General features: G+C 40.5%; 1 protein-coding gene and 1 non-coding gene across 2 annotated transcripts; one reads left to right on the top strand and one right to left on the bottom strand.

Moving 5' to 3' along the window:
- Nucleotides 1-34,939: 34,939 nt before the first annotated feature.
- LOC148999429 (small nucleolar RNA R71) lies at nucleotides 34,940-35,046 on the bottom strand. Its single transcript, XR_016170935.1, has one exon. It is a non-coding gene; the product is annotated as a small nucleolar RNA R71 (small nucleolar RNA).
- Nucleotides 35,047-47,093: 12,047 nt separating this feature from the next.
- Nucleotides 47,094-116,352, top strand: LOC148999428 (NAD(P)-binding Rossmann-fold superfamily protein). The gene is made up of 7 exons (XM_089141157.1): nucleotides 47,094-47,429; nucleotides 65,679-65,781; nucleotides 65,883-65,971; nucleotides 89,094-89,149; nucleotides 113,859-114,005; nucleotides 115,091-115,216; nucleotides 115,700-116,352. The coding sequence occupies exons 1-7, from the start codon at nucleotides 47,317-47,319 to the stop codon at nucleotides 115,978-115,980; spliced, it is 915 nt and encodes a 304-aa protein (XP_088997283.1). The 5' UTR covers nucleotides 47,094-47,316; the 3' UTR covers nucleotides 115,981-116,352.
- Nucleotides 116,353-144,179: the final 27,827 nt, after the last annotated feature.

The raw sequence follows: 144,179 nt of genomic DNA, 5'->3' as shown, positions 1-144,179 counted from the left end.
TATGGATCATGGAAAGGAGACACAGTAATTAACTACTAACATGATCAATATCGAAGATCCAAAGAGATCAGAATTCAAATCAGAAGTTTAACAAGATTAGATCATGGTTTGATCATGATTCCTTCAAAAGCTTGCAATGATCATGGTTAAGATCATTGTTCTAGCCTCAAATCCTTAGGATGATCATGAGAACATGTTCAGAGATGTTTGCAACAGAGAATGCAACATCTCTTCTACTGTCTCAACTCAAAAAGGAAAGAAAAACAAAGATGGAGGAGAAGAAGAGAGAGTAGACATACCTTTTGATGCAAAAGGAAGAGTTTCGACGAAGTTCCGTCAAGAAAACACCAAGGATGCAAGGGAGATGACTTGCAGAGGTCTTTGGTTCGTTCCAGAGAGTTTGGAGGCAGCAAATACGAAATGGACTCGAGGTTGGACTTAAATAGAGCAAGAATAACCTAATTGCCAAAGACAGCACTCATTGGTCGAGTGGATTGGTCGACTGGCCCAACGACCAATCAATCGACCAATGCTGCACCAAGAAGACCAAAACAGGGGAATTGAAGGCCCAGATCAAATCCAATCCTAAAGGGGTTTTGCACACAAGTCAAGTGACTTACCTAATAGGTAGAAATGCCTTCAAACCAAGATAGAGAGCACTCCAAGTCCATCAACTAATCAGATCTTCATCAAGATTCAGTTTCCATAAATAGAACTTCATCATCAACTTTCATGGATTCAAAGCCAGACACCAAGTTCTCCACTGGGATGGCCCAAAGCTGACTTCTTACTTTACTCCGGGTCATCGGACCTACAAATAACAAGGTTTCCGGGTCAAGGTTAGGGCTGGGTTTTACATTCTCCCCCCCTTAAAGAAATTTTGTCCTCGAAATTGAAAACGTACCTGTGCTTCCAAAGAGGTAAGGAAACTTCTCCTTCATGTCTTCTTCCTTCTCCCAAGAAGCTTCTTCAGGGGTATGGTTCTTCCACCGAATCTTCACCAAAGGGATGGTGCGATTCCGCAGCTGCTTGTCCTTCCTATCCAAGATTTCGGCCGGTTCTTCATCGTAGGTCAAATCAGCACTAAGTCCTTCAGGTGCTTGCTGCAAAATGTGTTCCGGATTCTCTATGTATTTTCGGAGCATCGAAATATGAAACACATTGTGAACACCAGCAAGAGGCGGAGGTAATGCTAATCGATACGCAACAGGTCCAACCTTTTCCAAAATCTAGAAAGGTCCAATGTAGCGAGGGCTAAGCTTTCCCTTAACATTGAATCTCATCACACCCTTCATTGGTGAAACTTTCGAAAAACTTTCTCTCCAACTTGAAATTCCAAATCGGTCCTTCTCTTATCAAAGATAAGATTTCTGTCTTGATCGGCGACTTAATCCTTTCTCTTATCATATCTACCATAGCACTCGTAGCTTCAATCATTTCGGGACCTAAGACTTTTCTTTCACCTGTCTCAGTCCAATACAAAGGTGTCCTACAAGTACTGCCATACAAAGCCTTGAATGGAGCCATGCCTATTGTTGCTTGATAACTGTTGTTATAGGCAAACTCAACCAAAGCTAGGTGTTCATCCCAATTACCACCCATATCCACCACACAAGATCCGAGCATGTCTTCCAATGTCCGAATTGTCCGCTCGCATTGTCCATCGACCGTGGATGATGAGCTGTACTCAAGTTCAATTGGGTTCCCAAAGCCTTCTCGCAAACTATTCCAAAACCTTGAGGTGAACCTAGGATCACGATCCGAAACAATACTCAATGGCACACCATGCAGCGGAACCACATTATCCACATAAAGCCTTGCTAGCTTATCCGGAGTATGAGTGATCTTCATAGGAATAAAGTGGGCTGATTTGGTCAACCTATCAACAATCACCCACACAAAGTGTCATTGCCTTTACTTGTCCGAGGCAAGCTAGTCACAAAGTCCATGGAGATATCCTCCCACTTCCAACTAGGAATAGGAAGAGGCTGAAGTAATCCAGATGGAGTTGTCGAACGGCTTTCACACGTTGGCAAGTCTCACACTTGGCAACAAAATCATCAACATCCGCCTTCAGACCAATCCACCAAAAATGTTCCTTCGAGTCCTCGTACATCTTGGTGCTTCCCGGGTGTATAGTAAAGACTGACTGGTGTGCTTCCTTCAATATTTCTTTCTTAACTTCTTCATTTGCAGGCACGCACAGTCTTCCTCTAAACAACAAAGCACCATCCATGGATATACCAAAGTCGGGGTCCGACTCAGGATTCGAAGAAATCTTCTCAACCTTGATCAAAAACTCTTGATCGAACTCGCAGAGCAACAATCTTATCTCTAAGACCAGATCTTGCCATCATGGCGTAAAGAATAAAATCAGAATTCTCGGGGACGATTTCCAAATCAAAACTCTCAATAGAAGACCACAATGGTAAACTTAACGCATTCAAATCCAAAGTCTTCTTCCGGGTTCTTCCTACTAAGAGCATCAGCAACAACGTTTGCTTTCCCAGGGTGATACCGAATATCACAATCATAATCGGAGACTAGTTCCAACCATCTCCTTTGTCTCATGTTCAACTCCTTTTGGGTAAAGAAGTATTTCAAACTCTTATGATTCGTGAAAATGGCAATCTTCTCACCGTAAAGGTAATGTCTCCAAATCTTCAAAGCAAAGACAACGGCGGCAAGTTCTAGATCGTGAGTGGGGTAATTCCGCTCATAATCCTTCAATTGCCGAGAAGCATAGGCTACGACCTTGCCATGTTGCATCAGTACACAACCCAAACCAATCTTTGACGCATCGGTATAAACTGTCATACCACCGGAACTATCGGTATAGTCAAAACCGGGGCACTTGTCAATCTATCTTTCAACTCTTGGAAATTCTTCTCACAAAGCGCCGACCAAACAAACTTTTCTTCTTTCCCGGTCAACTTAGTCATAGGAGCAGCCAACCGAGAAAAGTTCTCAATAAACCTTCGGTAGTAACCCGCCAATCCAAGAAAACTTCTTATTTCCGTTATCGACTTCGGTCTTTCCCAATCAGCCACAACTTGGACCTTTTCAGATCGACACGAATACCTTCGGCTGAAACTACATGACCAAGGAATACCACTCTCTTAAGCCGGAAATCACACTTGCTAAACTTAGCGAACAACTTCTTTTCTCGCAACCTTTGCAAAGTGAAACTTAGATGACTCGCATGCTCTTCTTCGCTCTTCGAATAGATCAAGATGTCATCAATGAAAACAATCACAAACTTATCAAGCACATCATGAAATACTCGGTTCATGAGGTCCATGAACACCGCAGAGCATTGGTCAATCCGAAGGGCATGACTCTAAACTCGTAGTGACCATACCGCGTTCGGAAAGCTGTCTTGAAGATATCACTAGACTTCACTTTCAATTGGTGATATCCGGACCTTAAGTCAATCTTTGAGAACACAATCGCACCCTTCAACCGATCGAAGAGATCATCAATTCTGGCAGCGGATATCTATTCTTGATAGTCAACTTATTCAACTCACGGTAGTCGATGCACAAGCGCATACTACCATCTTTCTTCTTGACGAACAAGACCGGAGCTCCCCAAGGTGACACACTAGGCTGTACGAAACCTCTATCAATGAGCTCATTCAACTGATTTTGCAGCTCTTTCAACTCAGTAGGAGCCATCCTATACGGAGCTTTAGATACCGGAGCGGCACCGGGGACGAGATCAATAGAAAACTCGACATCCCCGTCTCGAGGCACTCCCGATAGATCATCGGGGAAGACATCAACAAAGTCGCAGACAACTCGACTTCATCGACTCTTTTCTCCACTATACCCTTGCCTTCAGATGAAGCATCATCCACTAGGGCATAGACTTGCATCAAGTGCAGACAAGCACCTTCTTACAAACCCTTCTCTTTTCACCCTAAAATTCAAAGACCGGACTTCCACAAATATGGAACTGAATCTTCTTTGAGGAACAAAGGAACACAGCTTTGTGGGCTGTCAACCAATCAATTCCCAAAATAACATCGAAGTCCTTCATGTCAAGAATCACAAAATTGGCTTCCAAGTTCTTCTCACCAATCAACACAGGACATTTAGATAACCCCTTATCTAGTTTCACAACAGACCAAAAGAGGGTGTACTAATCAATAAACAACTAGACAACTTCTCGGGATTAGGTTAGTCTTCTTGATGAATGCAGATGACATGAACGAATGAGATGCACCCGTATCAAATAAGACAAATGCAGAAAATAGAAGCAACTAACAATGTACCCGTAATCACATCATGGCTTGGATCCCGCTCAAAGACCGGAAATACCGAAAACTCTACCGAGGGAGGAGCAGGAGCACTCTTCACCATCGGGCAAAGCCGTGTCAAGGGCAGTGCCGCTTCGGACAGCACGAGCAAAATGACCAGCTTGCTTGCGTAGAAGCAAACAGGATTGCTTGGATCCAACAGGGGTGGCTGCAACAGAGGGCTTCGAACAAAAGGCCTTGCACTTGCACTTGCACTGCTGGTGGTCGGTTTCCGCCATACCGTCTAAACCGGCCGGGCTGCTGAAAACCCGTGTTCGACCTACACTCTTAGCCCGAAAGGTAGGAGTGGGGTAGGGTGTAGGTCTCACAAAACGACGGTCATTACGATCCACCAAACCAGAATTCCTTGATCGCCAGGGCTTCCGCACACGAGCACTTTCCTTCTCTCGTTTCTTCCAACTTCTTCGAGTTCTCGCACCACTTGAGCATAGCTCACTATAGGCCGGACCGTGAGATAAGCTTTAATGGCAGGGGCGCATTCCTTTGAAGAACATCTTTGCTTTGGCGAGGTCATCCTTCGAGAATCCGAGCAAAGAAATGAAGCTCCTCGAACTTCGTTGGTACTCCAACACAGACAGAGATCCCCGAGTAAGAATCATGAACTCAGCTTCCTTCGCATCTTTTACCGCCTCGGGAAAGTAATTCATACAAAAAGCCTCTTTGAATAACTCCCAAGTTACAACTCCCGCATGCAAACCTTCCAAAACAGCCGAGTGGAGATCCACCATGCATCGGCTTCTTGTTGCAACTTCTCTGCTCAAAGAAACAAAATCTTCCGAGCTTCCGAGCATTGCAGATGTCGGAAAGCCTTCTCCAACTCACGAAGCCATTTGTTGGGAAACAAGGGGTCCTTGGTAACTCCAGTGAAAGTGGGTACTTGCATCTTCGAAAACTCTCCATCAAAGCAGTATGAGGAGTTCCAGCTAAACCTCCCGCATTCGGGATCTGCGGCATGAGGATTCACATTAGCACCAGCCCGGGTCTCATTATGCAGAGTCATGAAACCCACCAACATCCGGTTGAATCGAGCCGCTTGTCGCTGCATCATATTGCCCATAATATTGGCTATATCTCGAAAACTTCCAACATTCGAGGCACCGGGTATCTCATGAGTACCCCGATCAACATTTGGTATCTCACCACCACCATGAGGTATTTCACCACCTCCCCGAGGTATCTCACCACCACCATGACCACTGGATTCACCATGCCCACTTCTCGGAGTAACCATTCTCGCAAAACCGAGAACATCAAAATACCGAATTTCGAAGTTTCAACATAAACCACAAGTCCAAATGATTTGAAAACTTAAATCATGCTCAAATATATCCATATAGTCATCAAACAATAATCCATAAGGCAAAAATCACATTTTCCAAAAATTCAACATCAATTGAGGTCTCGTGACCATTGGTCGAGTGATTGGTCGACCGACCCAGTCGACCAATAAATCGACCAATGCGCATGCAATGCGAAAATTCGCATTATAAGCCTCATTTTCACATTCCAACCTCATTCTAACTTCTTCCAAAGGTGAGAGAGCTCTAGGGAAAGTCTCCAAGAGTTCTCACAAGTGTTCTTGAGGTGATTTGGTGCTTCAACAACAACACCACAACACACAATCTTCACAAACAAGGTAAATCTCTCATTCTTTCTTCCATTTTCATCTTCTCATGCTTGTATTTCAAAAAAAACCATGCTTTACTTGTATCCAATGCTAGAAATCATGCTTAGGAATGCTTAGAAACATATTCCCTAGGTTTTAAACACAATGCCATGCATAGACAACAAGTTTTAACATAATGGTGTTCATCTCGCAAAGTTTTCATACCGAAATCGATATCTTTAGAAAAATTCCGTTTTCTCTCAAACCGCTTGAAATTTTCACACGAGATCAAATGCTACATGCTCAAGATGACATTGTAGATAGGTCCATACAATTTGATTTAATCAATTTCAACTTTTCAAAAATCCAATTTTGACCTAAATTGCAAAATCCCCAAATTTCCTTCTTGCTGAATTTTCCGCTTTCATCCAAGTTTTCGATCGATTTTCATCAAACAAACTTCATAGACATGAAATTCCAAGTATTGCGCACATGCTAGTATGTTCAAATCAAATTTCTCCCAAATTTGAAATTTTCCAAAAAATTACGAAAATACCCTTTTGGCTCAAATCTTAAAATAGCACTAACTGGAATTGTCTCTTGTCTCTTTCACAGATACCCATTATGCAGAGGGGAGGGCGAGGACGAGGTAGGGGTCGTGGTCGCATTGTAGGTGCTCTTAGGGGCAGAGGTCGGGTTCCTTCGCAGCCTAGACAGGAGGTTAGGAGACCAGACATGTTTGACACACCTCGGGCCGAGTTCCCGTACGAGGCCTACTTCGCCATCGCAATATCGAGATGGGACGTCTACTTCACTTACGCCAGCTCGTAGCCTTTAGGATTCGGCAGAGGTTCAACACATTGCAGTGGACTCATCTCTTCACCGAGGATCTGCCGGTATACCCGGAACTAGTGAGGTTGTTCTTCAGCAACCTTACCTACACGAGAGGAGGCTCGAGGCCAAGGACATCCACTTAGGCTTGTCCTCGGGGAGCAGGGGTCTTCCGGACTCGGATTCGCTTCTCTACCCGAGCACCGGCTGAGATCTTGCAGGTTCCTTACTATCCACACACCAGGTGTGTGTGGATACCCGCAGGAGCAGATCCGGACAGCCATCCGATGCCGTACGAGCTACGCGAGATATGCTCTACGCTATGGGATAGCCGTCGATGCTTCACTCCATGGACCAGCGGACGGATGACGGATTCTCGCACGGATTATCGGTCGCATAGTCGACCGAAACATCATGCCGAAAGCCGGACATCACCATCGGGTCACGATGATGGAGGCCTTAGTCATCTACCGCATCTACATGGGCTTCGAGATCGATCTCTCCTACATCATTCAGCAGGTCATGCTGGACTTAGTTCTGCAGCCTAGCATGCGGAACCATTTCTATGGGAGGCTACCGACTTTGATCTTCGGGCATTTCGGGGTGAGTTTCGAGGATACACTAGTGGACACCGGTTCACAGGGATACTCTATTGGGACTCGGACCATTCGTCGATGAGACTACAAGCAGCCGAGAGATCTCCTGGTCCGGAGGGTGAGGATGATGATGAATCGAGGATGAGGATCGGGGGTCGGAGGATGGAGGAGAGGATATCGGTCCCGATAGTGATGATCAGGCCGGAGATGATGCAGATATGCACGAGGCTGAGCCTGTGCATCACGAGTTTCCTTCATCACACTTCGAGGCGGGTGGCCCTTCACATGCGCTTCCGGAGACTTCAAATCTTGGAGCACGATGAGATCGATGACTTCCATGTTAGAGAGGATGGAGGTCGAGACAGGAGCAGATGTACGAGAGGATGGAGTCACGACAGGATAGGATAGAGCATCGGGTGACTCAGCTAGAGGAGGAGTTCAGGGAGCATACAGAGAGATCGCAGAAGATCACCTAGATAGACCGTACCTTAGGATTTCCATTTATGCATTTCGGATGTAATCGTTGTAAAAACTTTTGAAATTAATGAAGTTCATTTTGTTTCCCTTTAATTATTGTATATTATGCACCTTTCTTTTCCTTGCATTAGTGACATTTGTTCAAGTATAATTATGGTATGTTATTCGGAAATGTTCTGTTATGCCTCAAAGGTCAAGTTTCTAATTCAAGTGTTCTATTATTCACTTCTAAGAGTAGAAGAGTCATTTCGGATCAATGACTCAGAGAATGTTCAGTTATTGTCTTTTGTAGTTAGGATCTCCTCGAACCTTGGGCTCGATACCAATCATCACGTCCTCCCAGCTCGGTACCCTATCCGGCATACCCGAGAGTGTGATCCACAGCCCGAAGATCGTGTATCGAGTGATCAACCTCCCACATAAACAATAACATAATCATGAACAATCATAATAAAAGTGCGGAAGATAAACCATAGATCCAATAAAGAAAGAATGAATCATAAATGAATCGAATAATAGATATAATCGTAGTATCAAACAAATAAGTAAAGTGAGGCAAAAATCCCACTCTACAACCAGCGGAAAAGTAGCTCTAAAGAATAAACTAGACACAATCTAATCCCAAGTAGCAAGTACATTGGGTAACTAAATTGTTCTCCACTTTATAGACAACATCCTTATAAGTGTAAATCTCATAAATGGCACAAGGACGCTTCCACTCAATGGTCGGCCTAAGCATCGTACGGAGCATAACCACTCGCGGGATCTTCGTAGTAATTGTGGTAACCGCAATCACCTTCCCCGGAGATATGCCTCTTCGCCTTGCGCTTCTTCATAGGGACCGTCATAGTACTCAAGCACTGCAGGATAGTCTAACAAACATTGTACAATAAAGGAATGAGTTTCAATGAAACTCAAGAAGGCGCTTAAAATCCATAATAACATAAATGGCAGGATTCCGTAACAATCATAAATGCAATATGATATGAGACAAACAATGAATGAATGAATCTAACTCTATGTATGCTGGTCTCTATTGGCGGACATGCTTTAAGTCATAGCACCGTACTTCTTTAGGAAGGTCCACTCACATCCTCAACCATTTAAGATATCTTGGATTCTCTCACGGATCATTTCACCGGTCTTGAGCAGCCGATTGGTAATGGGTCCTTCATCCCTCAGACAAACCATGGAAGGGGGTTAAGTCAACACACTCTCTCACAACCATTTGGTATAAGTACATCGGCGCATGTCGTGGTAAAACCTAGCCAAATGCAAGTCTTCTACTTAGTTACATCAAGTCGATCCGTGATACTTCCATTCCTCGTCCCCGACGATCCTTTCCGGTATCCTTCACACTAGAGTCCTCATAATCCCTGACTACGGACTCATCAACCCTATTGGTTATCCACATATGGTAAACGGGAAGCTCTCACGTCCTCTCACGGGTTGGTTACCGGTCTTAAGCGCCCGTGAGCCCAAGTCTAACCATATGCAACCCTACCAATAAATGGCCCCCACAATGTGATTCCTGTCCTCTCACGGGTTGGTTACCGGTCTTGAGCGCCCATGAATCCCCATTGCTACCACGGGTCGTTCGGTCTCAATACCCCTCCGATTAGGGTCTGGCATAACAGGACATCCTAGCCAAACACTACTAGACAATCCTAGATATGTCATCCAACAGTTTAGGAAGGTGTCCAGAGGGCATCTCCGGAAACATCTCATAATATTCCCGTAGTAGTCCAAGGACAGAAGTGTCAAAAGGACACCTCTCCTTTCCAAACCATACTTAAGCATACACATGCATCAATTCATATCATCACATATATGGTAACTTCATATATGGAAAGAAATCAATAATTACAATCACTTGTATAACATTGGTAAGTAAATCATACATGAATCAATTTAATATGAATAAGTAATGCTACTGTAATCAAAGCTATGCAACAGTAGTATATCATTGTAAGAATCTAATTTAGGAATCATATCAATGATATTCAAATATAGAAACTAGATTCATGCTATCTATGTAATTAAGGAAATAACCATCCTTACCTTTTATAACTTGCAAAGGATTCTAAGAATCAAGTAAGATCTTGGCAAACTTGAGAAGAAGGTCCTAAACAAGTATATACAACATATTAGGAAAGATCCCTAACAGAAAAGATACCAAAACATCCAACACAGACCAATTCTGGAGTTGCTGTACTCATTGGTCGAGTGGATTGGTCGATCGGTCCAACGACCAATCAACGACCAATGCAGACAAAAGAGCCTAAAAAAACAGAGTTTTAAGATATGAAATCCGAATTTGGTGGTTCAAAAGGGTACTAATCAAGGGGTAAACTACATCAGTAGTATTCTAACATATAGGGGACTTCAAAACACCAATCAAACCAAAACATCAAGATCCAAATTAGGAAACAAAAAGTTACCATAATTAGATCAACCATGGATCTTGATGAATTCGAAATAGAAATCAAAGACAAGAACAATAGGAGGATGGATCATTGCTTCAGGTAAAGGTATCATGAAAACATACTTAGATCTTCAAGGAAAAAGCTTAGAAGCATAAATCTAAATAAGGAGATAAAACCTACCATATATGTAACTACCATGCTTCATGAAGAACACATAGTATGGTAGAAGAGAACAACTAGAAATTGATAGATTATGGATCATGGAAAGGAGACACAGTAATTAACTACTAACATGATCAATATCGAAGATCCAAAGAGATCAGAATTCAAATCAGAAGTTTAACAAGATTAGATCATGGTTTGATCATGATTCCTTCAAAAGCTTGCAATGATCATGGTTAAGATCATTGTTCTAGCCTCAAATCCTTAGGATGATCATGAGAACATGTTCAGAGATGTTTGCAACAGAGAATGCAGCATCTCTTCTACTGTCTCAACTCAAAAAGGAAAGAAAAACAAAGATGGAGGAGAAGAAGAGAGAGTAGACATACCTTTTGATGCAAAAAGAAGAGTTCCGACGAAGATCCGTCAAGAAAACACCAAGGATGCAAGAGAGATGACTTGCAGAGGTCTTTGGTTCGTTCCAGAGGGTTTGGAGGCAGCAAATACGAAGTGGACTCGAGGTTGGGCTTAAATAGAGCAAGAATCAACCTAATTGCCAAAGACAAGACTCATTGGTCGAGTGGATTGGTCGATCGGCCCGCCGACCAATCGTCGACCAATGCCGACAAAGAAGACCAAAACAGGGAATTGAAGGCCCAGATCAAATCCAATCCTAAAGGGGTTTTGCACACAAGTCAAGTGACTTACCTAATAGGTAGAAATGCCTTCAAACCAAGATAGAGAGCACTCCAAGTCCATCAACTAATCAGATCTTCATCAAGATTCAGTTTCCATAAATAGAACTTCATCATCAACTTTCATGGATTCAAAGCCAGACACCAAGTTCTCCACTGGGATGGCCCAAAGCTGACTTCTTACTTTACTCCGGGTCATCGGACCTACAAATAACAAGGTTTCCGGGTCAAGGTTAGGGCTGGGTTTTACAACTGGTGCATGTCAGAGTTTCTAATCCAATGCAAGTCATACTGGTAACATACTATATGGAGTCCAAATACTTCCCCTACGGCACCAACCAACTCGGTTTAGTATCCTTCGCAACCTATGAGTGAGAACCCTCACGAACTGGCTACCGTTGTTGGACTCCACTCCTTAACCCTATGGTCATCCACATATTGTTGGGGTGCAATGCTCTCATGACTCCTCACGACACCCGGTCCACTCCTTGGACGTCCATGAGCCCAACCCTAACATATGCAACCCTACCATTGCAGGACCAATAGTGGACCAATGAGTCTCCACACAGGACTGGTTACCGCTGTAGGATGAAACAGAGTCACGTCACCATTGTCACAGGTTACCCGGCTTCAATTCCCCTGCCGAAAGGGTAATAGCATGTGGGGTACCTAGCCATGCAATTCTAGACTTTCCTAGGTATGTCATCCAGTAATCATGATAGTGCTAGAGACATTAGTGAGCATGTGTCCCATAACACAACCCTCTGATAGCTCCAGGCAAGATATCCCAATGGAATACCCCTTCCATCACAACTATTCTACATCACTCATCATCATACCAAAATAGTTGTGCAATATCATAAAAGATGAAGTACATCAAGGAACACCACAAACAACAAATATACAATAAGATTCACATGCTTTGCAAAATTACAACAAGATACATGATCAATGAATAGTAAATAGAACAGCTAATTCATCATGTATATGTAATTGCATATAAATAAGAATGCATGTCCTTGTAATTTAGTAGAAGTCCTTTAAATTGCAATCCAAACACAATTATAAAACTTTAAGTAGAAACAAAAGACACATATATAAAGGGTTACAAGATGTATAAGAGTCAAGAGTCAAATCAAATCCAAAATCAAACCTACACAATCACTGGAAACCAGCCGGTTGCTTGGGTCAAGTGACCTCCACAAGCGACCACCCTGTTACAGACAATTTTCAACTCCGAAATTCAGACTTTTAATTATTCGATTTCAATCCGTTTTGGGATGATCTTAGTCCGAATTTCAATCTTAATAGGTCTATAACAAAGGGGTGACACAGAACCCAAAAAATTAACACACATGTATCCCCCAAAATCCTTCCCTTGATTAGATCCATCCTTTTTACGTAATGCAGGATTCGTTTTGACAGGATCTTCTCAAACACATTGATTAAGGTAACCAGTTAATCATAAATAAGCCACCCCAACATGATGGAGATGAAATCAACACCAACCAAAGCTAAAAGAAGAGAATGAGTGAGAGGGGAATACACTTACCTCAAACCGTAACAGCAAAAAACAGAGGGGAAAAGGTTCCAAATCATTAACAACACTTCGCCCACCTTCCAAAGACGTTTCCACTACCGTCTAATCGCCTAAAATAGCAATCCCGAATATAATAATGCGTTAATAGGGCGAGGGTTGCTATTTATAACAAATAGGGGGCAAATTAGGGCATTTTCCCGCAAGTAGAACCTGGCGGTCGCTTGGGGCGGTCGCTTGGTTCAATCAACCGCCTCAAGCAGCCGCCCCCTAGTACATTGCTGTACAAGGGTGCTTTGCTCAAGGGGTTGAAACCCAAACATAACCTAACCCTAACCAACACATGGGGGAGGTCTTACCTTCATTCCGGACATCTCCAGACACCTCATGCCTTGATCCAGAGATCCAACTTCCCAGCAAGGCAGGTTCATCAACAGGAGAATCCAGATCCATGGGTTCTCGATATGGATCATGGGCTTCTATCCGGAAACTTCACAATTAATCCGACTAGACCTTCGAGTTCTCAGACCTGCAATACGGATTCCGGGTTGGCAATACGGGGGTTGTTACAGATTGTCCACAATGTGATTTATATCCTCCTCACAGATATTACGCACTGCTATTAAGTATCCACAAATCACCATTGCAACCACGGGTTGATCGGACTCAATTCCCTTCCGATCGGTTCTGATATAACAAGGACATCCTAGCCAAACACTTCTAGACATGCCCTAGGTATGTCAACCAGTAATTAGGGAAAGTGCCAAGGGGCACCATAGGAAAATGTCCCATACCACCTCCATCGGTGTCCAAAGGCAAGAACACCAAAAGGGCATTCCCCATTCCCAAATCACAACCTAGGCAATCACATTCCCAATCCGTCATTCACAAGCACAACTGATAATACAACACAAAAGAAAATAATCATTCATAATTGAAATAACATTTGAATAATAAGAACAAGTACTACTATAGTTTGAAGAACTACAGCAACAATATAATTATAAGAAACTAAGTACAGCAGTAGTAATGATCATGTAATCAAATCTAAAGACATGCATATTAGGTTATTAGGGATCAACTATCCTTACCTTAAGTAATCTTTAAAGAATTTCGTAGAATAATGAGGAAGAGGTCCAAGACTAGCAATTAAAACCTAATCAAGCATACAATAATAATTAGGAACAAGCCCTAAAAGATTAGAAGTCAAACGGATCGAATCGGATAAAGAAAAAAGCTGTTGTTATGGTTGGCAGCTTGGTTGGTCGATTGGGTCAGTAGACCAACCAGTAGACCAATGGGGTATAAAACCCTAATTTGGTCATAACTTCTTCGTTTGAAGTCTGATTGCTCCGAAATTCGAAAGGGAGCTTCCTAGAACATATTAAGACTATCTAAGAAGGTCAAAGCATCAAATCATGGTTAAAAGATAGGATCTTGATTGAGCCATCAAAATTTAGGGTTTCATCATATATAGCCCATGGCTCTCATGGAAAGGCTAAAGAGAATAAAGATTCACCCTAGGGAATAAAGTATAAGTAATCACATCAAGAAAAGCTTTGGGGATGATCCAACAATTAATAAAGGATTAGGGTTTTCAATTGAATATCATCTCTTGAAGGTTCCTCTCGATTGGTTCTCAAAATAACCCAAGGTAGGTTCACAGAGGGTAAGGGAAACATAGAATTAGTATTTCAAAATCAAGAATGGAATTGGGGAGAATCCACCAAGTCATAAACAATAGTTTTAACCAAATTGGTTACCCTCTCATGAGGGTTACCCAAGGGTTTCCTCCCAAAATCTCCCTACTTTTGGTTTCCAATGGTCCAAGGAACACTAGGGATCAACCCCTCAACCATGAGGACATAAGGGAAGGTCATGGTAATGGTATGAGACTTTCCCCCACAATCATAAACTTTGTAGGAAAAACAATACAAGGGAGTAATCAAGAATTCGGGTAAAATCAAGAAACAAGAACATCACCATATTGTTTCAAGAACTTCAAAAACATAGAGTGAATTAGGGAATTCACTTTAAGAAAGAAAGAATAGTATTTTAAATTCAAGAAAGGTATTGGAAAGAGTCTAACAATGAGAGAAAACAAGGTTTCACATAAAGTCAAAGGAAACAAATTCTAATCATACAATTAGGGTTTTACCAACTAGAATCTGTGTATCCCACGGGAAGACTAGGGAGAATAAAGATTCACCCTAGGGGAAATAAGAGTAGAAATACATAATCAATAAAGGTTTTGGGGAGGATCCAATGAATTAAAAGTGGATTTGGATTCCCCAATTTGGATACCTCTCATGAGGGTTACCCAAAATCGACTCTCACAAAATCACCCTATTTTTTGTTTCCATGGTCCAAGGAAAATTAGGGATCAACCCCTCAATCATGAGGTAATGGTATGAGACCTTCCCCACAATCATAAAGATATGTAGGAAAATCATGAAAAGAGTCATCAAGATCTTAGGTAAGATCATAGACAAAAAACATCACCATATGGTTTCAAGAAACATAGAGTAAATGGGGGATTCACTTTATGGCTAAGAGAATCAAAGAAGAGGCATTTATAGTAGTGTAATACCTTTCTCATAATCAATAAATCAGAAGTATAGAAGAAATAATAAAACAAAGAAGAAACGAATCAATTACTAACCTTTTAGAAGAAGAACCGATGAAGAAACTCAAACTGATGCTTGAGGATCATCATTGGCTTTGGAGGAGAGGTTCTAGGGTTCTTCCCACGTTCTCCAGAGGCTTAGAACTGATTATGAGTGAAAAACACGGAGTTCTTCCCTTTAAATAGCATAAACAGTCCCAAAAAAAAAACCAGGATTTCACCAAACTGACCAAACTGCCCCTATTGGTCGATTGGTTGGTCGACTGGCCAGTCAACCAATCAATCGACCAACTGAGTTAGCAACTCTAGAATAGGGATTTAATGGGCCTAACTTCAATATCTTTGGATGGGCTTATCACAACTCCTCAAACAACTTACCTAGCATGGAGGAATGTCTTCAAACCATGTCCAACTAGGCTTTAGGCCCATCAACCAAGTTCTTCTTTATCAATGTGCAGTTCAACTCCAAATCAAGTAAGGTTTCCATAAGGGAACATCATCATCAATATCCATGGGTTTTGGGTCAAATACCATGTCTTCTACTAAGATGACCCACAAAGTCTTCTTTTTTCACTTCAGGTCTTTGGATATATACTAAGGGAGGGGTCTAACTTGACTTCCTAGGACCTTCCAAGGATAACAACTGTCACATCCTGCCCAAATCCACCCAGGGAGTACCCTATCTGGATTTCTCGAGGGAGTGATCCACAGCCCAATAGATCCAGTTTAGGAACGATCATATCCACTTAGCACAATAATATAATCAAAAGCAAGGACAAATCATTGTATTCCAATAAATTAATAATAAAACTCAAGAAAGGATCACAGAAGGATCACTATAGAATATTAGAGTGCGGAATAACAACATATCAAATCAAAAGACAACAATAGAGTATAGCGGAAATATACTCTACAACGTATGCGAAAGGTAGATCGAATAAAAGTAAAGGTTACAACCGGTTCTCAAAAGAAGGGAAAGAAAAGGTAAGCAACTAAATTACAGTTTCTTCTAGCTTATACAATGTTTCCTAAATAACAAAATCATAAGAAACTAAGCCAAGCCGAATCTGCTCCTGACAAGTATCAGTCTCGGACTGCTAGTCTTTATCAACGTGTTTGCCGCAACCACTGTGGTACGAGTCACCAACTTGGTCTTCAGAGTGTTGACCGTCACAGTCGACAGTAGTAGTACCTGCAGAAAAGTCTAACAAAATATGTTGCAAAAAGGAGTGAGTTCAAAAGAACTCAGCAAGGCAGTCATTCCATAAAACATAAGCCAGATGATACAAGCCATAACATGATGCAATATGATATGAAACACATGATGCAAGTATGGTTCTAACTCTATGACTGCTGGTCTCCAAGGTAGACATGCTTTAAGTCAGAGCACCAAACTTCTTTTGGTCATCTGTCGCTCCCCCTCAACCATTTAAGGTATCTTGGGTCTGCCGGGGTAGTTGGGTAAAGTCCTCATCAAAACCATTGTTGGGGATTAGGTCACCATTCTCTCACATCACCATTGGTATAAGTATTGGCGCATCTCATGGTAAAGCCTAGCCCAATGCAAGTCATCTACTCAGTCATATCATGTCAGATCTAGATACGTCCATTCCTCGCCCCGGGCGATCCTTTCCGGTATCCTTCACACTAGAGTCAGCATAGTCCCAGACTACAGACTCATCAACCCTATTGGTCATCCACAAATAACAGACGGGAAGCTCTCACGTCCTCTCATGGGTTGGTTACCGGTCTTGAGCGCCTATGAGCCCAAGTCTAGCAATTTGCAACCCTACCAATAAATGGCCCCTTTCAGGTATTTGTAGTATGGTTTATCTCCTCTCACGGGGTGGTTACCGGTCTTGAGCGCCCATCAAACCATACCCTACCACGAGTCATTCGGTCTCAATGCCATTCCGATTCGAGTTTGATACGACAAGGACATCCTAGCCAAACAACTAGACAATCCTATGTATGTCATCCAATAACCCGGGAAAGTGTCGATGGGCACCTTCAGAGAACATCTCATACTATTCCCTCCGATGCCCAAGGACAAAAGCGTCAATAGAACACTCCCCAATCCCAAGTTATACCTAAGCAACCACATACTCAAGTCCAACATCTCACATACATTTGATACATCATCATAAGAGAAGTTCAGTCTTAATATTGAAATAATTCATCATAAGTATAAGTGACCATAATAATTAATCATTATAACAAGAATATATGAAATCACAATACTACTGTTCTAAAGCATGTATAACAATACTATGATGTTCAAAAGTAATAAAGAGACCATGTTCACTAAGTTATGAAAATCAAGGCATAAGCACATAGCCTATGTATTTATGGTGATAACCATCCTTACCTTAATCGAGTCGGAAATAATACCAAGAATAGCCCAAAAGTCAGTTTTTGTACCCTAGACAACACATAAGTAACATTAGAGAAGAAAATAGTCAAGTCAGAGGTCAAACGAAGCAATTCGGCCTAGTACAAAGCTGTTGTCATATGCTGGTCGACTGGCTGGTTGACTGTCAGTCGACCAAGGCATGACAGTAACGGGCAAAAATGGAGATTTGGCCCGAAACTGATCTTTTGGTGCTCCGATCAATATGAAACTTGGAGGGAATGATCATGGCAATATGAGGACACTAAACACTAAATTTAATCACGATCCAACGGTCAAATTGTAAATACCCAAATCGAAACCCTATGTTCTATATGCTAATTATCAAAAATTGAATTGGAATTGATTGTAATTGCAAGGAATGATGGGGAATCAATCAAGGGAATGATAAGAACTAAATTAGAATCATGAATCCATAGTAATTTAGACCTAGCATACATCTACATATCACTTTTGAATCAAGGATAGGTTGAAATGAAAGAAATCATAGAAATGCAATGTAAGCAATCGTAATGGGAGTATATCATAGCAAGAACGTAGTTAGATTAATGGAAATGAAAGGGGACACTCATGGCCAAGTGTTTGCAAGGTTGCAGCACTTCAGCCATGGTCCCAAGAGTAGAAATTAATAGGAGATTGAGTAGATTAGAAGAAGAAGAAGAGAATCCATACCTTGAAGCAATGATTGAGATGGAATGCCAATGATTATAGTCAAAACCTTCACCAACACCAAGAGATAGCCTAGGGAATGCCACTCCTCATTCTCTGGAGTGCCAAAGCTTAGTTTAGGCCTTCATTCACGAGTTCCAAAAATGTAGGGTCAAAACAGTCAAGATTTTTGTCATTTTTTGAAATCCATAACTGCTGGTCGACTGGCTGGTTGACTGGCCAGTCGACCAGGCAAGAATAGAAACTTCGGACAAGGATTCGGAGGGCTATACGAGGTCAAATTGAGTGGGGTTTTCTCCTACAAGTCAATCAAGAAGTCTAGTTTCCAGAAATACTTTCAGATTGAGCACGGGAGTTTATTAGGTGCTTCAACTAATTCAATCTTCTTTGATGCACAAGCAGAATTGGCCAGACATAGTTCAGCAACTTCGGATAGGGATTCAGAGGGCTCTACGGGGTCAAATTGGGTGAGGTTTTCTCCTACAAGTCAATCAAGAAGTCTAGTTTTCAGAAATATCTTTGTATCATACACGGGAGTTCATTAGGTGCTTCAAATAAGCTCATCTTATTCAGGCTGCAGATTCAAAACAATCACTGACAATGCATCCAAGTATGGAGCACCATCAACCATATCCATGGGTTTCGGGTCAAACACCATGTCTTCCATAAAAATGGCCCACAAGGACAACTTCCATCATTTTGAGACATGGATCTACACTAAGGGAAAGATCAGACATGATTTCCTAAGGCTTTCGAGGTAATAACACTGAAATCAAGATCCAACTTCAGGGTCTAACATCAAACAAGTCTTTCTTCACCCAAAACAAATAGGGTGTCCAGGCTAGGTTTGGGCCGGATTTCACAACAACACTGTATTTAAGGTCCAACTTCAAGGTCAAACATTAAACAAGCCCTTCTTCACCCAAAACAGATAGGGTGTCCAGGTTAGGTTTGGGCTGGATTTCACAGTATGATGTTGTATTGGATTTGAAACCTTGACATGCACCAATACTCATGCCAATGGTCGTGGTAAGAGAGTGTTGACTTAATCCCTAGCCATGGATGCCTGATGAGGACTTGACCCCTTTGCCCGGGATCCCAATAGAGGTAACCAATCCGTGAGGGATCAGAGTGACTAGACCTACTCAAAGGAGGGCTGGTGTTATATCTTAAAGCATGTCAACTATATCTAGAGACTTGCATAGTTAGATCTTTGTAGCATTCATACTATTGCATATCATTTGTTTCATAGACGCATTACTGGATTGTGTTGACATATGTATGAGATATGTGTTATCCTTACTGAGCTCGTTAGAACTCATTCCTTTCTTTGTATGTTAAATTAAACTGCACAGATGGTTGCATGTCGTCAGAAACTGGAGAAGTACCATCAAGGTAGGATGTCTCGTATGAAGAAGATGTGGCACCATTAGTGGGAGATGGAGATAGCTTGCATGAAGCCTCCTGCGGATGCTTGAAGTGCGCTTATAGCACACATTGATGGCCAAAGGTGTGAAACCCAGCCCTAACCTAACCCTAACCTTGACCAGGTAACCCGGTTGTTTGTAGGTCCGAAGACCCGGAGTAAAGGAAAAAGCCAACTATGGGCCATCTCGGTAGAAGACATAGTGTTTGACTCTGAACCCATGGATGTTGATGATGGAGTTCCATACTTGGAAGTCTGTGCAGATTTCGAAAGGAAGCTGCAGCTGTCTGAAGATGAGATTAGTTGAAGGACTTGGAGTATTATATGACTTGGTTTGAAGGTATTTCTATACACTAGATTTGTCACTTGATATGTGTGCACAAGCCCATAAGGTTTAGAGCCCATTTGATCCTTCAATTCCCTGTTTGAACCTTATTGTCTGCCTTGGTCGACTGGGCCAGTCAACCAAGCACTCGACCAAAGGATTGTCAAATCCGAGAAAATGCAATTTTAGGGTTTTTCACTTATATTTAAACCCTACTTCGTGTTTCTTTGTTACATCTGCCGCCTAAACACTTTTTGAACGTAAGAAGACCTCTCCGAAACTCTCTCCAGTGATTCCGAAGACTCCTCTGCAGATCTGAAGCCTCTCATCTCTGATCTGTCAATTCAAGGTTAGTATCTCTTCTGAATTTTTAATTATTCTTTCTTCGATCTTGTTCTTGATTTAGATCAGGAAGAAGATGCTACATTCTTGCAACCATCCCTTCGTGATCTCCTTCGTTTCTTTGAGATCTATGATCATCATCATGATCTTAACCCTAGCCGAATAAATTTCTTGAAACCCTGACCCTTGTTTGATTTCTGGAAACCTTTGGTAACCTCCCATGCGAGGGAAACCTCATGGGTAATATTTATGTTAATCTAAACTAGATTTTCTATGATTTCTTGTGATTTTCTTGATAGCAATCATTCCCTTTCATTTCGTGATCATAACCTTTTTATGGGAACCATAAAGGTTGAAACCCTAATTTCTTGGGTCAAATCAAGAACCCATATTTTGACCATGACTTGATGATTTTATCTTCCTAAATGATTCTAATACATCCAAGGAAGTTCCCCTTCGAATTTCGGATCAATCTGACTTCAAACGAAGAAGTTATGACCAAATCAGTTTCAGCAATTCCGTACTGACTCGCTTGGTCAACTGCTTGGTCGAATGGGCCAGTCTACCAAGCACTCGACCAATGATGTCTTCGCCCGATTTGATTCATTTTCTCTCTGATCTTTTAGTTATCTTTCCTGATGTTGTATCTATGACTGTTAGGAGTTTATTTGCTAAGTTTGGAGTTGCTCTCTTTGATCTTTGGATTATCTTTGGCGATAATCAAGGTAAGGACAGTTATTTCATAATAACATAGATCGCATACTCTCTGGTTTCTACTTTATGAAACTATGAGTTTGTTTACTATTCTTGTACTTTATACTTCTGATGTACTACTGTAAGTACAGTAGCACTTGTTTATGTATTCTTTTTCATTATTCAAGTATATGAAATGGTTATTATTGCTTGATCGAACTATGCTTTTACATTCTCTTTTATATGATGAATTGTTGGTTGTGTATGTCATGACTGATCTGAGAATGTGTTTGATTAAGTATGGTTTGGGATTGGGAAGTGTCCTTTTGACGCTTCTGTCCTTGGACATCGGAGGGAATAGTATGGGATGTTCTCCGAAGATGCCCATTGACGCTTTCCCGAATCATTGGTTGTCATACCTAGGGCTGTCTAGCAGTGTTTGGCTAGGATGGCCCCGTTATATCAGACCCGAATCGGAAGGGTATTGAGACCGAACGACCCGTGGTAGCAATGTGATTCACGGGCGCTCAAGACCGGTAACCAACCCGTGAGAGGACGGGAATCATATTGTGGGGGCCATTTATTGGAGGGTTGCATATGGCTAGACTTGGGCTCATGGGCGCTCGAGACCGGTGAGTTATATCCGTGAGAGGACATGAGAGCTTCCCGTTTACCATATGTGGATAACCAATAGGGTTGATGAGTCCGTATTTGAGAGAGTGGGATACGCTGACTCTAGTGTGAAGGATACCGGAAAGGATCCCGAGAGGGGAGGAATGGAAGTATCTGGATCTGAGTTGATGTAACTGAGTAGATGACTTGCATTGGGCTAGGCTTTACCCTGACATGCGCCAGTACTTAGACCTATGGTGATGTGAAAGAGCGGTGACTTAACCCCAACCATGGAATGTCCCGGGGATGAAGGACCCACTACCAACCGGAGCCGAGTGAACTGAGACCTTCCCAAAGAAGTATGGTGTTATGACTGCATGTCTGCCAATAGAGACCAGCATACATAGAGTTTAGATGCATACATACATTATCTGTTTCATACTGCATTGCATCTTGTTATGATTTGCTATATGTTATTTATGTTGTTATGAGTTAACTTGCCTTACTGAGTTTCTTTCGAAACTCATTCCTTTTTGTACAATCTTTTGTTAGACTATTCTACAGTTCTTGATTACTATGACGGACAGTACAATGAAGTGCAAGCCGATGAAGCGTACTACACGCAAGGTGTTGGCGACAATCAAGATTACTCTGATGATCCCTAAGGCGATCACATTGCGTACTACGATTAGAGGCAATGTAGAGTTGGAGCATCTCTGTTGGACTGATGAAGTCCACTATTTTGAAGATGTCATCTATAGGATAGAAAACTCTGAAGTTTAGTTTGTCTTTCTTATTTCCTTTTGTTTCAGTTGTTATTCCTTTTAGACTTACATATTACTTTTCCGCTGTATCTGTGGAGTGAGTTTCCGCCTCTCTCTACTTCTTTTGATATCTTCGGATATCTGGTATCATTTTCCGCACTCTGATTATATTGATTATTCATTTCTTGATTTTAAATCTTTTGTTTATAATATTTGAACATTGATTATTTCCTGTTTATGATTATGTTATTGTATATGTGGGAGGATGATTTCCTCGATACTTGATCTTCGGGGCTGTGGATCACACTCCCGGGTATGCCAGTTAGGGTAACGGCTGGGGGGATGTGATAAAAGGAGGTGGATTGCCAGATATTTTGAGGAACGTCTGGAGAAGAACTGGAGAACCCCCTTTCTTGCTAATTTTGAAAAGCATTTCTTAGTTTTAGAGAAAGAAACTGGAAAGAAGATAATTTAGTTTATTTTATGGCTTCCGCTGAACTCGATATTTCTTTTGATTCTTTTATTGGAGTATTTGGACTCCTGTAATCCCTTTGATTATTTATTTGAACTTGCTCTTGCTCTTGATTATCTATTTCTTGCATTGATTATTATTGATGGGTAAGATCGTGGATCCTATGATAGATCGCACCCACAGGTTGTCGGGTAAGTTAACTGAGACCGGCGGGTGGGGTGTGACATTGATGACATTGAGAGGTAAGACTACAAGGCCATGATGAGTGACCCGTATTGCATGCAAGGTACTGGCTGTTACAAATATAATAATGAAGATTTTTAGTGCGACGATGGTGCGTACCAGGATTAGTCCCATTCTGGAGCTGGAGCGCCCGTATTTGGAAACGGAAGTCTTTGAGTTTAGACATACATTATTTGAGGATCCTACTCTAGGATCGGGTCCCCACGATGTGGATAATCAAATGGTGTTGATCCTACTGGGTCTGATGTATGAGGACCCCTCTGACTCTCTGAACTGCTAAACATACCAAATACACCACTCCTCCCCCCATATTTTGATGGTCTAGCCCTTACAGCCCTAGAGGAACCAACTCTTGAAGCTCTAGCTTTGGCCCTATCTTGTTCTTAATAGTGCAATCGCTTGCTCTCTGCCATGGCCCGCCACATGTCCCTCTCCTCTTGATCTCTCGCAACATTAACAAGATCAACATCCTAATCATCATCTGAATCATCTTTGTATGATGACAGTCCCCATACCGCATCATCTAGTGCTTTGTTCACTCTTCTCTTATCATTTTTCTTCTTCCCCTTCGCTTTCTGTAAATCCCTAAGTGCCTTCACTACATCTAGATGGGCCTCTGTGCATGTGATCACATCCTATGAACTCCTGGTGATGTAACCCCTAAACCAGCTGATGCCACTTGAGTAGATTTTCTTCACACAATAATTATATTGTATTTTATTCTTATCTCCATCAATAGTCACACAGTATTGCCATGCTGGGTTAGTCCTCCCTCCTGCTATTGGTCTCTCAGGCTCTCCTATGGTCATGGTTGTCCCCATCTACTCTGTGGTCGTGGCTATCCTCATCCACCCTATGAAGAACTAGCTCTCCTCTAACTCCCACTAGCAGACATGATGACTGTTGCATTTAAAATTATTGCATAAATCACTGAACAACATCAAAATAATTTTCTCTGCATAATAAACAATCATGTATGATGTACCTAAGTATAAGTGTATAACTAGCAATTCTTTATTTTATTTTTATAAAATGAATTTTTACAATTTTTTCGGCAAAAAAATAGGCTGCCCATATCAAAACTGCGATAAAGCCACATGGGCAACACTAGAGAAATACTTACATAATTATTTCATATTTTTCAAAACCTTTTTTCCCCCATTTCCCCCTATTTTCTCCATTTTTCATAATTATTGATATTTTTATTAATATTTTAATAATTTTTAAAAATTAAAATAATTATTTATTGGGTGGAAAAATATTTCGACTCCATGAATCCCTAGATTGGCTCATGGAGTTCCACATATGTTTTTTCTATCATCATACAATAGATATATCACTTACAAAGTAAGCATTTTCAGTGTAAAAATACAAATTTTTACTCCAAAAAATAAATTACTTTGCGAAAAAAATTCCGACTCCTTGAGCTAGTAGATCAGCTCATGATATGCAACATACTTTAATTTTATAACTGATGCGTCCAAAATCTGCTCAGCCCTTAGATCTCCTTTGGATGACCTGCAAAAACCAATGTCAGATGTGGCCCGACCGCCGGGGTCGGGAGTCCACCTCCGAAGGCTAAGTCAGTTGATGAACTGATCATAAACGGCTCTGCTTGAGCGCAGAGCTAAAGAATGAATGATGAGAATACGATTCAATATGTATTTCTATCCCCCCTTACCTTGTGGGTAGGTGGTGTCTTATATAGGGTGTACCTTCGAATCTCCTTCATTGGATGTATTTGAGCCTTCTTCGGATAGCTGTCAAATCTTAACGAATAGATCCGTTTGAGGTTTGGCTAATAGATAACTCCTTCGATTATATGATCGTTATATGGTAGTTATCCATATGATATCGATCGGTATCTTACGCAAATGTTGCTAACCGTCTCCTTGATAATTAGTTTATTCCGATTATAGCGGATTCGGGCGTATCTGTTGACCGAGTCAATTTACTTCCTCTACAAGCTACCTTCTGAACCCCGCCCGCTCAGAAGCAAATCGATTCCTTTCGTCCCGACCGGGGTCGAGGGACGAACCAAGGATGAACCCGGTTCGATTATATTTTCTCTGTATCACGAGCCCCCCAGACCAAGCATTCGAGCAATTCCAAGGGCTTGGTTTTGAACTTGGTAATCTGTCGAACAAAGGCTTTGCATAATCCTCAGCTTATTAAATGTCGTATCACATTTAATGCGGCTGTATTGCTTTTTCCTCGAGTATCGTGAATATTTTCACTTTTTGTGGGGGTGATGCCACGCGTCCCCTGTAGCCGAAATCATCCTCGCCCACAAAATCAAAAAGACGGTTTCTAAACGCTTGTTTTTTATTCGTGAGTTCAAACTTTCGAACTGTTTTCAAATCACGATCGTTGATGTTGAGTCCATCTTGATCGTACACGTCCTCGATCATTAGTGTGAGTGCTTAAAAGCGGTTCGTTGTCTTCGTAGGTTTCATTCTCTTTGTCTGGAATTTTGAAACATCATCGTCTCCTTCGCGCTTTAACGATCTTCTCACCCTTAAGCATTCTGCTTTGGTGATTTAGTAAGTCTACTGACTCCTTTGTAACCTTTACTTTCGTCTCCGTTTCTTTTTTTGTTAAAAACCACAACCAGACCTTTACAGTAATGGAAGGCGGTAAGGTTTCTTCTGAAATTCCTCCTGAACTTAGCGCCGATAAGGGAGACTCTGGTGATGAGGCCTTTGCTTATGTCCCTCCTGAGCAGTCAGATAGTGACAAGAAAACCTTGACTGCTCTTTGGCGTGACTTTGAAGAAATTAGCCAACAGAAAAGAGCAGAAGAAAGTGTTGAGGCTCCTGCGCTTCCTGAGTCTGGACCATCCAGAACTCCAAAGGCGACTGCCGAATCCTCTGGGCAGTCCAAGCAACCTATCAAGTCCACTGATGGACCTGGTTCTTTTCCCTCCTCTTTTACCGAGGAGAACCTTCCTTCCGCCATCGAACGTTTTGACTTTCCTTCCTCGTACCATCTTAGAGCCCCTACTCCTGATGAGAGGGTTAATTCGATCCTTCCTGGTGAATTTTCCTTGTATATAGATACTTTGGAAAGCCGAGTTCGCTTTCCCTTCTTCAATACTTTGTTTTCTACCATTCTAAATCATTGGGAGATTTGTCCTGGCATGCTCCTTCCCAATAGCTGGTGTCTCATCGTCGGCTTTCTGGGTTTATGTTTCGAACTTGGCATCACACCTTCTCTTCCTCTTTTTGTACATTTTCATGTCTTGTCTATTTCCCACCCTCCTGGCTGGGTGTTCTTTCCAAGCGCAACAAAGTTGAGCTTGGGTGGTCGGGCAGCATTCTTGCAAGGGGAACCTGCCCTTCCAATCATAAGGGGTGGCGCAAGTGGTATTTCTTCTACCGAGCGCCTCAATCAGACCTTAACTTCCCGACCACCTAGAAACTATACACTTCATATTCTGAGGGTAACTGGGTCCCTCAACTATCCAAGGAAGACAGAGCAACTGTCAGGAAGATCAAGTCAATTCCATGGTATCAAGAGATACATGGATATGAGATGGAATATACTCTCGTTCTTCAATACTGTGGGCTGGCTCAAAGTGAGCTTTCTAACTATCACGTTTCATCTTTCTTAAGTGTACTGCAACCTTATTCAACTTTCTGACTTTGTCCTTCTTTGCAATGCCTCCAAGAATTAATCCAGACAACCTTCGGGTGAAGGCTGCCAAGGCCGTTGTGACTGCAGAGCAACGGTCTCCTCGAGCATTGACTGCAGACCAGGTGGCCTCTATGCCTCCTCCAAACCCTTCCTATAAGGGTATAAGAAACTTGAAGCCAATAGTTGAGGCTTCAGGGAGAGGGAAAAGACCGATGGTGGAAGAGGTCGAAGTCCCCTCTCCCGTTCGAACCAAAAGGAAGCATGACTCGGTCGATGCTTCTGCCCCGAAGAAATCCAAAAAGAATAAAGATTCTAAGGAGTTCTTCGTTCCTCAAAGATCATTGGTGGTGACAGATCGAGTCACGCAGGGCCATGAGAAGGCTGCCGAGTGGAGCTCTCTCGGCCTCATGCCTACTGACCGTCAAGCCTTTGAAACCCTGCAAGACGTCTCTCTCGTTCGTCTCTCCACAAGGTATTATTTCTCTTGGTCTTTTGCTACTTGCTTTGTAATCTCTCCTGGGATTTTTGATAATTCGCCTGCTTTCCTAGGAATGCCATGCTAAGCTTCTACCAACACATGGAGGCCTTGAGCCGAGTTGGTCGTAGCGGTGGTTCCTTGCTACAGACTTGTGAAGAGAATTTGGCGAACACCAATTCTGATGTGGACCGGCTGAAGAAAATAGTTGAAGCAACGAAGGAGGAAAATGACAAGGTCATCAATTCTTTGAAAAAGGATCTGGACTTGTCAATCAGTCGTGCTGCTGCTGCCGAGCACGAGGCTAAGAAGCAGAAAAAGCTTGCTACTGAGAGTACTGACAGACTCAAGCTTCAAGCCATAGAGAACTGGCGTCTAAAGGAGATGGCAGTTCCCAGCAAACCTGAACATCTTTCACAAGATCTTCGAAAAGACTGCATTCAGAAGTATCTGAACGGCGTTCCCTTCAGCGATCTGATGACTCCATTCAACCTTCAATCCTACCGAGCGGGACGGAATGACATCTGGAAAGCTATTCTTGAAGCCAATCCTTCCTTTGACATAACTCCCTTCCAGAGTGTTTGCCACAAGGAAGTTTTTGAGAAGCTTGAGCTGCCTTTTCCCAACTGAGTTTGGGAGGAAGAGGACCCTATTCCAGCGGATCCAGATATCGAGAAGTATCTTAATGATTCGCCGCCTCTTCCCGAAGAACCCCCAAAGCCTGCCTCAGACAAGGATCCTTCGGCCGAAACTATTAAAGAACAATAGGAAGCTATCTTCTCTTTTTCTTTTTTTTTTAAGGGTTGGCCCCCCACGGCCTATTGATAATGAAATAGACATTTGCCTTCTTCTTCTCGAACTCTTTCAATGATTGCCATAAAGCTCTAATAATACTTGCTCTAAGAATTTTCTTTGTTCCCTTTCATAAAATGACGTTTTAGGAAAGAGACAAGCTATTATGTAGAGAAACTAGTACCTTAATTGAAGATGACGCTCGGGACATCAGAGGAATACGCTCGGGAGCATTGATTTGCGTTGATTTGGTTCTTACCGAACCCTTTATGACGCTTGGCACCTTTATCTTCCGACTGTTCCCTCTTTATGACGATGCCCAAACGTTTCCTCGTATTCGTGTACAAATCGTTCTTCCCAAGAAATTGGGGATACTTTTTATTTAATACTGGTGTGACGGTTGGTATTTGGCAATATCTTCGTATCAGGTGCACATTGCTCCACGTGGAAACTAAGGATAGCCTTTAAGTTTCGAATTTGAAGCGCCATTATCTCCTGACCGTTGATCCTGCATTTTTCGAAATTCGAAACGTCCCTTCCTTTTTAACCCTTGATTTACTTGGGCTTTCAACCATCACCTCACTCCCTGAGGCTATTTAAGTTCCTCCTGAGTGCTTCATCTTTGTCGTCGCTATCTGCAAGTCGTTCTTGTCTGCTAAATTTGCGAAGTAGTGTTTTGCCTTTGCCGCTTCTGTACTCTTATCTTCTGGTGATACCTCGATCAGAACCTGAACAAGTGAGTTTCTCCTCTGTTGTTCAGTTTTAGCATGAACTTCTTCTTCTTCCCCCTGAGTAATCTCCATAGTAGTATACTTGGGGCTTACTAATTCCGGAGGTTCCTTGTTGGATATTCCTTACAGCATCTGTTTTTCATAAATCTAGGGTTTTCCCTTTTCTGCTTTATTTTTGGTTGATCTCTTGCACTGACGATGTTTTCTTTTCCTTTGTAGTGCCTCCAAGAGTTAACTTGGATAATATTAGGGCGAAATCTTTCAAGAAGACTGCTCCAATACTGACAAAGGTTGCTTCATGCGATGAGATTGCTATTGGTGAATCTTCTAAACGTGGGGAGATTGCTTGTTGGTGATGTGGCTCCCTCTGTAGCTGTTCGCACTACCGAAACCCCTACTGGCGCTTCGCTGGAGTCTTCTTCCATGATGAAGACCGTTCGGTCTTCTAAGGAAGATATGGTTCCTCCAGTCATCGTTCAGGCTTCCGAACTTGACTCTAGTGCTTGTTTGGCATCCTCCTCCAATTCTCCAACGATGGAGGTTTTCAAGGAGGCCGAGGGTACTGCTTCTAGGAAGCGCCCTCGATTAAATGATGATGTTTTCCAACCTTCCTGGTTGCTGAAGAGGTCTGACTTGGTGACAGGCGATTTTGACAAGGCACTAGAATGGTGCACACTTCTGTCCAGATGCCTGCCGAGAACAGAGCCTTCTCTCCTGTCCCTGATAGAGATTTTATAAAGTCTCGGGTGATGTAAGTTTCTCTTCATTGCCTTTTGCTCTGAAGATTTTTTGCTCTTGACTAACTCTTGAGTTGTTGCAGGAGCCTTGCTGGCAATTTCCACAATCAAGTGGAAGCAACTTATAGACTCAGTAGACTGAGTGATGAGCTTTCCAGGCTTTGGGAAGAATCCAAAGCCAAGGATGCTGAGATTGCTCGTCTTGGAAATAATGCTTCGGAAGTTGCCCAAGTGAAGAATTCCGAAAACGAGCGTCTTTGTTCAGATTTGGATGGTGCCAGGGAGAAAATCCAAAAGCTGGAGCGGGAAGTTGAAAAGCTTTCAGCAAGGGCGAAAGGGTCTGGAGCTGTATCAACGCCACAAAGGCAAGCTGTTACCCTTTTGCCCGAGTCCCTTCCGACTGATGTTCGCAGGGCTTGCATCTTCAAACATTTGCAGAGTAAGCCTTTTGTTGACATGCTGAACGCTTATAACTTGCAGGCATATCGGGACAGTGAGAATGAGGTATGGGTATCGATACTAAGGAGAAATCCTTATTTCAACACAACTCCCCACCATGCAAATTGTCATCCCAAAGTGTTTGCAAAGCTGGGACTTCCTCTTCCTGCTTGGGCCAAGGATGTGGTGGATCTCCCTCCTCAAGATCCGGATATAATGCATCATCTTGATGACTCTCCTCCTCTGTCTCCTCTTAAAGGATTCAGCTATGAAGAGCTTGCCTTGAATGCAGGTCTGATCAAAGGCTAGGCCTCTTCGGAAAAAGCTAGATAAAGAGAATGGAATTGCGGAGGATTTTGTAGGTTGGAGTTTACAGAATTCTTTGCAATCCTTGAGGAAGAGAAACAAATGATGAGAGGACCCATGTTTTCACGGCCAATAGCCATCATATGTTTTCCCAACTCTGTTCTTCTTGACTCTGTGTTGCTTCTGACAAAGCTACCTTGATCCTGTGTTGGAGTTCTTTATGATCACCGATGATGATTTTCCTTCTTGACCAAACGAAGATTGTATCTCAACTCTTGTATCTCATATGTATATTTGATGTAAAGGTTGGCCCCTTATGGTCATTTAAAGGAATAAAGAATTAACTTCATCTTTGAACTTTGTCAGTCACTTGAGTCTCTGCTGCAATAGGTCTTAGTTGTTTTAAAACAATGCCTCTACTTAGGGATTTCCATAGAAATTCAATAAGTTTGAGAAGGACTCACTCGGTTTTAAACCGACGCCTTGTAGAAGGTCCCACACGGGTTTTAAATCGATGCCTTTACTTAAGGATTTCCGGAGAAATTCAATAAGTTTGAGAAGGACTCACTCGGGTTTTAAACCGACGCCTTGTAGAAGGTCCCACACGGGTTTTAAACTGATGCCTCTACTTAAGGATTTCCGGAGAAATTCAATAAGTTTGAGAAGGACTCACTCGGGTTTTAAATCGAGGCCTTGTAGAAGGTCCCACACGGGTTTTAAACCGATGCCTTTACTTAAGGATTTCCGGAGAAATTCAATAAGTTTGAGAAGGACTCACTCGGGTTTTAAACCGACGCCTTGGAGAAGGTTCCACACGGGTTTTAAACCGATGCCTTTTGATTTTGTTGCTGGATCTGATCTTGAATGTTGTGTGTTGCCCCCAATCAAAAGATAGTGTGTTGAAAACTGAGAATTGTATTGATTGAGTTAAATACTTTTACATCATGAATGAAAATGATAATCTGCTCAAGGATAATATTTCTTCAAGTGTCTAGCATTCCACGAACGATCCAGCTCTTTGTTTGTTGTCATGTTCTTCAGCTTATATGCTCCTGAACCGACCGGTTTAATAACCATATATGGGCCTTCCCATGAAGGTCCAATTTCCTCTGATGGCGTGGGTCTGAAGCTAAGGTATTCCTTAATACCAAGTCTCCTGCTAAGTATCGACGATTCTTCACTCGGGAATTATAATGTGACGCTATCCTTTTTTGATAATGTTGAGTTCGTGCTATTGCTTTTGCACGAATTTCATCTAAAAAGTCAAGGCTATCTAGCAATCCTTGTTCGTTTGCTTTTTCCTCGAACTCTCTTTCCCATAGTGTTCCAGCCATTATCTCGACAGGTGCCAATGCTTCAGATCCGTAGGCCAGTTTAAAAGGAGTTTCTCCTGTGGGAGTTCGAACAGTAGTTCGGTAGGCCCACAGAACGTTGTGCAATTCTTCGACCCTTAAAGCTTTATCAGCTTCAAGTCCCTTCTTTATCCCCTCAAGTAATGTTCGGTTTGTAACCTCCACTCGGCCGTTGCTTTGGGGGTATGCCACTAATGACATACGATGCTCGATCAAATATGTACTTCAAAATTGTTCGAATTGTCGATTATCGAATTGTGTGCCATGATCAGTCACGAGTATTTTTGGCATCCCGAACTGATAAATGATAGACTCCAACATGAACTTCTCCACTTTTCTTTCAGTGATGGTCGCCAGAGCACTAGCCTCGACCCATTTGGTGAAGTAATCAATTGCTACTATTAGATATTCTCTTCCGCCGGATGCCTTGGTGAATTTTCCCATGATATCGATTCCCCACATCGCAAAAGGGATGGGGTCAAGAATCGAAGTCAAAGTTTCAGCTGGTCTTTTAGATACCATAGCATGGATTTGGCAATTGCTACACTGAAGAATATATTCCATAGCAGCTTGCTGGAGTTTAGGCCAATACAGGCCGAGCCTTAAAATTTTGTGGGCCAGGGCCCGACCGCCCATGTGTGCCCCACAAATTCCTTTATGAACCTCTGCCAAAGCTATTTCCGATCCTTTGGGACCTAAGCATCTTAAGAGGGGTCCAGCATTTGACCTTCTGTATAACCTTCCATTCTGCATTATAAATCGTGTTGCCCGTACTAATGAGCACATTTATGTGTGAAATCTTAGGGCATAAAGCATGCATTTTATACACTTAGAGTGGAGTTACCTTGGGTTTTATGTTGTTTTTGCAGATTTTAGGACTTTTAAAGATTTAAGCAAATATTTAGAGTTTTGGGCTTGAATCATGCTATTTTACACGTCAAGAAGTCCATTCAAATTCTCAAATGCGAAAATGGCCCTGATCTGGAGCATGATGGGCTAGAGATGCGTGATTATGGGCCAACTCCGAATTATTGAAGAGATAAAGAAGGCAAATTTGATCTACGGCTGAGATTTTAAATCAAATCTACAGAGATATTATTGAGAGAGTCCAAATGGAAAAGAGTCCTTGCATACCTCAGTATCGTATTTCCTATCTTGGATTTAATTAAAGAAAGAAAAAGAGGAAAAAGAATGATATTCAGAAAGAAAAGGAGGGAAAATCCCGTTTTTGAATGCCTCTGTCCAGTTTCGATCAAACCCTTCATCGAATGGTCATCCGATGTCCGATCGTGCTGATTTTTGGAGGAGAGCTTCACGACTACTTAAATCTCAAATCCAATGGTGGAATTATGCATCTGATCTCTCTAAGTCGACGCTATTAGTACGTCAAAACCCTAATTGGCTGAGTCAAAAAAAAACCCCGAGTTTTATTCAAATTCAGCCGTGCTTCATATCTCATGTAAACTCTATAAAAGGAGAGCATACTCCATCAAAGAAAAGGGTGTTCTAAAGCTTAGTAGAAGCATTATTTCTTCTCTCTTTAGTTTATTAAGGCTTTCTTTAGTTTTCTTTGCTTGCATTTGTGATATTTAAATTTCTAGATTCAATGTTTAGGTTTAATTTTTTTTATGTAGTGCAATTCAAGTTCAAGTTTCAAGTTGTTAGATTCGTTTTTCTCTGGGTCTAGTAATTGCAGATTTAGATCATTCTAGATCTAGATCTGGTTGTTAGGATTGGTTGAGATTCGAATTATTTGTTCAATTCGCAAGTAAGTAACCTTCTTTATTAATCTTCTCTCCTCCCTCCATTCCCACTTCTATCTACCCCTCCATATTCTTAATTTAGGATTTACTTTCAGCATTATTTATTGTTCTCTCTTCCCCTGGATCCTGATCAGAGATGCCTACAGTCGTGCCTCTCTTTGGTTAAGGCTTCCTTTTACTTTTATTGCTTTGTTTATTGCTTTGTTATTTACTTTCTGCCTATTCATTCATCATCTCGGACCACATAACCAGAGCAAGCCTACGACTACAGTCGTGCCTCTGCTTCTGGTGACGGGTGGTGTTGCATCTGCATTTTAGCTATGAACTAAATTTTACTGACTGCTTTAACATACTAACTGGTTTTACTTTTTTTTCCTTTTTATTTTTATTGTTCCCATTTTTTTTCCTGTCTTTTATTTATGCATTAATTGTGTTTAAATTATTTTTCGTTTCAATTCGATTGCATTAGACGTATAGATTAGGATCGCTTAGTTTAGTTAATTAGTTAACAAAAATTGAATCATTCCACTCTCGCATTACTATTAAGAAGTTGAATTCTAAGTGGTATATCTCCTTGAGATCGACCCGTTAGCTACACGATACCATGGCTTGCGGTTACTTTTAAAATTTCACAAACAAGTTTTTGGCGCCGTTGCCGGGGATGTATTAGTCCTTTCTTCTTCTTTTTTCATTCTTAGGTAAATCGAAGTGTTTTAAAAAAAAATCAAAGATATTACTCTTAACTTGAGTAGAAACAAAAACGTATAGTAGTCCCCACTCTATTGCAGAATCCCCAGGATTGTGGCTCCGAAGACTATACAGATTCCCTTGCTGTCAAACATATACAACGCTCAGCTATACGACAACCTTACAGCTTTGGAATCATTGTTTCAATCTTTGTGGTGGGAAATTCATTACTTTCCTTTCGTTTTTGTTATTTTCTTTTCTTTTATTCTTTAGTTACTTTATTTTTTTTTTTTAAATCATTCTTTCATAAGAGCCATTAATTGCATTAGGGAGTTAGTGCATGTGTGTATGGATTTGTGATTCCACAAATAAAAATTGTCCGAGTGTCTACCTTGACCATGGAAGACCTACCTCCACCTCCTCCACCTAAGAGTCTTAGAGATAGATTTTATCCAACTCGATCTGCACAACCCTCCTGTATACTTTTACCTGAAGTGAAGGGTAATAATTTTGAACTTAAATCCCATTATCTATCTATGTTACCCCAATTTCATGGGTTACCTGATCAAGATGCATACTTGTTCCTTAGGGAGTTTGAGGAGGTTTGTGTCCTTATGAAGAAGGTACAACAACTCACAGATGATACCGTAAGACTACGATTTATTACCTTTGCATTAAAGGACCAAGCCAAAAAAGTGGCTTTATAGCTTACCTAGGGATAGCATTACCACATGGGAACAATTTACTGTCCTATTCTGGAAGAAATTCTTTCCTTTCTCTAAAACGGATAAAATAAGAAATGATATTCTTCAATTTCATCAGAAACCCAATGAGTCATTTGCTAAGGTAATGGAGAGGTTCCAAAGCCTTCTCCAAGAATGCCCTCACCATGGTATAGAATTATGGCATTTATACCAAATAATTTATGAGGGTATCGATTACCAAACAAAGCAACTTTTGGAATCTATGTGCCCCCACAGGATTTACATCATTCACTGATGATTCCGAAGCTTGGGAATTTCTTTTAGACCTAGCAGATAGAACTAGAGAATGGGAGTCAACCCAAGAGTTTGAAAGGACTAGTAGGGGATATTTTGTTGATAGCCAAGTTCATAAGGAAGTACAAATAGATAATTTTTTGAAAAAGTTAGAGACTTTGGTAGTTAAAGCTGCACCACCACCACCTAGTCAAGCACATTTTATTGACAAATCTATTGCTATGTGTGCATGGTGTCAGTCTCCTACACATGTAATTGAGGAATGTCCTAGCTATTCTGGAGGCCAACATGAGAATGTCAGTGCGATGTTTCCAAACCCGTACAGTAACACGTACAATCCTAGGTGGAAGAATCATCCTAACTTTTCATGGTCTCAAGGGCAAAACCAAAATGGATTAAGCAATTATTCAACACAAAATCAGTTTGGTGCCCCTCAAAAGCAAAATGCCCAATTTTCTCATAATCCAAATGTCCAGTTCCCTCAAGCCCCAAATTTCCAGAATACCAATTTAGCTAGACCTATCAATCCACCTATTGTGCCTCATATGCCTCACAGTGCACAAAATCAATCATCACCTGGTTTCAACAGAGGTAACAATCCAGAGTTTTCTCATCTCTCTTCCTTAGAGAAGAATATGGAAGTACTTTCCAGCACTTTCATGACTTCTATGCATAATATGGAAAAACAAATTTCCACTCTTGCAAGTGCTTTGTCTGAGCGAGAAAAAGGTAAAATGCGTAGCCAACCTGAGTTAAATCCTAGGATTCAGATTCAACAAAGACCACCAAATCAAGTCAACCAAGTTGAATCCTCCCATTCTTCTTTAGCTTCAATTAATTCTGTGTCTGCACTGAGAAGTGAGAAAGGGTATTTAATAGGTGAGTCACATATTAATGAAAAGAGCGAGATTAGCAACCACTGTGATGAGGAGAATGTTCCAATATCTCCTAATAAAAGTTTGTCTGAGGAACTCATAGAAGTTGAGGATGAGCCAGTTGCTTTAGTAGTACCTAAGTTTGGTGAACCACTATTAGAAACTATAAGAAAAGATCAAATTTCAAATGAGAGTCCTTATGTCCTAAGGCTCCTTATCCTAGTCGTCTAGTTAATAAGAAGAAGACTGCAACTATGGAGAAAAATTTTGATGTCTTCAAAAAGATAGAAGTGAATATCCCTCTTTTGGATGCCATATCCCAGATCACCGCCTGCAAAAGTGTTAAAAGATTTATGCACTCATAAAAGAATTACTAGCATTCCCAAAAAGGCGTTCTTGGCAGGTAACATTAGTTCCATAATTACTCAACCTATAGCAGCCAAGTATAAGGATCCAGGGAGCCCCACCATAGCTTGTGTCATAGGCAATACACACATTGAACATGCTTTACTTGATCTTGGTGCAAGTGTGAATCTTTTGCCTTACCATGGTTATAAGCAACTAGGACTGGGAGAATTGAAAGCAACTAGAACTACTCTTCAGTTGGCAGATAGGTCAGTTAAGATTCCCAAAGGGATGGTTGAAGATGTTTTACTGAAAGTGGGAGAATTTATTTTTCCAGTTGATTTCATTGTGTTAGATACTAAACCATTTTCAATCAAAGATGAAATCCCAATAATTCTAGGAAGACCATTTTTGGCTACTAGTAATGAATTAATCAATTGTCGAAATGGTCTCTTACGGTTGTCTTTTGGAAATCAAACTGTGGAGCTTAATATGTTTAGGATCGGGAAACAACCACAAATAGAAGAAGAGATCAATATACTTGAGGAGTTTTTGGATTTTCCTAATGATTTGATTACCAACTTTGAGATTGATTTTGATTATGAATTTCAAGAATGTAGGGATATGTTGGATGATGATAGTGAAACTTTCTTTTCTGAAGTCTTAAATTTTCACACACCTTTGGAGCCTATTGAACCTCTATCCATCTCCATCTCTACTCCCAAGCCCTCAATAATTGAACCCCCCCCAGCTAGAATTGAAAGAGTTGCCTTTTAATTTGAAGTATGCTTTATTGGAACAAGATAATACTCTTCCTGTCATTGTTGTCTCTGATTTAACTTCTGACAAAGCAGAAGAGTTGATCACACTGTTGAATAATAATAGAGAACCATTGGGTTGGTCTATCACAAATATCAAAGGTCTAAACTCTTCCATTTTACAACATCATATTCATTTTATGAAGGATGCTAAACCGTCTAAAGAACCTCAACGTATGATGAGAATTTTCTTTTACATGGTGAATGTTTTTATTGAAGTCTTTAGGGATGACTTTTCTATTCATGGTTTCTCTTATTTGGAGTGCCTTCCCCATCATACATTGCTATTGAAGATAAGACAAAAGCTTCCCATGATAAACACATCTTGACTGAAAGGTATACCCCTCTTTTGCCTTGCATTTATTCTTCTTTTCATGCATGCATTGAGGACATTGCATTACTTAAGTGTGGGGGGTTATAGCTTCGTTGTAGATTTTAACTTTGACTTTTGGTTAGTATACATATTCTTTCAATTGCTATGATGTGTGAAATGAGAGTGATTTTGGTACCCATTGGGAACACATAAAAACCTTGTTGAGAAGAAGGTAAATTGTATATATGTTGAGATAGGACTTTCCTTAGAAAAATAAAAGGCCCTTAACTTAAGGCGTTGGACCATCTATGAGTTTTGTGGGTCCTTGTTTCTTTGGCTAGAAGTTGAGATCAATTTTGTGTATGGCATATGAAAAAAGAAGTTTCAAAAGAAGAAAAAAAAAAAAAAAAAAAAAAAAAGAGTAGAAAGTAAAAGTTGAATTCCTTGGAACTAGACAAGACACTCCGAATCAGGAATCGAGGTGACTTGATCGAAACTCTTAGGAAGGATATTATTGAAAAGAACTCTTGCATCACTGTCTATGTGGGCAATATGCAAAGCAAAGCTACAAAGTAACTTGGGTTTCTGGTGTTTGCTCCACCATGTCATTCAAGCCAACCGTAGTGGAGTAATATAGAGTTCACTACTCAAAAGAAAAGAGAGAGATAAATACAAGTGTCATCAATGCCTTGGTAAAATTGTTTGGTCAAAAATACTTCAAAACCTTAGTCCTTGGTCCCCTTACTTTATGAGTGGTTTTGCTTAAAGGAGAGGTGTACTTGAAAGATATAAGGTGAGTCTTTGATTAAGATATATGCTAAGTCTCAAGAATCAATATGGGGTAATAAAGTTCAAGTGTGGGGGATGTTAAATCAATGGTGAGAAAAATTGTCATAGCTAGCTATTGATCCTGTATGAGTACTTACCAATTGTTAGAGTTCGAATTTGCAATGTTTTATTTTGAGCTAAAGTTGGAATTTTGGATGTACATTCACTGCAAACATCCACGAGACAAAACTTGTCTTCTAGGGGTAACCTAGTGGTTTAAAGGCCTGTTGCACATGCTAAGTGTAACCGTGATTCCTACGAAAGTGAGTTAGGATTTATTTTGTTGCACTAGTTTCTTACATGCATTTGTATTTTTCTTTAATTTTTGCTTGAAAACAAGCTTAATCTAAGTGTGGGGGAATCTGATGAGCACATTTATGTGTGAAATCTTAGGGCATAAAGCATGCATTTTATACACTTAGAGTGGAGTTACCTTGGGTTTTATGTTGTTTTTGCAGATTTTAGGACTTTTCAAGATTTAAGCAAATATTTGGAGTTTTGGGCTTGAATCATGCTATTTTACACGTCAAGAAGTCCATTCAAATTCTCAAATGCGAAAATGGCCCTGATCTGGAGCATGATGGGCTAGAGATGTGTGATTATGGGCCAACTCCGAATTATTGAAGAGATAAAGAAGGCAAATTTGATCTACGGCTGAGATTTTAAATCAAATCTACAGAGATATTATTGAGAGAGTCCAAATGGAAAAGAGTCCTTGCATACCTCAATATCTTATTTCCTATCTTGGATTTAATTAAAGAAAGAAAAAGAGGAAAAAGAATTATATTCAGAAAGAAAATGAGGGAAAATCCCGTTTTTGAATGCCTTTGTCCAGTTTCGATCAAACCCTTCATCGAACGGTCATTCGATGTCCGATCGTGCTGATTTTTGGAGGAGATCTTCACGACTACTTAAGTCTCAAATCCAATGGTGGAATTATGCATCTGATCTCTCTAAGTTGACGTGATTAGTACGTCAAAACCCTAATTGGTTGAGTCAAAAAAAAAACCCTGAGTTTTATTCAAATTCAGCCGTGCTTCATATCTTATGTAAACTCTATAAAAGGAGAGCATACTCCATCAAAGAAAAGGGTGTTCTAAAGCTTAGTAGAAGCATTCTTTCTTCTCTCTTTAGTTTATTAAGGCTTTCTTTAGTTTTCTTTGCTTGCATTTGTGATATTTAAATTTCTAGATTCAATGTTTAGGTTTAATTTTTGTATGTAGTGCAATTCAAGTTCAAGTTTCAAGTTCAAGTTTCAAGTTGTTAGATTCGTTTTTCTCTGGGTCTAGCAATTACAGATTTAGATCATTCTAGATCTAGATCTGGTTGTTAAGGTTGGTTGAGATTCGAATCATTTGTTCAATTCGCAAGTAAGTAACCTTTTTTATTAATCTTCTCTCCTCCCTCCATTCCCTCTTCTATCTACCCATCCATATTCTTAATTTAGGATTTACTTTCAGCATTATTTATTGTTCTCCCTTCCCCTGAATCCTTGATCATCTTACAGTCGTGCCTCTCTTTGGTTAAGGATTCGTTTTCCTTTTATTGCTTTGTTTATTGCTTTGTTATTTACTTTCTGCCTATTCATTCATCATCTCGGACCACATAACCGAGAGCAAGCCTACAGTCGTGCCTCTGCTTCTGGTGACGGGTGGTGTTGCATCTGCATTTTAGCTATGAACTAAATTTTACTGACTGCTTTAACATACTAACTGGTTTTACTTTTTTTTCCTTTTTATTTTTATTGTTCGCATTTTTTTCCTGTCTTTTATTTATGCATTGATTGTGTTTAATTTATTTTTTGTTTCAATTCGATTGCATTAGACGCATAGATTAGGATTGTTTAGTTTAGTTAATTAATTAACAAAAATTGAATCATTCCACTCTCGCATTACTATTAAGAAGTTGAATTCTAAGTGGTATATCTCCTTGAGATCGACCCGTTAGCTACACGATACCGTGCACTTGCGGTTACTTTTAAAATTTCAAAAATACGTACCTTGATTAATCTCGCCTCCTTCAGATCTTCTGGAAACTTGTCATCTCTAAGATATTCCATGATCGAATCCATCCAGCATCGTTCAGCTTCAATATAGGATATCTCTTTCTCCTGATTGCTTGGGAATGTTACTTCCTCTATATAGACTGAAGGGACCAAATTCCTTTCTTTGGCATTAGCTAGTCTTGATAGCTCATCTGCCATTATATTTTCTTTTCTTGGGATCTAACATACATTCAGATTCCTGAATTCTTTCTGCAATGCTTGCACAATTTCTTGATATTTTTGTAATCGGGGTTCTTTGACACCATACTCCCCTTGTACTTGATTGACAATAAGCTGTGAGTCACTAAAAATAGTTACCTCCGCTATTGCCAATGCTTTTGACAAGCGAAGTCCAGCTATTAGAGCCTCGTACTCCGCTTCATTGTTACTTGCTTCGAATGCAAATCTTAACGCATACCGAATAATAAAACCTGCTAGGCTTTTCAAAAGAATTCCTGCCCCTGCTCCTTGTTTATTGCTCGAGCCATCCACGTACACCTCCCACATGGTTGGAATACTAGGCTCGACAATCTCCTCAATTGGTGCAGTAGTTTTTACTACGAAGTCGGCTAATGCTTGGGCCTTAATTGCCGTTCGAGGCTTAAAGCTTACTTGGAATTCGCTTAGCTCGACCGACCAAGCCACCATTCTTCCAGACAAATCAGGTTTACGAAGAACTTTACTAAGAGGGAAAGTAGTAAATACCTTGATTGGATGAGCCTGAAAGTATGGCCATAGCTTTCTGGCTACTATCATAAGAGCCAAAGCCTGCTTTTTGATCTGGGAATACCGTGTTTCCACGTCGAGTAGTACGTGGCTGACGTAATAGATTGGCCACTGCTTTTTGTCTATTTCCCGAACAAGCACCGCACTTTGTGCCGAAGGGAATGTTGCCAAATATAGTTGCAAAATTTCTCCCTTTTCCGGTCGGGACAGTAGCGGTGGTTTTCCCAGTGTTTCCTTTAGATCTTCAAACGCCTTTTGACACTCTTCAGTCCATTTCGCCTCCTTACTGCCCCTCAAATCCTTGAGTGCTTTGGAAAAGGGTAGGCACTTTTCTCCCGATTGTGAGATGAACCGGTTCAACGCGGCTACTCTCCCCGTTAAACATTGCACATCTCGAACAGTCTTGGGTGCTTCCATATCAATCAAAGCCTGTATTTTGGCCGGATTAGCCTCAATACCTCTTTGTGATACCATAAAGCCTAGGAACTTGCCCGATGAGACTCCGAAGGCGCAGTTTTCCTGATTCAGCTTCATCTGGTATTTCCGCAGTACTGAAAATACCTCCGCTAAATCCTCAATGTGTTTTGACCTTGCAGTGCTCTTCACCAGCATATCATCAACATATGCCTCCACGTTTCTCCCGATCAGGTCTTCAAAAATTGTGTTGACAGCCCTCTGATAAGTAGCCCCTGCGTTTTTCAGGCCGAACGGCATGGCTTTGTAGTAGAAGTTTTCACGGTCGGTCATGAAAGCAGTAAACTTTTCATCCTCCATGTTCATGAGTATCTAGTTGTATCCTGAGTATGCATCCATGAAACTCAATGTTTCATATCCTGCTGTGGCATCTATCAGCAGATCTATCTTGGGCAACAGATAACAATCTTTTGGGCAAGCCTTGTTGAGATCTGTCTAATCTGTACACATTCTCCACTTTCCATTTGCCTTTTTGACCATCACCACATTGGCCAACCAAACTGGACATTCTATGGGTTCAATGAAACTAGAGTTCTTCAATTTTTCAACCTCACCATGAACGGCTTCGTGCTTTTCAATGGAGAAATTTCTCCTCTTTTGAATTACTGGTTTTACCTTCGGATCTATCCAAAGTTTATGCTCTGCAACCTGCCGATCAATTCCCGGCATATCCTCTGCAGACCATGCGAACACATAGCTATTTTGCTAAAGAAAAGACTTCAGTTCCTTCTTGAATTCCTCTAGCTGCTCAGACCCGATATAAGTAATTCTTTTTTCATTATCGGGATATAGCTGGATTTGTTCCAACCTCTCGACTGGCTCGGGCCTTTGCATCTCTGCCTCGTCCCGATCATCTCGTATTTCTATTGGTAACGCAGTTACCCTCCTTGGGCCCTCCTTATCCTTCAAATATGCTACATAGCACTGTCGAGAGATTCTTTGGTCAGGAAAAACCTGACCAATTCCCATTTCTGTCTGGAATTTTATCTTCAAGTGCTTTGTTGAAACTATAGCACCTAACTTCAATAAGGATGGCCTTCCAAGTATGACGTTGTAAGCCGGAAGTTCTCGAACCACCAAAAAGTTTACCCGAATAGTAGCCTCTTTAGGGAAACTTCCGATCGACAAATCTAACCTGTCTTGATCCTTCTGCTATTGCGGACGATCCCGCAAAGCCATATAGATGCGTGGATGATGGCTCCATCAAGTCTTCATCCACTTTAAGTTTTTGATAAGTTGCATAAAATAAAAGGTCTGCAACGGACCTGGTGTCAACTAACACCCTATGTACTTCTCGGCATGCAATCTCTACCTTGATGACTATGGCATCATCATGAGGTAAACAGACGCCTCTTTCATCTTCTTCACCGAAGGTGATCGAACCCTCACCATTCGGCCTTTTCCGCTTCTGTGTTTCTCCGGTTCCAACAAACTTGGATTTGGCTTTCAACTTCCCGAGTGACTCAGGTTCGGGACCTCCAAATATTGTTAGTATGGGTGACCGAGTGGCATCGATCACTTCCTTACCTTTCTTAGATTTTGGAGCCTCCGTCGGTTGTTCCAGACTAACCGAATGTTCCCTCTTGTTACCTGTGTCTCACGGTTCCGTTCATCTTCCTTTGACGAAATTGGACAAATGTCCCTGAGATATCAATCTTTCAATATCCGCCTTTAAATGCCTGCAATCATTGGTATAATGACCGTAATCTTTGTGGAAACGGCAATAACTCTCTCTATCTTGCTCCCTAGGCTTCGTGGGAAGCTTTGGTGGCCATTTCAAGATATTCTGTCTCTTGATAATGTTTAAGATATCAGCCCGAGGAGTATTTAATGGAGTATACTCACTTTTTCCGGGAGATCTTTGCCGCCATGCCTGGCAAGGCTTTCCAACTTGATCATGAACATTCTGCCTCGACTTCTGCTTGTTCTCAGGGGCCTTCTGTTCTTTTGTAGAGGCTTTATTGTCCCCCTGGCATGCATCCAGGATCTCCGTCACCTTTGCCTACTCTTTAATCTTTGCACCAGTTCAGCATAAGTGGTAAGCATGTCTTGAAGTAGTAACTCCTAGAGTGGCCGGTTAATGAGTCCACTGAACAAAGCAGTTTTAGATACCTGTTCATCTAGATTCTCTATCTCCATTGTGACCCTGTTAAATCTTTTCAGATATTCCCGAATCGATTCACTTTTCCCTTGTCTGATAGTAAACAAGGTCTCCTCGGTCTTTTTAATCTGGATTTCGCTTTGGAATCGTCCTATGAATTTGCGTGCCAACTCTTCAAAGTCCATGATCCTTCCCGATGGGAGATTCAAAAACCATTTCTGTGCTGCTCCAGTTAAGGATGAACCAAATACCCTGTAAAGGATTTCATCTGAATTACCCGCAACAACCATAGTCTGCTAATAGTAATTGATATGAGCGATGGGATCTCCCGAACCATCGAACGTGGAAAAGGTTGGCAACCGGAAATTATGAGGAAATTGATATCCAACTATGGCCTCGATAAATGGAGTTTTTCGAATAACCGAATAAATATCATCAGTTATTCTCCCTCTAGCCAATTGTCCGAGTTTTTGATTGATATTGGCCAATACGTGCTGATCGATCACCAACAACACGATCATTCTCCCGAACCGCGCTACTGCACCCAACCTTGTCGTTGAATCAGTCGTGCTTCCTTGCAGTCCTTTAAACCGCTCATCTCTCCTAGGGTGTTCTCCAATTCTCCTAGGTTCTCCGTCTTGCCTCCGGGCGCCCTCCCGGAAATTCTAACCGACATTCTGGTCATCGATCAGTCTTTGCTCCCTTTGTGGAGAACGTCTTGGTGTAAGTGAAGTATCGCGTTGATCAGGTGCTTGCGGTGCCACCACTTGCCTAGTCAATGTACGGAGCGCCTGACTCACCTCCAAAAGCTGGAGTTTCAGTTGATCTAGTTGATACTGGAGTGGATCAGGAGGATTATTGCCTTCCTGGCCACCATCTTCACGCACTTCAAGAGGTCGACTTCCCTCAAGGATATCCTCTGGATTGTTCCCTCTAAGAAGTTGTACGTCAGCTTCTTGCTGAGCCGCCACCGCTGGCTGCGATGATCTGGTTACCATGGCTTTTTGAAGTGATTCCCACAGACGGCGCCAAATGATGCGTCCAAAATCTACTCAGCCCTTAGATCTCCTGTGGATGACTTGCAAAAATGAACGTCAGATTGTGGCCCGACCGCTGGGGTCGGGAGTCTACCTCCGAAGGCTAAGTCAATTGATGAACTGATCATAAACGGCTCTGCTTGAGTGCAGAGCTAAAGAATGAATGATGAGAATACGATTCAGTATGTATTTCTATCCCCCCTTACCTTGTGGGTAGGTGGTGTCTTATATAGTGTGTACCTTCGAATCTCCTTAGTTGGATGTATTTGAGCCTTCTTCGGATAGCCGTCAGATCTTAACGAATAGATCCGTTAATGATAGATCCGTTTGAGGTTTGGCTAATAGATAACTCCTTCGATAATATGATCATTATATGGTAGTTATCCATATGATATCAATCGGTATCTTACGCAAATGTTGCTAATTGTCTCCTTGATAATTAGTTTATTCCGATTATAGCGGATTCGGGCGTATCTATTGACTGAGTCAATTTACTTCCTCCGCAAGCTACCTTCTGAACCTGGCCCGCTCAGAAGCGAGTCGATTCCTTTCTTCCCGACCGGGGTCGACGGTTGAACCAAGGATGAACCCGATTCGATTATATTTTCTCCGTATCAATAACCATCCAACAATATTATGGCATGCATTTTGTCAAAAATTAGCTGGAGAAGAATGGTTACTTGTAAGACGAAAAAATTTACAGATCTGTGCAAATCCCTCTTGATTGACAAAAACAACGTGATATCTAGCAATAACGAGGCAAAATGTATTCATAAATGTTGAAAATCGGACCAAAATATGGTGAAAAGTGTAAGAAATAGGAGAGAGAGGCCTGAAGAAGTTTGGAGAGGAGAGAGAAAATATACAAAATCGAATCAAAATTTGGTCAAAAATTTGACTAACATTTCAATATATTGCCGATGTTTGACGATATAATTGGTGATATACCGTGATCGTCACGGTACATTGTGTCGGCGATATATCGCCGAGTTGCTGGGGGCGACACGACTCCCCCTAGCGACATGAATTATACAAAAAGTCGCCGAAAAGTCAACATTTCGGCGATATATCACCCAATTCACTTATTTAATAAATATTCATTCGGTTTTTCACCGATTTTTCGTTCAATTTTTGCCAAAGTGATGTAGGACCTCTACAGGCTCCAAGGGCATTGCCCCCACAACCCGCCAGGGCCCCCGTGTCCGTTGGCAACAAAATGTGAGGTTCATACCATACTTAATATAATTGCATAATGAATTGTAAACTTTAGTACATCTATTCATTAGTTGTGCATTTGTGTTTTCTTTGCATATTTACATTAATTTATATGAATTTTCCAAACTTCTAGTTTTGCCCGCACATAGCCAGACATGTGCCAATCAAAAACTTTAGATTAAGTGATGTTTTAGGCCAAAATAATGTTCACAGTGTGTTTATTAGCACCAAATTAGGTTACGAAACAAAATTCAAGGCAAAATGACCCTAAACACTCTTTGAAACTAGGGGTCGAATTTTCATCAACACCCTGCTATCAGCAATGTGTTGCCGTGTTGGTGGTGTCGCTAGCCACCGACACGGCAACTTGGTTTGACATGTCGGACCGTGTATATTGTTGACTTATGGAATAAGTCGTTCAAGGTGTCACCTACGGCGACATGACCCTGTATGGACAACACATTGAACCTTGGATCGAAGCAAGGAACGAAATGGCGAAATCTCGCCTAAATTTCGCCCAAAGATTTGCCAAATTTTGACCCCGATTTCGAATGTATTTTTGATAATTTTAAACACAAATTTGGTGCTAGTATATAGTAAATTTGAATTATTTCTTATAAATTCTTCTATTTAAATTCTTCTGCTTATCTACATTTAACGTGTTACTTTTAAGGCCTAAATCATTCGGACATAATTGGAATGATTATCCGTTCACTCTGAAGATTCTATTACAAAATCCCTTCATAATTTAAATTGTTTTTATAAATTATTTCATGTATATACTTTTCCCTGATCACATGTGGTATGTTGACTTTTGAGGACTAAATCACTAGAATATAATTAGTAAGATTGTTCATTAATCTTGAAGATCCTATATAAAATGTCTTCATAATTTGAATTATTTCCATAAATTATTCTATGTAGATTATCCTTATAATTACATTTAGCACATTACCTTTTGAGTCTTGAATCATTGGGATAGAATTGATAAGATTGTCCATTGATTCTAAATATTTTGGTATAAAATCGCAAGAGAAATTGCCTAAAAATTACAAGTATAACATAAAAATAAATAAAATAATAATAATAAAAAATCGATTTTTGCAATAATATATCGATAAATATCGCGAGATATCTCGCACATATCGGTTTCAGGGCCTTTTCCGTTCACCCCTTACCGATAGCACCGAATTTCGGCTTCGCATAAGATGTTCAATGGTTCGAAGTACATAGACTACATGAAGCCGCTGGACAAGTGGGAGCACTGAATCCAATTCTTCTGAAGCTCTTTCAAAGTATGGTTGTAACTTCCAACCTCACAGTGTCGAAGTCTATCATCCTGCTCTTTGATTTTGCCATAAATCAGTCGGTGCTGAGCTGCTGACCGTACAAATGTCGGCGTTTGCGTCTTTTGCTGCCATTTCTGCTTCTCCATCGTTTCTCAACAAGAAACCAGTGTTACCGACGCGATTGAGTTCATCTCTTCCACGACCCTCCCCAATTCGGTTCGTCTCTCTCTCCCATTCGTTTTTATACGATGTAATCGATTCCCTCTGATTTCCTTAGGTTTTCATGGAGTTTCGTTTCTTGAAAATGAGGTGTTTTGTACTGTTTTGTACTTTAAATATGCGGGTTTGCTTGGTAGCTTAATGACTAATAAGTTCGGAACTTAACTGGTTTGCCCTTTTCCAGAATTCGTCTCCAGTTTTGTGTTTTCATTGAATTTCTTGGTACCATGGAATAGGTACCAAGAAATGTCAGAGTTTTTTCGAAATGAAACTGCATTCATGGTCCTTGTTCTCTGTGTTTCAAAATTTAGAACTACCAATAGGATGGTCCCAAAGGAGACTAGATTGTAGCATGCTTTCGTAGAGCATTCAGTGTTAAACTTATTTATCGTATTAGATTGATCAAGGAGCCAGAATCAAATGTAGCTCTTATTACTATTTTATATTAATGCTTTAATAATAATACCAAGCTTTGCAGTATTGGATTCAAATTCCAAGCATTGGTGAATCGGTCATGAAGAGAACACTATCAGTGAGAAAATGTGAGACGTGGCAATAGAAGCAAACACAAGCAGGAGCAATAGGCCAAAGAAAGATAGCACCCTACTGAAGGGGTATGTAAAATGCATGTAAGGAAGGGTATAATTTGTTAGATAACAGCATTGTATGAAGAGGATCTCCTGGAGAGGCAGAGTTAGTTATAGGAAGGAATATAAAGGATGTAATTGTTTATTGAAAATACAGAACATATTTCAGCCTTTTTGTTCCCTCTTCTTCGCAGGAGGTCACTACCCTTGAAGTAGCTCAGTTCTCTATCGATTTGGTGTTTTTATTGCCTTTCTCCCTCTTCCCTGCTACCAATGGCCAAAGGTACCTGCTACCGTCAACATGACAATGCCATTAAACTACTTGCTGAAACCACCACATCCCATGCTGAATGCCTGACTTTTGTGCAAACTTCAGTCTCCCAAAACCACCACATCCTTGCTGATATGGTCGAGCAGAAAGGAGAAAAGGCTTGAATAAATAGCCAAAACTGATTCTCACTTACAATCCCAGGCCTCAAAGAGTAGAGAACTTAGGAAAATAAGAGGGCTAAAGCAAAAAACCAGCTGCAGGTTCCCTTAGGGTTCCCCATGACTCTCTCAGTCAAGTAATCAAACAAAATTTATTCATCTAAAATACTGTCTTCGTAAAACCCAAATTGGTATTTATAGACTCTACTAACTCCTTCCTAATTTGACTCAAACTCTACTCAAACATGACTCTTGCAAAAGGAAATAACTCTTTCCTATTTTGAGTCAAACTTAAAAATAGGACTCTTTGCTAAAAAGGAAACTATTGCCTTTACTTAACTCAAACTCTTACCTAACTGGGACTTTAAACCAAAATAATAACCCTATGACTCTAGCATGATCCATTTCAGCTCTTAAGACTTGTCCTAAAAGATTTATTTACCACCTACTTTTACAAATTACACTTAGGGCTTTAGCCCCTCTTTTGGCCCTGCCTGGGCTACCGCTGGCTGGATACATCAGCTCCCCCCTTGTTAATTTCATTCATCTCCGATGAATGGGTGAATGCCATATATTTCTCATATAGATCCGGGTCAGTTCTTGTAAAGTCGTCAATATGTATCCATGTACTGTCACATTGTGGTTTGCCCTTCCATTTGACAAGGAAGGTGTGGTATCGAGGTCCACTTCTAGTGGTATTGTGCATGTCATCTAGGACCTCTTCTATAATCTCCTTGTCAATTGGTGTGAGACGTGGCAGCCGAAGCATGTGTTCTATATCCCCCTCATCTGTGTAGTGTCCGATGTATAGATAGAGTTCAGCCACATTAAAACTATCACTAATATCCGTATTGGTGGGTAACTTCAAATGGTAGGTGTTGGGGCCAACTCTCTTGAGGACTTTGTAACTAGCATCCGAGGGAAGTGTTTCGGATGTATCCTAACCATGATCATATCTCCTGGATTGAAGACCATAGACCTTCTGTGCTAGTCAACTCTAGCCTTGTATAATTCTATGTTGAATGCTATCTTCCTTCTCATGTCTGCATGAACCTCAGTAATTTGATGGAGGAATTCGTTTGCTTCAACACCGACTCTTGCCTTTCTTGGTAGTGGGGGTTGTACACGAAGCAGTGTCTCGCAGGGGGTTCTTCTAGTGGTTTTATTAAGGGAACTATTGTAGGCAAATTCTGCAATGTCTAGCATGGCTGGCCAAGTCTTCTCGTAATCCCTCACTAGACCCCTTAGTAAGTTTCCTAGGGACCTGTTAACAACTTCTGTTTGGCCGTTAGTTTGGGTTGAAAAGCAGTTGAGTATAACAACTTGGTGTTGGTGAGGAACTAGAGTGTCTTCTAGAAGTAGCTCATAAACTTGACATCCCTGTCAGATATGATGGTACTAGGTAGTCCATGGATCCGAACAATTTATTTGAAGAGAATCTTAACTAGCTTGGCATCATAAGTTTGGCGACAGGGATTAAAGTGTGCCATCTTGGTGAATCTGTTAACCACCACAAAAATTGAATCAAATTTTGCCTAGGTGAGAGGGAGCCCCAAAACAAAATCCATACTGAGGTCCTTCCAAGGCTGATGGAGAACTGGAAGGAGAGAATAGAGCCTGGTGTTCTATGAGTTGCCCTTTGCTAACTGACATACTCTACGCCTATTAATAACTAACTCCACATCCTTTTAAATTCCTGGCCAAAAATACCGATCCTTGACTTGTGCTGTAGTCTTAGTAACCCCAAAATGTCCATCGAGGCCCCCTCCATGTAGTTCTCTGATAATGTTCTGCTGTAGAGAAGAATCGGGTATGCATACTTGTGTCCCATAAAATAGGTACCTGTCATGTATAGAATACCTGGGGTGGTGCCCTCCTTGAGTGAGTTCTTCATATATCTGCTTGAAGTCCTTGTCTGTAGCCTATTCGCTGGTGACTTGATGTATGTCACTAACTTCTGGAGTCATTCAAGTGGTGGCTAGTACCTTCCGGCTGAGAGCATCTGCTACTTTGTTTTCTTTCCTGCCTTGTACTTAAGGGCAAACACAAATTCTTGTAGGTATCCCACCCACTTGGTATGTCTGTGACTGATGGTTTTCTGAGAATGAAGGTGCTTTAGGGCTTCATGGTCTGAGTACAGGATGAACTTTTTGCCAACTAGGTAGTACCTCCAATACCTGAGTACCTGTACTACAAGCATATAACTCGACATTGTAGATGGAATAAAGATCTGGCATTGTTCAACTTTTCGCCGTGGAAGGCAATTGAGTGGCCTTGCTGCATTATACTCCTCTAGTTCCTGTATGCGAGGCATTTGTAGCTACTTCGAATAGAATATCTATCAAAGTTTGGTAGACGCTGTACTGGTGCCTGGGTCGTCTTTTTCTTGATCTGTTTGAAGCTTTGCTGGCTGCAGGAGTGCATTTGAAGTTTGAACTTCCCTTTGGTAGTTTTTGTGCAATCGGTGATTGGGGCCATCCAGCCATTGCTGTATTGAAGTTTTTTATGAACCTTCAATAGAAAGAAACAAGCCCATTAAAAACTCCTGGGTGCTGGCCATTCTAGAATACACCTCACTTTTTCTGTCTCTGCGTCTACTCCTGATGATGAGATGATGAAGCCCAAGAAGACCACTTTCAGAACCATGAAAGTACACTTTTTGAGGTTGAGGTGTGGCTTCTCTGTCCTTAGTATCTCCATCACTAGTTGTAGGTGCTTCAGGTGAACTTTCCAGTATGTGGCTTGAGTACCTGTGTCATAACCCTCGTGAAGGTGCTGGGTGCGTTGGTCAAGCCAAAGGGCATGACCTTCCATTCGAACAGGCCACTTTTGATTTTGAATGTTGTCTTCCATTCATCCCCTGGTTTGATTCTGATTTGGTGGTATCCACTCTGAGGTCTAATTTGGAGAAGATGGAAGATCCAGTAAGTAGGTCTTACATATCATCAAGCCTAGGGATGAGAAATCGGTACTTTACAGTGATTTTGTTGATGGCCCTACTGTCCACACACATCCTCCAGAACCATCCTTCTTAGGTGTCAAGAAGGCTGGTACAGCACAGGGGCTAAGACTTTCTTTTACAAGCCCTTTCTTCAGGAGATCCTCTACCTGTTTCTATAGTTCTTCATGTTCAGCAGTTCTCAATCGATAAGCTGGTAAGTTGGGAACTTGTGCTCCAGGTACAAGATCTATAGCATGCTGGATATCTCTTAGTGGGGGTAATCTGTCAGGAAGGTCTTCAGGTACTACATCTGAATATTGTTGGAGAAGGTCTCTGATGGGTGGGGGTTGTTCTTCTTGTGACTGAGGTGTCTCTGACTTGGTAATGAGTGTCATAATAAGGTTACATTTTTTGCTTGCATCTTTGAACTCTTTAGGTGAACCAATCAAGATTGGTTGAGTGGATGTCTGCTTGTCGGACTTGGACTGCTGGCTCTGTTTTTTCTTAATTTCTGCAGGCAAATTTAGAGGTAGCAGTACAATCTTCTTTCCTTTATGTGAAAATCTGCAGGTATTGTCCCTCCCCATAATGGTTATGTCATTATCATACAACCATTGCCTTCCTAAGATGATGTTGGCCGGCTTCAAGGGAATTACATCACACCAGATATCTTCAGAATAGGCATGAAGACTAATAGGAATCAAACACCTATGGGAGACTTCTGGTTTATTGCTATTAAGCAATGAAACCTTGTAAGGATTGGGGTGTTTCTTAGTGCATAGACCAGATTTAGACGCAAACTCTCCAGAGACTACATTAACACTACTCCCACTATCAATTATATTTGTGACTGAATGTTTACCTGACTTAACCCTGGTGTAGAAGATGCAGCTCCTTTTCCAATCTTTTTCCTCTTTCGCAGTTATCAGAATTGGCCATCACATTCACAGAGAGTTTGGGAAGCTACTGTTCTTCGGCAGAATAATTAACTTCTTCCATTTAGATGAGTTGCTGGCAGCGTGGCTCTGATACCACTGATGTAACCCCAGGTTTGTGCTACAAAATCTTCAGGATCTCTCCTTAAAACACCTCCTCTGCTGCCTAGGCAAGTTAGAGCAGAACCAAGAAAAAGGGGAAGGGTTTGCAGAAAATTCTGGATTGTAGAAGAGGAACCAAGAGCAGAAAGGAGAAAAGGCTTGAACAAATAGCCAAAACTGATCCTCACTTACAGTCGCAGGCCTCAAAGAGCAGAGAACATAGGAAAATAAGAGGGCTGAAGCACAAAATCAGCCGCAGTTTCCCTTAGGGTTCCTCACGACTCTCTCATTCAAGTAATGAAACAAAATTTATTCATCTAAAAAACTGTCTTTGCTTACAACCCCGAATTGGTATTTAAATACTCTACTAACTCTTTCCCAATTTGACTCAAACTCTACTCAAACAGGACTCTTGCGAAAGGAAATAACTCTATCCTATTTTGAATCATACTTAAAATAGGAGTCTTTGTTTTAAAAAGGAAACTACTGCCAAACAGTTTACTTAAACTCTTACCTAACTGGGACTTCAAACCAAAATACTAACCCTATGACTCTAGCTGGACCCATTCCAGCTCCTAAGACTTGTCCTAGGGCCAGTAAAAGACAGATTTTACCCCCCCTTGCTTTTATGAATTACACTAGGGGCGTTAGCCCCTCTTTCGGCCCTGCCTGGGATGCCGCTGGCTGGATATATTACCAGTGGTTCCAATGGATGCATAGAACCAACTCAATTTCCCTCTTGGCCCCTTTTCACCAAGCATTGATCCTCCATTTTGGCCCCTCTGAATGTGAAGATCCCTAAGGCACACTCTCCAAGCTTACCCAAGTATCTCTCTCTCGGATTACTAGACCTGTTTCGAGACCCTTGCAAACTGTACTACCTCCATTTCCCCTTCATTTGTCCTCGGCTATTTCGTATTTAGTCCACGCCCAAATATTTACAGTGAGGTACCAGCCTTCCACTCCACAACAATGGCAATAGCAGTTGACCTTGCTTGTTTGTAGTAGGCTAAATTTTCCGACACACACCGTTTCCCCTCTCATTCCACCTTAGGCGTCCTAGCCCCTGTTCTCATTGCCTTTTGATGTAAACCTTGGTCTAAGGCTAAGGGTATTATGGTATTTTCCCCTTGATCTAAGGACTGCCCAGGAATTCCAGCAAAAGGGAGGCAATTCAGGGTGTTTAGGGTATATTCTAAAACTCTCAAAAACCCCGTGGTACAGAAAGTCAGGATTTTACTAAACTAGAAAACTAGGGATTTGAAGGGAATTTCAGTTGGGGCAGGAGAGGTAATTGGCTTATTGTTCTGCAGTTTCAGAACTTGAATTTTATTGTTCTGGACTATATAGGATACGGTCAGAATTCAACAGATTCAGATTTTCAGAAATTTAAAATATGCAGAATTTCTCCTATGGAGGAAGATGGCGTGCAGAATTTCCTAATGGCTAGGGGAATAGGGTTTAATCAGGGAATTGACAATAGGGCTACTGTCTAGAGGCAGATGCAATTGAAGGGGGAGGGAAAAAGGAGCTAAAGGGTCTGGGGAAGTGGGATTGGCAGGGTGGGTGGGGGTGGGGTTACTGCTATTGCAGCAGAGAGAAGGGGTGGGGGAAGCCTACGGCTGCAAGTGGGAGGGATGGGGGTTTGGTGGAACAGAAGGGGAAGAGAGAGGGTGGGGAAGGCAGGGGAGGGGGGTCCTTATGGGTTCACGCAAGGCAGGGGAGGGTGGGGAAGGGTTTGCGTAAGGGGTGGAAGAGGGGAATGGGATATATGTTACTTAATTGTTGGAAGCCCTGAAGTTGGTTAATGGTTTCTTTGAATGTAGAATAGCTGCTGTTTATGATTGAAAAAACTCCTTGAAATTCGCCATGGCCCTCCCAAAGAGAACCACCTGTGTTCCACAAATTCAAAATTTTATTCAATCCAAACTGAAAATTACAATGAAATAACATGCTATTGTAGCCTCTAAAAGACTTTGACCCAATGTGGGAATCCCTAATAGATAGGGATCCTACTACTTGTCCCAGACTCTTTAACTTGGATTTTAACTAATAAAAGACAAATCTCAATTAAAAGCGAACTTCTAAAAGATAAGAACCCTCTTTGATAAAGAGTTTTATCTTATCCACAAGATAACCAATTCGAACACACCTCAAATTACTCACTTACAATGGACTTGGACTCTTTTTGTAACTCAAAAAATACTAACTCAAATAAAAATAAAATACAATTAGATCTATAACCCTTGGATTGACGGGGTTCCAACCAGGCCCATCTTGAGCCCTAAAAGGGCTGGGAAAATGACCAAAATGCCCTTGGAGGCATTCGACCAGCTTTGGATTAGCTTTTTGGGTTTGAATTTTGGGCCCAATTATGGAGGGGTCAAGCTGGTTCACATCACCTTTGCCCCTGCAGTGCCCCAGCAGCTCCATCTTTCACCCTCCTTTACAAGTGAAGCACTTCACCCAATGGAAATGCAAGTATGCAACAACATAGAGAGAAAGGTTTATGCTACAATTGCAATGGAAAATTCACTTCCAGCAACCGTTGCAAATCTGGCCACTATTCCATTTGGAAGGTGACCTTGAATTGGAGCTTACTAGATGATCCACCTCCTGAACCACCATCACCCCCCATGCATTGAAATTTCCTACTATGCTCACAGATCATTCTTCTCCGTCGACCCTCTAGTTTGCCTGTGCAGTGAAGGGATTTCTGTTGTAGGTGTTTGTTGATAGTTGGAGAACCACAACTTCATTAAACAATGAATGGTCCAACACCTTGGTCTTCCCCTCCATACAACATCTAATTTAACAGTTTTTGCGAGTAATACGGACTGTGACGAGTGAAGGAGTTTTCACCCACTTGCAGGTCGAATTGTCCTTCCTTAAAATCTTTATTGACACCTACGTACTTCCAATTATAGGTGCTGACATTGTCTTAGGCATACAATGACTCAGACAATTAGGACCTGTCTTGTGTGATTACTCTAAATTGACGATGGAGTTTGGCTCACCGGAGTCTCGTGTCCTAGTCACTGGCGAAACCCTCCCCTGTTTAGCCTAGTTACACTCTTATCAAGTTCGTAATTTGGTCATTGCAAATTCATTTGCAGAATCTTTTCTTTTGGAACTTTAGTAACCCACTATTGTCCAGTCGTTGGTCACTGACCGTGAACTCTTTTAAAATTGCTTCAGTCCTTAGCTTTGGTCTCTGTAGTCCCTTTTGTACTTCCACTCCCGAGACTTAATATTATGTCATTCATCTCAGGCTAGGTGCATCCCTATTAAATGTTTGTTACTATCAATGTCCCACTTCCAGAAGGATGAGATAGAGAGATAGGTCACTAAGATGCTCTAAATAGGGATTATCTAGCCAAACACATGCCCTTACTCCTCCTGGTCCTCGTCAAATAAAAGGACGCCACTAGGTGTTTTTGCATTGACCATTATGACCTCACTGCCATCACCGTTTGTGATCGCTTCTTGATCCCCATCATCGATGAACTTTTGGACAGACTCGCTGGTGGATGGTTCTTTTCTAATATTGATCTTCGAGTAGGGTATCACCAGGTTCACGTCATAGGCTGCAAAGGTACCTAAAACTGCCTTTTGCACACAAAATGAGCATTTTTGAGTTTTTGGTTATGCCTTTTGACCTAACCAATTCTCTGTTGATGTTTCAAGCAACAATTAATGTTATTTGTTGGCCATTTCTCTACCAGTTCCTATTGATCTTTTTTGATGATTTGCTTATTCATAGTGACATGTGGCTGGACCACCTTCATCACTTAAGCTAGGTTCTCATGACCCTCTAGGCCCACTCATTGTAGGCAAAACAATCCTAGTGCATCTTTAGAGCCCATTCAACTGAATACTTGGGCTACATTTTCTTGGCCTAGGGAGTATCCATGGATCTAGCTAAGGTGTCTGCTATGTTCTATTGACCTAGTCCAACTCACTAACGGAACTATGTGGGTTATTGTTCTAACCATTAACTACCTGCTGTTCATTTGATGCTATGACCACTTAGTTGCTCTTTGGCTAATCTTTTGAAAAGAGGTGTGTTTACTTGGTTGAAGACTGCATAAATGGCATTTGATAACCTCCACAATGTTATGAGAATCGACCTGGTATTATCCCTACCGGATTTTTCTCGCCCATTCACTCTAGAGACCATTGCGTCTAGAATAGGTATTGGCGCAATCCTCTCTCAAGATGGTCATCCCATTGCCTTCTTCTGTAGGAAACTCACCCCCTGTATGATGGCAATCTCCACCTATGCTCTCAAGGTGCACACAATCACTGAGGTGGTGAAATAGTGGCGACAGTACTTGTTGGGCTGTCGTGTTGTCATTTGAATAGATCAACGTAGCTTGCAGGGATTAAATGCTCAAGTAATCAAAACTCCGAAACAACAGAAATTGTTGTCGAAATTGTTAGGGTACGATTTTGAAATAACATATCAGTTTGAGAAAAACAACATGCAAATGCCCTATCTTGGATGATGCCAACCACCCTATTTACTTGCTCCACACTTTCTCTTGGGTTCCTTGATCAACTAAAAGCTGAGTGTAGGCCGACATGGCATTGCTACAATTGTGAAACGAATTGGCAAATGACCCTTCAACACATCCAGGTAGTTGATCACACAAAATTGCTCTTTTACCACCACCATTTGGTTCTTCCCAAGGCAAACTCTTTTGACCAAACTTCACTATTCTCCAGTGGGGGTCATGCCAGCTTGCTTTGAGCCTACCATTACATTGCCATGAATTCTTTTTGGCTAGGCATGCAAGATGATATTAAGCAAGTTGTCTCCCAATGTCACATCTGCTAATAAGACAAGACCTCCACTACATTGCCCTAAGGCCTTCTGCAACCCCTTCTAACTTCGGTTCATGTTTTGGAATATATAGCACTGGATTTTATTACTTGCCTCTGTACATCGACTAGACGTTTTGTCATCTTAGTGATTGTGAACTGGCTCATTAAATGTGCCCATTTTGCCCCCTTAATGAACTACACCAATTTCAAAGTCGTGGAGGTATTCGCAGCAAAAATGGTTCGCCTCTATGGCATTCTGCATTGTATTGTCAGCGATAGGGATCCCTTATTTCTTAGCCGGTTCTAGCCAGCTCTATCCAAGCTCTGAGGCACAACTCTTGCCACGAGTAGCACCTACCATCTGCAAATTGATGGTCAGAGTGAGGTCTTGAACTAATGCCTTGAGATGTATCTTCAAAGCTTTGTCATGATTGAACCACAAAAGTGGGTCTGTTCCTAACCTTGGGCTGAATTTTGGTATAACATTGCATTTCACACCACTGCTGGCATGACCCCTTTGAAAGATCTTTATGGCTGGCCACCACTGACTATCACTCATTTTATCCATGATCCCCATCCGGTGAAGCGGTTATAGAGACCCTTCTCACCATGGTTCAAAATCTCACGAGGTTTCAGGGATATCTCGGCCATCTCAACCTTGGCGAGATGAAACATGATCTAAACAAGTTGATTGCATGTAGACAAAATCTCACTGAAATTTTACCAAAATCTTGGAAGTTAGGTGAGATTTTGAAAATTCCATGGGGTTGTGTAATATAAATTGTAATTTGTGATTTTGAAATTGTAATTGAGATTTGACTACTTCTCGGTTGTTGTTATTGCATTTTAATGAAAGTACCAATTTTTTCTTGTATATCTATGTTTAGATTTGTGAAAATGCATGATCCACTTTTGACTGCATACAGCAAGGCATTTGTGAATCAAGACAACCAATTTGTGTTTGGTTTTAGTAAAAAATCGCATTGCAATTTTATTTATTGGTCTCAAATTGAGCTGTACACAAAAAATGAGACCTATAAACTACCTAAAAGCCACTGAAACACTCAGCCGAAACATCATACATTATTGTACTATGTTTCCCAGATTTCAGCAAAATCTCAGTATCTCGGTTGACAAGTCGAGATTTTAAACATTGCTCCTCACACGTGATGTCTACTTACGTGCTTGAAAACAAATTTGAGTCGTGCCTAGGCATGCAACAAACTAAAAGCCGATTGTGGCCACACCGAGCGCCAACCGTGACGGGGCCTATATGAAATATTGTCACTATATTGACAGCAGTTGCTTCCCCTACACTGCAACCAGAAGCTATGCCAGCATTTCTTTGGGCCCTTTGAAGTCCTTCAACTGATTGTTGGCCTTGTCACCTACTGTTTGCAACTTCCAGCCACTGCATGCATCCACCCAGTGTTCCACATATCTCTCCCCAAAAAATGCATTGGCCAACCTCCAACAGCAGCGGTTCCACTTCTGCTCTGCAATGCAGCCTGTACCAGTTCCTGTAGCCATCCATGGCACAAGGACCATCTGTCACGAAGGCTGGTGGGTCACTGGGTCCCTCAAGCCCTTCTGCAATGGGCTGATCAATCACTTGAGGACCATGGTGATAGATCTCGCTCTCGAGCGAGATCTCGCCACTCCAAAATAGAGAGATCTTGACCGAGATGGCGAGATCTCGGTCGAGATCTACCAAAAAATTGGCGTAATCTCGGTGACCCATCTCTGTGGGTTTTAGGGCCCCGGTTGGGCTGAAATTTGGTATTTAGTCTATTTAAGGCCTTTTGAACACATTGGTGGCCTTAGAATTGTGAGAAAATAACCCTAACTATGTCTTCTAAGTCAACCCTATGTATAAAACCGAAATGTAGAGATATAAAGTAATTCATGTTATCAACTATAAAGTATTAAATACATTACACATCAAACTATCAAAGAACTTAAATGGCTTTAAAATTTTACAACCATAAGAAGTTTTAGACTTTTAGTAAGTCATAAATCATAATCCATAAGTTCACAATCACAATCACAAGAGTATGTGAGTAATAAGATTACAAGACTACAAGATAGCAAGAGTATCACTCAGCATTCTGCATCAACTGATTCTGAACAGTGGCCACATATGACTCCCAAGTCAACTCATCACTATAGTATGTCACATATAGGTTTAAATGTCACATTAAATTGGTTTCCATGAAAGTTAGATCAAAGCTTGTGGATCAACATATATTTACATTAAACTCACACACCCATTGTAGAATATTCTATTTGAAAAAATTTAAATTTGGGGGAAAATCTTACCTTTGTTGTAGATCTAGTTAAAATAGGCTTGAATGATGATAATTTGATGTTTTAAAGATGTTTAGAAGTTGAATCCCCAACAAATTCCAACAAAAAAAAATCAAGTTTCTGGCAATTTTTTATGGTTGCAGCGAGATATAGGCGAGATCTCGGCGAGATATGGCGAGATCTCGGCGAGATGTGGCGAGATCTCCCATCTCGCAGATCTCGCCTCTCATCTCGTCTCGCTATGTCAAAATAGCGAGATATCTCGCGAGATCTCCCACCATGCTGAGGACACCACATGGGAAGATATCATCACCTTATGCCAGCAATTCCTATCATTGAACCTTGAGGACAAGGTTCTTGAAGAAGGGTGGGGTGATGATATGCTCAGTGATGTGGCAATAGAAGCATTCACTCGAGGGGCAACAGGCCAAGGAAATGGAGCACCCTGTTGAAGGATTATGTATGATAAGCTAGGGGAAGGGGTCACGTAAAACGCATGTAGGGAAGGGTATAATTAATTAGCTAACAGCATTGTACGAAGGAGATCTCCATAGCCGGGAATATCCTGGGGAGGCAGAGTTGGTCGAGAGGAAAGAATGTAAAAGGTTGTAATCGTTTTTGAGAAATACAGAACATATTTCAGTCTCTTCTTCCTTCTTCTCAGGAGGCCGCTACCCTTGAAGTAGTTCGGTTCTCTATCAAAATGTATATGGATCACTTTCTATGTTAGAGCTTTTATTTTCTGTTATGATCCTCCATAAAGCCTCCAGTGTTGGGATGCTCGTGTCACTGGGTAGGCCCTGTTTTTAGGCATTGCAGATCTAAAATGATTGAAGTATTGTTCAAACTTAGGCATAAGAATTTGGATGTAACTTGAGCTGTAAGATGAAGAGAAAATGAATTGAATGTGTTGCTATCAAAATTCTGTTACTTGGTAAGGAAATGCAAATGATTTGAAACTGTAACCAAGAGCAGTGGAAATCAATAGCAAAACAGACTGCCACAAGATTATGAACAGTTAGAAAGTTGAGAAGAGAGAAAGCAAAGGAGGATCTCATCATGCTTTCACTTCCAAATAAGGTTCAGTTGTTTGTAATTTAAATGGTTTTCTTGCTATAAAATACCACTGCAGAACATATTATTGAAGACACCTAATATCTTTTATAAAGAATCCATAAATGAGGGCATGTCCAGTGTATGAGGCTCCCGCCAGTCCTTGGCCTGGAGAGAACCATAGTTCTTGCAACCTTAGTCCAGCTTCACGGAGAAAACAACTAATACCTTCTTCATGGAGAAACCATCTTAATGAGATACTTTAGAAGCTGGGTTTTGCTTCTGAGTTATGAATGGCCATGGTATGAAATATTTTTGTGCATGTCCAGGAACTTGATTCATTCCTTTTTAATTGATTATCATATGAAGCTTGTTTGAGTGTCTTTTTGCTGTGAAGCTAGTATTAGCTTGGGATGGGAATCCACAGTCTTTTTGAGTTTTGAGACTCATTTCCTGACAAATCTACCAGTATGCATGAAAGAAAAATCTCTATGGCTGGCAAAATTTCTCTTGTATATTCAACCCTTCAATGTATAACTTTTTAGCCTTACTTTTAATCCTTGTGGTTGGTTTGGGATAACTAATAGAAATTAGGAAGGTTTATTAGGGAATTCGGTTATGACAATAGATAATGAAAACTTGATGCATAGGGTCTTAACAAGTTAGGTTTAGACAGTAGAAACACTTCAGATCTTTCATTTACCAAAAATAGAAAGAAAGATGAAGGTTAGGGGGTGACAGCTTTAAGGAGGCTGTATGGCTTGAGCATTTGAGGATTTTGGCAACGTATGGCTTTTGTTTCAGATTGTAGTGGAAGGATTAGATAATTTGTTTGTGATTCCTATGATGCATTCTACTAGGTCCCATCTAGGATTGAGGTGCTCCTAAAATTTCTTGGAGTTCAAGGTGGTAAACTCATTTTTGGAAGGGTTTGTCTCAAGAAAAAGGTATAATGAGTTGATGGTGTATGATTGATTAAGTAGGCTTTTGAAATTGGTTTTGATTGTTCACACACATTTCAATTGGTTAGAGAGCTGGAAGAAGGTCCCCACATGTAACCAAGTGAAGGCAGGAAGTTCGGCATAAATGTGTATCTGAAAAACCCAAAAACGGTGAGTTGGAACTTGGAATCCATCCAGAGCCTATCACCTGTTCACTGTAAGTGCTGGCTCACTAAGTTACTGTAAAGCCAATCCAAATTCCCTGTTTTTGTAAATTCTGCTATTGGTTTTCCCTCATGCATGGACTTTTTACAAGGAGTGGTTTAGTAATTTTACCATTACGCTATACTGATGGTTCATATGATTGATTGTATATCTGCTTTTCTTGTACATCCTTGTGGTGAGCCTTGAGACACTTGAAAAGGAGGAGGTCAAACTAAGGTGGGTGTTTTTATTATGTCTGATGCAATGCATGGTGATGCAGAATTGGCAGCAGATACAAAAGAGAGAAAAGCCCAAAGCTCAAGCCCATTAAAGCCTAAGGACATGACCCAAAACAGCCCATGGCTTGCATGGGCTAGGACTATTGGAGTGGGTTAAAATGAGCCCATGGTTTCATGGGCTTGGATTACTTTAGTGGGAGAAGACCAACCCACATATTTTGAACTAAGCCAAAGTCTAGCTTTGAAAAGTCAATAAAAGGAGCTAGTAGTGGGGTGTAGTAGGTGGCTGTTCCCATTATTGTTTTGACTAGTGGTGTTGTGTAGTTGAGTTATTAATAGGTAGGTGGTGTTAGCTAGTGGTTGGATGTTACCATTAGTGTTTATGTCTCTTTAGAATGCTATATAAAGAGACATATGTAAGAGGTGAAAAGAACTTATGAATTGAAATCAAATTGCTTGCTAGCATCCCTCCTCTTGGAGAACCCTTGTGTTTGATCAAGGTAGATTGGTGTTCGATCCAATCGATCCACCTTGCTGTGAGAAGCCCGGGTGTTAAGACTCCTTGTGTTTGATCAAGGAAGGTTGGTGTTTGATCCAATCGATCCACCTTGCGGTGAGAAGCCCGGGTGTTACATGTTACTTTGTTGTCCTTATTGTTCTCTTAATTCTCTTATATTGTTCCATCCATTCTTCTTTATAGCATACTGCTGTTTTGAAGACCTAGTTAGTCCTTGTTCTTAAACCAATATCCTTGTTCTACCACTTCGGTTTTCAGCCCTCCATTATATCTGAATTTTATCTATCTTAAGTCTATCAAATCTGAAGTTGATTCCCTGTGAAAGGTCCTATTTGGCTACTATTTTGATCATTCAAATACAGTACTACATTACATGGTGTGAATGATGCATGCTACTTATAATGGTTATGTACATGCTACTTAATCATACAGGAATTATAATGCAATATCACAAGATTAAATATGTAATTGGATAAATGCATGAGAATAATATAATTAGAAATGTACATTTAATCATAATTTCTTATTATCTAGAACTTGGTTATTGTTAATGTAACCTAAAGGGGGCGGGGTGAATAGGTTATTACTAGTGGATTAGCCTAATTTTCTTAATTAATTATAAAAATTAAGTAGGCAAATTCAAATATAATGGACAAATTTGCAGATACAACAAACCACAATACAAGGATTTTATAGTGGTTCAACTTTATAGGTCTACGTCCACTCCTCTCTTGGCCTCAAGAGAGATTCTATTGGTGATTCTCTTTCAATATAGTGGTTAGAGAATCAAACCCTTACAATCTGTGTTCAACAGAGCAAAAGCACCCTCCACAACTCTTTGTTCACGGGCAAGAGCACCCTCTTACAAATCTTTGTTTACGGGCAAGAGCCCCTCAACGAATTCTAATCTACCTAGACTAGAATTGAAAACACCAAATTATAAGTAAAGTAAGATATTGCGTAACAAGGGGTGTGGCACTTTACCCCTTGTGTGTGAGTGATGCAATGAGAGTGAATGTCCAAGATTAAATGTATCCACCAATATTAATTTCTCCAAATGCCTTCAATCACCTCAAGGTTGGCTTTAATATGCTTGCTTTGACACCTTGGAATATCCTTCAAGGGTTGAGAGAGGGTGAGTGGCAAGAACACTATGAATACTATGAATTCAAGTGATTTGAAAGCTTAAGAGGTTATATGGTTAGAGTGTTTAATATGTAAGATAGAAGCTCCCAAATGGGGCGAGTTGGGTTTATATAAATGGCGTTCAAGTACCTTAGCCCAACCGCCAACGAATAAATTTAACAGTCATGTTCTGATTGTTTCAGACACTGCGCCGTCTGGGAATATAGCCATTGGAAAAATAGCCGTTGGACTTTAATTGCTCAGATGGATTACCATTGGGTCCAGACGGAGCACCGACTGTCCAAACGGATTGGTTTGTCTAAGCTACTATGATGCATCCCATTTCTCAGGGTGCTCAGTGTGAGTTCAGATTATGCTCCGTCTCCAGATGGTGCGCTTCCTCATTCAGGTGGTGCGCCTTCTGGAACAACATGCGGACTTCTCAAGGATTTTGGTTCTCCTAGCCAACCTAGTTCACACATAAACTCCCAACATGTCCTAGGTCATTCTAATCACATGATTCCATTATTTAGATGCAATTACAAGTATGAATGTGTATGTGTCTTAGGGCTTAAGTGTACTAAGTCTTCATCTTGAGCTTGATTTGATCTTTGTTCTTACTCTTGAGTTTTCTTGTACTCCATGCTCAGTTTGACTTAGTCTTCATGTCCATCTTGACTCCTTTCTTCACTTGGACTTGGACATATCCTTTTGAGTTGGGCTTGTGTCATTGCACTTTGGCTTGGTCGAAAGCATATACAACTCAAAGCTCACATTAGTCCCTTGTGTTTGTTTTCATCAAAACCAGTGGAGGTTGAGGTGGCAGTGATGTGGCTGCAGTTGTTTATGAGCATGCTATCAATATATGAATCTAGGGCCTGTTCATGCAAGTGATCCACTGACAGATTTTCTAGCACTCGAATTGACTAGTAATCTAGCAAGATATGAAAGCTTGGTTTATGTAGTTACTTTAGCAAGAAATGTTGTAGAACTCAGTTTTGCAAGCAATCTAGAGAGATATATTTCCAGAGCTTGTTCATATAAAGGATCTACTGAGATATGAATCTAGATCCTGTTCACACAAGTAATCTAGGGAGAAATGTTGGCTTGATCTCACAAGTAAACTGGTGAGAGTATTGTGAATATATAAGAATGGAGTAATAAATTGCAACAGCCCCTAGTAGGTCCAAAACACAATTGAGATTTGATTATTTCTATTTTGCTCTGCATTATCCATTCTATGGATGTTGGTCTATGGTATTTGTTGTTACCTTTTCTTCATAAGCACACCCTAGTTAAGTTCACTATTTTACAGATGATGATACCTACCTTTACGTTTGAGAACTACAAGGTTGGTGATCCTTGATGGTGACATACTTTTTCTTGTATTGAATGAATGAAATTGAGTTAATATGGATTTTTTTTATAAGGTTGTGATGTATGTAACAGATGTTTTCTATGAGTGGATTTGTAATAAGGATTTACATGTTTACTAGTTTAATTTCGAGATTAAGTAGATATATATATCTAATTCTGTTACATGCCGGTCCCAATCTTTATTCTAAATTTCTAATAGATGCTTATTCTAGTACTATGAAGTCGTTTCTGCAGCATATATTGTTAATGCTTCGACATGTTGGTTCGATGCTTGACTTGGGAGGATGTCTTCAATTTAGAAGTTCTAAATTTATTCGGGTATTTGTGACCCTCGGGCATTAAGTTGACGATGAATCTTGTCTTCCAAGAGATATGGATTTGGGATGCAACATGACCTTGTTTTTGTACCACCTTGACATTGATATCTGATTATTTTGAAGCAGATTATAATTGAAACATTCCTATTGTTACCTTGCGTTGGAATGGTTGATATTGATATGGCACTGCTTGGCTGCCCAGACTCTACTGAGATAACCTCAGTGTGTGGGATCTTAATAGCTTTTGTTGCTACTTGACTGCTATGTACCTGATATTGAAAAATTGCTGTTATTTATTATTGGATTAATGCTTTCTCGCTGACTATGTTTACGCCTTCATTTCAGTGGGTGTAGGTTTGGTGTTAGATGCAGTTATGCTGAAGCAAATGTGAAGGAGGACTTTCCATCAGCTCCAATAGATGTAACGGCTGAAGTGAAGACTGAACGGGTAATGAGCTTGCGAGCATTATCAGAAACACTACCAGTTTCCACCTGAAATCCATTAAACCTTTGTCATGTGACTCTAACTAAAGTTCTTTTCTATAGTAGGTTGTCATCTTGGGAGGCAGTGGTTTTGTTGGTTCTGCGATATGTAAGGCAGCAGTTTCTAAGGGCATAGAAGCTGTAAGTGTCAGTAGGTGAGTCCAGTGTTTCATTCAAATTGATACCATATTATCGGAGTTTTGTGCCCCTCAGGATGGTGTAGTTGTCATTAACCTGATAATTTATTACGGTTGTCAACTGAATGGGTTTGTTGGGATCTCTTTTCTACCTACATATGAATTCATTGGATCAGAAGACGCTGAACCTGTTTAGGGTTTTGCTTTTGTGCTCTTTCATTAAATATAGGTCAATTGAAATGCCATAGATAGGTTTTGGAGCTACTTCATTATCTTTACTGTTTATTCTATTTCCAAATTCCAACATAAACACGAAAAAATAATACCTTTAGCTGGAATTCTGTTTGTGAGATTTATTTGAATGAGGACAAGTGTTCCCTACATGATCCTCAAAGGAGCCTTTGCTTAGTAACCAAAATATCCGCCACATGGCATCACTGCCTAGTCCTGATTTTTCATGTGAAATATAAAGCCCTGAGATTTAGTTGAAAATTCAAAAGTGGAAGTCTTAATATGGAGTTTCACATTTGAATATTACACCTGAAACTAGTACATGTTGAGCAGGGCTTTGCGCCTGATTGTCCGTTTGGCTAGAGGTGCTATCTATGTGGCTCAAAAATCCAGACCATCAAGGAGCAGACTCCATGGCGGGTTGTTAAATACAAGAACGACAATAACAACAAGCCTTGTGCCAACTAAATGGGTTTGGCTACATAGATTTTTGCCTTCCAAATTCCAATCAGCTCTATTTGAGGTCATACTAAATACAAGGACTAAGCTATGCATATCTTTTCTTGCCACTTATCTGAAAGTTATCTTAGGTTTGCCCCTATTTCTTCTTATTCCTGAATTAAATTTCTTCTCCACACAGGGACATTTAAGGGCCTCCATTGAACGTGCTTGTGCCATTTCAATCAACTTTCTCGTAGCTTATCAATGATTGAAGCTACACCTAGGCCAGCTTTAATAGGATAATCTTATTTTGTCCTTCTAGTTTTGCTACTCATCTATTTTAGCATATTCACTTGTGCTACACTGAGTTTATAATTTATATATATAGCGCTTCTTAACAGCCCAACATCCTACATAATACAATATAGCTGGTCATATGAGGTCCTATAGAATTTTCCTTTGATCTTTAAAGGAATTTAAAGGAATACATCGATCACACAAACCCTAAATGCATCTTTCCTCTCCCCCCACTCCATTTTAATTCTTTGGGAAACATTATTATCTTTATCACCTTTTTTTTTTAATTTATGATTTAACCAAGTTACCTAAAATAATCACTTCGTAGAATTTTCTTCTTATCGAGTTCCACCACCCCATCATCCATCCAATCATAACCGAAGTTACACACTAGACATTCCGTCTTCGTTCTACTTAGTTTTAAAGCCTTTTTGTGTGAAAATTGCTCTCCATGATTCTAACTAGACTAGGTATTGATTCCTTGATATAGGGGGAGCCCTATAAACTACGGGATTTACAAGGCTGGTTGCTAGACTTTTAGGGTAGACAACTATTCATGGTAGGTAACTAAAAAAAGAAAAGAAATAACAGCAGCCCTAATCTAATTCAACATGCAAATAAAAACAATTAAAGCAAAGGGAGAACAATTTCAGTCCTAACTAATGAACATAACTAAACAAGAATCAAATAGGGAAACATGGGGATAGGGATTATGGCATTGTATCCCTAATTTGACTATTCAAGTTCGAGGTTATCAAGAACCCTAAAAAGAACAGTTGCTGTCCTAGTCAGGTTCAGAATTCTACAAAGAATTTTAGCAAATAACAATGCAAAGAGACCTTAGAAATTTATTTTAATGAATCTATTGCAAAAAAGGGAAAGGAATATAGGGATAAGAAAATTAATGAAAGGCTCAAGGAAATAAGTGTACCTGCTAGCTCTGATGGGGGCTGCAAAACACTGGTTAGAAAAAGACAAAAGAAACACAGAAAAATATTTATGGGTAACAAGGAAAACAGAGGAACTAAAAAATGGAAAAAGGGGGGGGGGGAAGAAAAAGAAGAAAAACCTACGGGTGACAGGGGAAAAAAAGAACTGGTACACAGAAAACAATTATAGATAACTAAGGAACAAAAGAAAAGGGAAGATAGAAAGGAGCTTGGGTTAGGAACTAGGAACAACCAACACAAAAAAAGGAGAGAAAAATTACAGCAAAACTGCCCACAGGAAAGATAGAAGAAGAAGAAGAGAAAAGAAAGAAAGCAGCAGTAGAGGACAACAGGACAAAATAGAAAAAAGGAATAGAATAAAAAATGAAAGAAGTTAAAAGAAAGAAGAAAGAAAGTAGTAAAAGATTGTTGGATAGAAGAAGGGAAACGAGTTACTTGTTCATGTAAAACGAGTTACTTGTTCACGCAAGTAGTCTTTATTTTTTTTTTCCTTTCATTCATCATTAATCAATTTAACAATACGAGGCTTGAAATAAAAAAATTTAATCCCTCCCAACTCTACAACTGAATTTCCATGAAAAAACCCTAAATAATTCTCTACCTAGATCTAGAATTTACTATTTAGGGGCAAAATTGGGTTAAATTAATCCATAGGCTATATACACCCATGGATCAACCCAAACCCAAAATAATCCAAAATTAAACCAACTATAATCCATGCTCAACCCACAAGGACTCAAACATATCAAATTAGATTAAAATCAATAGCAAACCATACCCAACCCTACTAGGACCAAAGAAAAAGAAAAATATCAAACTTCCGATAGGCAATCCTCATTGAACAATAGGACTCTGGAAATCCGATAGCGTCTGAACTCGTTGTCCATCCATATAGATGTTGTCGTGGGATGATCTCTATGCCAACATTGCTAGTAGACTTGAAATTATTGATTGATGTCCTCATCAACTCACCCCAACTTTGAAACATTCACCTTTAGTGAATAAAGGCTCTGGTAGTACTTAAGCATGTTTGGGTTAAGTTGCTATGGCTCCTCTATGGTGATCCAAGTGTTGTGATCTCAGGACCTCCATGCCATAAGAACTCTCTGTAACCTCCCTCTCGTGTAGCTGTAACTCTCTCATCAAAGATCCCCTCAATTGCTTCAGCTCCATCATGAAACTTAGGCAGACGTTTTATTGAGGTGGTAGGGAGTTAAGGGGTCTTATTAGTAGGGTCATCAAGGATGTAGGGAAGGGTGTGAAGGTCATCTTGATAGAAAGATGCAGTAATAGGAGTGAAGGATATTAAGGTCGTCTAGATAGAAAGATGCAGTAGTAGGAGTGCCATGTTAGGGGACAAGGTCTTCCACATTGAGAGTATTGTTGATCCTTATATTAGCTGGCACATCAAGGACATGGGCATTAGCTCCTATTCTTTTCAGAACCTTGAATGGGCTTGCATTATGAGCATGTAGGTTGCTCGCTTTCCCTTTAGTGAAATGCTTGGTTTGATCTTGATCATCACCATATCTCCTCCTTGAAACTCTTGCAATTGTTGATTCACATCAGCTTTGGACTTATATTGATCATTGCTTAGTACTATCTGTTGTCTTATACTTGCATGTAAATTAGGTATGTCCTGTGCAAAAGACTTGGCTGATGGGAAGTCTTAGAGCTGAACACAGCTGGAGTAAGGTCTATAGGGGCCCTAGGCTGGTATCCTAAACAAACCTTAAAAAGTGATGACCAATGGTTCGGTTTTTGGAGCTGTTATAGGCAAACTCGGCTAGGGTAAAGACACGATCTCAACTGGTAAGGCACTCTCCTATAAGGCAACACAACAAATTCCTTAAGACTCCTATTAACAACTTCAGTCTGACCATGGGTCTGGGGGTGAAATGGAGTTTGGTTCACATCATCTTCCATAGAGACTGCTAAAAGTGACTTGTGAACTTAACATCCCTATTGGACACTATAATATTAGGCAACCCATGGTACTTGACAACCTCAAGGAAGAAGAGTTTGGCAACAACTGACGCATCGTAGGTTAGAATAGGGAATGAAATGGGCCATCTTCGAGAAGCAGTCTACTACCACAAATACAAAATCATGTTCTTGAAGTCCTAGGAATGTCAAAACAAAGTCCATACTAAGGTTTTGCCACAGAGCATGTAATGTAGTACTGTATTTGAATGATCAAAACAGTAGCCAAATAGGACCTTTCACAGGGAATCAACTTCAGATTTGATAGACTTAAGATAGATAAAATTCAAATATAATGGAAGGCTGAAAACCGAAGTGGTAGAACAAGGACTAACTAGGTCTTCAAAACAGCAGTATGCTATAAAGAAGAATGGATGGAACAATATAAGAGAATTAAAAGAACAATAAGGACAACAAAGTAACATGTAACACCCGGGCTTCTCACCGCAAGGTGGATCGATTGGATCAAACACCAACCTTCTTTGATCAAACACAAGGAGTCTTAACACCCGGGGTTCTCACTGCAAGGTGGATTGATTGGATCGAACACCAATCTACCTTGATCAAACACAAGGGTTCTCCAAGAGGAGGAATGCTAGCAAGCAATTTGATTTCATTTCACAAGTTGTTTTTTCACCATTTACATAAGTCTCTTTATATAGCATTCTAAAGAGACAAAACATTAATGGTAACATCCAACCACTAGCTAACACAACCTACTACAAACATTAATGGAAACATCCAACTACTACCCAACACCACTAGTCAAAACAACATTAGAAACATCCAACTACTACCCAACACCACTAGTCAAAACAATAATGGAAATATCCACCAACTATACCCCACCACTAACCAACACCACCTACTAGCTCCTTTTGTTGACTTTTCAAAGCTAGACTTGGGCTTAATTCAAAATAGTGGGCTGATATTCTTCTTCCACTAAAGTGATCCAAGCCCATGAAACCATGGGCTCATTTTAACCCACTCCAATAGTCCTAGCCCATGCAAGCCATGGGCTGTTTTGGGTCATGTCCTTAGGCTTTAATGGGCTTGAGCTTTGGGCTTTTCTCTCTTTTGTATCTGCTGCCAATTCTGCATCAGCATGTGGCATAGGCAAAGGAGTGTACAGCCCAGTGTTTTGTTTCTATTGCTTAGCTGTTTGAGATGTCTTACACTGACTAACTACCATAAAAACGTCTCTCTTAGGTCCTGGCCAGTAAAATCAGTCCTCTACTAGGCTACTAGTCTTGTCTCTACCAAAGTGACGAGCAACTTCCCCAGCGTGCAGTTCCCATGTTAGGAAATCTAAAAATGAGGTAGGAATGCAAAGTTTGGTTCCTTCTAAAAGGAAATTATAAGAACCTTTATCTCTATAACTCACCCTTTTGAGTCACAACTTACACAAACAGTACAAGAATGAATTGATAGCCGACCATGCATTTACTTCATTTAATACGCTAATGACTAGTTTCAGAACATGGGGAAAGAACATCAAACTAACAGAGTTGCTGAACTACTAACATTAACTCAAAACTTGACTACAATAGTAGTAATTGCAGTCACTAAAGCTCACTGAGAACTGAGTTCTCCCTAGCAAGACCTCCTTGCTTTACTACAGACTTCACGCATAATCCCCCCTTCTCCCTCTCCCTCCTTACATAATGAAAACCCCCCTAACTAACTGCTGTACCCTACCCAATACTTCCTTGCCTCCTGGACCACATTCTCTGTTCCCTGTCATAAGCTAAAGCTAAGGTTGCTGTCCAATCTTCTCTATGTCAATCTCTTGTTCAAGAACTAATGGACCCTTGTTAAAGTCAACAACTCCCCTTGTTTGAGTGCACTTATTGGTTTGTTCAAGGCTTATAATTCTGTTGTTCATCTTAGTGAGTTGTGTGAGGATCTGCTCTAGCTGTGACTTATTTCTGGCCCCCTCTGATGGTCAGTAATCTGGCTACTGTAGCTGAAGTGGTCATCCTTGTGTCTTGCTCTTCTGTACCAGTCCTCCTGATCTCTTCTATCAACTTTGGTGAGCCTCCTGGGGTAGGGACATGGTTGGTGTCGCCTAACTGAGTGTTCTTGTGGAAAGAATAATTGATTCAACATCTCTGACATCTCTGCCCAAGTGCTTGGTTTAGTTGTCTTCGCTGCATAGCTGCTCCATCTTATGACTCCATCGTTCGCAGGCATACCCCACCAAAAGTATCTCTGTGCAATCCTCATCTTATTATGCTCTGATATGATAGTACCTCTCAAAGTATTTGTCTAGATCATGCAGCCATTCACAGAACACCTGGAGGTCTTTGACACCATCATATGTCTCTAATTCATACATCTCTGGAGGCCTCTGTGGTTGTCGTATCCCTACAAGTTGCTGGAAACGATAGCTCTAATACCAATGATGTAACCCTGAAATTTAATGGTGAGATTTTTATGATCTTTTGAAGTAAGTCCAGCACTCAATTAGGGTTTCTAAGGGTAACTAGGGTTTCTTGAGGTTTCGGCTAGGATTTCAGAGGCCAATAAGCTGCTGGGATTGTGATTTTAGGTCTGAAATTTAATAAGAATTCAAACACAGATTTGGAAATTCCAGTCCTTGGCCAATTACGAGTTTGTTAGGGTTGGGGTTTTGGGAATGGGTTTCGGTTAGGGTCTAGGATGGACCTAGGATTGCTGTTCAAACCTGCTGTGATTGAATTTCAAATCTGAAACAAAGTGATGTTTGAGGTTTAGGTTTGAAATTGGAATCCTATGCAACTAGGATTGGGTTAGGGCGTCAGAAGTTTTGGCCAGTGGTCTTTTGGGCTCTGACTTTTCTGGTTTTATGTTTCAGATTGAGGACATGGTTTTGTAAAGGTTAATGGGGTTTGGAAGGTTTGGTTTAGGGTTTTATGAAGCTTTTAAAAATTCTGCAGAAGTTCAAGGTTGAAGAAGCCTTGCAGAAAAATTCAGATTAATGTAAAATTGGTTGGATAGGTTAATTTGCTTAGGAGTTATGTTCTAGTGTTGGTTGTGATTCTAGGAAAGGGAGAAAAGGGCTCAAGAGGGGCTGGGGTTGTAGGTTTAATTCATGGAGAAGTGCTGCTGCTTTCGCAGAAACAGGGATGGGCAGGAATGGCCTACGGTTGGAAGGGAAGGGTCTCTAGGTGTCAGGGAAGGGTTGGGGATGTTGAGGAGCGGGTTGGGGATGGTTCAAACTTACTTGTGAATGGATTCTTGGCTGGAATTGCAGGAGAATGCTTGAAGAAGATGCTGAAATGTCGGAATTTAAAAAAACGAGCTTCTAACCTAGCTGCAGGTCACCCTCCCAGGGATCCCATGACTATACCAGTATACCAGTCTATTCTCAAAACTCAATTCATTCAATCAATCAAATCTTCAAATTACAATGCAGAAAGGGGCTATTTATAGCCTAAAATTAATGATTGCAATTCAAATTGGGATCTCCTTACAGATGAGATCTAATTAAAACTCAAACTGGACTTTACACTTTAAAAAGGAATCAAGTTACTAAGAGATTTTAATCCTTAGATTGGAATCTCTTATAGAGACTTATTTTTTACTCAACAAACACTTAACTACAATAGAAACACTTTAAGATAAGGTTTCCTAAAATTAAGGAACCTTATCCTAACAAATCAATGCAAACTTTAGTCTACTATTCCTCTTAACTGACTCATTAGAAATAAAAATAAAATTGTATCCTTGAGCCTGGGGTCGTGGGGAGCAAAATAAGACCGATATTGGGCCTCAAAAGAGGGGCTTGGAAAATGACCAGAAAACCGCTAGGGTATTTGGCCAGGCTTAGGTGCACCTTTTGGGTTTGTTTTTGGCCATTTTTTTTAATTTTGGGGGGGGGGTGTTCAACGCAAGATACATCTACCCTTCGCCTTTTTAAACATTCATTACTTGATGAATGTGCTTGTCATGTTCTTTTGCGTCAGCTCTTTGAAGGACTTTTAAGTGGACTCGACCTCTAATCTTGCAGTGAGGAGGAAGTAGTAGTTGAAAGGCCACTAGTATTGCTTCTAGAAAGAACTTTGTTAGGATGATGACTTAGGTGATGTGGTCTTCAAGTCATGGAGTGTTTTTAATAGGCCCCTCATATCTCGTGTGTATCTCACAAGCACAAGAAGAAAGCTGGATTTGGCGAACAACAGCTAGGGAAGGCAATCAGATATGGTCCTGAGAAGGAGGTTCCTGAATAGAGAAAACAATCAGATATGGTCCTGAGAAGGAGGTTGTTGAATAGAAAATGATTTGCAGAATATTGCAGAATATTTACTACTGAATAAGAGGGATTTGGGGACAGGCAGAATATTGTGAATGATTCGCAGAATATTGCAGCATATTTACTACTGAATAAGAGAGATTTGGTGGCAGACAGAATATTGCAGAATATTTACTATTGAATGAGAGAGATTTGGGGAGATCAGGGTTGATTAGGGGTTATAAATAGGGGTAAGATGTGAGTAGTAGTTGAGGATTATTATGTGAATGTTTGGGCAGCCGTAGGCTGAGGGGCAGCAATGTACTGTGGGGGTGACTCGCACCATTGTAACCAGTTTATCATTGTTCATCGTTATTCTATCAATTAAATAATATTAGTTTTGCATTCAATTCGTGGGTTCTTATCAGTCTTCTTCAACGAACCGGGAGGACATGAGGAAGTGTTTGGTGAAGCTTTTGGAGTCCCTCTTTGTCAGTTCCTTTATTTTGACTGTCACTGTTGCCTTGAGAATGCTTACAACATCTTCACCAGGGAGTGGAAGGCTCAAAGGAGGTCCCATTCCACTTGGGGATGGGGCTGGTATGATCCTGTTGTCTGTTTCTTCTGGTGGAGTGGGGCCTCGATTTCTTCTTTGGTTAATGGGATCTTGGCATTATGGGCTAGGTCCTCCTCTATCTGGATTTTGTCTGTTTCAATAGAACTATTGGACCCTTGTTAAAGTCAACAACTCCCCTTCTCTGAGTGCACTTAGTGGTTTGTTTAAGGCTGGTAATTTTGTTGTTCATCTCGGTGAGTTGTGTGAGGATCTGCTCCAACTATTGACTTATTTTTGACCCCCACTGATGTTTAGTAATTTGGCTGTGTAGTTGTGGTGGTCATCCGTGTGTTTTGCTCTTCTGTACTAGTCTTCCTAATCTCTTCTATCAACTTTGGTGAGCCTCCTGGAGTAGGGGCATGGTTGGTGTCTTCTAATTGGGTGTTCTTGTGGGAAGAATAATTGACTCAACATCTCTGACATCTCTGCCCAAGCGCTTGGTTTGGTGTCTTTGTCCAACAGCTGCTTCATCTTGGGAGTCCATTGTTCACCGGCATATTCCACCAAGTATCTCTGTGCAATCCTCAGCTTATCATGCTATGAATGATACTACCTCTGAAAGTATTTGTCTGGATGATACAGCCATTCATAGAACACCTGATGTCTTTGACACCATCATATGTCTCTTATTCATACATCTCTGGGGGCCTCTGTGGTTGTCGTATCCCTCTGTAGATATGATGGTGATACTGGTAGTAGTTTCTATTTGGTTCTTCCATGCTACTGCTTCCTCGAAGTTGATTATATTTGCCTACAAGTTGCTGGAAACGATAGCTCTAATACCAATGTTGTAACCCCGAAATTTAGGGTTGGATTTTTAGGGTCTTCCGAAGTAGGTCCAGCACTCAAATAGGGTTTCTAAGGGTAAACTAGGGTTTGTTGAGGTTTCAGCTAGAATTTTAGAGGCCAATAAGCTGCTGGGATTGTGATTTTAGGTCTGAAATTTAATAGGAATTCAAACTCAGATTTGGAAATTCCAGTTCCTGGCCAACTGGTACTCAATTAGGGTTTAGGTTTTGGGAATAGGTTTTTGGATGGGCCTAGGGGCTGTTCAAACCTGCTGGTGATTGAGTTACAGATTTGAAACAAAGTGATGTTTGAGGTTTAGGTTCGAAATTGGAATCCTAATGTGTTGGATTCTATTAGGAGTCTAATAAGAGTTTGTATAGGAGTTAAATTAGAGTTTGCATTCATGTAAACTTCTATTCCTTGTAATAGTCTACTTTCCACTTAATTATAAATAGAGGGCTTGAGATCATGGATCAATAAGCCATTCTGCCAAACATTGTATTTCTACATGGCATCAGAGCCTAAATTCGATTAGGTTGTTCTTCTATTTTTTCTATTTTTTCAAACCCATTAACCCACAGCAGATTACCTTTTTTCTCCAAAACCCTTCGCAGTTTTTTCTTGTTCTTCTACAACCTAATTCTGCAACCATCGTTTGGCAGAATTTTTTTCCTTTTCAAACCCATCGCACCGCTGCACTGTTGTTTCAGTTCCACCTTGAAGATCAGAGAAAAAAAAAAGGGGAAAGAAGAAGAGAAGAAGAACCACAACCTGCTGCTGCTTCTTGCGATTAGAATCACAGAAAAAAAGGGAAAGAAGAAGAGAAGAATAACCACAACCTGCAGCTGCTTCTTGCGATTAGAATCACAGGTGGCTGAGCTGCTTTTTGCGATTAGAATCACAGGTGGCTGCTGCTGCTGCTTCAGCTAGAGTTTGCATCGATCGCAAACCCTCACAAATCCATCGCAACCAATTTCTTTCTCTGCACTACAGTGGGCTCGACCAAGAAGAAAAGGAAAGAAGAAGAGAAGAAAGAGAAGAAGAGAAGCCACCATCGCCTTCACCTTTGCTTCCGATTCTGATCACAGCCTCTACCATCGAACCAGGTAACCCTTTCTATATCCCGTCTCCCTTGATAAGCTGGCCCTTCAAAAAAACCCATTGAGCCATAATTTGTTCCCTAATTCTCTTTGGCCGAACCAGATTTGGTTTTTTTTCCAAATTCCCAAACCAAATTTAGATCATATTTTAAAACCAAATTTACCAAACCAAACCAAACCATTACATATTTGGCTGAACCATATTTTATTATTTTTTCAAACCATTAAAAAAAGAGAAAAAAGAAGAGGGAAAAAGGAGATTTGATCATATCATTGTTTGGCTATTGCATTTTCCACGTTTTTGTTTTTTTTCAAAAGGTGAAGACTGAAGAACTGCAGGCAATTTTTTCAACATGGCCACTATCGATGGTATTACTGCTCCCACTGGATCCGAATATTTTCCCACTCTTCATTCTCTTTCGGTAAGATTTGACGCCACAAATTACTTGATCTGGTCTCGATCTGCTTACCTGACTATTGCTGGAAGAGGACTAGTTGGATACATTACGGGCACCACTATCAAACCCACTACCGCAGGTGTTTTACAGGATAAATGGATATCAAATGACTCTCTTATTATGTCATTCCTTTTGAATTCCATGCATCCAAATATTGCCCGGGATTACCTATTACTTGATACTGCAGCCCAAATCTGGAAGGCTACTACTGAAACATATGGACAGTTGGGGAATGATGCACAGGTTTATGAGCTACGAAAGAAGCTTCATGAGACTACCCAAAAGGAACTAACTGTGGCCCACTATTATGCCGAGTTGCGATCTCTTTGGCAAGAGTTGGATCATTATGGGGATTATCACCCCACTAATCCAGATGATGTGGCGACATATAAGAAGTACATTGATAAGATTCGAGTATATGACTTCTTGGCAGGTTTGAATGTGGAGTATGATCAGATCAGAGTGCAAGTCTTAAGTCATTCTCCCTTTCCTACACTAGAACAATCTTATGCTCTTGTTCAATGTGAGGAAAGTCGTCGATTAGTCATGCTTCATACTCCTATTATGGAGAAATCAGCTTTACAGTCTGTTCGCACTAAATCTGATCCGGCTAAGGAGATTGTCAAGTGTGAGCACTGTCACAAACCATATCATACCAAGGAAAATTGTTGGAAACTGCATGGGAAGCCTGTTGATTTTGAGCAAAAACGAGCACAAAGACAGGGAAAACCAAAGGCTAATCTTTCTGAGACAGTTTCCACCACACCCTCTTCAGACGTTGGTTTTTCATAGGAGGAGTTCGCTACTCTGCGACGTATTTTGCAGTCTTCTACTACCGGTACAGCCTCGACCACTGCTTCCTCTACTACCCCTACCAACTCCTACCTTGCTACTTCCGGATCTAGTCACGGGGAAGGAGATTGGTCGTGGTAAATGGACTTTATTTGCTCGAGGCGATTGGAGGATCTACTTCTGCTTTGACTACATCTTCTAATCCGGTCCATTCGGTAATATCAAACCTTCATCAGTGGCACCGTAGGCTCGGTCATCCACCTTTCAAATTTTGTCATTTTCTCTAGATTTGTTTTTCATGATACTTTTATCTTACCATTACAATTTCTTCCTTTCCAAGTTTCCCCATTGGCTTGAATTTTGTCTTAAGCCATTATCTTACCTTGGTGGACCATGGACCATATCATTTAGGGATTTCCTTTATTCTTGTTTTCCCACGTGTAAAGCTACACATGAGGGGGAGATTGAATCTCTATTACAATTCAATGCCTTTCATGTAGACTTCCTTATGTAGAATTTGATCTTTGTTACCTTTGAAAGTTTGTCCCTTACCTTCGCAATCTTTTACTTTGGAGATCTAACATTGCTATAGAGCTATCTTTTTGACTGTGCAGAACTTGATCTCTTTTAACCCTGGAGATTTGCCCCTTAACTTGACATCTTCCCTTCAGAGATCTAACCTTGCAAAAGATTTGTCGTTTGACCTTTGCAGAACTTGATCTCTATTACCTTTGGAGATTGTCACTTATCTTGACAAATTTTCCCCTACCTTTGGAGATTGTCCCCTTGGCAAACTTTCCCTTTAAAGATCTAACATTGCTACAAATCAAAAGTTTCACTTTGGCTGTTTTACCCTAGCAATTGTTACCCCAAAAATATATTTTCCCTCAGATTTGCGCAGAAATTTAGTCTTCTCAACATTTGAAGATTCTACCTTTTTTCTTGGGCGTTCTTCCTTGGAGACATAAAGTTGCAGTAAAGATGAGGACAAAGCAAATGGAAGTCTATAAGGCAGACGTAATCTATAAGTTTGAAGATCAAATTGCAGATGTTTACCTGGATAGATGTTTTATACTTTTTTGGTCAAGTTGGCATGTGTGATAGCCATGCCTCAACTTGAGGGGGAGTGTTGGATTCTATTAGGAATCTAATAAGAGTTTGTATAGGAGTTAAATTAGAGTTTGCATTCATGTAAACTTCTATTCCTTGTAATAGTCTACTTTCCACTTAATTATAAATAGAGGGCTTGAGATCATGGATCAATAAGCCATTCTGCCAAACATTGTATTTCTACATAATGCAACTGGGATTGGGTTAGGGCTTTAGAAGTTTCGGCCAGTGGGCTTTTGGGCTCTGACATTGCTGGTTTTATGTTTCAGATTTAGGACTCAGGGTTTTTGAAAGATTAATGGGGTTTGGAAGGTCTTGTTTAGGGTTTTCTGAAATTCTAAGAAATCTGCAGAAGTCCAAGGTTGCAGAAAAATTTAGATTAGGGTAAAATTGGTTGGACAGGTTAATTTGCTTAGGGTTTATGTTCTATTGGATGCGATTCTAAGGAAAGGGGAAAAAGGGCTCAAGAGGGGCCTGAGGTGGTGGGTTTAATTCAAGGAGAGGTGCTACTGCTTGCGCAAAAACAGGGATGGGTAAGAATGGCCTATGGTTGCAAGGGAAGGGTCTCTAGGTGTAGGAAAATTGCTGGGGATGTTGGGGAAGGGGTTTGGGATGGTTCGAACTTACTTGTGAATGGAATGCTTGGCTGGAGTTGCAGGAGAATGCTTGACGAAGATGCTGAAATGTCAGAATTGAAGAAGGCAAGAGCTTCTAACCCAGCCGTAGGTCACCCTCCTAGGGATCCCACGACTATACTAGTCTATTCTCAAAAGTCAATTCATTCAATCAATCAAATCTTCAAAAGTCAATTCATTCAATCAATCAAATCTTCAAATTACAATGCAGAAAGAGGCTATTTATAGCCTGAAATTAAAGGGCTTGACTCAAACTGGATCTCCTTGAAGATGAGATCCAATTACAACTCAAGCTGGACTCTATCAACACTTTAATGTAATCAAATTGCTATGAGATTCCAACCTTGGATTGGAATCTCTTACGGACACTTATTTTTTGACTCAACAAACACTTAACTAAAATTGAACTACTTTAAAATAAGGTTTTTTAAAATTAAGGAACCCTATCCTAACTACTCAACACAAACTTTAATTGACTATAAGTCGTAATTGACTCATTAGAATTTAAATATAAAATTATTTCCGCGACCTTGGAATCGTGGCGAGTGAAATAAGACTCATATTGGCTCCAAAAGTCGGGCTTGGAAAATGATCTGAATACCCTTGGGGAATTCGGCCGGGCTTAGGTGCACCTTTTGGGTCTGATTTTCGGCCCAATTATTTTATTTTATTTTGGTTTGGTTGGGGATGGTGTCCAACCCATGATACATCATTAACACTTCTAGATTCCCTTGTGAAGAATAGGGAGAGTCCAGCAGTTGCATCTCCCAATCCTTGGTTAAGCAAGAGGCGAAGGGCTGGTTATTGATGTTGGTCCCCAGTACTTTCTTCAGCTGGGATACATGAAAACTGGGTGCACTTTCATGTTGGCTGGGAGGGCAAACTGGTAGGCCACAGGACCAATCTGAGCTGAAATTGGATAGGGTCCATAATAGCAATGACTGAGCTTCTCATTGGGGTGTTTCGCTATTTTTTTAAATAGGTATGGTTGAAGCCTGAGGAAAACTTCCTCCCCCACCTGATAATTGACCTCCCTCCAGTGCTGATTGGCTGAAGTACTCATTCGATCTTGAGTCACCCTCAAGTTTGATTTCAGCTCTTCCCAAAATGCAATCACATTTGTGCAAGTATCAACTTCATCTACCTTGAAATGGTCCCCCTCTCAATGGAGTAAAGCTGGTGGCTCTCTCCCATTTAAGACTTAAAATGGAGTTAATGTGGTGGCTGAATGATAGGTTGTGGTGTACCAATATTAAGCCAAGGGAGCCAAGAAGTCCAATATCGTGGCTGCCGAGCACGAAAACACCTGAGATAGATCTTCAATCCTCTGTTTACCTCTTCTGTCTGCCCATCTGTCTGAGGGTGATTGGTGCTGCTGAACCTTAGATTAGTGCTGGCAAGTTTAAAGAGTTCCCTCCAGAAGTAGTTGATAAAAACAAGGTCCCTATCAGACACAATCAACCTTGAGAAACCATGAAGGCAAACCACTTCTTTGCTGAAAACCAGACCTACCTCCTTTTCTGAATAGGGGTGAGTTAAGGGAATAAAATGTCCATACTTTGAGAGCCTATCGACTACCACCGACATGGTATCACCACCATGTGTTTTGGGCAAACTGCCCACAAAATCCATGCTTAATATCTTCACATATGTGATGCAGAATGGGTAAGGGGGGCAACAGACCAGCTGGTTTCATGGGATCATGTTTACTTTCTTGGCATGTGTCATACCCGGCTACAAACTCTTTAACAGCCTTCCTTATGCCTGCCCAATAGACCACACTCACGAGCCTCTTGTATGTGTATGAGGTGCCTGGAATGACCCCCAAACAGTGTAGAATGAAACTCAGCCAACAGCTTGGGAATCAACTGCGATCCAATGGGGATCACTAATCTACCTTTATAAAAGAGGGTGCCATTCTTTAATTTATCACTAGGAAATTCAGCAGAGCCACTAAGCAAAGCTTGGACCACAGCCTTGTAATGATTGGATGCTCAAATTTCATCATCCAAACCTTCATGTCCTTCTTGTTAGAATTTGAGCACCGCTAATCAGCTTGGGGACTGAAAAGAAAATCATAAAGAGGAAGAAGAATAGAAGAAGAATAGAAGAAGAATAGAAGAAGACTAAAGAAGAAGGAGAAGAAAAGTGGGAGAGAGCTTGTATGCTTATACTTTGGCTCTCCCCTACTACTTTATTCATGATGTAAAATTGAGTTACTACAAAAAGGAAAATTGCATATTGCATAGAATCTCCCAAATCTACTAAAAAGGACACTATCCTAGGGAGATTACTTGTTGGCCAAGCAATAAGAAAAATAGGAAAGTAACTAAAATAGAAACTTAAGCTAAATTAGAAAGTGATATTCTAACACTCCCCTCAAGCTGGAGTATACATATCAAAGGCTCCAACTTGGAATAACAAGAACATGTCAACGAACTTCATTACACTTGAGCGTATGTAACAATAATACGTTGAAAGACACCAAAAGAACTTCACCCAAGAGAGAATCAATGGCACCTTAAGTAAACAATCTTCATGTCCAACAAACCATCCAACAGCAAGAGTAATAGGCGGTGGTGAAGATGAACCATATCCATGAGTATAGTAGCAACAATTACATCTTTGGCTGTCCAAATAATACCAGCAGTAGGGAGGAATCTCCACCCTAGAAGATAAAGTGCAGCCGAAAGTCGCATATAAGCTCTTCGCAAAAAGGGCAAGTGTTAGGGAAGATATGGCTAGGTAAAAGACGAAATAGGTAGATAGGAGATAGTATAGCTTATTGCGGACCAAGTGGGTAAGTAGAAGGTATATAATACCATCTTAGGAGGATAAAAAAATATTCACAAATAATACTTTTTAACAAATCTTGAGTAGATGTACAATAAGTCTCCAATCTCCCCCTCACTTGTAGGACTACCTGTGTGCATTAGACAAAACAATTACAAAAAATAGCATTGTGACCAGATTCCATTAATTACTGATGCACCTTTCATGATAGGAATATTGATTGCACAAGTGCCGATCTTCAAAAGTTGGATTCACAAGCTAATGTAATAGGAGTCCACCAAATAAAATGCTTTGCATATAGCTAAATGGCAATTCTGTAGAAATCTGATGACAAAAAGGGTTCCACCTTGCAAAATACCCAATGGCAATTCTGTAAATTCTGACCACAAAGAGGGATCAACTTTGCAAAATAACCCAAATGGCAGTTCTTTTTTTTCTTTTTTTCTCCAAATAAAAAATAGCATAAAAGGAAGCTAAATAAAAAGAGGCAAGTAGCATGACTTATGAAGTGACCAAGTCATGAGAAATATACTAAATTAGGAAAGGAGAACTAATGCTGGAAAGAAAGGTAATAGGTGGAGCATTAATAATGGAAAGAGGGGCTATATGGAGGAGTAATAATGGGAAAACCGATTTGGAAGTAATTATAAACAAGGAAACCCAATAAGATAAAAGAGTATAGGACATGAGCGAATACGTAATAAAGGAAGAAAATTATGGTAATTGAGTGAAAAGGAAACTATTGCCCAAAAAAAGAGAAGTGAAGGAAACTGAACTCAAATAAAGGAAGTAACTAATTGTCGTTTCAATCAGGAAAGCAAGCAAACCACAAAAGGAATATTAAAGTAGAAAATTATGGAGGAGAATATCACGGCTAGGATTCCTTAGGGTCAGCCATGACCCATGATAGCAGTAATAAACAGATGTGCTGAGATAGATGAGTAAACCAAACAAGGACCTTGAATAGCCAAGTAGTTAGGTGAACAGAAGCAGCAATAGTAGAGGAATAAGCTTTAAATAACTAAAGTAGATTGAGTCAGAATAATAGCACCTGAGGAGCAAAATTCAGAGTGAAATAGGAACATCAGCAGTGGAGGTCGTGATCCATAGAAAAACATACTTGTTGATAGAACAGAGTGTGCTTCAAAGTCTTGCATCAAGTAGTAGATCTCAATGCAGGTATAAGTCTTGAAGCAGCAGTAAATTTCAGAGTTCCAGTGTCGCAGGCATAATACATATCCAGACCTTGAAGCCATTAATAGGGTAGGGATTTGAGCCTTCTTGAGGAAACACTTCTTCATATCATCATGTGGCTGATTCAGAGTTAAGTACAACAAAGACTGCAGTAGGCAAGAGAAGGTACTCAAAAGATTCTCAAAACTTAGACTGCAATTTAAACAGAAGATCAGACTTTCACCACAAACAGGAAATTCTTTGAAATGACTCTCTAACCAGCAGGTGAAAAGGAGCATCCCAGGAATCAGATTAAGGCTCTGATACCATGCTAGAATTTCAGCATTTGTAATCAGCCTAGGGACTGAAAAGAAATTCAGAAAGAGGAAGAAGAAGACTGAAGAAGAAGAATGAGAAGAAGAGAAGAGGGAGAGAGCTTGTATGTGTATACTTTGGCTCTCCCCTGGTATTTTGTTTCTAATGTAAAATCAAGTCTTAGTTTAGGAAAGTTTCCTAAACTGAGTTATGGCCAAAAGGAAAATAGAGAGTAACCAAAATAGTAACTAAATAGAAACCTAAGCTAAAATAGAACGTGATATTCCAAGACGCTATTTATAGAAAAGCAAGCTGATTCTCCCCTTTTATCCTTCTAGAGAGTGCATCTGCAGCTTTGTTCTCGCTGCCAGTCTATGAGTGATCTCAAAATTAAATGCTGTCAATATCATCATCCACTTCTGCTGATCATACACTACAGTTTTCTGATCCAATAGATATTTTAAACTCCATTGGTCTGTCCGCATTTTAAAATGTCTCCCAATAAGATAGTGGTGCCATTTTTGGATTGCCAACACATTTGCCATCAACTCTTTTTCATATACCGATTTAGTATGGGCACGAGGAGAGAGTGCTTGACTCCAATAAGCAATGGGATGACCATCTTGCATAAGGACAACACCTAGGCCCAACCTTGATGCATTGGTTTCCACTATGAATTCCTTGGAGAAATTTGGCATGGCTAACACTGGTACTGATGTTATGGTGCCTTTCAAGGTCTCAAAAGCTTTAGTAGCTGCTTCATCCTAATGAAATGCATCTTTTTTCAATAAATTGTGAGGGGAGCTGCGATCTACCCATAATCATGCACAGACCTCTGGGAATACCCAATGAGGCTAGAAATCCTCTCAGCGCTTGTATATTCTTTTCATGTGGCCACCCAACCATGAAACTAATTTTCTTCAGATTTACTACCACCCCCTCTCTAGATATGTTGTGCCTAAAAAATTCCAACTAAGTCACCACAGATAGGCATTTCTTTTGGTTCACCACTAAGTGATGTTGTGCCAGCAAAGTAAGAACAGCTCGTAGATGCTCGAAATGGTTCTCCATGGTCCTGCTAAACACCTGTTCACAAACACAAGCACAAATTTCCTTTGGTGTTCCTGAAATATCTCATTCATCATAGCTTGAAATTTTGCTGGTGCATTAGAGTTCCCAAACAACATGACGAGGAACTTATAGTGTCCATCGTGAGTGCAGATTCCCCTTATCTCCTTCAGCTATCTGAATCTGGTGATAGCTCGATTTGAGATACAACTTGCTAAACACCTTTGCTATGGCGGGTCTAGGGAACTTGTCAAGCATTGTGAATTTGTTTAGAGGTTGATAATCTTTACTGCCAACCACTATCCTTCTTTCACACCAGCAACATCGCACTTGAGTAGGGGTCCTAGGGGCTCACACTAGGTCAGATCTGCCCTACTGCCAACATCTCACCAGCCTGACGCTCTACCTCGTTTTTTTTGTGAATTGGGGTAACACTAGGGGTGTGTGTTCGTTGGGTTGCTGCCCTCCATCAAACGCATGGAATGGTCACGCGTTCATCAAGGTAGGAGACCTGCTGGATCTGCTAGTTTGTGATGAGGACATTAAGAAGAGATGGGAAATTTATTTCTTTAGTCTACTAAATGAACACACTTCAAGTATCTGTGAGTTGAGCGATTACATGCTAAGGCACCAATTTTCGAACATATATACGGAGAATTTCGATGTCTAAAATAAAAAAAGCACTAAGGAGGATGGAACTAGTCAAACATAAGGCCTTGATGAAATCCCAATAGAAGTATGGAAGAGTTTAAGAACCTATGGGCTAGCTTGGTTGAGTAGTTTATTTAATAAGATTATGAGCACAAGAAAAATGCCAAATGAATGGAAGAGAAGCATTGTGGTTTTAATTTACAAAAATAAAGGAGTTATTCAAAGCTGCAATAACTATAGAAGCATTAAATTGATGAGCCATACTATGAAATTGTGGAAGAGAGTAATTGAAAACCTTTTGAGACACTTAACCTCTATTATGGAGAACCAGTTTGGGTTTATACGGGGAAGATCTACGACAGAGGCTATTTACCTAATTAGGAAACTTATGGAAAGGTATAGAAAGTGTAGGAAAGACCTTCATATGGTATTTATTGACCTAGAAAAAACTTATGATAGAGTTCCTAGAACGTTAATTTGGCAAGTACTAGAGAAAAAAGGGTCGCAAGTAAATACGTGGACATAGTTAAGGATACGTATGGTGGTTCAGTGACAAGTGTAAGAGCAGTGGGGGGGGGACAAAGTAATGAATACTCAATTACAGTAACAACAACAAGGATCAGCTTTAAGCCCATATCTATAGCAACATTCAAGACGAGGTTCCTTGGTGTAGGATTTTTGTTGATGATATTGTGTTGATAGATGAGACTTAAGAAGGGATTAGTACCATGTTAGAATCATGGAGACTAGCTTTGGAATCGAGAGGCTTTAAAGTAAGTAGAACGAGAACAGAATATCCAGTTTGTAACTTTAGTCATGATCGGACAGACAATGATGTGGTGAAACTTGACGATAAAAAGATTCTTCATAGTGATTGTTTTAGGTACCTTGGTTCAATCATAAATAAAAGAGGTGATATAGAAGATGATATTTCCCAAAGAATCAAAATAGGGTGGATGAAGTGGAGAGGTGTGTCTATGGTCTTGTATGATCAACGTATTCCATTAAAGCTTAAAGGAAAATTCTATGGGACCGTCATTCGACCAGCTATGATATATGGTGCAAAGTTGTTTTGGGCTGTTAAAAATAATCATGTAGATAAACTCAATGTAGTAGAAATGAGGATGTTAAAATGGATGAGTGGCAAAATTAGGAGGGATAAGATAAAGAATGATCATATTAGAGTTGGTCTGGGAGTTGCTCCCATAAGTGATAAGCTACGAGAAAGTCATTTGAGGTGGCATGACCACGTTCAATGGAGGCCTATAAATGCCCCTGTACGGAGAAGTGATATAATCCAAATTGAAGGAACTAGAAGAGCTAGGGGTAGACCTAAGATAACCTTAAGAGAAGTGGTGAGAAAGGATATGCATAGCTTAGGCCTTGTATCTAGCATCCCTCAAATAGAATTGACTGGAGGGCAAGAATCCATGTAGCCGACCCATTTAGTTGGGAAAGGTTTATTGTTGTTGTTGTACTCTAATAAAAACTTCTGCATTTCACTTGAACCTTCACCCTAGTGTTCAATTGCATCCGTAGTAGGGTTTCAGCCAATATCCCTCCCCTCCAACAATTATGGATTTCCATACATTTTTTAAGTTAGTTTCAAGCCTGAGTAGTGTTGGATCTCCACGCAACCTAACTGGCCTTTCCTTCCAATCGAACTGCATTGTTTGTAATTTCCAGTTGCTGCTAATGTCACCGAGTGTTGATAACTGTTTGACACCTAAGATTACAACCGTATTACCAAAGTTGAAAGGCAGCAAGCTTTGAACAAATGTGACTCTAGATGATGATTGGAACTTCACGGCAAACCCCATTTCTGCACACAGTCTTTCCATTGCCCAATGTTTCTGGAATGGCTTCCTTACCTTTAGTCCCAGTGGTTCCACAAGCTCCTGCAAAATAAAGTTTTGGACTGCTGCTCAGTCAACCAGAATGATCACCGGAGTGCCCAAAACTTCTCCCCTAAACTTCATCTTGCCTAGGGAGTTGATGTAACGAGGGTTCTGTGTGCCAATTCTACTTTTTCAAGGACTCCGTCGCCGTTTGCTTTCCCCCTTCGTCTGCTATCTCTGCCATCTGCGCCCCTTCATCTTCCTCTTGTACCAATAAGACCTTTAGTCGCTTATTAGGGTGCTGGTGGGACTTCAAATAAGAACCGTCTCAACGAAGTCAAAGTCTTTTCCATATTTTCTTTGATTTCTTTAGGAGTCAGCCACTGAGCATCCTTTGCCGCCACTGGAACTCACTGCCACTCAAAAAAAGGAGTTGGGTTCATTGCAGTTTGGTTTGGTTGGGTCGAACCACCTGTACTGGTTCCTGCTCCACTTGAACCACTTAGAGGTGGGTTGGACCCTATCAAGGAACAATTGAAAAAATTTCATTTTATAAAAAATGGTTATTTAATTTCTTCAATAGAAAGGATCTGGATAAATAAGATTCATTATATCTTTCCTATTGATTTCTGAGAATTTGAAAAAAATGATACATTTGATGAGAAATCCTTTTCAGTAAACATTGAAATTTTGTTAACCCAAGAAGTGGACGAGGAATCAAGACTCAATTTAAATTGGAAAAGCCTTTTTCTTTATTAGCAGAGCAAGAAATAAGTTGTTCAAAATATTGTTCCTAGTCTTTCCGACATCCATCTCAACATGCTCTTTGTTGGTACACACACCTTAATTGGCCAACATCTTGTCCGATACATGGTAGGCACTAGGCAGTCAGACAAGTGTCATACAGAGCTTTGCTTTAGGCTTTACAGGAATACTTGGGTATTCCGGATGCATCTCGCCATTTCATCCATCCCACTTTAATTTTCTGTAAACATCCTCAATTCACCTTGTGTATTTATGATTGACCCCACATATCTAAAATACTCAGTAGTATCTATCTTTCCTCAATTTGCACCAAGTCAATATTTTTCATAGTGGGATTAAAATTTCACATCGTATGCTATCCTGAAAAACTTTTCTGTTCGAGGTTGATCTCCATAGCTTTAATTTAGTATTAATCCTTGCTTTTGCCTCATCCACCAAAACAATATCATCGGGGAAGAGTATAGTATGCAATAGGACCTCATCTTGAATGCTCTTTGTTTGGATAATCCCTGTGCTGGGCTCTCCACATGGCCCAAAACAAGGGGGTTTAAGCTTATCTTGATGACTATTACAACAGTCTCCCTAAATTGATAACGATAACTATAATGATGAATTGATGATAATGATCTTAATAATGATATTATGTCAATGATGATAGTAAAAATAAACAAATGTTATTCATAATGATGTCTGTGTAAATAAATGAGAAACAACATCAACAATAGTTCGTAGCTTGATTGGAGTGGGCTGGACCTCCCATAATCTGATTTTTTGAATATGTATTGGTTGTTGAGTGTCTTATCTGTTGATGGGTCTACTTATTTGGTTGAGAACCTTACTGGTGTCTCAACTATTTTCATATCTACTGTTTATGCTAGAATTGTTGACTTTTGAGGATTGAAAATTTTGGCATGTATTACAGGTCAGGGCGGCCTTCTTCCTCCGATTCCTGGGTTGATCAGGTCACATGGATAGCAGGCATGTAGCGGTTCTTTAGCGTTAGCTTCTAGATACCGCCATTGATGGATTGACTTTTTTGGTTCATGATATTACATTCCAATAGATGTGGAAACCCGTCTATATTATATTTGGGAATTGTCATGTAATGTTTGATCTTTGACTGATCTGTTACTTCATAACAGAACTGAAGGTAGTTGTTTGCTATTGACTAGTTGTTTTTCACTCAAGGTGGCTTGACCCTAAAAGCTCATTATCCTGCTTTTCATTTAAGGGATAGTTTGTGTAGATCTAGATACATCCTGTTAGCTGTTACTCCAGCACCTGGCTAAAGGAATCTTGACTGCCTGCTTGGTCTCAAGATGGCTTCCACCATTACATTTATTTTGTAAAAAATATCATGTGGGGCCTAAAATACTTTGTTTGGTAACTAATTATTTCCTAAATTTTCAAGGTTCTGCAAGCTGAAAAATTGAAGTTCCATGATTGGCTAGACTATTCTTTTACTGCTTGCTGTTTTTGGTCATGTTTATGTTGCTCAGTGGTACCCCAACTAAAAGAGATCTGCATATGGATCCAAGAAGAAACAGAAATTAACAATACAAAGATGGAGCGAAGGAGCACAAAACAAAGACAGACGTCAATTATCTGAACCATTCGGTTTTAAAGATTCTTTCTGTAGTTGATCTCAGTAAGTGTCAACTGTTGTTTCTTTGAATTGATTATTTACTGTTTCATAAGTGATGTGAACATAGAGGCCCCCCTCTGGCTGAATCCCAATGAGGGCCCCAAGATCTACATAAACATGCTCGCCGAACCCCGTTACAGGGGTATTTTGGTCATTTTTCCAGCACTTCTAGGGCTCAAGAAGGGTCTGGTTGGAACCCCCTCGATCTTCTATTCTTTCCTCTTCTTTTCCGTTTAATTTTTTATTACATCCCATGGAGATTGAAATAATCTAATTTTACCTTCCCTCCCAATTTCCCTACCCATGCCCATTTTGTTAAAACCCCAAAATTCTCCTTTTCTCCCAAGGGTCTTCCCATATAATTTTTAGTTGATCCTTTCCATCCCGTAGTAGTCTTAAAATCATCCTTGGTTCTTTCGGTCTTTCCATTAATTTGCTGGAAGATTCTCAGCAAATCCCAAATTCTGGGGAGGTCCTCTTAGAAACCCTAACCATAGAGTTGGATTTACTTCTATAAGCTTCTGCTAGCCTAAACTTGCAGCTTCCAAATCCCTTTGGTTTTGTACTGTAGTCTGCATCAATGCAACTGCATTCTGTTGAGTGAAGTCTGACAGATTTTTTTCATCAAGGAGTGATGCTTCTTTAATGGATAAAGAGAATATACTCAACAGCACATCAAACACACCAGGGGAGAAGCTAGAAGAATGCTAGAAGGGGTGGGGAGCGAGTAGAAGGAACTGCATGATAGGAAAAGTCACTGCATAGAAGATATCTATGTTTATCTCACCTGTGTTAGGATCCCAGATTCAGCAAAACAGCATGACAATAATAATGTTGATAGTGGGGGAAAGTATACTTTATTAACTGATAACCTCCAGAACTCAGAATAACGCAGCAGTAGGCATTCCTACAGCTACCCTAGAGCAATAGCCCTAACCTCAAAATTTTGTGACAAAACAATCCCTAACCTACCACCCTCCCCAATACTTATAGTAGATAGTTCCCTAAATTAACCCCTTGACAAATCTTTCCCCAAATCTCTCTTATTTAGTAGTAAATATTCTCCAAATCATTCTTTATTCAGCAACCTCCTTCTTAAGTCCATATCTGTTTTCTTTCCCTAACTGCTGCTTGCCAAATCCAGCCCTCTTCTTGTGCTTGTGAGAAATGAGAATACACACGAGATATGAGGGGCCTATCAACACTTCCCTCCAACAGTTTCACCTTGTCCTCAGGGTGAAAATCAGGAAATTGGTCATTTGCCTCACTGTAGTCCTCCCAAGTATTTTCACATTGTGGCAGTCCTTTCCACTTAAGCAACACTTCTAACACCCCTTGAGGAGAGAAATGAATAGCGCCATCAGTTCTTCTGGGATAAGCTGCATGTCCCCATCCTCCGCGAAACAAGAAGGGAGTGCTTGGGGATTAATATGCTGCCCGATAACTTTCTTCAACTGGGAGCATGGAATGATAGTTCGGCGAATTTCGCCCATCTCGGTGGTGGGCAAACTGAAACCACCACTGAGACCAACTTTACAATATGTGGCCGGAATATCGCCGGAAAATCGACGATATTCCGGTGATTCGACGAAATACAGGGCAATATCTTTGAAATCCTGTCATGGATGGGGAGGTTAAGCTTCCAAGCCACCTGCAAGTGTACAACCTTCATGGAGACGATCAGAACAGCCACCGAAATAGTGTCGCCCATCGAGATCTCAAGCCCCAGAACCTCCTTCTCGACAAGTAGAACAACCAAAGCAGATCAGGCTGCAGGAACAAGGTCGCCGATTTTAGTCTCTCTTCTCTACCAAAGCACCTGAAAGATGGGCTTCTTCACACGACCTGTGATACGCTGGAGTTTGTAGCTCCTCTTCGTCCTCCTCGCTGGACCAGGCACCCCTGCAACTTGCAAATTGTACACTTGTACAGGGCCTTGGTTCGTTGTTCTCTATTTCATTCGCCTCTGTTTTGTGTTCTCAGAGTGCTTGAATCTTGCGAGGGTAGCAACGATGGCGACCGGTCTGCTAGTGGTTTCGACCATTTTGAAACTTGCAGAGAATTAGAGGAGAAGAAGAAGTGAAAATGGTGATGAGGTGTTTAAGTGGGGCCCATACCATTCATTATTATAGATTGATATGACCTCACCTGCTCAGCATTTTAACTTTATCGATTAAATTAATAATAAAAAAGCATAGGTATTGACAGTAACGTATTGTTTTAACTTTTGTGGGGGACCCAAATATTTATTACATTTAATTGATTTGAATCAGTCAGACCGAATTTGCAATACTTATCATCCAAATTTCGACGAAAAACTGACGAAATTCGTCGGTTCGCTAGATTTCGCCCCTTGGCGAACCAATGAAGTGAACCAAAATTTCATTCATTGACTGGGAGACATGAAACACTGAATGGACTTTCGAACCAATAGGTAAAAGTAAGCGATACGCTACTGCCCCACTTGCTCAATAATTGGATTATGCCCATACTAATGATGGCTAAGTTTTTTATTGGGGCGCTTGGTGAGCTTCTTGAAGCTATAAGGCTGGAGTTTCAGAAAGACATCCTCGCCCACTTAGTAGCTCACATCCCTACGATGAGTATCAATTGAAGCACGCATTCGATCTTGCGTAGCCCGAAGGTTAGCTTTGAGATCATCCAACACTCTATTTTGCTCCTAGAGGAACAAATCAACTTCATTGACTTTGGACAGTCCATCTTCCCAATGCAACATGGCTAGGGGTTCCTGTCCATACACAATCTGGGATGGAGTCATCTTAGTGGTTGAGTGGAAAGTTGTATTGTACCAATATTCACCCCAAGGCAGCCAAGTAACCCAATCCCGTGGTCAGCGTGCACAAAAACAGCAAATATAGATTTACAAACTGCGACTAATAGACTCCATTTGGTCATCAGTCTGTGGGTGGTATGCACTGCTGAATTTCAAGTGGGTGCCTGTCAATTTGAAGAGCTCCAACCAAAAAGTACTAACAACACACGATCCCTATCTGAAACAATGGTCCTAGGGAAACCATGGAGTCGAATGACCTCCCTACTAAACACAACTACTACATCTTTGGCAGAGTAGGGATGGGTTAAAGCTATAAAGTGTCCATAATTGGACTATCAATCAACCACCACTAATACCGTATCTCCACCCTTGTTCTTTGGCAGCCATCCAATAAAGTCCATGCTAATATCTTCCCAAATCCTCTCCGGTATGGGTAGGGGTTGGAGGAGACCAGCCGGCTTCATAGCTTGGTATTTACTGCACTGACACGTATCACAATTGGCAACAAAATCACGGACAGAGGTCTTCATGCCAATCCAATACACAACCCTAACTAGCCTCTTATATGTGTGTAGGAATCTAGAATGACCTCCAAAAGGAGTAGAATGATATTCAGCTAGCAACTTCGGAATTAACTGTGATTTTTCGGGTATCACTAACCTATTTTTGTACAAGAGGGTCCCATTTTTGAGCCGGTAATCTGGGTACTCATATGATCCCTGAAGCAAAGCTTGAACTATCTTCTGGTAGCGTTTCGAAGCTTGCACATCCGCTTCTAACCCTTCACCACCCAACCAAAAGGCTGATGTCATAAAGGAGAGCTGGATTTCACCATCCGGTTATGTAGAGAGTGCATTTGCAACTCTATTTGACTGCCCGCGGATGATAGATAATTTCAAAATCCAGCCCCAACAACTTCATCACCCATTTCTGCTGGTCCTTTGCAACAATACGTTGATCTAATAAATATTTTAGACTTCTCTGATGAGTACTTACCTTGAAATGTCGCCCTATCAAATAATGCCGCCACTTCTGTATGGCTAGCACAATCACCATTATCTCCTTCTCATAAATTGACTTGGGTTGAGGCCATGGTGACAACACTTGACTCCAATGAGCGATCGGATGCCCTTCTTGCATAAGGACAACACCTAGTCCAAAGCGTGAAGCATCTGTCTCTAGCACAAACTCCTTTGTAAAGTCAGGCAAGACTAGCATAGGAACTGTAGTCATGGCTTCTTTTAGTGCTTCAAAAGCCTTTGTTGCCCTCTTGTCCCACATGAATGCATCATTCTTCAAGAGGTTAGTGAGGGGTGCGGCTATCCTCCCGTAGTTTTTAACGGTAATATCCCGTTAAATCCAAGAACCCACGCAAGGCCTTAAGATTTCTAGGTTGGGGCCACTCCACCATGCATTTGATCTTCCTTGGGTCTGCTGTTATGCCATGGGTAGATATATTATGCCCTAAATATTCGCGGACCGGAACACCAAAAGAACACTTCTTCTTATTGACCACCTAGTGGTGTTTGGTGAGTAGAATAAAAGTAGTTCGTAAATGAACCAAATGTTCCTCCATTGGAATGCTATACACCAAAATGTCGTCAAAAAACATCAGAATAAATTTCCTTTAGTGCTCACAAAATACCTTATTCATCAGTGATTGGAATGTGGCCTGTGCGTTGGAAAGCTTGAAGGGCATCACAAGGAACTCATAATGTCTGTTGTGAGTGCAAAATGCAGTCTTTTCTTCATCTCCTTCTGCCATTCATATTTGGTGGTAACTTGACTTCAAATCGAGCTTGGTGAACACTGTAGCTGCTCCCAACTCATCCAGTAATTCATCTATTGCTAGAATGGGGAACTTGTTGGGGTGTTAAGTTTGTTCAAGGCCCTATAGTACACACAAAACCTCCAACCGCCGTCCTTCCGTACTAGCAAGTAGGGACTCACACTTGGTCGTATCAGTCCTGCCTTCAGCATTTCTTGCACTAATCTTTCAATCTCATCCTCCTGGGCATGTGGGTACTGGTAAGGTCGGATATTAGGGGATGCACTTCCCCCCAACAGCCTAATGGTATGGTCATGAGGTCTACGAGGTGGCAGTCCCATAGGTCATAAACAAATGTGCAAACTCACTCAATAATCCCAATACGCTAGGGTCTTCCTGCTGCTTCCCAACTTCAATACCTGCGTGTTGCAGTTCCAGCCAATAAACTCTTCCCCCTGCTTCTACGTCTTTTCAAATTTTTTTATAGTTGTCTCCTTTCGCAGTGGGGTGGGATCTCCATAAAGTGTTATACTCTTTCCTTGCCATTGAAAACTCATGGTGTGGTGGTGCCAGTTGCTTATGATTTCGCCAGGTGCTTCTAGCCAATCTACTCCCAAAATAATGTCTACACTGCCCAGATCGAATGGAAGTAGATCTAGTGCAAAAGCCTCTCCCCCAATGGTTATCACAACTTCCTGGCATATACCCCTCCCTTTATTCTGCATACCATTGCTCAATGTCACCTGAAAGGTCTTCTCTTGCACATTCAAACCCAAGGTTTCCACAAGTTGGGTCAACACAAAGTTATGAGTCGCACCACAATCCACCAAAATCAGAACTTCATGACCGCTGATCACCCCTCTCAATTTCACGGTCTTTGGTGAGTCGATTCCTACCAGAGATGTGTTCGAAAGCTCCACCTCTAACATTGGCTCTAACTCGGCTCCTCCATTTTCGCTTTCGACCTTTGCAATAGCCACCACTAGTTCCGCCTCATCTTCCTCTTGAAGCACAATCATTCGGAGTTGCTTGTTGGGGGTATGGATGACCCTTGGTATATGGTCCATCACATCTAAAACACAAGTCTTTGTCCATTAAGCCATTGTGACCTGCTGGAGTTTGCTGGCGAAGCGGTAGTTGCAGTCCGAATTTGTGAAGAGGAAGATGATGGTTCACTTCCCTTTTGGTTCAGTCGAACCACTACAGCCTGTTTCAAATTATTTCCTGGGTTGCTACGTGGTCCAGCAGAATTAGTTGAAATACCGCTGAGATGGGCTTTAGGCTGAGTGGGTTGTTTGGGCCCAATTTGTTTTTCTGGGGTCTTTAGCAGCCCAATTACATGCTTCAACAGCTTGTGCCAGGTCCATTATTTGGGCTAATGATGTGGGCCTATACAGCTTCACTTCTGCCCTGATGTCATCATTTAGCCAAGCAAGAAGCACCCCCGAAGCCAGCCTTCTTCCACAATTCTGGCTGCTGCTGTGAGGACTTAGAACCCTCCCTTGTACTCTGCGATGGTGCCTATTTGACAGTGTGTAATCAGTGCCTCTTGGGGAGTTTGCATCTGTGCAGAGCAGAAGTGCTGGATTAGAGCCCCTTTAAACCCCTTCCAATATCGCAGAGGCTGTTGCGATTCCTTAAACTGCATCCATCCTAGAGCAGCCCCTTCAAAACATTTCGTTGCAGCTCTAAGTTTCTCTTCTTCATATAGTTCGTACAGGTCAAAAAAACGATCTGCTCTAGAAATCCACCCCATCGGGTCCTCTCCTACTAATGTTGGCATTTCAAGTTGTCGTGGAAGAAGTTCCCGTCGCCTCTCTGTCTCACCTTCTCGATCTAGAGTTCGACCTACCTCTGTTACCTCCAACAACTGAGAAGTCACCTCCATGGATTGTACTGCTCTGATACCTAGTTGTTAGGATCCCAGATTCAGCAAAACAACATGACAATAATAATGGGGAAAGTATACTTTATTAACTGATAAACTCCATAACTTAGAATAACACGGCAGTAGGTATTCCTACAGCTACCCGAGAGCAATAGCCCTTACCCCAAAATTCCTTTGTGACAAACGATCCCTAACCTACCACCCTCCCCAATACTTATAGTAGATAGTTCCCTAAATTAACCCCTTGACAAATCTTTCCCTAAATCTCTCTTATTCAGTAGTAAATATTCTCCAAATCATTCTTTATTCAGCAATCTCCTTCTCAGGTCCATATCTGATTTCTTGCCAAATCCAGCCCTCTTCTTGTGCTTGCAAGAGCACACGAGATATGAGGGGCCTATCAACCTGCAGTAAGCTCGTCAGCAAGAGAGTTTACTGATTGAGTACTCTTAAGGGAAATGTTACTTTACACCAATGAAGACCATGCTTTTTGAGTTTGGTATACATACCTCAATGGCCTACCACACCTCTCTTGCAACCAAATCATTGTGGATTTGGAATTACCCCTAAATAGTAATGTCCATCCAATCATTAGAAATAGCTAGTTGGAGAACTTGAATGACTATCCAGAGCTTAGCAGTACTGGAACAGTTCAATAGGACCCAAGTACCTCATAAAACGAGCTCAATGAGATCCTCTACATTCCTAAATGGTAAAAACATCTCCAGTGCCTGCAGAGACAGGGTTCCAAAGGAGCTGCCATCAGCATTGTAGTTTATAGCTAACTGGTGGTAATTCTTTTTTCTCATTTCCCCCCTGCCCTCCAACTTTTCACATCATGACAGGATAGAAATGAAAAGAAAAAACCATTTTTCAAATGAAGTTCCCGTGAGTTGAAGAGTGCATGCTATTTGGAATGACAATGGGGATGGGAAATTCTTCTGACAATTTCTGAACTCTATATTGAGAGTTGTCAAAATTTCAGGAGTCTTTTCCCATTTTGGCAAGAAATCTCACTTTCTTTAGTGATCTATCTTGGATTTGTGTCGAGAATAAATGTTAGTCACGGTCCCGCAACATTTTATAGATAAAACATAAAAGATTTGTTTCCTTTTCAATGGACAACCAAACATCAAGACAGCTTATTTTTCATTTCTTTTCATGATACTTTGTCACAGTGGTAGGGTCTTTGGTATGGGTATGAATTGTGTAGTATCGTATCATATGGGCCAAAACACATCATTATTGGTCTGATACCATACTTAGTCTTTCTTTAAAAGAAATGCAGATTGTGACGACCATTACATAGTTTTTCTTTACAAAAAGGAAATATGAGGATTTTGGCGACCATTACAGAGAGAAATCGAACTTTATACAACCAAAACAGTAGCTACACTGAAAGGAAAACAAAGAAAATGAAGAGGGAAAGAGGAGGAGAACTAGTACCAGGAGCTTGTGATTCTAGATAGAACTCCTGGAATTGCAGGCAGTCTTATTTATAGAACTCAAAGTCCAAAGTACAACTTGAGAGACAAGTCTTCTTGTCCTCTTAAAAAGGAATTAAAAAAAATACATCTTGTGGACAAAACTTACTGACCCAAAGTCTGTCCAAAATAGAAAGAACAAGAAAGGGAATTATGAAAATAGAAACTATCAACTATAACTCTCCATAACTTGTGCACTAAGAGTTTTTCTCCAAGAATAAAAACTATGCAACTCAAGCACCAAGCCAACTGTCCTAAGGGGTCTGTGCACCGAAGCAGCAACGTTGAACCTTGCGCAAGTTTCAACACTCCCCCGCAAACTGGAGCGTACAAGTCTCTCATGCTCAGCTTGCTCCAGATATACTAAAAACTAGGTTTGAACAGAGTTTTAGTGAACAAGTCAGCTAGCTGATCAGCAGAACCCGCAAAGGGAGTCTCGATTATATTTTTCTTGACCGCATCACAAACAAAGTGACAATCTACCTTTATATGCTTCATCCTCTCATGTAACATTGGATTGCTGGCAATATAAGTAGTAGCTTGATTATCACAAAACATTCTCATAGGGATGGAGATTGGAAACCCCATCTCCTCCAACAAGGAACCAAGCCACATCAACTCAGCAGCTATGTGGGCCATAGCTCTATACTCTGCTTCAGCACCAGATTAGGCAACAATGGACTGCTTTTTACTCCAAGTCACGAGATTTCCACTAAGAAAGGTACAATAACCCGTAGTAGATCGACGACCAGCTGCAAATCCTACCCAATTTGCATTAGAAAAGGCAACCAAATCCATAGTCCAATTTGGTTGATAGATAAGCCCTTTACTAGGAGCACTCTTGAGATACTGAAATATGTTCATTGTTGCATCCCAATGGGCCTTTCTATGGGAATGCATAAACAGACTTAGCACACTTACATAATAGGAAATATTAGGATGTGTAACCGTGAGATAAATAAGCTTTCCAATAAGACTCCTATAGCAATGGGCATCATCCAGCCCCAATTTTAACTAAGGATCCATGGGAATGTCAACAAGTTTGGAGATAAGTATTCCAATTTCTGCCAAAAGATCCAAACTGTATTTTCTTTGTGACAAGCTAACTCATTTCTTCCTGCGAATTACCTCAATCCCCAAGAAATAGTGTAGGTTACTCGAGTCTTTAGTTTGGAAATATTTTTGTTAGTGTGTGTTAGGACCCTAGGATGAGGCCAGGTGGAATGAAGGTTAGTTAGGGTTAGTTGAGATAATGAGGCCAGGTGGAATGAAGGTTAGTTAGAGTTAGTTGAGATAATAAATAGAGGGAGAAGAGTGAGAGAATGAGGGTTAGTTTGGGATAGTTGAGGGTTATAAATAGAGGGACAAGTGAGTGGAGAGGATATCAAATATTTTATGAGAGCTTTCTTAGGCAGCCGTAGCCTGAGGGACACCATGAGGTGTGGGGGTGACTGGCTCCATAGAAACCAGAGTCTATCTTGTTAATTCTTGCAACTTTGTATTAATTTTCCAAGATATTATAAGGATCTTATCAACTGGCATCAGAGCTGTAACGATCCAGGGAGGTGAAATGGCTTTGTCTCTATTTTCTGGTGATGGAAAGGCACAAGAATGGTTGAATGAGTCGAATGTTTTTGTAAGCGACAACTAATTAAGCATGAATATTGGCTCGGAATAGCTCTCGAGCATTTGGATGGAGATGCACTTAATTGGATTTATTAGAAACAATGGCCAGAATTCAACTGGGCAATGTTCAAAGAGGCTCTAAAGCTCGACTTCGGTGAAGGCAATATCAGACGGATTAAAGAACTCGTGAAACCAGAGAATCATTCACAAGTAGATCCAAGAATACTTGCAGCTGAAACTTTGGAGTCGAACGAGAAGATTGACATCGGTGAATCCTCTTGTACTCAAATCGGCTCGATTGGCACTATTCATATTTCTCCTAGCATTGAGAATAGTTGGATTTGTCGCAGGGAAGCTTTGATAGAGTCTTCTACAGCAAAGGAAGAAGTCGAAGTCGCTGGAATTGGAGCGATGATGGAGCCACCACGCTGGAACAGAGGGGAAATTGATTGGATGGCGCGGGCTTCGGCGAAGCCTCCGTGGATGGGGGCGATGACGATGGAGGGAGTCTTGTCGGCGTCATGGAGTGGAAAACGAACAAAACACTTGGTGGAAACCAACAGGCGGCGGCGACAAACTCCGCTCGCAGAAATGGGAGAAGACGATGGTGGGGTTGGAGGGTTTTTAGGGTTGGTTTGGTTCACCCCAGACCAGGTTTTGGGTTGGTTTCACCCCTTAAGAGCCCAGGTTCTTCTAAATTGGGCCCAACTCAGGTACACTTATTCTCCCACATAGGGCCCAAACGAACCAAATATAAAGATTGGGCCGCCTGATTCCCAAAGAAACCTCCTTGGGCCCAACCTATCTCTTTAACCCCAAGCCCATCACGTTTTATTAACCCATATTTCTTAATCTATTCCATTTTCAAGACCCAAAGCCCAATCCAGCCCATCAAACCAACGTTCCACCCATTTATCTTAAGCCATAGTTTGTATTTGGACCCCACCCATTTAACACATCTATCATGGGCCTGGCTCGTTTTGTTACCCCAAAGTCCACTTCTTCTGATTTTTAATTTGGGTCCAACCGTCCAATTAACTCAAACAGACCAAGGTTCAACCTAAGGCTCAGTTCAAACCAACGATACACCAAACCAGCGGTCCGACCGAGCGAAGAAAAGGATAATCCATCGTCTTCAACCTCTGGACTGCAGAATGGAAAGGGAGGCGGCAACGTTGGGGCTGCAGCGACTGAGGGGGAGATGCAATGCTCCATTACGGCGAGTGAAACCCTCATCCTTCGATTAACATCCAGTGCAATTCGGGCTTCCAATCATTCAGCTCTTCCAACAAAGGCACTATTTACTAAGGTGCGACCTGCATTAGCGGCGCTTGGACTAAAAAATATGCCGAAGCACACCATTGTTCGGCATATTGTGCATTGTTCCCTTGGTTTTTCACTGAGAATGTTTCTTGAGTTGCATCATCGTCTTCAACCTCGTAGAATAGAGATGGCACGCAGGCTTCGTGAGAGTTGCAGCGGTGCGACGTGGATTGATTTCGTTGCCGGCGAAAAAAAATTCCAGCCAAGTGCTTTGCTCCAAGTCTGATGGGCAGTGGGTGTGTTATTCAGCCTGGGAGGATGATGTTGAATGATTACGGTGATGTGGCATCATCACGTGACTAAACTTCAACAATTCCATCACCTTGAGGATAAGGTGATTTTTGAGGGGCCGGTAGTATTAGGCCCCTAGGATGAGGCCAGGTGGAATGAAGGTTAGTTAGGGTTAGTTGAGATAATGAGGCCAGGTGGAATGAAGGTTAGTTAGGGTTAGTTGAGATAATAAATAGAGGGAGAAGAGTGAGAGAATGAGGGTTAGTTAGGGATAGTTGAGGGTTATAAATAGAGGGACAAGTGAGTGGAGAGGATGTCGAATATTTTATGAGAGCTTTCTTAGGCAGCCGTGGGTTGAGGGACATCGTGAGGTGTGGGGGTGACTGGCACCATAGAAACCAGAGTCTATCTTGTTAATTCTTGCAACTTTGTATTAATTTTTCAAGATATTATAAGGATTTTATCAATGTGCCTTAACTACATTGATGCCCTAACATGCCTAGGAGAATAATATCAACATAAACTACCATAATGACTACATTGCCACCTTATCATCTAACAAAAATAGAATGGTCAGAATCACGCTTGACAAATTCATTAGACTCCATAGTCTTGTTAAATTTCTCAAACTAAGCTTACGGAGGTTGTTTGAGACCATAAATTGCTTTATGTAGCCTACATACATGGGTATTGTCCTCCCCTGAGCAACTTACCCGGGAAATTGCTCTGTATAAACCTTTCATTGAAATTACCATACAAAAAAGCATTTTTGTCAAGCTATAAAAGAGGCCAATCATGATACATAACAAAAGAAATTAATGCACAAACTGAATTGAGTCTAGCCATAGGAGAAAAAATCTCAAAATAGTCCACACCATATGTTTGTGTATGGTTGTTGGCCACCAAACGAGCCTTAAGCTATTTAACAATACCATCAAAATGATACCTAACATGATACATCCACCAACAATGGATCGCATCCTTTCCGGGGGTAAGTCTACCAAAGACCATGTATGACGAGATTGTAAAGCATCCATTTCCACATCCATAGAGGCTTTTCAGCCAAGAATTTAGGGGCCTCATTATGGTGGGTCGGAACTGGAATGGTAGATAAGGAAACCGCAAGATGATGGAAGTTGGGTGGTAGGTTTCCTAAAAAAAGGTCACATTGACACTCACAAAATGTTTATGATGAATACGATCATAGCATAAAAGACGTAGGTATCCTACAAAAAGGTCACATTAACACTCACAAAATGTTTCCGATGAATGCGATCATAGCATCAAAAACCTTTTTGAGTACGTGAGTACCCAAGAGAGATGCATTTTATAGATTGGGGAGAAAGTTCGTCCACAATATGGGGTATGTGAACAAAACAGACAACCAAAAACTTAAGGTGGTACTAAAAATGGGTCTCCTTTTAGAAAAACAACGGAAAACGGTGATTTATCAAAAAGCAATACCAAAGGCATTTGGTTAATCAAATGACTAGCAATCAAAACAACATTGCACCTGTAACTCTTAGGCACATTCATTTGAATTAAGAGAGCCCGTGCAACCTCCAAGAGGTGACAATTCTTGTGTTTAGCCACTCCATTTTGTTGGGGGTGTGAATGAACGACTGGTTTGATGAATCATCCCTAGAGAATCATAAAAATTAGATGTATTAGTGTGCACATATTCTTAAGCATTATCAACTGAAAAAATTTTAATGGTAAGGAAAATTGAGTCTTTATTTCATGGACAATTATTTTTATTATAGATAAGAACCTAGTTCGATCCTTTAAAAGATACAACCAGGTAAGAAGAGAAAAGCCGTCCAAAAAAGTTACAAAATACCGAAAACTATGCCTATTACTAACTCTACAAGGACCCCAAATATCTAAGAGGACTAAAGAAAACTAAGACTCATTGCGAGGGATAGAGTGTGCAAGATAGTTGGCACGATGATGCTTCCCCAACTCGCATGCTTCACAGTTTAACTTAGACCTAGACTTGAAAGATGGAAATAAATTTTTTAACCTAGCTAAGGAAAGATGGCCTAAATGACAATGCCAATGAAAAGCATCTACGTGATCATCATTAGAGAGAGCTGCAATTGGGGCAGCATAGTCTACATAGTAGAGTCCCTTTTGTTCACACCCTCCACCAATCGTGTTCCTTGTGTGAAGATCTTGAAAAACACAAGAATTAGAAGTAAAGGTTACGAAACAATTCAAGGCTTTAGTTAACTGGCTAATAGGTAATAAATTAAAAGAAAAGTTAGCAACATTGTAGGACAGATGAAAAAGTAAGGGAAGGTGTGGGAGAAACACTTCCAGAACCTAGAATTGGTGTGGAAGTCCTCTTAGCGCTGACAACAGATTTGTTAGTAGTAGATATAGAAAAAGAACTAAAAAGTGATGACTTACCAGTCATGTGGGAAGAAGCCCATGAATTGATGATCTAGAGGGTGGTAGCAAAAGTACTAGTGTATGTGGAAGCAACGGTTTCAATATTTTGCAAACGACGAAGGATTTTGTGCACACATCTCGTAGAGTCTTAAAGAAGCCCCATAAGAAGATCTAGAAACATTATTTGTTGGTTGTTATTGTTTCGGTACCACCATCAGATATGACATGATTGGCAAGTTGCTTGGCCCATTCTGGCTTCCCATGCTTAGCCCAACAAGCTTCTACCAAGTGCCCAACTTTACCACAATGAGTACATAAATGACATGACTTATTTGACTGCTGAACACCATGACCACCGGAAGACCTTACTAACTCCCCTAATCCACAGCTAAGGCCCCCTTCTGCGAGTAGAAGGCAGAACTCTCTTCTTTAGAACTATTTCCAGGAGAATTACTTTCTAGCAAGGCAATACGTTGAAGTTTGGAGTATGCTTTGCTGAGATTGAGGACATGCTCATCAACTAAGAGATGTCCTTTGACGGATTTTAGTTCAGGGTTCAATCCTGCAAGAAACTTAGATACATAAAACTCATTCTGCTGTGCCTTAAGCATCTCTATATCTATAGTGAGGGGCTAAAAAATCAACTCCTCCATTATGCCCTTGAAGGAATTGTAATAATCCTGTAGAGATTTGTTAGCCTACTGAAACTGAAATAATTCTTCATATATACTATAGATACGTGTCATATTTTTAGCCTAGGAATAGGTTTCTTGCAAATCATCCCATGTTCCCTTGGCAATCTTGTGGAACATAACATTGGCTGTTATATCAGGTTCCATACTGTTCCTTATCCAAATCTTGTTGATAATATCATTTTAGGCCCAACTAGAGTAGGATTTGTCAGTCTCTGTAGGCGGTTCAGCCTCAATGAATTTAAGTTTGCCTTTTGTAAGGATATAAACATGAACCACTTGGGCCAAACCAAGTAATTAGAACTATCTTTGGGCTCGATGGACGTAATACGAATATTCATATGATCTCCTTGAAGTCCCTTGGATTCAGCAGTACTCATGGTTGATTCACTGGTAATTGAAGGCATGATAAACAGAAGTAGAGATCAAACAATCTGAAGTATAGAGGTACGAACTAGGAGCCTAGAACTTTGAAATAAGATAATATAGGAAATTCTGCAGAGTGTGGAACGAATGGTTAATTCTGCGGAATTGTGTGCAGAAAACTCAAACTGCAGAATGCAGAAACAAATGGCTAAAAGAGTTCGATCAAGTTCTGGGATCTTCAAAGAGTATAAGGTGGGGAAGATCAGTTTATTTTAACATCTGATCTCACATTACAATGATTGCAGCAGTAGGTGGCTGCGCACCAAGGAAACGAGCACTGAAAGGGAACTTCAGAACAGAATAATGGAGACAGCACTGTTTTGCTTAAAAAGCTCTGATACCATGTTTGAAATCATGCTTTTAACAACCAAAATATTAGCTGAACCGAAAGGAAAACAGAGAAGATGATGGAGCACAGAGATGAAGTACTGGCAGCCATTCGACCTTGCACACTAAGCTTGCGCAAGTCTCAACAAATACATTTCATATGCCTCCTTTAAATCTGCAAAACTGAAACTGCCAATGAGATACTAAACAGAAAGTAACCAAAGGCCTTGGTAACTTGCTTTTTGCTTGCAATATGAGTTGAAAAATTCATTTGAAGATTTCCATGTTTCACTGTTTTTGTCTACTTTTGGTGATTTACAGTACTTGATCCATGGACCTAAATGAATTTGAACAAAGCTAGTATGTTTGCGAAATTAAGCAGTTTTTCACATCACCGGCTCAAAATGAAATTGCAGAACTTCTGCATATCATCATTCTTGAGGTTCATGTCATAAATTCCCATCCCTCATTTATCAGATTCCAAAGGGGGGGTTCCCTTATTTGGCAGCACTTCCCTGTGGCTGTTAGGAAACGCTCTACAGTTTGAAAACCTCTTCTATTCTTTGGTTGCATTAATTTTTTGTTTTCTACATGAGTAGATATAGGTAACAGCAACTTAGATAAGATGACATTTTGCACCAATAACAAAAATCTCAGCCTTATTCCAACTTAATGAGGTTAGCTCAATGGCATACTAGTGCAGTAGGTTCCCACCACTGTGGGGGGAGGGTATGCAGCTGCCCTTGCTTTCTCAGAGCAGTGTTTCCAGATTTAAACCAATGACCACTTGGTTACAGTGGAGCAACCTTATGTTGCACCAAGTGGCAGGGCCAGCCCTCAAAGAACTCAAGTGTGTATTAAACCAAAATTTTCTATGGGATAAGATTATGTGCCTCTAAGATCCATCCAAGCCCATCTCTTGAAACATACAACAAAGTAATTCAAATTCTTCATAGTAAATGGTGTATTACAGTTTATTCTTTATCATGATAATTAATGGTAATGTGGTAGCATTCATAAAATCCATGATAACAACCACAATAAACACACTTCATTTTTCAAAAATCTATGGTTCTTAGGCCAAGTGGCAGTATTGGTTGAGCAGCAACTGTCTCTTTCTCACAGATGACTTTTTAATTTTCACGTATGGTACCTACCATACCTGACAAAATATGCAATGCACTGCACTATGGCCTGGTTATAGTGACAAGTGGGCAAGCGTTAGCTAGGGTATCCATTGTAAGCGGCGCATCATGTCAGCACCTGAATGTGGTGATCAGTAAGTATGGCTTCCCATGTTGTGGACAAATGTGGCTAAAGAAGCTAGTCAGAAACATAGGATTAGATCGGGATCTTGAAACATAGGATCTTTAACAAGTAAAAGTTTAGAATTAATAGATGTTATGAGGAAATGATGATTAATATAGCTCGCATTCAAGAGAGTAGATGGAAAGATAAAAATGCTAAGGAGTTGGATGACTTTAAACTTTGTACATTGGGGATAAAAGTAATAGAAGTGGAGTAGGCGTTATAGTGGATAAGGATTTAAAGAACAATGTAGGGGATGTTAAAAGATTAGGTTATAGGATTATAGCTATCAAACTTGTATTGAAGAAAAAGATTGTAAATATAATTAGTGCATATGCACCTCAAGTAGGATTGAATGAAAGTTTGAAGTTACAATTTTGGGTACATATGGATGGATTAACACCAGGAATTCATCAAGGAGAAAAGATTATCATAGAGGTGATCTAAATGGATATATTGGAAAAGATTAAAGAGGCTATAGTTTTGGGATAGAAAAATGAGGAAAGATCTTAGTTTTAGATTTTGCTATTGCTTTTGATTTATCCATGATAAATACTTCAAAAAGAGAGAGGAACATTAAATTTACCTTCAAGAGTGGACATCGTAGAAGCCAAATAAATTTCCTCCTAACTAGGTCAGATAGATTGTTGTGCAAAGATTGTAAGGTGATGCCAAGGAAAGCTTAATCGCACAACATAGATTAGTGGTCTTGGATGTGTGCCTCACTCCATAAAGTCATAAAAGGTGTGAGGTTACTATCCTAGGATAAGGTGGTGGAACTTAAAAAGAGATTGCTTTAAATCTTTTTTTTTTTTTTTTTTTGCTTCTCACTAACAAAGTAGTCAAACAAGGAAAGTGGGAATCTAAGAAGGACACTAATACTTAACCCTAATCCGAAGACGTTGTTTATTTTGGAAGAAGTGACTTGAATGAAGTTTGACCTGAAAGTTGGACCTTGAGTACTGTGTTGACATTGTTGGGAGGACCTATGAAGTTAGATTAGACCTTTCCTGAAGTTGTTGAGGACCCAAGTGTTGGTTTTGGCCTTTGAGATCCAAAATTTTCAGCAAGCTGGCAAAGGGGGACTACTCGGTCGATCTTCCCTTGGTTGATACCATCGACCAAACACCAACGACCGAGGCAGCTTTGAACATAATTGTTCTAATTTTGGAAGTTTTAGGTTTTGGATCTCTATATATATGTAATCTCGGTCTAAACCTAAACAATTTGCCTCTTAACTATTGGAGAACGTGGAAAGATCCCTATAGCCTCCTCTTCAGGCCTAAGGTTGATCCAAGCATCCAAGCAAGGTTCCTCCATTGATCTTCTTCTATAAGGTTAGTATTCAATCTCATTCTTCTTTGATCTATTCTCTCTACTATATCTATTGTTTGTTTTGATTGTGAGGAAGGTATTACACTACTGTAATGACCCAACCTTTGATCTTCTTAGTCTTAGAGTGAATCCCCATTCACTCTATGTTTTCCTTGAAGCCATATGGTGTTTTCTATGTTTTGATATAGCATGAGACCATGATTTACTCTTACTGTAGTTTTTCTATTCTAATCTATGTTAGATATGTTCCTAAGTAGTTTTCTATGCATGATCTACTGTTCTCTTACCTTTAGAATGAATCTCCATTCATTCTAGCCTTTTCGTGAGAATCCGCAGTTTATGCCTAGTTAGTGATTTATTGTAATTCTATTCCAATGGTATTTTTAGATGGTTAGATCATCATTGATAGTTTTAGTATGTTATTTTAGAATTTTGCTATTAATTTCGAAGTGTTCCGATGTGCTTCGAAGAGTTTCCGACCAAAATTGGAAGTTTTTGTCCGTTCACAGAATGCTTGGTCAATACCATCGACCAAGAGAGTTGCCGACAACAACTTTGCTCCGTTTTGTCTCCGTTTCGTTTCCGATCATTAGAGTTTGTTCCTTATGATCTATGCATGTTTGTTTAAGGTTGTTTAGGTGATTTTGGACTTGCTCTCTAATCTTTTACTTTAAGGTTACGAAGTCGGATACAAGGTGAGTACGTTCACTCATAATATACGTATTTACATGCTTTGATGTGTTATGACTTGAATGCATGAGTTAGCTACTGTAGTTCCACTTTCTCTACATTGTATTACTTCTGTAATTACAATAGATCATTCATGTTATGATTTACATTCTGTTATTGGTTTTGAATGATGAGATTTTGAATTGGACTTAATTGTGATATGTATGGAATCATAATGTGATGTGATTGCTTAAGTTGTGGTTGTGGAATGGGGTGTCATAGCTAGCCCTATCAAAAGGGGAATTGAGACCGAGTGACCCGTGGCAACAATGGAGATTTGTAGGCACTCAAGACCGGTAACCAACCCGTGAGAGAACATAAATCACATTGGGGGCCATTCATTGGTAGGGTTGCATGTAGAAGACTTGGGCTCGTGGGCGCTTGAGATTGCGGGAAGCACGAGAGGACACGAGAGCTTCCCGTTTACTATGTGTGGATGACCAATAGGGTTAAGAGTCTACGTAGACAGGAAGGAGACTGTGACTCTAGGGGAAAGGTACCGGAAAGGATTGCGAGAAGTGAGGAATGGACATATCTAACCCTAAAGTAGATGTGACTCAGTAGATGACGTGCATTGGGCTAAGTTTAACCCTAACACGTGCTAATACTCATACCAATGGTGGTGAGCGATAGTGTTGACTTGAACCCCAGTTATGAAATATCCAAGAAAGATGCCTTGACCCAATTACCAACGGAGAATCCAAAAGACCAGGAAAGTTGAGGGAAGAGTGATTTGAGACCTACCCAGAGGAGTATGGTGATTTATCCTAATGCGTGTCTGCCAATAGAGACCAGCATATATAGAGTTAGAAGCATACTTGCATTCATTGCCTCATGTCATTGCATTTGTGTTTGCCTTGAATTGCTTTTAGATGTTTATTGTGATTGAACTACTTGCTAAGTTCTTTTAGGCTTACCCTTCAGGGTATATATTTTTAGATGCCTTTGCAAGAATGGAAGAGATTCTGTGCTTTACTACGGAGGACCCTTCCCTATGTGGTATAGCTACGGATGTCATTGGAGAAGGTTATGACCAGTGGTGCGACCAATATACCAGTGTGGACCACACTGATGGCTCCTATTGATAGTAGCATACATCGTCTTATTCATCAGTGGGATTGTGAGTTAGAAGCTGATTCGAAGTTTCAAGAGCACAATCCTAAGGTGAAGAAGATGAAGACCAAAGAAGAAGAAGAGCCTATCAAAGAATTTGATTAGTTTACTCTTTATTCTTCTAGACTTGTACTTTTGATTGTAATAGCTTTAGACTATGCTTAGAGATTCGATCTACCTTTGCCTTTGTTTGTAGGGTATAATTCCGCTATACTCTATAGTTATCTTTTTGTTTGGTATCTTGTTATTCCGCACTCTGATATTCTTTTGTGATCTTTCTGTGATCCTTTCTAGATTGATTCTTAAGTTACTTGAATACAATGATTTGTTCTTGCTTTTGATTATGTTATTGTGCTATGTGGATATGATCGCCTTAAACTTGATCTTTGGGGCTATGGATCACACACTCGGGTATGCCAAATAGGGTACTGGCTGGGTGGATGTGACAAATACAATGTGGAATGAGATGGTTATCTATATTAGGATGGTTTCTAAAGATGTTATAAGTGAATAAAAAAGAAAACACCATTCTTATAAAGAGACTTTGGTGGTGAGATGGTGAGCTTCAAGTAGCCATTAAGAATAAGAAAGCTAGTTTTATGAATGGCAAAGGACTAAGGATGTAAAGGGCCTACAGAAGTGTAAGTTGGCTAGAAATAAAGCTAAGAAAACAATGGGAAGAGCAAGGGAGAAGAAGTATTAAGATTTATAGTATAAGTTAGGCACAATGGAAGCGGAAAAAAATATTTATAAAATAGCTAAAATAAGGAACAAGAAGAGTAGAAATCTAGACCATTTTAGATGTATAAAAGTGAAGATGCTAAAGCACTAGTATGCGATGAGGACGTCAAGTAGAGGTGCAAAGTTTATTTCTTTAGCCTACTAAAAGAACATACTTCAGGCATCTATGACTTGGATGATTACAACATTCGCCATGGCACCAAGTTTTGAACATATTACTATGCCTAATGTAAAAGAAGTTCTAAGGAGGATGAAAATAGGCAAAGCACAGGTTCTTGATGATATCCATTAGAAGTATGGAAGAGCTTGAGAACCTATAGGCTAGCTTGGTTGATTGTGTTGTTTAATAAGATTAGAGCACAAGAAAAATGCCAGATGGATGGAAGAGAAGCATTGTGGTCCTAATTTACAAAAACAAAGCAAATATTCAACATTGTAAGCTTGTAATAACTATAGAGGCATAAAACTGATGAGTTAGTTGCAAAAAGTCAATTTGGTTTTATGCTAGGAAGATTTACAATAAAAGCTATTTACCTTATTAGGAGACTTAGAGAGGTATAGAGTATAACAAATGTCTTCATATGGTTTTTATTGACATATGATAGAATCCCTGGAGAATTTTGAAATGTTGCAAGTAAATATGTGGGCATAGTTGAAGATATGTATAATGGTTCAGTATAAGTGTAAGAACAGTCGGGGAACAAGCCAATTGCAGTTAAGCCACATTAAGGATCTTAATGGATGATTCAACCAAAGACATCCGACATAACATACCTTGGTGTATGTTTTTTGTTGGTTAAATTGTTTTGATAGATCAGACACAAGTAGGGACTAGTACTAAGTTAGAATCATGAAAGCAACTTTGGAATCAAGAGGCTTTAAACTAGGTAGAATGAAGATGGATTATCTAGTGTTCGAATTTGGTCATGATCTAATGGATGATGAGGTGATGAAACTTGATGAGAAGGAGATTTCATGAAGCGATTATTCTATGTACCTTAGCTCAATCATAAATTAAAAAAAAAAAAAAAAGGGTGATATAGTGGATGATGTTTCCGAAAGAATTAAAATATGGGATGTTGAAGTCTTGCGATAGCAAGAAGACCTGCTCTTCTAGGAACTTCTAGATCTAGCAGTGACAACCCAAAAAAAAGAAGGGAAATAGGCCCTTTTCTTTAGTAATTAGGGCTGTTTATTTTTGTTTATCCCTTGTAATTCTGCCATACTTGAGTAGGGGCAGGTCTGGTATTTAATTAGGTGTAATAATGTTATAAATATATCCTTTGATTAGGAGGTTTCTTAGCTCTAATTGCAGGCTTTCTGATATAGCCAGGGTTGGGCCACCTGCCCCAAAAACCAGACCCAAAAGGCCCACTTTAAAGCTGGCTGAATACCCCAGGAGTATTTTGATCATTTTCCAGCTCTTTTTAAGGCTCAATAAGGGTCTAGTTGGAACCCCTTGATCTAAGGGTTATGGATCTGCCTTTATTTTTTTCATTTGGATCAATATTGTAGGAGATATGACAGTCCTAGTCTAGTATAGAGTTCCAGTTGGAATCTAATTCAAAAAGATTTCTTCTGGATAATTACCTATTTATTTTGCAGGTTTTTTTAGAAGATTCCTTTTGATTGGTATTGATTTGTAAAGGGAATTCTAATCCTAAGTGGATTCCCTAGGAAGAGTCTCCAAGTCTGATTAGTTACTAGAGTTCAAAGGTTGTTAATTAATTAAAGTCCAAGTTGGTCCAAATAAGCTTAAGTTGTAAGGCTATAAATAGCCCCTCTTATTATGAATAAAGCAAGTCTGGATTTATTGAATAAATCAGAGGCTTGTGCCATGGGGGAGGAAACCCTTGCATCCTGGGCTGAGAGTGTTCTTTGTGCAAGTTCAGCAAATTCCAGCAGACTTCTTCAAATACAGCAAGTTTCTTCATCTTCTCTTTCCTGCGGCAGCCTCCGTCAAAGGTTTTCTGCAGATTCCTTCATTGTTTTTTACCTTGATGTGTCATCTCATTCAACTCCAGTGCATACAGCAGCAACCCAACCAAAGTAAGTACAACCCCAGACCTCCCTACCCCTTTCCCCAGCCTGCAAACCACCGAGAAACCCTCGCCTTATACCCGCAAGTCTTCCCAGCCCCTCCAGCACCACTGCAACAACCAACCCTTCCCTCTCTCTTCTTGTGGCAGCAAGAAACCAACCCCCCAACCCTCTTCTTTCTTGCAACACACCCTCGCCCCTATTCTCTTTTCTTTTTCTTTCTTTTTCTTTTATATATATATATATATATTATTTTTTTTTCTTTTCTGGTTCTTGCAGCTAAACACAACAGAAAAGGGGGGGGGGGGGGGAAATAGAAAGAAAAGGAAAGAAGAGAAAAGAAAAGAAAGAAGAAAGATCATGGATCTTGAAGAATTTCAAGATCCAAGAATTCGCCAAGATCTAATAAAGAATGCATCCCCTTCTTGCCGCAAGAACCCCTATTTCCCCTCCCTTATCCAAGATATTTCCCTTTCCTACCTTTCCTAAGCTAATAGCACCCTATTAAATCCCAAATTAGGATACCCTATATAATAGCCACATCCTTTCCATGTATCTCCAAATTATTTGACTAAAATTCTTCCCCTTCCCATTCCCCTTGGACATATCCCACCGTACCTTTATTAGTCCAAATTTACCCATTCTCCTTCTATTAACCCTGATTCATTCCCCAGGGTCTTTGGGCATTCCCACATCCCAAGATACAAAACAATAGTCCTTTTCTCCCACTCAAGCCATCCCATAGGGTATCGCATAATTTTTAGCTATCATGTAGCATCTTCCTAAACCCTCCCATGGGATATCCGTAGGCTCCCAAGATTTAAAAAACATCTCCCTGTCAACGCACGCTATTTATTAATCCTTGGACTGGGTCTTGGAAGATTTAACCCAAACCCTGGGTTACATCACTTTCCTTCACCAAAACTAGCAACAGGTTGCTCTCTTCTCTTTGTTCTTCTTCTTTCTCAATCTTCTGTTGGTCCCTAGGCTGATTAAAGTTCTAGCATGGTATCAGGGTATCTATAATCAGCTTAGGGACTGCTTCTCTCTTGACTGCTCAGTTTTTTTCTCCTTTTTCTCTTACCTAGTGTGCAGCCACCAGTTTCTGTTCTATCTGTGGTAGATCCTTCTTAATCAACATATGAAGGCATCTCTGTCTACCTGTTAATACTACTGAAGGCCTAGAGACAATGGAGATTTCAGATTTTGCAACTTAAGATGGGTGGAGCAAGAATATCTTCACCTACCTAAGGGTATTTAAGTAATTTCTCTACCCATAGGGCATTTAGGTAATTTGAAATACATTTTATTTCAAATAATTTAAATAAAAGTAAGGGCAATTGAGTAATTTCATAATCAATTTTAACAGCGAAGTTAACTGTGGGTAACTTGTAATTTACATGTGGGTGCCATGTAATTTATGAGGTAATAGTGGGTGGTCAAGAGTTTTGCCCCAAATATAGTGGGTGCTGTGTAATTTTTTTCTTTTTTTTTTATAGGCATATTGCATATTAAGATTTTTATGCTTTATAACTGTTTTATATGCTTTAATAGGCACATCAGTGCATTCTTTGGCCACTTCCTTACATATCTTTAACATGTCTCTCTCTCTCTCTCTCTCTCTCTCTCTCTCTCGTACGCTATGATATGTATCTTATAATGAACCCCGCCTCTGTGATATGACTCCCTATGTGAATCCTTGGTTACATATTTTCTGAGTGATGGTACGTAGATCTGACTTGATCTATTAGGTTACTTTTTGCTTCCTACCTTTAAATTGATATTTTTACTTGAATTGGCTAAACAATGTGTTATGTACACAGGAGATGTTTTCTATGTGAATTGGGATGAAATACTGGTTGGGGCTACTGCAGTCATTTCAACTCTTGGAGGTTTTGGTAATGAAGAGCAAATGAAAAGGATAAATGGAGAAGCTAACATTTTGGCAGCAGGTGCTGCAAAGGAATTTGGTAAGGAAATTCCCAGGTTCCATCCTCATGTGAACCACATTTATGTTAATGGAGTCTCATATATTTCCATGGAGCAGTTGTGCTATTCTCCTCTTTCTTTTTCTTTTCCTCTTGAACCCAACTGCTTATTTTTTTGTTTTAATTAGACACCTTCCATTAAGTTTTTGAGATGTCCTCTCCAATTGCCTCCAATGTGAAATCGTGAAGGAATTTAATTTTAAGAATTTGGGATATCTATATATTTAATCTGTGACAGGACGTGGGAAAGATATAGAGGAATTTGTCCATTATAGCGATACTTGTAACTAATCTCTGTACTTGAGTGTCATAATTCTGTAGTCTGTACATGCATCCCAATTCAGTAATTTTGTTTTCACCTTGTCGTCTTGCTTCTTCATGCTGTTTTCATCAGAAACCAATGTGCTGTAGCCGAAGTTGTGAATTTATTTGTTCACAGCAATGCATAGTATGAGATCAAGAGTTTGGGGCCAGAGGTGAAGCCCTGCCTTATAATTAAATAGTTATAAAGCCAACCCTGAGGATGTGATCGAGGTGCGCTAAGCTGGTCTGAACAAGCCTCAGTTCCACGACAAAAATAAATAAATAAATAAATATTGTTTGTTCATGAGGGTGCTATATTTGGGTTTGGAATGAGGCTCCAATCAAAGACCAAGTCCTTTTTCTATTTTTCGTAGGAGTATCAATGACCAAGGGACAGGCCTTGGCTCAACAGTCAGTGGACCACAGTTTTACAACCTCTCAGCAAAAATTGCTGATGTATGACCGGGTTTTCCATTTTTAGTATCATAGACCAAGTTGATTGTTTTCACCAGATAACAAGACACCAAGATGATGGTAAACTAAGAAAGTTGCCTAAATATTTTTGGGAGAGATGGAGACCGAAAGACCCCCCCCCTCTTTTTTCATGATGGTTGTTTCTGTTGATTGTAATTGAGAATGATATGCTATTCATTTGATTCTTCAATACCATTTCTTGCCCTGCTTGGCAATATTCATTGGCTATTTTATTTTTTCTCATGCCATGCTTCAAACATCATGTATTATATTCTCTCTTTTCAATGCAGGAGTTCCCAAATTTATCTTGATCTCTGTTCATGACTATAATCTACCTTCATTTCTGCTTTCCTCGGGATACTTCACTGGAAAGAGGAAAGCAGAATCAGAGGTTCTTGCCAAATTCCCATACTCAGGTATTGACTGATTCTTCAATCCTTGATTCTTGAGAAAAACTGTAAAAACAATCTAGTAATGTCTTACAGATTCACACAGAACACAACCATGGGATTAGGAAACACCATTCTGTGGCTCAAACTTGGGATGATTTTTGAGAATGACTGTCTAAGGTGGTCTTGGTGCGGACTTATTTGGGGCCTAGAAGACTTCTAACACAATGATTGGTCTATTTTTCTTCTTGTTAGTTGAAAAATATTGTGATCAATTCCGGAGGTTTTACCGAGTCATTAGGATCATGTGATTTGTTCTTATGATGATCTTGTACATGGAACCTCTGGAGCTCTTTCACCATGTTCTCATTGTCAATTGAGGCTTCCATTCCATGTTGAAGTTGGGCTGTATATAATCTTCTTTGCTTCAATTTGGGTTTTTAGTGTTCTTCTAAGATTTAAGATTGATTTTTTCTCTTTTTTTTTTCTTTCCCTGCTCGAAACTTTCAGGTGTGGTGTTGAGACCGGGTTTCATATATGGGAAGCGCAAAGTTGATGGGTTTGAGATCTCGCTTGATCTCATTGGGGAACCACTGGAGAGGATTCTTCGTGCAACCGAAAACTTTACAAGACCATTGAGTTCTCTTCCAGCATCAGATCTTCTCTTGGCTCCACCCGTTAGTGTGGATGATGTTGCACTTGCAGTGATAAATGCCGTAACAGACGATGAATTCTTTGGTGTTTTCACAATTGACCAAATCAAGGAAGCTGCATCCAAAGTGCGTGTGTGAAACTGTAACTAAAATCGTCTATATAGCTTTACCTCTGGTGTTTTCTAAAATGCATGCTCCCTCCATTTTGAATGATACAGAAGAAACAGTTCAGTGTAACCAACCCTTCTTGCTGAGGTTTCTATTATTTACTTTTGAATCTCAAAATTTCTAGCATTCCTTAGTATATTTTGATATTAGACGTTGAGCTTTGTGATCTATAGTGCAGTCGATAGATGGTTCTTCCCGAGTTATAATTCAGAATCTCAAATGTAAATATGAGATGCTCTTTCTCCTTCACTTCTTCCCCTCTTTCGAAGATCTAAGTAGTTCTTTTGAGCTTAAAATGGGGAGCTCCTTCTCTGTCTTCTGTCAAACGGCTGCAACTTACATTATTGACTGCGAGGCTGACAACAATGGTTATTTTTGCAGGATTTTTTCTTCTGCAAAATGTGGTTGCTTCCCCTCCTTTCCCTTTGGCAATTTATTACAAGGGGATATATATTCTTAACCAGTGCTGGGTTATTCTCAGGTGTTCATAATCATTTTCTTCTCTAGCAGTTCATTAATTCGTTTGTTTGTAAGATAAAAAAGAGTTGGAAAAATAAGAAGGTTGGATTTACTGGTAGTGGGAATAGGAAGGCTTTTGCTAAAAAAGTTGACAATGGAGGTCCTATGTTTATCATTTCTTTATCTATCCTATAATGTTTCACTAAAAATGTTTGATTTTTAAAAAAGTGGGAGAAGTGGCGTGGCCATGGTAAGTTCGGGTGTGCCAATAGTTCGGGCGCATATATGTACGGCAATTAATCAGTCATACGACAACGACAATTGGCACATTTCTAATAATTCAGCGGACTAACTCGTGTATGGCAATTGCATTTTACATATTTAATACGTGTTTTAATAAGGTTGATCTGAATAAGTACTGGAGCAAAAATAAAGAGGAGAGGGGATTTAATCCTCATGAAAATTAAGAGCAAAAAGAGTTATTTGCAATTGAATTAAGAGTTTTTCTACCTCCATAAACAAAAACCTTCCATACTGAAAAATAAATAAATAAGTAAACAAATGAAAACATAATTTAAGACCATTTTTTCTTTTGAATTTCTACATCTAAGATAAATACACATAAAAAAAATATTTATCATGTAACTCGTTAAAATCAACAAAACATTGTTTGAAACAAGGAAATGTATAAATCATTTGTACATGATGTTTGTCTCTTTCTACTAGCACACAATTCCAATATCTTTCTGTATTTTGAGGGTTCTCGTTGTGATGTTCTATCAAAATGTTTATTGCCTTTTGCATGTCCTTAGATAAAAATAGATTTGTTGCTCTATTACCATCAACCAAGTGAATGACTGTGATCAAATGTTCTAAAATTGAGTATACATCCCTTTTATTTGTTGTAAACCATGAATTTTGTATTATTTTAGTGACTGTTGCATGCAATGGAGACTTGAAATGCCTATTAGCCCTCTATTTTGATGATGCTAGTGTTACTCTTAGGCCATCCTCAACATTATGGAGGGATTAATTTAAGACATCAAAAAGTTAGAAGTAAATCTTATTTTGCATGGTTTTTTCAACTCCTTGTTTTTAACTTAGTACATCTTATGAATGAACTAAGTAACTTATAGATGGATTAAATTGACCAAGAAAAGTGACAGTTGACAATAAGTAAGTTGCGAGTCTTGTGATTTGTGAATGAAGAAAAACATAAAGAGAAAAGGAAACAATGGGAATGAGGGTATGCTAAATAATACATATAAAGAATATGGATTTTTCATGAACATTTTGTATGAAATCCCCCGGATTTTTAACCCGTTAGTCCATGATTTCAGAACCGTGAACCCGGGCCTCGAGTCGGCAACAACTATGGACAATTCGAGTCGAGCCTGAAGGTTTGGAAGATGACCCAATGATCATGGATGAACCTAGTAATGATTTGATAATTCTCATGGAGTTTAAAAGAAGAGAGAATATTAATAATGATGGTGTTAAAAGGTGATTTTTGCACATTTGTAGATCGGTGATGGAGAATCCAATTGACGCGAATAAGATATCAAATCGAAGATTGTCAAAAGATCTTTCCAACAAGTCAAAAATCACCAGAATCGAAGTCCGTTTGGGGTCCAAATATGGACCGGTCAATTGGGCTGGTTGGGTGAACCAACCCCCCACCCCATTTTTTGTTTCGAGGCAAAAACGGAATTCCATGTTTTGAAACCGTAGGGTTTGTTTTAATTCACTTCTAACCGCATTTATTTATGCTAGAACAAGGTTGAGGCTGCGGAAAGAGGAAAAACCAAGGAGAAGAGCGGTTCTCATCATTTCAAAGGTGTTTTGTGATTCGGATCTTTGCAAAAATATTAGGAAATGCTAGATTTTTTTAATCCTTCTCTTAGACATAGTTTTGTAGACAACTCTCTTCTCTTTATTCGTGGAATTATGGTTGTGGGAGCATGTTAGGGTTATTGTTACCCTTGATTTATTTTTTTAATATTTCTTTCTAGTATAAGAGTAATGGTGTGTCCCTTTGCAAAGGATTTTGCATTTTGATTATCTGAGTCACCCACGGGTGATTTAGAGGAGCCAATTTGGGCATTTTTGATCTATATTGAATTAGATCAAATTGAAGGCATTCTTATGATCTTTCTATTGCTAATTAGATTTTCCTAAGGTTTTGTTTCCTTTCGACTTCAAATCAAGGGCGAGATAATAACTTTTAGCCGATTTAGGTTAAAAAGGCATGTTAAAACCTAATTTTCTGTTTGGATTTTTATGGAATATTTTGAGATATTTTTCTAAACCCAAATTAACTTCTACTTTATTTTTGTTAATCCTCTTGTATGATTAGGTTTAATTATCTTTTTGTGACTTTCTTGTGGGAGGGAATTTTTTATCTTTGGAGAAAGGAATCCAGTTGGAAAGTGAGAAATAACTAACCACATTATATTTAATTAATTATTGTTATTTTGATGTCTTTTGTTAAATATAATTGTAGTAATTTCTATTTATCACACTATGCTTGTGTGTGACTCTGCTCGAAAGGTAAAGCTATTATGGTTGTGGGAGCATGGGCGAACTCACAACAATTCTCTCTACTTTGTATTTTCCACTAGGGTTGTGAGTTCGCCCATTACCCAAGTAACCTTATGTGGTGCCATTAAACCCAATTGCATGATTTATAGGTGTCTACAATTGTTGAGCTAGGAATCCCTATGAGTATTACCACCCTTCCGGTAGGGGTATTGAAACCAGTTAATCCGTGATTCTAGTGGTTGGGTCTTGTATATCGAACAGGCCTCACTATCATCATAGAGAGGTAGGGTTGCATATAATAGATAAAGGCTCCTGAACGCTCAAGACCGATAATCAACCCATGAGAGGACATGGAGATTATTCTATCCATTATATGTGGATTACCATTGGGTTGAGGAATGTGATCCAACAGATGCCTCCCGTTGAGGATTACATTCATAGGTGGGAAGGTATTGAACCAACAGAGCACTAGGCATGAGGGGAGATATCCGGACCATATGTAGTACGAGACTGTATGACCTTGCATTGGGCTTAGGTTTTCCCTGACACGCGCTAGATCTTATACCAATGGTGATGTGAAAGAGTGGTGACCTTATCCCTAACCATGGCTTGATGAGACTTTACCCAATAGCCGCGGAGAACCCAATATACGTGCTTTGGTGCCGTGAGGGAAGAGTGACTGAGACCGCCCAAAGAAGACTAGTGTACAACTTAATATGTGTCTACTTTAAAGACTACATTATAGAGTTAGGAACCTCATATCATCACCATGCATTTGCTATTTATATTATTAAATACATTATTGTTTTATGAATTATGATATGGAATATGGATGAATATATGATGTGAATGTTAGTTACCTCACTAAATGCTATGAACTCATTTCTTTATTTTGTTTGTTTCTTGAGACTACTTTACAGGTTATGAGGACCCCACAATCGTTGAAGATCCTTTGTCAATTGGCTATCAGGATGGCAAAATTGGAAAAGAAGTGGAGGCACATGACTTCCTGTTCGTGCAAAGACTGCTCTTATGGAGTTTCTTTTCCTTAGAGTGTCCTTAGATTATTTCTACTGCAAACTTTAAACATTCTTTATTTTCTTAAAACTTTGATATTTAGTTTTTGAAAGGAAGTTTTGGATATTATAGTCTCTCTTTCTTTCTTTCTTCTTTCTTCTTTCTTTCTTTCTTTCTTTCTTTCTTTCTTTCTTTCTTTTTTTTTTTTTTTTTTTTTTTTTTTTTTTCTTGATAATTAAATACTTGAACTTGTTTATTTTCTGTCCATTTAATTTTACTTTATCATGTATTGTATGGAATTGTCACTGAACCTAGATATATATATATATATATATATAAACTAAAAAATAGAAGCCAAAATGTATAGCATAAAACCAGTTAGAGTGCCAATAAGTGTATGCTTAACATATGGGAAATGTTCAAATTTTCAATTATACATTCGGATATGCATATTAATACAACAATTAATTTGCGTATTTGCAAACTATGAGTGTGCCACATTAGTAAACAAACTTCCCTAATTTCAAGAAGCTTATGTATTCATTTTTCACCCCCCCCCCCCCCATTGAAATAAACAACCATGTTTTAGGATTTCATTGGAAATAATATACTTCTCTTGTTCTCTTTTGTCCACTCTATTTTTTTTTTTTTTCTGTCAAACAAATGCATCCTAAATGAAAAGCGAGAATTGCTTAAAATAATGGTAACATATTAGGAAATGTTCATCTGTAGCAAGGGAAATTGAAGTCTATTTTCAAGGGTTTGTCTTGCCCATTGACTTCAAGAGGAGGTAAATGTCCGTTTTAGAATAAAAGGCTCAAGTCATGCTTGTTGAAAGGGAACTAAAGGGCAGGAAAGGGATAATTCTCAAACATAAAAAAGAAATTTTTAGTAACCATTAACTATCTAAATGTACATCCCCCACCCCCAAATAACTTATATGTATTTAATTGTATTATTTTTTAAGTGAATAAAAATATATTATAAACATCTCAAAGGGAGGAAAAGTACACGGGCAAGAGGGGCTGGAATCCCAGGTAGAAAGACAAATTAAAAAGAGCAAATTGCACTAGCACCCCAAAATGAAAGCCTTAAAGCACTGACACCCTACTTTATGTTTAAAAAACACATAGGTCCTATTCTGTTAGAATGATTATTACTTGGTTAGTCTTATTTTACAAATACTATTATACCCTTGACTTATTCTTCAAGAAATCTATTGGATCCCACTGGAAGAACATCAGCATTACAGTCATGCAAACACCAGTCCGAAACCACAAAGTAGGCTTCTTGCCCATCATCCAATGCTTCAATTTCTTGTATGCTTGAGTCATCATAAATTACATTCTTAGAGCCATGGAACATTATTTAGCCGATTTTCGGTAAACTGATCGAAACGAAAATCTTTAAATATCGATTTTCCGGCAAATCAAACGAAAATGGTTGAAGAAGAGAAGAAGAAAGAAAGAAAGATAAAGAAAAGAGAAGCAGGCTAACCGCCGCTACTGGAAGAGGAAGAAATAGAAAATAAAAAAAGAAGAAGCAGTAGCGGCGACAGTTTAAACTGCCGCTAGTGGAAGAGGAAGAAGCAGAAAAGAAAAATAGATATAGATGAACCCCTGTTGATAGAATCGGTGCTGCCTAAATTGCTGCTTTTGCTCTTGCTCTTGCCGATGGATTGCTCGGTGCTTGAAGTTGAAGGAGATATGGGATAATCCTGTAACCGAGACATGGAGGAGGAACATTTGGAAAGTCGTGAACTTCTAGAACTACGAGTGGGCTCTGCTGCTGCATCAATTGTCTTTGAACATCTACCCATATAGAAAATTGAGGAACAGAGAGAATTCAATTTGAAGGTGGTGGAATTGGGTTTTGGGTTTGGAGAAACGTTGCTAATGGAGTTCGTTGGTGAATTTGGCATAGAGTGTAGTTGCTTTGCTAAACCTAGATTGAGATTGAACGAATGGAACAAAGTGATTGATTATTCCAGCGGTGGGCTATATAGCAGAGGTGGGTTTGCTCGCATTGGATTGATTGCTCCGGCGATGAGCTATATATGCCTATATAGAAGAGTTGAGTCCGATTACTGCTATTGATTTGGGTTTGACATTGCAAGGCTGCAAGTGCTGCTACGGCGTCAGCGAAATCTCGGAGATTCCCACACCATCACTTCCAACAAGAGGAAGACCATCGATGATGATGTATCACTGCTGCAATTCAGCGACCTAGACTTGACTTTGATGGCAGGGTTTCATAGCAAGAGAGTGGTGGTAGGCCTTGGCGGCATGAATCATGATCGTTATAGGCAGCAGCAGGAGAAACGCCGACCAACCACTCCGTCCATGAATTCCGATTTTAGTAAGGGTATTTTTGGAATTAAAAGAATTTTAACAGTGGATTAACAGTTTCACTAATAGAATGGACTAGTGTGCTTATTGAATTGGGGTGTTTGTGTTTTTTAAACATAAAGTGGGGTGTCAGTGCTTTAATGCTTCCATTTTGGGGTGCTAGTGCAATTTGCTCAATTAAAAATTCTTCTATTTCTTGGGTGGGGGACCAAAAAGGCAAAGAATTTTCTAAGCCCCAGTAAGAATAAAACGCCTAAAAAGCAAAAGGGATTGTTTAGAACTAACATCATTACAGATGGTCTTCCAAATCTACTCTATAAATCTAGATTAAGAAGTTCATCTACAAAAGTTTCATTCCATCCACAAGTGAGAGATGTATGCACTAAAAAGAAATTCCCAATGATGTTAGCGTCCAAATGGAGATAAGGGCTAATAAATACTAGATAGGTTTAGTGAAGCCATAAGCAAAGAAAAGGTGAAGAATGGTTTTGGCGATGGGGCAAGATTTGTGGGAAGGGTCTGTTTGGATGGTTTTAATTGTATTTTTCTATTTTAGTTTACAAAACAAAGGTAACTAAATACAAAGTGAAATTTAATAACCACATATGGGATCCACATGGTGACATGGGGTAATAAATAGAAGATTTTTTTTTTTTTTGGTACGAGAAAATTTTCATTAAAAAAAGGGGCAAACCGCCACCTAGATACCCTGATTCCAAAGACCAAGGAGCCAGGGAGAGGAAATAGGCCAAACCGTCTTGTTTGCCAAAGACACGGCCATCCTTGCTAGGAAATGAGCAACTGAATTAGCCTCCCTAGAAATAGACTTAACCACAAAATCCACCCGAAGAGAGAAAATATATTGAATGTCTTCAATGAGGGGGCCCACTTCAAGAAACGGGAGGATCTCCGATTAATCATGCGAGCAAGAGACAAATTGTCTATCTCAACAATCACCTCACTAAAACCACCTTCCATCACAGCTAACAAACCTTCTAAGACACCAGTAGCTTCGCCAACCAAAACTGATTGAGACTGATAGAGCCAGAAGGGGGGCACCACTAGAATCACGAACAATGCAACCACAACCCCCATGAGATTCGTTGGAAAGCCAGGAGAAATCACAGTTCAATTTTAGCTGACCAACAGGAGGGGAAGTCCAATAATGACATCTCAATCTAGTTATAGAAGGCACTGGAGAGTTCTTGATTTGAGCAGGAATAAACTCTGTGTTGGAATTTATTAATATAATTAATAAATTAAATGCCCAAGGGCAAATTTGAAAACTCACTATTAGGGTGGTTACAAAATAGGGTTATATATTTTAGTAACCACCTCATAAGTGAGTGTGTTTACATTACATAAGTTTTTCAAAAGAAAAGGAGGCGGCTCCCATCTCTCTCCCTCTCTCCAAGAAACGCAGGAAGGAGAAACCTAGTGGAGGTTTCCTTCCTTTGCCTTAGATCTCTCTTCCATTTTTTTTCCACATGGTATTTGGGTTGTGAAAATACTTCCCTTTCCTTGTGATTGTGGAATCATCCCGGTAGAGATTTGGTGGTGGAACGAGAACATGGATCCAGATTTACTTCCGCTGCAAGTACTTCACAAAAGGGAAAGCGAATCCAAGTAAGGAATCTTTCCCCCTTCAATTGATTGAATTGAACTAATTGGAGTATTACCAATATTGGCATCAGAGCCATTGGTTCCCACGGTTCTTTGTTCCTCTCCATTGTTTAATTTCATTGTATGGATCCAATGGGAGGATCAAGAGTTTATCGAAACCCATGGGAGAATTGATAGGATTTTTTGGAAACCCTTTTGTTTTGGAGAATCCAGGGTTTAATACGAATGGGAGGATCCGAATGGGAGGATCCTTGAGAATTTCCCTTGTAAATTTTTGCATGAATTGATTATCCATGATAATTAATTTTGTTTAAAATTTATTGTTGGATTTTGTGTGTGTTTTTGGATGATTTTTTTGGGGTGAAAAAACGTGTTTTTACCATTTTTTGAAAAAAAATTCGTTCATGAAAAAATTAGAAAAAAAGTTGTTTTTTTGGTCCAGTTTTGAATGTGTTTCTATTTATTGGACATCAATGGCTCACAATCTGTGTGATGTTTGAGCATTGAGGGCCTAATGGGGCCTAGTGGGAGCTAATGAGGTAGAAGTGTTCTGTGTGAATCACCTCATAGCATTAACATGATTGCATGTTTTATTTTAATAAAACTATTTTTTATTTATGGGTCTATCAATCATGTTTCTTGCACAAAAAACTAGTGTATAAGTCTATGTGGGTTTGCATGAGAATTTGATTGAATGTTTGTTAGCATCTCTTTTGGTTTAAGTGCTTATCCCATAGGTTGACTATGCTAGTGTGATTTGTTGTTGCATGAGTTGTGTTTTATGCTAGATTTATTGAACTCATTCTTGTATGTAATATCTCTAGAATAAATGGCTGCTACCAAGAGCATTGTTGCTGACTTCGTGAAAGGAGATAAATTGAATGAGAGGAATTATGACCTCTGGCACCGAAAGGTGCAGTATCTCCTAGAAGAACAGAACATGCTAGAAACCATAAACTAGTGTCACGCCCTCCCAGCCGGTACCCTATCTGGCACCCCCAAGAGTGTGATCCACAGCTCGAAGATCAGGTATCGAGTGATCAACCTCCCACATAAACAATAACATAATCATGAACAATCATAACATGAGTGCGGAAGATAAATCATAGATCCAATAAAGAAAGAATGAATCATAAATGAATCAGAATACTAAATATAATCAGAGTATCAAACAGATAAGTAAAGCGAGGCAAAAATTCCACTTTACAACCAGCGGAAAAGTAGCTCTAAAAGAATAAACTAGACAAAACCTAATCCCAGTAACAAGTACATTGGGTAACTAAATTGTTCTCCACTTTATAGACAACATCCTTGTAAGTGTAAATCTCATAAATAGCACAAGGACGCTTCCACTCAATGGTCGGACTAAGCATCGTACGGAGCATAACCACCCGCGGGATCTTCAGAGTAATTGTGGTAACCGCAATCACCTTCCTGGAGATATGCCTCTTCGCCTTGCGCTTCTTCATAGGGACCGTCATAGTACTCAGCACCTGCAGGATAGTCTAACAACATTGTACAATAAAGGAATGAGTTTCAAAGAAACTCAGTAAGGCGATTAAAAATCCATAATAACATAAATGGCGGGATTCCAAAACAATCATGAATGCAATATGATATGGGACAAACAATGAATGAATGAATCTAACTCTATGTATGCTGGTCTCTATTGGCAGACATGCTTTAAGTCATAACACCGTACTTCTTTAGGAAAGTCCACTCACATCCTCAACCATTTAAGATATCTTGGATTCTCTCACGGATCATTTCACCGGTCTCGAGCAGCCGATTGGTAATGGGTCCTTCATCCCTCAGGACAAACCTTGGCGGGGGTTAAGTCAACACACTCTCTCACAACCATTTGGTATAAATCTGGCGCATGTCGGGGTAAAACCTAGCCAAATGCAAGTCTTCTACTTAGTTACATCAAGTCGAGATCCGGATACTTCCATTCCTCGTCCCCGACGATCCTTTCCGGTATCCTTCACACTAGAGTCGGCGTATCCTATGGCACCGACCAACTCGGACTACGGACTCATCAACCCTATTGATCATCCACATATGGTAAACGGGAAGCTCTCACGTCCTCTCACGGGTTGGTTACCGGTCTTAAGCGCCCGTGAGCCCAAGTCTAATCATATGCAACCCTACCAATAAATGGCCCCCACAATGTGATTCCTGTCCTCTCACGGGTTGGTTACCGGTCTTGAGCGCCCATGAATCCCCATTGCTACCACGGGTCGTTCGGTCTCAATACCCCTCCGATTAGGGTCGACATAACAGGACATCCTAGCCAAACACTACTAGACAATCCTAGATATGTCATCCAACGGTTTAGGAAGGTGTCCAGAGGGCATCTCCGGAAACATCCCATAATATTCCCGTAGTAGTCCAAGGACGAAGTGTCAAAAGGACACCTCTCCTTTCCAAACCATACTTAAGCATACACATGCATCAATTCATATCATCACATATATGGTAACTTCATATATGGAAAGAAATCAATAATTACAATCATTTGTAATACATTGGTAAGTAAATCATACATGAATCAATTCAACATGAATAAATAATGCTACTGTAATCAAAGTTATGCAACAGTAGTATATCATTGTAAGAATCTAATTTAGGAATCATATCTATGATATTCAAATATAGAAACTAGATTCATGCTATCTATGTAATTAAGGAAATAACCATCCTTACCTTTTATAACTCGCAAAGGAATCCTAAGAAATCAAGTAAGATCTTGGCAAACTTGAGAAGAAGGTCCTAAACAAGTATATACAACATATTAGGAAAGATCCCTAATAGAAAAGATATCAAAACATCCGAAACAGACCAAATCTGGAGTTGCTGTACTCATTGGTCGAGTGGATTGGTCGAGTGGTCCAGTCGACCAATCAGTCGACCAATGCAGACAGTAGCCTAAAAAATCAGAGTTTTAAGATATGGAATCCGAATTTGGTGGTTCAAAAGGGTACTAATCAAGGGGTAGACTACATCAGTAGTATTCTAACATATAGGGGACCTCAAAACACTAATCAACTCAAGGTATCAAGATCCAAATTAGGAAACAAAAAGTTACCATAATTAACTCAAACATGGATCTTGATGAATTTGAAATAGAAAACAAAGACAAGAGCAATAGGAGGATGGATCATTGCTTTTGGTAATGAAAACATGAGAACATACATAGGTCTTCATGGAATAAGGCTTAGAAGCATAAATCTAAATAAGGAAATAAAACCTACCATATATGTAACTATCATGCATCATGAAGAACACATAGTATGGTAGAAGAGAACATCTAGAAATCTATAGATTATGGATCATGGAAAGAAACACAGTAATTACTACTAACATGATCAATCAAAAGAAGATCCAAAGAGATTAGAATTCAGATTAGAAGCTTAACAAAGATTAAATCATGGTTTGATCATGAATCCTTCAAAAGCTTGCAATGATCATGGTTAAGATCATTGTTCTAGCCTTAAATCCTTAGGATGATCATGAGAACATGTTCAGAGATGTTTGCAACAGAGGATGCAGCATCTCTTCTACTGTCTCAACTCAAAAAGGAAAGAAAAACAAAGATGGAGGAGAAGAAGAGAGAGTAGACATACCTTTTGATGCAAAAAAAAGAGTTCCGACGAAGATCCGTCAAGAAAACACCAAGGATGCAAGAGAGATGACTTGCAGAGGTCTTTGGTTCGTTCCAGAGGGTTTGGAGGCAGCAAATACGAAGTGGACTCGAGGTTGGACTTAAATAGAGCAAGAACAACCTAATTGCCAAAGACAGCACTCATTGGTCGAGTGGATTGGTCGGCTGGCCCGATCGACCAATCGATCGACCAATCTTGACAAAAGGCCAAAACGAGAATTGAAGGTCCAGATCAAATCCAATCCTAAAGGGGTTTTGCACACAAGTCAAGTGACTTACCTAATAGGTAGAAATGCCTTCAAACCAAGATAGAGAGCACTCCAAGTCCATCAACTAATTAGATCTTCATCGAGATTCGGTTTCCATAAATAGAACCTCATCATCAACTTTCATGGATTCAAAGCCGGACACCAAGTCCTCTCTGGGATGGCCCAAAGCTGACTTCTTACTTTACTTCGGGTCATCGGACCTACAAATAACAAGGTTTCGGGTCAAGGTTAGGGCTGGGTTTCACATTCTCCCCCCTTAAAGAAATTTCGTCCCCGAAATTGAAACGTACTGTGCTTCCAAAGAGGTAAGGAAACTTCTCCTTCATATCTTCTTCCTTCTCCCAAGAAGCTTCTTCGGGGGTATGGTTCTTCCACCGAATCTTCACCAAAGGAATGGCGCATTCTGCTTGTCCTTCCTATCCGAGTTTCCCGTTCTTCATCATGGTCAAATCAGCACTAAGTCCTTCGGTGCTTCTCAAAATGTGTTCCGATTCTCTATGTATTTTCGAGCATCGAAATATAAACACTTTGCACACCAGCAGAGGCGTAATGCTAATCGATACCAACAGGTCCAACCTTTTCCAAAATCTCGAAAGGTCCAATGTAACGAGGCTAAGCTTTCCCTTAACATTGAATCTCATCACACCCTTCATTGGTGAGACCTTCAAAGACTTTCTCTCAACTTGAAATTCCAAATCGGTCCTTCTCTTATCGGCATAAGATTTATCTTGGTCGACTTAATCCTTTCTCTTATCATATCTACCATAGCACTTGTAGCTTCAATCATCTCTGACCTAAGACTTTTCTTTCACTGTCTCGATCCAGTACAAAGGTGTCCTACAAGTACTACCATACAAAGCCTTGAATGGAGCCATGCCTATTGTTGCTTGATAAGCTGTTGTTATAGGCAAACTCAACCAAAGCTAGGTGTTCATCCCAATTACCACCCATATCCACCACACAAGATCCGAGCATGTCTTCCAATGTCTGAATTGTCCGCTCGGATTGTCCATCAAACTGTGGATGATGAGCTGTACTCAAGTTCAATTGGGTTCCCAAGGCCTTCCAAACTATTCCAAAACCTTGAGGTGAACCTAGGATCACGATCCGAAACAATACTCAATGGCACACCATGCGGACGAACCACATTATCCACATAAAGCCCGGCTAGCTTATCCGAGTATGAGTGATCTTCATAGGAATGAAATGGCTGATTTGGTCAACCTATCAACAATCACCCACACGTGTCATTGCCTTTACTTGTCGAGGCAAGCTAGTCACAAAGTCCATGGAGATATCCTCCCACTTCCAACTAGGAATAGGAAAGGCTAAGTAATCCAGATGGAGGTTGTCAACTTTCACACGTTCAAGTCTCAACTTGCAACAAAATCATCAACATCCGCCTTTAGACCAATCCACCAGATGTTCCTTCAAGTCCTTGTACATCTTGGTGCTTCCTGTCCGATGTCTGTGTCTTCCTTCAATATTTCTTTCTTAACTTCTTCGTTTCGCACCACATCTTCCTCTAAACAACAAAGCACCATCCATGGATATACCAAAGTGGTCCACTCGTTCAAATCTTCTAAACTTTGGTCAAAAACTCTTGATCGAACTCTGCGAGCAACAATCTTATCTCTAAGACCAGATCTTGCCGTCATGGAAGAATAATCGAATTCTCAGACGATTTTCCAAATCAAAACTCTCAATAGAAGACCACAATGGTAAACTAAAGATTCAAATCCAAAGTCTTCTTCGGTTCTTCCTACTAAGAGCATCACAACAACATTTGCTTTCCCGGATGATCTTGAATATCACAATCATAATCGGAGACTAGTTCCAACAATCTCCTTTGTCTCATGTTCAACTCCTTTTGGGTAAAGAAGTATTTCAAACTCTTATGATCCGTGAAATGGCAATCTTCTCACCTAGATATGTCTCCAAATCTTCAAGCGACGTTCTGTCGGGTTTCCCTCATATCCTTCAATTGCAGAAGCATAGCTCACCTTGCCATGTTGCATCATACACACCCAAACCAATCTTTGGCATGTATTGTCATACCACCGGAACTATCGGGTATAGTCAAAACCGGGGCACTTGTCAATCTATCTTTCAACTCTTGGAAATTCTTCTCACGCTCCAAACTTCTCTTCTTTCTTCAACTTAGTCATAGAACAGTTCTCATAAACCTTCGGTGTACCAATCAGAAACTTCTTATTTCTTCGACTTTCTCTCCCATAGCCCACTACCTTTTCAATCGCCGAATACCTTGCTGAAACTACATGACCAAGGAATACCACTCTCTTAAGCCAGAAATCACACTTGCTAAACTTAGCAACAACTTCTTTTCTCCAACCTTTCAGTGAAACTTAGATGACTCCATCTCTTCTTCGCTCTTGAATAGATCAAGATGTCATCAATGAAAACAATCACAAACTTATCAAGCTCATAAATACTCGTTCAGGGTCCATGCCCAGCTTGTCTAGGGCTGACTCTAAACTCGTGTGACCATACCTTGCTTCTTGAAGATATCACTAGACTTCACTTTCAATTGGTGATATCCGGACCTTAAGTCAATCTTCGAGAACACAATCACCCTTCAACCGATCGAAGAGATCCGATTCACGATATCTATTCTTGATAGTCAACTTATTCAACTCAGTATCGTGCCCATACTACCTCTTTCTTCTTACAACAAGACCAGCTCCCCAAGGTGACACACTAGGCTGTCGAAACCTCTATCAATGAGCTCATTCAATTTTTCAACTCTTTCAACTTGCCATCTATCCTTTAGATCTCCCCGCGATCTGGTTCCTCTCTTCAGGCACTCCGATAGATCATCGGGGAAGACATCAACAAATCCGACAACTCGACTTCATCGACTCTTTTCTCCACTATACCCTTGCCTTCGGATGAAGCATCATCCACTAGGGCATAGACTTCATTCACCCCTTCTTACAAACCTTCTCTTTTCACGAATTCAAACCGGACTTCCACAATATGGCTTCTTCTTTGAGGAACAAAGAACACCTTTTGGTTCACCATCGATTCCCAAATAACATCAAGTCCTTCATGTCAAGAATCACAAATTCTTCAAGTTCTTCTCACCAATCAACACAGACATTTAGATAACCCTTATCTAGTTTCCGACCTGTGTACTAATCAATAAACAACTAGACAACTTCTCGTTGGTTATCTCTGATGAATCATGACATGAACAATGAGATGCCCCGTATCAAATAGACATCATCACTAACAATGTACCTATCACATCATGGCTTGGATCCTCTCCTAATCAACTCTACCGGGGCGCACTCTTCCCTCCCCTCCTCTCTTTGGTAACTGCCTCAAAGGCCTTCACTTCACTTGCACTTCACTTTTGTGGTCGTTTCCCATCTTTCTCCCCTCTCCCTGTTCACCTACACTCTTCGTTTGTTCTCCACCTCTTCATCCACCAAACCTTCCTTACTTTTCCAGCACTTTCCTTCTTTTCTTCAACTTCTTATTCCACCACTGCATGCTCACTATGCTTGGGTCTTTTGCATCCTTTGAAGAACTTCTTTGCTTTAGTCTTCCTTCAAAGAATCAGCTGCTCTCGAACCGTTGGTACTCAACACGACGAGTTCCTGTCATCTCTCCTCCCATCTTTCACCCTAAGTAGTTCACCTCTTTGAATAACTCCCAAGTTACAACTCCTCATCAAACCTTCCAAAACAGACGTGGAGATCCACCATGCATCGGCTTCTTGTTGCAACCATTCGACAAACAAAATCTTCGAGCTTCGAGCATTCGATGTAAAGCCTTCTCCAACTCACAAGCCACTTGTTAGGAAACAAGGGGTCCTTGGTAACTCCTGAAAGTGGGTACTTGCATCTTAGAAAACTCTCCATCAGCGAGTATGAGGAGTTCCGCTAAACCTCGCATTCGGACTCGCATGAGGATTCCATTAGCACCAGCCGGTCTCATTATGCGAGTCATGAAACCCACCAACATCTGGTTGACTGGCTCTTCTTCGCATCATATTGCCCATAATGTTGGCAATATCTCGAAACTTCCAACATTCGGGGCACCGGATCTCATGAGTACCCTGATCAACATTTGGTATCTCACCACCTCCATGAGGTACTTCACCACCTCCTAGGTACTTCACCACCTCCATGACCACTTGGATTCACCATGCCCACTTCTCGGAGTAACCATTCCAAAACCGAGAACATCAAAATACCGAATTTCGAAGATTCAACATAAACCACAAGTCCAAATGATTTGAAAACTTAAATCATGCTCAAATATATCCATATAGTCATCAAACAATATTCCATAAGGCAAAAATCACATTTTCCAAAAATTCAACAGCAAATGAGGTCACCGTGACCATTGGTCGAGTGATTGGTCGAGTGACCCGATCGACCAATGAGTCGACCAATGCAGACAATCAAAATTCGCATTATAAGCCTCATTTTCACATTCCAACCTCATTCTAACTTCTTCCAAAGGTGAGAGAGCTCTAGGGAAAATCTCCAAGAGTTCCCACAAGTGTTCTTGAGGTGATTTAGTGCTTCAACAACAACACCACAACACACCATCTTCACAAACAAGGTAAATCTCTCATTCTTCCTTCTATTTTCATCTTCTCATGCTTCATTTCAATAAAACCATGCTTTACTTGTATCCAATGCTAGAAATCATGCTTAGGAATGCTTAGAAACATATTCCCTAGGTTTTAAACACAATGCCATGCATAGACAACAAGTTTTAACACATTGGTCTCATCTCCAAGTTTTATACCGAAATCGATATCTTTAGAAAAATTTTGTTTTCTCTCAAACCGCTTGAAATTTTCACGAGATCAAATGCTACATGCTCAAGATGACATTGTAGATAGGTCCATACAATTTGATTTAACCAATTTCAACTTTTCAAAATCCAATTTTGACCTAAATTGCAAAATCCCCAAATTCCTTCTTGCTGATTTTTCTTTAATCCAAGTTTTCGATCATTTTCATCAAAACAACTTCATAGACATGAAATTCCAAGTATTGCCACATCTGTATGTTCAAATCAACACATCCTGGTAGTATGTGTGTGTAAAAAGTATAACACATAACTTTTTGTTTCCCACTTCTTTCCTTCCCCCACCTCCCAACTCCATTTGATTGTATCATGTTGGGGTTCCCCTCCCCCCCTCTATTTCCCCCAAATTTGAAATTTTCCAAAATTCGAAATCCCTTTTGGCTCAAATCTTAAAATGCACTAATTGGAATTGTCTCTTGTCTCTTCCCGTCACCTCGGGGGACGGGGGTGTCTCCTCTTGCTCTTCTTCTTTCGGGGTTGGGACCCATGTTTGACACCCTCCCGTTCTCGCCTACTTCCTTTTCTCGGTGGCCTCTTCCTTCCCCTCCCTTTCGGTTCCCCGCTCATCTCTTCCCTTTGCCTATCCCTTGGTTGTTCTTCCTTACCCGGCTCGACTCCCCTTTCTTCTACTCCTCTCTCCTCTTCCTTACTTCCCTGTGATCCTCCCCCATCCTCCTCCCCGTTCTCCCTTGGATAGCTCTTCCTGGACTCATGCTTCCTATTATCTCCTTCCCTCTGCCATCCTCTCCTATGGGGCCTTATCATCTCATCTACCTGTCTCTCTCTACATCATTCCTCATCGGACTTATTCTCTCCCCTAGCTACTTCTTCCTTTTGTTTCGCCTATTCCCATTGGGCTGACCATTCTCTCTCTCTCGTCTCTCCTGGATGTGTTCGTGGGTCTCGGGTTCTCTTTGTCACGTTCTTCTCTCCTTTCCTTATCCCTTTTGCCCTTCCTTCCTTCCTTCCTTCTCTGGGGTCCTGTGGTCCCCTCTCCTCGTTCCCTCCTCCCTATCTCCTTTCCTTCTTTCGTTCTTTAATTTTGAATTTGTTCATTTTTTTTCTCTTTAATTTTGTATTTTCCTTTCTTTTCTCATTGTGACATTTGTCATATATTGTTTTTTTTTTCCTCAATCGTTTCTTTTCTTTCACTTTGGTGTCTTTTTTTCTTTCTTTTTTTTCTCTACTCCTTCCTATATACCGGTGTGATCCCCCGTCTATCTGTCAACCTCCACTAATACATATCATGACAACATCTAAGATAAATCTATCCATGGTTCATTGTCTACTAAATATATCGTTCAAACAGTGTCACCCACTTCACCGTCTTCTCACCTAATCCCTCTCTGGTAACTATTGTTCTCCACTTTATAGACAACATCCTTGTAGTGTAAACTCATAAATCGCTCCCCTTCTCTTTATCTTGTTGCCTCTTTCTTCAAGACCCATAGTACTCTGCTCAATTGTATTTCTCCTCCGCGTGGGACACTTGTCTAACCTTTCTCTATCCTTTAATCTACTCTTCTTATCCACTCACATCCTCAACATTTAAGATATCTGGATTCTCTCATCTTTCGGTCCTTCATCCTCCCTTTCACCTCTCTACACATTGGTATTCCTTCTAAACCTAGCCAAAAACTTCTTTTCATCTCTCCTCTTCATTCTCTCCCTCCTTTCTATCCTCACTTCCAACTCTCGACTCATCAACCCTTGATCATCCACTTAGCTCTCTCTCTTAAAGTAACTATCAACCCTACCATCCCCAGTGTTCTGCCTCTCTCCCCATGACCCCTTCTCTCCCTCTTTCCATGCTCCTACCAAACACTACTAGACAATCCTAGATATGTCATCCACTGAAGGTGTCCCACCCCATATTCCTTTCTGTCGGCCCTTTAACCCCATCTTCATCCTTTCTTTAGAATTTTCATATTTGTATCATTGGTTAAATCTATGAATCATTCACTGTTTGCTCTTCAAGTTATCTGTTTATTTAGTCTATTTGGAATCTATCTTGTTTCAAATATAAACTAGATTCATGCTATCTTGTAATTAGGAAATAACCATCCTTACCTTTTATAACTCAGGTCCTGTCGTAAGCTGCGTCCTAAATATATACACATATTGGTCCTACGATATCAAACATCCAACCCTGTTCTCTCTTTTGGTTTCGTCTCCCATCTCCCATCTCCTACTTTTGTTGTCCTTTCAAGGTACACAAGGGTGACTCATCGTGTTTCACATATAGGACCTCAAACACTATCAACTCAAGGTTCAAGATCCAAATTAGGAAACAAAGTTACCATAATTAACTCAAACATGGATCTTGATGAATTTGAAATAGAAAACAAAGACAAGAGCAATAGGAGGATGGATCATTGCTTTTGGTAATGAAAACATGAGAACATACATAGGTCTTCATGGAATAAGGCTTAGAAGCATAAATCTAAATAAGGAAATAAAACCTACCATATATGTAACTATCATGCATCATGAAGAACACATAGTATGGTAGAAGAGAACATCTAGAAATCTATAGATTATGGATCATGGAAAGAAACACGGCAATTACTACTAACATGATCAATCAAAAGAAGATCCAAAGAGATTAGAATTCAGATTAGAAGCTTAACAAAGATTAAATCATGGTTTGATCATGAATCCTTCAAAAGCTTGCAATGATCATGGTTAAGATCATTGTTCTAGCCTTAAATCCTTAGGATGATCATGAGAACATGTTCAGAGATGTTTGCAACAGAGAATGCAGCATCTCTTCTCCTGTCTCAACTCAAAAAGGAAAGAAAAACAAAGATGGAGGAGAAGAAGAGAGAGTAGACATACCTTTTGATGCAAAAAGAAGAGTTCCGACGAAGATCCGTCAAGAAAACACCAAGGATGCAAGAGAGATGACTTGCAGAGGTCTTTGGTTCGTTCCAGGAGGGTTTGGAGGCAGCAAATACGAAGTGGACTCGAGGTTGGACTTAAATAGAGCAAGAACAACCTAATTGCCAAAGACAGCACTCATTGGTCGAGTGGATTGGTCGACTGGCCCGGTCGACCAATCGGTCGACCAATCTTGGCGACAAGGCCAAAACAGGGAATTGAAGGTCCAGATCAAATCCAATCCTAAAGGGGTTTTGCACACAAGTCAAGTGACTTACCTAATAGGTAGAAATGCCTTCAAACCAAGATAGAGAGCACTCCAAGTCCATCAACTAATTAGATCTTCATCAGGATTCAGTTTCCATAAATAGAACCTCATCATCAACTTTCATGGATTCAAAGCCAGACACCAAGTCCTCTACTGGGATGGCCCAAAGCTGACTTCTTACTTTACTTCGGGTCATCGGACCTACAAATAACAAGGTTTCCGGGTCAAGGTTAGGGCTGGGTTTCACAACTAGACCATGTCCCCACCTGAGGAAGGTACCACTGCACAGTATCGCAGGGACCTTGAGCTTTACAATGCCTGGAAGAGGAAAGACTGGATAGCTAGGATTAGTATCCTAAGCTCCATGAGGGATGACCTGATGCTTCGGTTTGAGAAGCATAGGATTGCAAAGTCTTTGTGGGAGGCTGTGAAGTTCCAGTACGGAGGGACTTCCACCACAAGAGGCCGCCAGCTCAAACTCACATTTGATGGTTATAAGATGCGCCAGGGTCACACCATGAGGCAGCATATAACCATCATGTCCAACATGATTAGTGAGTTGAGCGCATGTGGGTGCCAAAAGACTGATGAGGAACAAGTCTCTGCAGTCATCAGGTCATTGCCTAAGTCTTGGGAGCATATAAAGATCTTCTTGACTCATGTTGATGAGATCAAGACATTTGATCAAGCTGCCAAGGACCTTGAGCTAGAGGAGGATCGGATGTTGGCCGATGTCCCTCACACTGAAGTACTTGCTGTTGAAGCAAGCACTAGTAAGGGTGCAGGCTTCGAGCGCAAGAAGGAGAGAGCTCAACCTCAGTGGTCTAGGCAAAGTAACAGAGGTGGGAACAGAAACAAGAGTGGTTTATGAGACATGGTTTTAGAGTTGTATTTGAAAACAATTATTTGGTTTTGTATCTAGGTGATACAGTTTATGGTTATGGTTTTCTTAATAATGGTTTCATTGTATTGGATACAATTGATTATTCATTTAATTCTAGTAGTGCTTTTGTTTGCCAAAATACTGTGTGTATTGATTCTAATTTGTGGCATGCTAGACTAGGACATATTGGCTTAGATAGGATGAACAGGTTGGCTAGAGAAGGTCTCTTAGGCCAAGGTTCACTATCTGATTTGCCAACCTATGAGTCATGTCTAGCAGGAAAAGCAACTAGAAAACCATTTGAAAAGGCTTTGAGAGTCTCTCTTCCTTTAGAATTTATCCATTCAGATGTGAGGTGGACCCATGAATGTGCATACTAGAAAAGGACAGTCTTATTTCATCACATTCATAGATGACTATACATGGTATGGTCACATTTATCTAATTTCTCATAAGTCAGAAGCTCTGGAATGTTTTAAGAAATTCATGAGTTTAGTTGAGAATCAGTTAGATAAAAAAAGGATTAAAACTCTTAGAACGGATAGAGGTAGAGAGTATCTCTCCAATATGTTCAAAAAATTGTGTGATGAAAAGGGGATATCTAGACAAATTACTATTCCAGGGACTCCACAGCAAAATGGGGATGCTGAGAGGAGGAATGGAACCTTGCTAGACATGGTGAGATCCATGATGGCGCAGGCAAATCTACCCATTTCTTATTGGGGAGATGCTTTGCTGACTGCGGCGTATATCCTCAACAGGGTTTCAACCAAATCTGTTCCTTCCACACCATATGAGTTGTGGACCGGAAGGAAGCCATATTTGAGTTACTTGCGCGCATGGGGATGTGTAGCATGACAACCAATGATTCGGGAAAGCGTCGATGGGCATCTTCGGAGAACATCCCATACTATTCCCTCCGATGTCCAAGGACAGAAGTGTCAAAAAGACACTCCCCAATCCCAAACCAAACTTAAGCAAATCATTCTCAGATCAGTCATGACATATACAACCAACAATTCATCATATACAAGAGAATGTAAAAGCAAAATCAGATTAGGTAATAATAAGTAATTCATATAACATGAATAATGAAAAAGATCATATAAACAAGTGCTACTGTTCTCACAGTAAGAGATCAGAATTAAATTACAATAACAGTAAGTAATCTCATAGTTTCATAAGGTAGAAACCAAAGAACAAGCAATCTATGTAGTTAAGGAAATAACTGTCCTTACCTTGATTATCGAAGAAGATGATCCAAAGATCAAAGTGAGCAACTCCAAACTTAGCAAATAAACTCCTAATAACCATAGATACAACATTAGGAAAGATGCCTAAAAGATCAAAGAGCAAACGAATCAAATCGGGCGAAAAACGAAGCTACTGACTCCTTTGGTCGAGTGCTTGGTAGACTAGCCTAGTCGACCAAGCAAGTCAGTACGGAATTGTACAGACTGCTTTGGCCATAACTTCCTCGTTTGAAGTCGGATTGATCCGAAATTTGAAGGGGAACTTCCTAGGATGTATTAGAATCATATGGGAAGATAAAAACATCAAATCATGGTAAAAAAAAATTGGGTTCTTGATTTAACCCAAGAAATTAGGGTTTCAACCTTTATGGCTCCCCAGGAAAGGTTACGATCACAGAATGAAAGGGAATTAATAATTTGCCAATTATAACAAGAAAATCATAGAAATTATAGTTTAGGTTAATAGAAACATTACCCATGAGGTTTCCCTCGCATGGGAGGTCACCAAAGTTTTCTAGAAATCAAGCAAGGGTTAGGGTTTCTAGAAAAAAATACGGCTAGGGTTGAGATCATGATGATGATCATAGATCTCAAAGAAACGAAGGAGATCACGAAGGGATGGTTGCAAGGATGCAGCATCTACTTCCTGATCTCAATCAAGAACAAGATCGAAGAAAAGAAATTCGCAATGTTGAAGCGATTACTAACCTTGAATTGTAAGAACAGCGATGAGAGGCTTCAGATCTGCAGAGGAGTCTTCGAAATCACCAGAGAGAGTTTCGGAGAGGTGTTCTCACGTTCACAAAGTGTTTAGGAGGCAGCTGTAACAAAGAAATACGAAGTAGGGTTTAAATAAAAGTGAAAAACCCTAAATTACAAATTCTCGGATTTCACACCCCTTTGGTCGAGTGCTTGGTCGAGTGGCCCACTCGACCAAGGAGTCGACCAAGGCAGACAGTAAGGAATAATCAGGGATTTGGAGGATCAAATGGGCTTTAAACCTTATGGGCTTTTGCATACACATCAAGTGACATGTCAAGTGTAAGGAAATACCTCCAAACCAAGTCAGATAATACTCCAAGTCCTTCAACTAATCTCATCTTCAGATAGCTGCAGCTTCCTTTCCAAATCTACACAGACATCCAAGTATGGAACTCCATCAACAACATCCATGGGTTCAGAGTCAAACATCATGTCTTCTATTGAGATGGCCCATAGTTGGCTTCTTTCTTTACTCCGGGTCTTCGGACCTAAAAACAACCGGGTTACCGGGTCAAGGTCATGGTTAGGTTAGGGCTGGGTTTCACAGGTTTGCCTTTGGGTCGATCCAAAGCCTGTGTTCCGCCACTTTTCAATCTATTCCAGGCATGTCTTCAGCAGACCATGCGAATACATCTTTATTTTCCTGAAGGAAATCCTTTAGTTTTGACTTGAATTCCTCTAGTTGTTGAGATCCAATATGAGTCGTTCTTTGACATCATCAGGATCCAGCTGGATTTGTGCCAACTTCTCCATCGGCTCAAGCCTTTGCATCTCATCTTCGTCCCGATTGTCACATATTTCAATCGGTAATGCCGTGGCCTTCTTTGGGCCATCCTTGCCCTTCAGATACGCCACATAGCACTGTCGGGAGATTTTTTTGATCAGAAGATACTTAATCGATTCCCTTATCAGTTGGGAATTTGATCTTCATATGCTTCGTTGAGACTACAGCACTGAGCTTTGTTAAGGATGGTCTACCGAGAATGACATTATAAGCCGGAAGCTCCCAAACCACCACGAAATTCACCCGAATAGTAGTTTCCTTGGGGAAATTCCCAACCGAAAGTTCCAGTTGAACTAACCCTTCGGCTATGGCCGACGACCCAGTAAAACCATACAAGTGCGTGGATGACGGCTCCATTAAGTCCTTCTCGGCTTTTAGTTTCTAATAAGCTTCGTAGGACAAAAGATCTGCCGAAGATCCTGTATCGACCAGTACTCTATGCAACTCTCGACGTTTGATCTTCACCTTGATTACAATGGCATCATCATGAGGTGTACATACACCTCTTTCGTCTTCCTCATCAAAATAACTCGAACTTTCACCATTCCGCCTCTTCTGTTTCTGCGTCTCTCCAATCCCAACAAACTTAGATTTGACCTTCAACTTTCGGAGGGACTCCGGTTCGGGACCACCAAATATAGTTAGGATTGGAGATCGATTAGCATCGATCACCTCCTTTCCTTTCTTTGATTTGGGGGCCTAGACCCATCGATCTCGGCTTCTCGAATGTTCCCTCTTCTCAACAGCTATTCTCGATTCAGCTTGTCGCCCTTTGATAAAACTGGAGAGATGCCCTTGAGAGCAATATTAGCCTTCAGGTGCCTGCACTCGTTGGTGTAATGCCCGTAGTCTTTATGAAAACGGCAATACTTCTCCATGTTATGCTCTCCTGGCTTAGATATGACCTTCGGTGGCCATTTCAAAATATCTTGATTTTTTATGATGTTCAAAATTTCCGACCGAGGAGTATTCAATGGAGTGTACTCGCTTTGATCGGGAGAACGCTTTCTACATGTTGAACGGGGCTTTCTCGTCCAATCACAATTGGGCTGCTTAGGCTTCTACTTTCTTTCAAGAGCCTTATGTTCTTTGGTGGAGGTCTTTGTTCACCTTGGCAAGCATCTAGAATCTCGATCGCTTCCGCTTGCTTTTGACACCTTGCACCAATTCGGCATAGGTGGTTGGCATGTCCTGAAGTAAAAACTCCAAAAGCCTCTGGTTTGTAAGTCTAGTGAACAGAGCAATTTTAGATACCTGCTCATCCAAATTTTCGATCTCCATAGTGACCTTGTTGAATCTTTTCAGGTACTCCTGAATTGACTCATTCTTCCCTTGTTTAATAGTGAATAGAGTTTCCTCCGTCTTCTTGATCTGAATTCCACTCTGGAAGCGACTGATAAACTTTCGCACCAACTCCTCGAAATCGGCAATTCTTCCCGAAGGAAGATTCGAAAACCACTTCTGTGCCGCCCTAGTCAAGGAGGAACCGAACACTCTACAGAGGATTTCGTCAGAATTACCAACCATGGCCATAGTCTGCTGGTAATAGCTGATATGGGCAATGGGATCTCCCAAACCATCAAACGAGGAGAAAGTTGGGAGCCAAATTTTGTGAGGAAACTCAAATCCGGCTATCGCCTCAACGAATGGGGTCTTTCTAATGATCGAATATATGTCATCTATCATCCTTCCTTGGAAAAAATGTCCCGGCCTCTGATGGATATCAACAAGCTTTTGAACGATGTGCACCTAACGTCCACCATTGATCCGAATATTTTCTCATCCCGAACTCTTGGAGGTTCGCGAATGAGTGCGTACTCCTCGGCCCAACCTTGTCACTGTCCGGGTTCGGCTCGTTTGGGGCCATTCACGACGATTCTCCCTTTTGGGTAATTCTCCAGTTCTCAATTCCTTGTTTTGCCCTCGGGAATCCCCCTCAGGTTCAGGCCATAATTTTAGCCTTTAGCCGGCTGCCTATCTCCTGATGGGGAATGCCCTCGTGGTGGCAGTATGAGCATCTCTGCCTCTCCCGCACGCCTTCTAGTCTCCTGTTGGTCAGGAGCCTGGGGAGCCACCACTTGCCGGATCAACGTACAAAGTGTTTGGTTCATCTCCAAAAACTGGAGTTGCATTTGATCCAATTGTTGTTGGAGAGGATTTGGGGGATTCAAGCGTTCGTTACCGCCCAATCCTTCATCTTCACGTACTTCACGAGCACGACTTCCTTCAGGGATATCTTCTGGATTGCTCCCTTCTGGAAGTCGAATGCCAGGCTCTCATTGAGCCGCCGCAGCTGCTGCTGCCGACCTAGTAACCATGACTTTCTGAAGCGTTTCCCACAAATGGTGCCAAATGATGCGTCCAAAATCTGCTCAGCCCTTAGATCACTGATGAATGACCTACAAAACAATCGATAGATGTGGCCCGACCGTAGGGGTCAGGAGGCCACCTCCAAAGGCTAAGTTAGTTAATGAACTGATCACAAAGGCTTTGGCGGATTGCAAAGCAAAAGTATGAATACGATTACTAGGAATACGATTCAGTTACCTTCTTAGTGCATAGGTTATGATTTATATAGTATTTACCTTCTAATCCTATCCGTTGAACTTGTTCGAGCGTTCTTCTGGTAGTCATCGGATCTTTACAATTAGACCCAAAAAGGGGGGGGGAAGGTCTACTTCCCCTCTTCCCCCCTCCCCTGGGGGGGGGGGGGCCCCCCCCCCCCCCCCCCCCCCCCCCCCCCCCGGGGCCCCCCCAAAAAAAGCCGCCGCGGGGGCCCCCCCCCGGGGGCCGGGGCCCCCCCCCCAAGGCTAAGTCAGTTGATGAACTTAATCACAAAATGCTCTGCTAGAAGCACAGAACTAAGGAATAAAGAACTGGGAAAGGTGATCTAGATCGTAAGCCTCTGATAGTTTACGTCTACCAGTCTGTATCTGAATCTGAGTCCCTCACCTCATATGGCAGTGAGGTTTATATAGAGTGTACCTTCGAATCTCCTTCGTTGGATGCACTTGAGCCTTCTTTGGGTAGTCGTTGGATCTTAACAGTTAGATCCGTTGAGCGATAGACTTCTACTAATTTGGACTAGTATAGGACTCCTGAGATAACCTTTAGGTTATGCGATGATTATCCCTTCGATAATGATTAGCCGCAGCCGTCAATTTGAGTATGCCATCATTAGGGTAATCAACCTAATTCATAAGTTGAATTAGGGCGTGCTTGTAGCTGAATAAGTTTTCTTCCTCAGCAAGCCATCTTCTGGATCCAATTCGCTCGGGAGCGAGTCGATTCCCTCTGTCTCGACCGGGGTTGAGGGTCGAACCAGGTATGAACCCGGTTCGATCATATTTTCTCCATATCACAAGCCCCCCAGACCAAGCGTTCAGTCGATCCCGAGGGCTTGGTTTTTAACTGGGTTCTTTGTCAGGCAATAGTCTCTGCGTGTTCCATAAAATGTCATATCACATTTAATGCGGTGGGTCACTTTTCCTCGAGCGTTGTGAGGGCAAGGCCACGTGTCTCCTTGCAGTCGATCTGTCATGGCTCACGTAATCCAAGCGACGGTTTCCGAACGCCTATTTTGGATTCGTGAGTTCAAACTTTCAAAACGTCTTCTAATCTCGATCGTTGATTTTGAATCAATCTCGATCGTTCAGATTCCCGAACACTCGTGCGGGTGCTTTTAAAAGCGGTTCGTTGTCTTCGTAGGTTTCATTCTTCCTGTCCGGAATTTGAACCTTTGTCGTCTGCTTCGCGCCTTCCTACTCTGAAGCTTTTGCCTCACTGAATCAGTAAGTTTACTAGTCTTTTTCTTTTTGTACCTTACTGAAACAAGTAATGGCGGATAATAGGGTTTCTCTGGTATCCAGTTTTAGTAATAGTAGTGGTAATGAAGCTTTTGCTTCTCCTCCTTCCGAACAATCGGATAGTGATAACAAAACCCTAATTGTCCTCTGGCGCGAGTTTGCTGAAGTTTCTCAAAAAGGTTTAGAGAGAAAAACCGAAACTCCTCCTGTCCTTCCTGAGTCTGAATCTTCCAAGACTTCTAGGATAACTACCGAGTCTTCTAGGCAGCCTCAAACTTCCAGGTCCGATGGCTGGCCTGGCTCTGTTCCCTCCATTTTCAAGGAGAAACCCTTCTTTCAGCGATCCAAGATTTTGATTTTCCTTCCTCTTATCAGGTTAGGGCTCCCCATCTTGATGAGAGGGTTGATTCAACCCTTTCGGGTGAATTTTCTCTATACATAGATGCACTGGAAAGCGGGGTTCGCTTTCCCTTTTTTAATCATTTGTTCTCAGCAGTTCTGAATCATTGGGACATTTGTCCCGGAATGCTCCTTCCCAATAGTTGGCGTCTCATCGTCGGCTTCTTGGGTTTGTGTTTTGAACTTGGCATTACGCCATCTCTTTCTCTCTTTGTGCATTTTCATGTTCTTTCTATCTCCCATCCTCCCGGATGGGTTTTTCTGTCCAAACGCAATAAGGCTGAACTTGATTGGAGGGGCAGCATCCTTGTCAAAGGAACTTGCCCTTCTAACCACAAAAGATGGCGCGAACGATACTTTTT

The sequence above is a fragment of the Hakea prostrata genome, unplaced genomic scaffold (genome assembly GCF_041222555.1).
Source record: "Hakea prostrata isolate BN-2017 unplaced genomic scaffold, UWA_Hpros_2 contig_8, whole genome shotgun sequence".
Lineage (NCBI taxonomy): Eukaryota > Viridiplantae > Streptophyta > Magnoliopsida > Proteales > Proteaceae > Hakea > Hakea prostrata.
The sequence above is the reverse complement of the archived record's forward strand: the minus strand, read 5'-3'. Positions and strand labels throughout refer to the sequence as shown.

Coding starts and splice junctions, on each gene's coding strand:
- LOC148999428 (XM_089141157.1), top strand. CDS start 47,317: ATGTCGGCGTTTGCGTCTTTTGCTGCCATTTCTGCTTCTCCATCGTTT. Junction 47,430..65,678: donor CCACGACCCTCCCCAATTCG/GTTCGTCTCTCT, acceptor CCTTCATTTCAG/TGGGTGTAGGTTTGGTGTTA. Junction 65,972..89,093: donor GAAGCTGTAAGTGTCAGTAG/GTGAGTCCAGTG, acceptor CATGTATTACAG/GTCAGGGCGGCCTTCTTCCT.